This window comes from Corapipo altera, unplaced genomic scaffold, assembly GCF_003945725.1.
Source record: "Corapipo altera isolate COAL_440 unplaced genomic scaffold, ASM394572v1 61305, whole genome shotgun sequence".
NCBI classification, from domain to species: Eukaryota; Metazoa; Chordata; class Aves; order Passeriformes; family Pipridae; genus Corapipo; species Corapipo altera.
In genome coordinates this window covers 1,113,204-1,257,382 of record NW_020884909.1, presented here as the reverse complement: position 1 = coordinate 1,257,382, position 144,179 = coordinate 1,113,204, and the positions used below count along the sequence as shown (strand labels likewise).

Below are 144,179 nucleotides of genomic sequence, written 5' to 3'. Positions count from 1 at the left end.
AGAAACTGTTCCCAGGAGACATGCTAGAATCTGTACTCATTAGACCTTGCATTTGATCTGGCTGCTGCTAATGACATCACAGGACCTTGCCTTGCTTACTTGCCCTTATTCTTCCTCACTCTGTCTGCATAAAGAAATCTCTTGGGGAAAAGGAGTGGCTTGGGCATGTGAGAATTTGAACTGGACACTGAATCTCCAGGATATTCTTCTGGTCTGGTGATTGGCAAATGCAGTCGTGCTATCAAATGACTTCCTCAGACCTTCTACCTGCTCTTATGTCTTGACAGTACTGTTATGCGTGATAGCAAAGCACCCTTCCTTGTATCCTATGCTTTGCTCCATCAGAATCTGTATGACTAGTCCTGGATGCATGCCTAGATTTGCAGCACATCATTATGTGATGAATCAGTTCTGCCCAGTATGTAGCCTGATGCCTAAATATTTTGTTTGGGATCCCATGTAATTGAGATTTCTCGAGGCGAAAGGTATGTCTGCAGTGGGAGATGAATGTTTCAGGAAATTTAGCATATCTGAATATGCACTGCAGTACCTTTTCCACAGTATTTTGGAACTTCTTTTTGAGATTGGGGAAAATGGATTTTGCATGTAACGTATTTTTTAATATTACATATATTACATACTGAAACACACACATTAGGCAACAGTGCACATCGGCAGCAGTAACAGCTTTTGGCTGACACAGAGTTACAAGAATAATGCATCACTCAGAAGGGAGAAGAGGAAACAGAAAGCACTCGGGTTAAATGGCAAAGAGTAGGGCTATATTCATACTAAAAATATTGTTTAAGAAATGGAAATCTAGCTCTTGTAATGCTAATGGAGTGGAAACTAATCTCCTTCTTATATCTTACCTTCCAGAGTGGAAGCAGGATAAAAGGAAATTTCAAGAGCAAGTAGCCAAGGATACCAAGGACGATAATAAATTATTTGCTGTACATAAGAGATATGAAGTTTGCAAGACAGTCAGTGTCTGTACTAGACCATTAGAGTGTGAAATGGACAGTCCCACTGCACAGGTGCTAAATGGTACTTTTGCCTTGGCCTTAAAGGCAAAAGTTCTTGAAAAATAAGGATTCTCAGTTTATTTTCTACTACAGCTATAGCTGGTAAGTATGAACTACAGAGGCAAAGGCCTCAAAAAACTCAAGACATTCCACAGTAATAAGTTACTAAAATGCAACTATTGAGGCAAGAGTTATATATATATATATATACATTTAAAAAAAAAAAGTAACTACCTGTAGCAGGTAACTGTAGCAGTACCAGAAGGTGTTGAAAGAGATCAGAATTGTGCAATTTGAGCAGACCCAACAGTATTTGAGCACTAATGTAAGTAGTCAATTTGCCTTCCAGGACAGGGGTACAGTGCTGAAGAATAACCATGCCCCAGATACACCCCCTTATTGGGAAAGCTGGGGCTGTGGTCTGAATAAGGAACATGGCATGCTCTGCAAGTCTTCCTCTGGTGCTCTGCTAAGTGACCTGATCCCAATTAACTTCTTCTACCCAGAGCCTACTTGACCCTTTCACAAGACTAGAGATATGTGAGCAATTCCAGACACTACCTTTTCTGACCCAAAAAGCTGATTGTTTGAAAAGGCAGCTTCAATTGTAATTCATTTATGCTTCTGTCAAGCATGATATATTTGTCTTTCTTTGTAGTCTGTTGTGAAACTTGGCACATTGCTGTTTATGTTCTGATTGTACTCTGAACTGTTCTCCATGTTAACCAAATATGCTTTAGAATTAAATTTGGCTTCCTCTAAGAAAGGAGCACAGGAATTGGAAGAGGTTTTTTGCATTATGCTGGGTTATACTAGGCAACTTCTCAGCATTTTGTGCATTTAGTAGTTTCTGAATTCTGATTCCTGTGGAAGAAAGTAGTAACCCTCATAGGTACTAAGTGCGCCTGTGACTGAAGACAAAGAATTACCAGTGGGTAGCATGAATCATCTCTCCCCTCGCTGCTGAATATATGAGACAAAAATAAAATGTTTCAAAATCATTTATCCTAACTTATAAAAAAAATAAAAAAAACCAAAAATCAATACTAAAATAATATTGCCCCTACTATGGGAGAAACTCTTAAGGCCATACAGCAGGCGAAAACTGGCAAGGCAGCTGGGGTTGATGGAATTCCACCTGAAGTCTGGAAACATGGGGGCCAAGCACTCCATGCTAAATTTCATGAGTTTGTGGCGTGCTGTTGGGAACTAGGCGAACTACCATCAAACCTTCGAGATGCAGTCATCATCACTTTGTATAAGAATAAAGGAGATAAATCAAACTGTTCAAACTACTGTGGTATTACTCTGCTCTCCATTGCTGGCAAAATCCTGGCAAGAATATTTTTGAACAGACTAATACCCACTATAGCAGAAGGAATTCTACCTGAAAGCCAGTGTGGCTTCAGAGCTGACAGGAGTACCACAGACATGGTATTTGTTCTCAGACAACTGCAAGAGAAGTGTAGGCAACAGAACAAAGGACTCTATGTAGCCTTTGTTGATCTCACCAAGGCTTTCGATACTGTGAGCAGGAAAGGTCTGTGGCAGATTTTGGAATGTTTAGAAAGTACCCCCAAGTTCCTTAACATGATCATCTTACTTCATGAGGATCAGCACGGCCAAGTCAGATATGGCAATGCACTTTCTGAGCCCTTTTTAATTAAGAACGGTGTGAAACAAGGTTGCGTTCTCGCTCCTACCCTATTCACAGTCTTTTCCAGCATGATGCTCCAAAGGGCCACGGCAGACCTCAAGGATCAGGAAGGTATCTACATTTGATATTGTACTGATAGAAGCCTTTTCAATCTAAGGTGACTGAAGGTCCACACCAAGACCTTAAATCATCTTGTCTGGGAGCTGCTTTATGCTGATGACGCCGCCCTTGTTGCCCACACAGAAGCAGCTCTGCAGCGTTTAACATCCTGCTTTGCAGACGCTGATGAGTTCTTTGGGCTGGAAGTCAGCTTAAAGAAGACAGAAGTTCTCTAACAACTGGCACCTCAGGAAGTCTTCCATCATCCCCACATCACCATTGGCGAGTCAGAGCTCAAATCAGTCCAGCAGTTTAATTACCTAGGCAGCCTCATCTCCTCGGATGGTAAGACTGACGGAGAGATAGACAACAGGTTAACAAAGGCATATAGTGCTTTTGGAAAGTTTTATAAAAGAGTTTGGCAAAGTAAACACCTGAAGAAAAGTACCAAGATCAGTGTTTACAGAGCCATAGTGCTGTCTGCTCTCTTATATGGTTCCAAATCATGGGTCATCTACCGCCACCACCTGCGTCTCCTCAAACGCTTCCACCAACGCTGCCTCTGTACAATCCTAAACATCCACTGGTCAGATTATGTGACCAATACATCTGTTCGAGAACAAGCAGCAGTCACAAGTATTGAGGCCATGTTGATGAGAACACAGCTGCAATGGGCAGGGCACGTCTCCAGGATGAAGGACCAACCATTGCCTCCCTAAGATCTTGCTCTATCGTGAACTTGCCACTGGCTACCGCAAGAGAGGAGCCCTGAAGAGAAGATACAAGGACTCCCTGAAACAGCATCTCAGCCTTGGCCATATTGATCACCATAACTGGTCTTCTCTGACCTCCAATTGGGAGGCCTGGAGACACACCATCTATAACGCTGCTGCTTCTTTTGAGAATGCACGCAGGATCACTCTTGAGGAGAAAAGACAATGCAGAAAGAATCATGTCTTGCTAATACCATCCAAGGAGTCTTTCTGCTGTGCCTTTTGCAACTGGACTTGTCTATCTGACATTGGCCTCTTTAGCCACCAGCATGCTTGTAGCAAATGTGGGTAGAGCCCTTCCCAAATCTTTGTTCGCGAAGCCCAGCCATGATGACTAAAATAGTACGTTCTGGGCAAAGTTCCCCTGAAACACTAGGACAGCAGTTTCTATTTTTAAATTGATTGCCTGTTTTTCTGTTTGTTTGTTTGTTTTTCTGTAGTGGAGGAAACAGCTGCACTTTGCTATGGGAAGGAAAACCCAGCCAAGTAAAATGGTAGAGAAAGTAACTTATCTTTACATTAAGCACATCCTAGAGGTTCTTTACTAACATGTAACTGTGTTAAAAAATTCTCATCATCACGGCTGCTGATGCAAGTGCCATGGACTCATTCTGACTCAGAATACACTCTGAGAGAAGATAGGAAGCGAGGTGGCACCAACCTAGACATTCTGCCCGTAGTGGAGTGACCTCTGGAGAATAAATCAGACAGTAACTCTACTTTAGACCTAGTTTTCACTTTGACACCAATGCTTCTGTTGGATGTGCAACACTACAGTGCCCTACCTGCAAAATCCAGACCGAACATCAGTGGATTGATAAAAAGATTGTAAACTGCAAGACTGCAAATTGCAAATCTCTTGCAGATTGCCTTTAGTACAGGTTTCCCAGCAAACCGAGTTATGCCACTGTCTCAGACCTACACTCCTGGCAGGATGAACTTAGTGGGCTGAGAAAACATCCCCCCTACACAGCTGAGAGCAGCCTTCTTGTCAGCCTCAGTGAGCCCTTAGACAAGTTTGCACCACACAAACATTTATTATGCTCTGCTTCTTTTTTTTTTTTTTTTGTAAGATAGGCTCACTCCAACTCTTTTGCTTTCCAGACATCCAGACTATTCTTAGGATGAGTCTGCTCCTTTTTAAAGCCCATCACGATGCTGGTCTGAGCTGTGCCTTTAGCTCCATTATATTTTCACCTCAGTGGCTGAACACCTGTAGATGTCAGCCTCATCTATGCATCCTGCTGTTGCTCTTTGTCCCTGGGAAGCAGCATTTTGCTTGAGGTTGGACCTTACTCTCTTTCAGTATCCCTCCACTTTCTTTAAGGTCTTTGATTTGGGCCCAGTTCTCCATGGCCACATGACACAGTGATCCCAGGATTATTAGTAAAATAAAAAAGATGTTAGGAAGTCAAGAGTAAAAAGGGAACGTGTTGGTTTTGATAATGATCATTTGTCAGGGGATGATATTGCATACATCAGTGGTACCCCGTTCTCCTTGCTGGCTGCATTCATCAGGTGGTTGGCTTGCACTCCAGGAATTGCACCTGCGGGTGAGAACAGAGAGGGTAGAGCTCTTCATTTCAATCACACTATTAGCAGCACCTCCTGTGGTGAGGCAGGGCTGGCTATGACCGGTGCTAAGTTCCTATCTGTGGTGTTTTGTGCATTGGGCTGTGGGTTTCTGCCGTGAGGCTGCACCATCCTACTACATCCAAGTCCAGACATCAGTTCTGCAAAATTTGGGATAAAGAAATGCCCAAGAGATGTGAATTTTCCACTTTCTGGTCTGTCCCTACCTCATAGCACACATTTCAGTTCTGCAGCTCAGTTTCTTGTCCTATCTTGCCACTTTCCCTGAACTAATTAAATGCAAACAGCCCTTTTGGTGATGTTACGGAAAGTGCCTAGCAAATGAGCTGTACAATGAGAGAGGAAGCCATTATCAGCGCTGGTTACAGCATAGCAAAACACTCTAACTTTACAGCAAGAGGACATTTTAGTTTGTAAGAATTAAAATCAGATAGTTATCACAGAGAGAAAATTATAATGCTGATCTCTGGTCTGGGTGGCAGTGACTGTCTCCAGGCTCTGGCACAGTTTTTGACCTCATTTAATTGGTCACAGAAGGGCAGAGGAAAAAAATGCCTTTCACTGTCATCAGCTCTTCTAGAACTGAAGAAGATGTGTGAGTTAGCCATCACTAGAAAAAATCCCCTGATGGCTGAGACACTGCTTCTCTATCATGTTAAGTAACCAATGACAAACACAAGATGAGCTAGGAATTTATGAGTTTGTACACAGGATACTAATCAACTGGAAGTAGTGCATTTGTTGTTTAATCTCTGAGGGTGAGTAGTCCTTTGCAAGTGAAGCTCTGTTCTTACTGTGAAAAAAGTAAAGGAACCACTGGGAGAATGATAAATACAATGTAGGAAGGCAACATCTTTGTTGATTGAGGGTTATTTGTGCTTCTTTTTCCCTTTCTGCCTGCAGTGTTATTTTGAGTAGCAGAGTTCAAGACAAACACAGTTTTGGGAACTTAAAACATGGAGTTGTTTCTCCTCAGTCAAAGATCTTAGAGCCTTCTGGTTCACTTACCTTCTCTTACTCCAAATAAATTACAGTAGAAACACGGGGTAGTTGGTTTCCCATTTGGTATTTAACAACCCTATATAGAGGATGTGCTCTGGCATGGCAGAAGCTTGGTTGGTTGAGACACCAGCTCAGAAGTAGGGCTCTGCTCACACCAGGTGACAGAGGTCACATCTTCACTCCCAGGAGATCCCCAACGCTGTGTGTTGCATGACAAGTACAACACAAATCTACGTAGTTACCTCATGCTTGCAAAGCAAGGTGTGTTAAAAGTAAAACAAAACAGAGCAAAACGAAAACTGGTTAATATAGACAGGTCTATTCAGGGTTTTCATTTTGATCCTGGGACTTGGTTCACTTTGAAAGTTTTAATCCTTTTCTAGGAACACTGGTATTGCTGGCAGGAAGGCCCTGAATTATGTGATGGTCTCCTTATTCACAGTCTCTTCTGTTGGAGTGAGCAGAAGGAGTGGACAGAGGACCCATCCCTGATAATGTGGCACCTTCAGGAAGGATTTGACTAGTGAGAAGGAAATAGGCAGATGTGTGACATGGCTGTTTAGGTCTGGGTCTGAGGGATAAAAGAGGAATTTATATGGAGAAAGGGCAAGTAGATGTGTCTCCTCAGCAGCACACATACAAAGCCTAAACATGTTGGGCATGTGTGTCCGCGAATGGTACTCCTCAAAAAATAGCAGCAGTCAAGATGAACATCTTTTGTCAAACCCAAATCCTGCCAGCAAGTTATACCCCAGCTGTGCTGATTTGCAAAAAAACCCCCAAACCCTAGGTTTCTTTAATTACCAATGCTACAAAGCTAATCCCTTATCTGCTTCACACATAATCACCAACCATATCTGCTTTGGAGGATGAGCTGTTGTATCATGAATGCAGCATAATCACACTATAAGGTGTGACTGCCAGGCTCAAGCATGACTACATGGTGCTGGAGGTGTTGATCATGGGAATGGAGGCCTTTGAATCTGAGGGACACGAAAGTGAACGGAATGACCAGTATGGATTTACAAAAGTGTAATCATTGTCTCATCCACTTCACAGCCTTCTGTGATTGAAAATGAGACCATTAATGAGGAAAAGCCAGGGGTGGTTGCTGTTCTTATTGTGCTTTTACAGGGCTTTTTGCACTGTCTCCCACAGTATAGATGTTGACACATTGACAAAGGACGGACTAGGTAGATGGCAGTGAGGTGGACTGAAAACTGACTGAGCTACCAGGTATACTATAGGGTTGTTGTCAGTGACCCAAAGTCCTGCTGGAGCCTAAACACTGGGGTATGACAGCAGGAGCTGAAACTGAGGACAGTACAGTCTAACACGTTCATTAATGACCTGGAGAATGGTACAGGGAATGGTATGGAGCACATTACCTGCATGAAGTGAGGGGAGTAGTTGAAAAGTCAGAACTCAACAAAGTGCTTGGTACACCAAAGGGCTGTGCTACCATTGAGAGGGACCTCAACAGACCAGAGAAATTAACTGACAGGAGTCTCATACAGTTCAACAAGAGGAAGAGTCAAGTCTTTCAACTGGGAAGGAATAACCACATGTACTAGGAGTGTTTGCTGTTTGAAAACTGGATTTGCAATGAGATATCTGGAAGTCCTGGTGGACTTCATATGTCAGATAGCAATGAGCCCTTGCAGTAGAGGTGACCAGTGACACCATTAAGCACAGTGCTGTCCATGGACCATAGGAGGTGATTATTTCTCTCTACTCACCTCTGGTGAGATACAGCTGGAATCCTGTACTCATTGTTTGGCTCCACAATGATTCTGAGTGAGTCCTAAAAATGACTGAAGCAGTGGAGCATCCAACGTACAAGAAGAGGCTGTCAGAGCTGGGATGTTTAGTCTGAAGAAGAGAAGGTTCAAAAGGATCTTGTTAATGGTTATGCAGAACCTGATGCAGGGAGTAAACAGAGCTAGAATTTTCTCAGTACAGTAACTGAAATGTACTGAGTTCACTGTTCAGTGAGTTCCTTCTCTGGGTAATGTCTAATGCATAAGCCTTTACTGGTTTGGTTGAGATTGGAGTCAGACTGGTGTTCACTGCAGGAGTGAGAGCCTCAAACTGTTAGTAGTTTCCTCTATCTTTGCTCATTGTCTCTGAAGTCAAGGAGGATGTGTGAAGAGCCTCATCAATTAATGTCAGGGGAAGGATGTGAGAGTGTGGCATGACTCTTTTCGTACTTCAGTACATGCATATTGCCTGTACAGATCCTGCAATGAGAGGTAATTCGAGCACTTGCCCTGGAATGAAGAGCAAATTTCACAGGTCTCCTGAGGGAAAGTGGTCCTCTTTGGCTGAACTTGCAATAGCTTTGGCAGTTTAGCATCTGGGAAGATGATTTTTCCCTGAAAAAGGGTCTGCCTGAATAGAAAAAGAATGATGGGATGGGGGTATGCCCATCAGATAAGATAATGCCCAGGATTCATCAGGTTTCAGGAAGGCCAGGATTTTAACCCCAGTGATCTCCCTGCCAAATGTGCCTGTGCCAGGCTAGAAGAGTGATAAGGTCTGCAGAGGCTCTGCTGAGAACTGCTGCACCTCCTTCCAGAGTGAGTGTGGCAGCAGCAGATCTCCCTCCCTGTCAGAGGCTGGTGAACTGCTTACTAGCTGAGAGTTGTGTCTGGAGGCAGGTATGGCCTGGGGAACAGCATACCAGAGACAGCTCCACTGGATATTACAGCCCACAAAGTAAAGGTTACGAAAAGGAAAGCTGGAAGTGACATAAATGAAATTCATTGCCAGAGGAAGCACCCCCGAATCAGAGCCCTGCAAAAGCAAGAACAGCACAGCACGCTGGCACATCGTAGTTCTCATCTGCTCAGAAGTTGTTGCAGTGCTGGTCTGCAAATCCCACTGCCACACCCAGATCAGTTTGGCCCCCTCCTGAACAAAAGCCATTTTCTTACTAGTGTTTTTTTCCTCATCTGTTGCTAGGAGGGAGCAGGTTCTATCAGATCCTGTGCTTCCACCAGGCCTTGTAAAGGCCCAGCCAGCAGTGTGCACCAGTGGGCAAGCAATGGTACACCCCAATCTGGTCATCATTCTGCAAGTCCAGCAGGGCAACACCTCTCCTGCTCTCTACAGACACTGAAATGCTTTTAATGAAAATTGTCAGCTCTTTGGCAAGTCTTGGCCAACAAGGAGTGTATCTTACATCTATTTTTGCTTAAATTATGCAAAAGGGCATTAGACAGTTATGTCTCTCTGCAAGGTATGAAATCCTCCTTCAGACTCCACTTTCTTTTCTCACTATTATGCTCCTGTGAATCTAAATCCAGGACACAATTCAGGCTGAAAAATATCCATTATATATTCTCTCTCCTTTTCCTTGGGGATACAGATATTCTTCTTCCTGAAAGCTTCTTCTGGGGTCTCTTTGACCATTAACATAGCATGGGGAAGAACTTGGCCACCCAGCTAGCTGCATTGTGATTACTGCCCTGTGAGTGGGACCAGATGTTAAGCAGCCTTCAGGTTCAGGAGCTCTGGGTTCCCCATGTCCCTACTTGCAGAATAACATCTGCAGTAGGCTGATTGACTCAGGTCAGCCTGGCTTTTCAACAGAAGTAGTACCGGACTTGAAAAGAGAAACGAGAGTCGTCGTATCCAAACACAGTCCTGCTCTGTCGCTCTGGTATCAGCCTGCATATGAGCAGAGCTGTTTCAAACAGTCCCTGACCCTAAAAAGTACCAGAAGAACTTTCAAATTTATACAGTTTTCAGATACTTCCACTAATTTCCTCTCAGTTTCAAGAAACATTTGACCACACCAGCTTCCCTTGGTGCTGGTGGATGAACTGTAGGTGGCTGATGACCTGCATTTCTCCTCATTAGTCTTTTAGGTAGAAAAAAATCAGTGCTGTTGAAGGACTATGGTACCTTATTCTGCTCATCCTCAGCTTCTGCAGGCAACACTGATGAGGTCAGCAGGATGTCCTGTGTGACTGGCAATAGCAGAGAAGGGCAGAAATGGATCTGAGAGTGTCCTCAGGGCAAAGCCTGCTACAGTGCAAGTTCTCTCTGTATTGCCTTCAGAAAATCTCTCCTTTTCTTAGTGGCCTTTCAGTCATTTGGAAGCTTTCAAAGTCCTCTTCTGGCTTGTGGTTTTTTGGTTTTTTTTTTGTTTGTTTGTTTTTTTGTTGGTTGGTTGGTTGTTTTTAGATGCTTTTGGGTTTTTTTTGGTTTTGTTAGTTTGTTTTGTTTTGTTTTGATTTTGTTTTGTTTTGTTTTGGTTTTGTTTGTTTGTCTTGTCTTTTTTTTTTTCTGTGTGTGGCACTGAGAGTAAGGAAGAGCTTTGTAAAAACTTGAGCCCAAGATGCATTTTGAGCACTGTGTTCATAAATTAAAGTGATTTAACTTGCTTATTAGAATGAGATCCTTGCTGTAGCTGAGCATCTGGCACAAGGTCATTGCACAAGAAATTGCTTCTTTTGTTTTTTAGCAAATATATGCTGTTATCCTCAAATAAAATGTTCAAGAGAAAGGCATAGCAATTCTATATTTGGGTAGGTATACAAATAGTCGCTTGTACTTCTCTGCACCCTGCTCATAAGTGGCTTCATTTTTATAAAGGACTATAGAAGGTGAATAGGTGAGGAGTTTCCTCTCAGCATTACCACGTTGAAACTATTTTCCTTTTACCCCATTCTTTGGTCTATAACAGGATCAGTTGTACAATGTAACTTTAATTATCTGAATACAAAATTTATTTCAGATTCTCATGACTCAGATAAACACGAGCCTGCTGAGTCTGCAAATACTACAAGACAAAGCTCAGATACTCTTGGAACTGCAGTGAAAAAGGTTTTGTTTTGGTTTGGTTGTTTCAGTTTTCCCCCTGTTATTGTTATTATTATTATTATTATTATTTTAGGAAATGTTTGTATTTTTCCTCATTAGCTTGGGAACTCCAGTTAACCAGGGTTTGGATAACCGAGGTTTTCAGGTACACAATGATTGGGAGACTGTATTTTTATTGTAGCATGTAAGGTACCCACCCTCATCCACCCCGTTGTAGCAGCTCTTCAGAAATCTTCCACTGTGTTTAAAGGCTAACTGCCTTACAGAAAAGATCTTTGAAAAATGACAATGACTGTTTCTGGATCTTCTGCTAAAATCAGCTGTGTAAGCAAAAAGTAAAAGTGGTTTTGTACGTGGAAAACAGGTGGGCTCTCTGTGTTGCCCCATGCAGCTGTGTTTGTGCTACAGATCAAAGCACTCAGCACCAGCAAGTGGTAAAACTTACTCTGCCCTGCTGCCTCTAAGAAAACCCTTCCCAAAGGATGCACTTAAGGTCAGAGGGTGCAATAGCAAGTTATCCCAGTATTTCTGAGGACACCAAATACATACAGCAGATATTTCTATTTTCACAGAGGCTTACTTAATGAAGCAAGTGAGATACAGACCTGAGGTACTCTAGAGAGGCTTTGCATAAATATGTGGGAGTATCAGAGCAGAAATTTCAAAGCTCTTTGTCAGTCACTGTGCTGTAAGAAGCCTGGGAGACCTCCTGCTCAGCAGCACTGCCCTTAAGTGGCAGGTGTGATGCAGGCAAGTGGTGTTACCCTCATCAGAGATATGCCCAGGCAAGCACAGGTGCAGTTTTCTACTTAGTAGGCACTACCTACTTCATGCTTTTATTGTCCATGGAGCTATTATTACCTCTATGACTTAAAAGCAGTCTTTGCTTTGAAAACTGCGGATGGAGGTGTTATACTGTCTTTGATTCTCTTTTCTGCTGGGCTCTTTTATTCTCACTTTAGTGTCTTGACCTTGTCCTAGTGTAACATTTCTCCCACAGAGATGGATAGATTATGCTTACTGTCTGAAGAGTCATTTGGCTCTTGGATAAATTATCCAAGGTTATGAGGAAATTTCTTCTGGTTTTTTTTTTTTCATTAATTTGCTTGCAGTTGGCTTTGTAATATTCTTCAAAAAATAGATGTTACACCCCTTTGCATGCACTTAAGCTTTGTCTTCTAAAACGTAATGCTTACACTCATAGTGAATGATTGTTTCCCCCCACACTAAAAAAGGAAATAAAATTAAGGGTTCAGAATGGACCAACTGTTGCAAATCAAGACTTCAAAATTTCATGTACCCTTTCCCCCCCCCCCCCCCCCCCCCCCAGTATCTTTTATTACAAGAAGAGGTAGTTATCACAGATAAAGACATTTGGGAGGAAAACCTTAATACTGAATCTTGTTATTATAATCATGATGAAACAGCATTATTGCCTTTCCAGTTACACTAAAGTGGCTAGAAAACATGAACAAATACCACTTCAGAATGTTGCATACATTGTACTTTAGTTTCACAGTAGAGCATTAATGTTGATCTGTCATTTGTGATGAAGAAGTCTTAGTAATTCCTTTTGAATAGAGAATCTTAATGTACATTTGAGACTGTTGATTACATTTCACTGCAATGAAGAGTAAATAGATATAGACACAAGCATCCTGTATTTTGTAAGAAATGCTTTAACACTAAGTTTTGTTGTCCTATGTTAACGTGTTACTGATCTTTTTCTCCCCCCCCCATCCTCTCCCGTACATTCCTTAAAACTACCAATCACACCTTCCTATGTTTTGTCAAGGTTAATGTCACACTCCCATGAAATAGAGTGGTTTGAGGGACATGAAGACTTGCATTTTAGGTAGACTGTAAATAATACAAATCATAACATCAAAATCCTATACAGTTTACTGATAATATCTGTTACTTTTTAGATAGCCATTCAGACTCTGTAACGCCCCAGCTTTTGCCAAGTGTGTTGCAAGGCTGTTAAGTGATTGCGCCTGTTGAACTTCTCTCTGAATTACCTTGTGGCCATTTGGTGCCAGCAAGCATGTGCCTCGCTGTGCCACACACAAGATGATGTGAAGCTGGGAAAGCAAACAGCAAACTCCCAATCACAGGGCAGAGAAAGTAGCTATTTACTATCTTTTTTAGCTATTTACTAATATCACTACCATCTGGGTGATAGTTTCAAGCATTTTGAGATATATATTGTTGTTTTCCTACTCTGTAGGGAACTACCCTGATAATATAAAAAAAAAATATTTGCATAAACAAAGCATGTTTCCTGTATGAGGCAGGAATATGTGTGGCTGCAGTTCTTAAAGCACGCAAAACACTTCTCCATTTCTTCCATGATACTTGGTCTGGAATTTGTCACTGCAGAGTTTAAACTCCAGGGGAGCAAAAGGTGGCCAGCAAGGCACCTGCTTCAGCACGAAGCCTTGAACTGTGGTGTGCAACTTCAGGCCTCCCTCATTGCAACAGAGAATTGTCCTCAGCAAAGGTGCAGTGGGTCTGCTGTGGTGTCAAGTGTCACAGATAAGACAGAGTGAATGACAGCTGGTAATAGATCAGGATGCTGGAATTTATTTAAAACCCACAAATATTAGAGCTATTACCCTTCTTGATATCTCACACAGACACTATTTGCTCTTCTGGCATTACGTTTGTGAGGTCTCAATTTCCATTCTCCCAGCAGGGAGGTTATGTTTGGCCCAGGATGCTTGGGCAGAAAGTCACGTTGCTTTGTGCTGTGCCACTACTACCCCAACAACTACCCAGCCTGGGCACCTGTAGCCAAGGACCCTGGTCTCCCCTACCTGCATTTTTCTCCATCTCTCTGATCTCTACAGTCTTCCACCACTTTCAGGATCTTTCCTCCAACTAGGATCTTTGCTTCCTCCTTTCTCATCCCCCATCTTCTTTCCAAGACCACCTCCTCTGAGGAGAATTTTTCTTTTGGTAACAGGTTTCCTTTCCGGACACCCAAGCACCTGATTTTCCCGTCTACCTGCAGAAGCACAATGTACAATAATTCACTTGCCTAATACCTGTCTATTCATTGGATGATTTGGAATACACCTCTTTTCTTTAGTGCAGTTGCTATCAAATTTACAATCTCTCTGTCCTGGTGGTGAGTAGCAACCCTCAGGCTCCCACCCAAGTGTTCAAAAGAGCAATTACAGTCTGACACACACCCTTACACACATGTATACCCAATTATTTGCCACTTGCAAAAAATAACCATGTTACTGGCTCACTTCTCACTTCTCACCACAGCCCAGCATCTGTCTGACACTCCAATATTGCACCAGAAGCTCCTCAAAGTGCTTGGTATTGCTGTGCATGTGAAAAGTCTCAGTGGACCTCTGCTGCTACCAGCCAGCAGCATGCAGCTAGACTCCAGCATCATCTGGACCCCTCTCTAGTCACTACAGTCTCACTGCAGGGCTCCTTAGATGCCAAATGCTGCCTTGCCCCTTGCCAGCTTCATGGAAATCCTGCTGAGGTGGAATTACAGCTAATATATGGAAAAGCAGTGTAGCACAGCAAGTGCCAGAGGAGCGCAGCACCACACAACTCTGCCAGGCTTACGTTTTCTATCATGAGACAACATGTGAAACAAGGTGGTACGTTTTGTTTACTTACACCACCATCACTTGTCGTAACACTATACCCTAGAGAGAGATGGGGATGAGTGGTGAATGCAGGAACAACTGCCAATCTCAGAAGTTTCTTGGAGCTGAGCCAAAGTCAAGTGTTCTTTCAAGCCCTAGAACTAGAGGACTGGATGGGCCCTGAGTAGTCACTTACATCACCTTGTGCAACATGTCAGGATCAAATCTAGTTACATTCATGCCGACAAAAGTGAGGATGGAAATTCATGCATAATGTGTTTTCAAGGACCCTACATCAACTCTCACTAATGACCTTTTTTTCCAGTGTCCGATAGAAGTTTTTCTGCTGAATTACTAGACCTGTGACTTTTTGTTCTACTCAGAAAGGATAAGAACTGCTTTTTCTCTTTCACTTTGCAAATGACTCTTTTGCTTTTATGTCACTTTTATGATCTTTCTGTTCCAGTCTCTACAGTGGTTGACCAGTCTTCCGTTTATTCTGTAGAGATCATGAGTCACAGCGACACTCTGAAAACTTTCCTGGTATGAATATTTTTGGTTTTGATGTTTTTTTCAGGGTGATTATTTCTTTAGAAAACTATGCAAGATGTTAACTGCACTATTTTCAAAGAACTTACATTTCAGATAAAAGTTAATATTAAGCTTGCATAGCCATTATTCTTCAACGCAATAGGTCTATGCAATTCCTTTCAGGTTGTTCAATCTTTCTCTAGAATTGCCAAATATACCTTTCTACAGCACAATAATCCCCCATGAAGACTCTGCCATTCCAGACAAAGGGCTTGGTTTTCCTGTGGTTGGAAAATGTTTTGCAGCAGACTCTCCACTCCGTTTTGCCCCTGTGGTTGTTCTTTGTGCACATGAAGTGCACCTTTATCTTACAGAGTTTGAAATTAAGATTAACTACCCCTCTTTAAGACAAGTTGATGCCTTAGGATTCTTAGGATTTTTAGCTTCTTGTAGAATTTAGTATAGCTGTGTAGTTTCTCACACTTTAGAATAGTAGTTGACACTTATCAAACCATATTCTCAAGGTCCATACCGACTTTCCTAAATTCTTTAGGTTTTTTAGGTTCTTTTCCAAGGGAGGTCTCTAGCAAACACATCCTGTTTAAGAACATAGGTACCCTAGATCGGGACAACAAGACATCTTGTACCCAAAAGCAACCTTGAAGGCCCGCAACCTTGGAGAAGCTCCAGGGATAATGTGTGCTGGAAGGAGGAGAAGGAAATGAGTAAGAAAGGGGTCTTGAGACCACCGGCTCAGTTTGGGGGAGACATGCCACGGGGACAATGCTGGGGAGGATCTAGGGGTGAATAGTTCTCGGATTGGATGGATAGCACTATAACATTGTATAATCTCTGGACACGGGCATGTGCCTTTGTACTCCTCGTACCAGAAGGCCTCCGTTAAAGACCTGTTCTCTGTCTTGTCTATACTAATATTGCCTGGTGAATCTTTTTCTCCCACTTTTAGGTAGGATGTTATAGCGATTCATGTTGTTGTAGGTCACAAAAGATTTGCAACTTTACTTTTCTGAGCATCAACTTCTGCATGTAGACCGCTCCAAAGAGTACTTTCTTCAGATTTAGGTTAACTGACTTCTCAACATCTCCTTAAGGACCACAAAAAAATCTAGCAAATACCTGTTGTACAGTGAGTATTCTTTTGCTGTGGAGATGTTGAGCTTTGTCCTTGTGCCATTCCTTCTTATAAAGCTAAGTTCAAACACTCAGTTTTCCTGTTGGCCAGAAAATAATTAATTGAAGAAAGTAAGTTTTGAATCTCTTTCTATTTCAGAAATTGAAATTGCGGGTCAACGAAGTGACACGCAAGCTCAGAGATCAGTTTTCCACCATCTCTGCTAAAAAATAAAACTGCTAATAAGACCTCAATTACTGTTTCAGAAGCAACTAAGAAGGTACATCTCATAGTTAAACAAAGCAGTCAATTCCCATAATAACATAACAGCATTGTGGCAGCGTCAGTACTAGGACAACTCTGATCCAGCTTTAGGAATTCTTGTTATTGCAGAAAATATGTTACTTGTTGTCATGCTGAGTAGCACCTGATTCATCTTTTGGCTATCTTAATTTCTAGGAAATAGACAAAAGGGAAAGTGCTACTTTGCATTAGCAGTTCAAGTTTATTTTGGCTGCAGACCATGATAGGGAACCCAAGTGTGTTGGATGTGTCATCTAGCAACTAATTTGTCATGTGCTTGGTAATCATCTCAAGATTTGTTATCATTTTAAATATGTGTCTCTTCCTGGCCTCCAAAGACAATGTGCAGTTCTCCTCTATTTACTTTGGATGGTCTGAGCTAAGATAATCTGGGTAGCAGTGCAATCAGTGCTTGCCAAGAGAAGGGCATTTACTTCTTGTTGAGTTACTCTGCAATGGTTAGGTGAGAACAGAGAGGGGGGTGAGATGGTCGATAGAGGAGTCTCTACCTTCAAGGCAGAGGCAAGTGCATGGCAGGGACATGTTTCCTTTACCTATAGCTGAACCATTTTCACAGGATGGGTTGATTTTCTTTCAGTACTTTGCTCCTGTATATTCCTAATAGCAACACTCCTACACAGAGGAAAAAGGAGCACATGCACAAATAGAAAATGAAGAACACCTGGGTCTTCAACTAGACTGTAAACAGGTCTCTCAGAGTTACACAGAGAACAAAATAACATAGCAGGTAAATGTTGTTCTTATAGAAGTAACAATGACCAGCAGTATGGGAAGATGAAGCGTTGTGTATAATACAGCAGAGGAAGAATTGTCCTTTCTGCTCATCATTAGCTGGATTATAATTTCAAGGCTTGGCTTCTGCACATAGGATCATAGGATCATAGAATGCTTTGTGTTGGGAGGGACCTTAAAGGTTGTCTAGTTCCAACTCCCCTGCCATAGGCAGGGTCACCTTCCACTGGGCCAGGTTGCTCAGAGCCACATCCAGTATGACCTTGAACACCTCTAGGGGTGAGGAATCCATGGCTTCTCTGGGCAACCTGTTCCACTGCCTCACAACAAAGATCTTCCACTAATATCTAATTTAGACCTACTCTCTTTCAGTTTAAAGACATTCCTCCTCATCCGGTCACTAATTGCTCTTGTAAAAAGTCTCTCTCCATCTTTCTTGGAGGGTCCCTTCAGGTACTGGAAGCCTGCAATCAGGGTATAAAACACAGCCTTTTCTTTTCCAGGCTGAACAAACCCAGTTCTCTCAACCTTTCTTTGTATGAGAGGTGCTCCGTCCCTCTAATCATTCTGGTGGCCCTCCTCTGGACTCACTCCAACAGGTTAATATCTCGTGCTGAGCACCCCAGAGCTGGATGCAGTGCTTCAGGTGGAGTCTCACCAGAACAGAGTAGAGGAGCAGAATCCCCTTGCTTTCCCTGCTGGCCATGCTGCTTTTGATGCAGCCCAGGACACAACTGGCTTTCTGGACTGCAAGTGCCCATTGCTGGGTCATGTCCAGCCTCTCACCCATCAGCACCCCCATGTCCTTCTCAACAGTGCTGCTCTCAACCTGTTCATCCCCCAGCCTGTATTGATATGAAGGGGTTGGCATAAGGAAAGATAAATAATTGAATCTACAGAAAAGGTACCAGGGAGACAAATGATATTGAAAATACAAGGCATTTGGGGGAGGGGGAAAGTAAAAATTAAAGAAAAAAAAGAAAGAATAAAAGAAAGGAAAATGAAGGAAGAATGCTGCTCAATACCCTGGGTTTTTTAAAAAAAGGATTAGACAAACACATGCTGAGGTTGAGTTGATATTACCAGTGAAACAAATCGAATGACCTCCAGAGGAATCTTAAAGTCTTAGATTTCCTGCATCACACTTTCCTGGAAAACTCTGTCCTTGAAGAGACTGTGTGGGAGTAGGTTACCTGGGTCAACATTGAAATGCAATGCCCAAAGACAGATTGTACTGCCCATGCACCAGCCTTTCTTCCTCGACAAAGAAGAACAAACACATAGAATGACAAGGGCTAATCATACTGACAGCATCAAGGGCATTCGTTCACTGTTTTAATGAAAGCAGAAAACAAATACCAGATTTTACTTTCATCCAAGTCAGTGTCTCTCTCCTCTGTATGTGCTTTCCTGACTGCACACTGCTGCAGCTGACAGCCCATCCAAACTCTTTGTGCAGGCAGTGCTTTGGCCCAGACAAGTGAGGCCACTCAACACATACAAAAGAGACGTACAGTACCTGGTCATGCATCCCCACCACAACCATGCTACACCTGGGCCCAGGTACAGAGCAGAGAGGGTGTGTTTTGTGTGGACAGGTAGTGAAGCAAGCAGAGTTTTCTCCTTAAGTGCTGTATGCTATCTTCCTCAGAAGTATGTTTAGATGCTGTTTTTCATCTGCTCAAGCATCTTTTCTAACAGGTGTCCTAGAGAGGATGATACATCAGGAAGGTCCAGGAGATGCCACTCTAAATGCTGGGAGACCAAAATATGAAGACACTGCTTTATAAGTGCATGCCTTTTCCGTTGATCTGCATTGTGACTTTTATTTCAAAGCCTCAAATCGAATAGATAATTGAAATAGTAATTAAAATCAAGACCTGGTCCTTCTCACGTTCACAGGTGTGCAAATCAGGTAGAATTCCAAGCAACTCAGTGGAATTATTTCTATTTAATTCCTGTGCAAATGAATTAAGAATTAAATCTACTGTATTTTGGTCTTTTTACATCCACAAAGGAGTAGTCTAACACTTTTGAGGTTTTTATGTCTCTATTAAGTCTTTAACAAAACAACAAAATCAAAGAAAAAGAAAATTGTGAAACCTACAACTAAGTTTCAGAATCAGAGAAAAGTTCTACATCTAATGCTATAATTGTAGTTATACAAGTATTGAGGTATAGGAGGGGGAGATAATTTTGCAGTCTTGCATCAGATTTGTCCAGATTTCTTGGTTTTCTGCCTAGTCATTTATCAGGAGAAAATGTTCATTGATTATTTGGCAATACCAGCAAATTTCTTATTTTTTTTTTTTAGATTTTTTTATCTTTCTATCTGTAGAGTGACATGTACAAGCATTTCAAATTCTGCTTTAATGTGCAAGGAAAGACACCTGTGGAAGGTTGTACTATAAATAGAGGAGGACTATATTTATCCCTTGTGTGGAGTTACAGTTCATAAACATAGTTGTGTGCTGAATTTGAACTGGGCAATAAGATTGCCCAAGCACTTAAAAAATACTACAGTTTTGGGTTTTTTTCAATTCAGACTGTAATGACTACTACTGCATTCAGTCATAAGCATGGATTTAAAAAAAAAATTGCACAGAGAAAGATATAATGCTTCTGGCATGTTTTCAGTGAGATTTAAATTTTGTGTAGTTCAGCTTGAGATGAATATATTGAGAGGAAAATCCAACCACCTTATCTCCAAAGACACTGCAGTATTTGGAGACTGCAATGAGAGGAAGCAGCTGGGAAACAGGAGAAAAACAACATGAGTAAGGGCGTTTAAAAAAATGAGATATGTCACTGCCAACACCTCTGTGATTTTCTTTTTAATGAGTTTAACATATGATCATGGCACTTAGGGACATGTTTTAGTGATGGACGTGGCAGTGCCAGGTTAACAGTTGAACTTGATGATCTGAAAGATCTTTCCAACCATAATTATATGATTTTATGATCATGTTGAACTTACCTGGATTATTTGTGTGCTACACCCAAGCAAGAAAACAGTGGAGGACTTCATAAGAACCATCAGTGATTTAATTCAAGGAAAACCTATTTTGTGCTCCAGTGCTAGCCAGGCAGAAGGAGGAGGTCAAGGACTTCCCTCCCTTGGTTTCCAAACCATTAAGTCATAGCAACCTCTCAGCAGCACTGCAAAGTGTAGAAATTCAGACTGCACTTCTGAAGTGAAGAGAAAATATGGTTTTCAAGAGAACTAGTGCAAAAGGAGACCAAGAATAGCACTGTGTGAGCGCTCCCAAAGGCCGGCTAAGTTCCCCAGGGCCAAGATGAGCAAGGATCTTGTGGAACCATATGTGTTTACTTTACTAACAATCAAGCATATTAGAGATGATGTATTTTTAATTTTCAAGCAAAAATTCTGACTCTCATCAACAGCACATTTTTTACACTGAAAGAGAAACTTCTAATGTAAGCTAAATAATAGATGTTAATAAATTATGAAAACGAAATGTTGTCATTTCAATCAACAGTCACAACAGGCACATCTCTATTTTCACAGCAATAATAGGTTTTCCGGGTGATATAAGTGGTTTGCTTCCAAGAGATGATTGCATATTTTAAGAGTAGGTAGGTCAGACCTGCAGAGAGCAAGTGAATGGCAAGCCTCAGTCAGAAATGGCTTTCCTTCAGAAGGAAGGTCCTGATTTAAAGTCAGATTCAATGCTGAAGAGAATCTAAATGATTGTGGCAACTTACCTTATTTCACTGGAAAATTATAAAAGAGAAAGTCCTAGAACTTCTTGAGCAGATTGTATACCCTGACTGGGAGGTTATTTGCCTGCAGACTAGCCATGGAACAGTTCCTACACAGACAACAGCTCTCCAGTCAACATGCATGTAGCAAACCCCATACATATGAAGCAAACAACGTATGTTTATAACTAGATGTTGGTACTTGACAGTAAAAATAAAACTTACATATTTCTACAATATTTCTCTCAAGATACTCTTTTAAACTGAAAGATATTTTGCAATTCATAGTACTTCTGCATTCAGATAAAGTTGGTGAGAACAAGCAAAGTTGTTGAGCAGTGCCAGGATTTGTGGGACTTGGCGTTCTGGTTGAGTGATGTATAGGGATTGTGTCTTTTGCTCTTGACACAGATACTGTTTTCTTAAATGATTTTAGTTATTTCACATACCTCTCCACATCTTTTGTGCCTCTTGTGCCCACTATATATTTATATTGCAAGCTGTTGAGAGACCTGATTAACATCATACACTAAGCACAGATTTTCCCTGTTGACTGGTGATTTTCACTGGCAGGTAGTTCAGGGAGGAGCTTATGCTTTGCCTTGTTTTGTGTATGTTTACAGCCTCTCAATACACCCATTACTTAAGTTATATTTTTTCAACCAGTTCAACTAAGAGCACTGAATTACCAATTCTAGTCAAAGTTTCCCAGGAAATTCAAAGCACAGTTGCCAGTCCAGTCAACTTTCTGATATGTTTCGAGGTGCTAGGATGGCAGCCAAAGAGATGCTCCTACTGTTAATGAGATACTACCTCCAGAAAGCAATAGTCCCCTTCAAACTTTGTCCTGAAAGAGCTTTTGGACACGTAGCTCTTCTCTTAAAAAAACTGTTCAGCTTTGCTCAAGAGAAAACCAGAGCAAAATATGCCTAGTAAGGTCTCCTAACAATTAAGAAATGGAAAGATGGAGCCAGAGGTCCACAAACCTGTCTTGGTGCTTGTCATTGTATCCACTGCCCAGGGCCTGCAATATATTGCAGAGGCTCCTGCTAAAACAGCACAGTATACTTCACATACCTGGGGAAGCATTCTTGAATGGGATCTCTCACAAACTGAGCCATTTAGGAGAAGGGGAGATAGCATTTGTTCATCTTTCCTTATAGTATGCTGCCTAAATAGGCACAGTTTTAACACACAGTACAACCCAACTTTCTCTCCCTCTAAGAAGGGAAAGACAAAACCACCCCATTGTCCCTTGCATCCTTCCCTTCTCCCCCAAAAGGGAGGTAGTACTCTGCTTTTTCTGAAGGACTAATTAGTAAGGAGGCAAGTTTCAGTCTGAGGGGCCAGTTGCTTAGAGAGGGGCAGATGCAGCAAAACCCTAACCTTAAGTTTGTGTGGGCTGGTCCTTGCTAAGGGATGCAGCAAAAGCAGTGAGGGTAAACACTACCCATGTCCAAAGTGGCCCTCTGTGTGAACAACATAATGTTATTGCCTTGTTACACCAACAGCTCAGTGAGTACATTGTCCAAGATCTCATCGTCAAAGCACTCTGTGAGGTTGATCCACCTCCCTGAAGGGCAGTGCCTTCTGAAGTATAATAAAACCTTTCCTGAAGGGGTAGGCACTCCTCAGGGATCAGAGATAGCAGCTGAGAGAAGCAGTGCGAGCTGGACATCAACCCCACCATGCACAGAGCTATATAGAAAATGTTTTTGCTTGATCCAGATTTTCTGTGGTTACACACATCATTGATGAATAGCCACTATTCATTTTCTGTTGCTGCTACATGGCACCTTTGGCTCTTCCTGGAAGGACTTCAGGTCCTTCTGTGGACACATAGCCTCAGCAATCCATGTGCTGCTGATGGCATCCCAGTGTAAGCATAGAGGTGTCCAGGAATCTCCCTGCATACCACGTAACATAAATTGAGGATTATGCCTGTCTACTATGAATCAAAATGTCCCTGCCTGGCAAATTCACTGTTTCTGCCTTGCTTTGTTGCTGTTAGCAGACAAATTTCACGGAACAGCAGGAGTGAAGCAACAGTAGCACTCCTCCTTCCTTGGAGTGGGTCATCTCCAGGCATTACACTGTATTCACTGCAAACCATTCTTACTAGGTCTCTTCAGCTTGTGAAATTCCTGCCTAAGGAGTATACCAGCACTTTATCGATGTCATGATAATTGGCTTATCCCAAGCCACGTAGGGAGATCAAAAATCATATAGATGATGTAATGCATGAGGGCAGGAGAAGGTACAAGAATTATTTACCACCTCTTTCCTATACAAACTTCAGCTTTAGAAGATTCCATCTTAATTTTTTCATGTGTTCATAGCTTTTTCTAAAGGAATATTTTGTAGTATTTCTGAGTGATGCATGCTAAAACAATCCTCTGTGAATGTAGGTGCAATAGGTCTGTGGACTGTCTGTAAACATTTAAAACCAACTTGCTTATGCTTAGAAATAGTCCATTATAAATGTGTGCTTTTATATGTTTATAGATAGAAAAAAAAATGGAACCCTGATATTTGTAGAAGCCAAAGTTCAACACTCACATCTTCAAACTGATTATATTAGCATATAATTTCAAACAGGGTAAAATGGTGAGGGCCAAGAATTAAGAGCCCATGCAGTGTCCCATTCAATTCCATAAACTTCCTGCCTTGTTTTCAGAAAGGAATCTAGTGAATGGTTTGAATGACAGAAGAGAAGAGGTTGGTCTTTCCAGAGGGCTACTTAGGTAAGCCCCCCACCCGTGTCCCCTGTGCAGCTGGAAGGAGAAATCCAAAGGGACTCCTGATGTCTTTTCCTGTCATGGACAGCATGACATACGCATCACACCCGCAGCTTATATTTGGATATGATATTTCATTCTGTGGTTAGACTAAAGGCAACATGGTGCAGTTATAGGGTGAGGAAAATTGTGTCCTGCGATTTGCACAGACAGTGGTTTCAGAAACTGTAGTTACAGGTATGGCAGATGGCTGCTTTCTCCATGCTTTGTGCTGAGCACTGAGGAACACTCATATGCTACTGCTGCAGCTCACTGTTAGGGATATGGAAAGCAAAATTTTCCAAGTTTACTGTAAACAGACAGTCCAGTTTGTCTTGGATTTTCATTGTGACAGATATCACTTCTGTAAGATATGAAGAAAAGAGCAGAGGCTTCACATTGCAACACTTTTAGGTAATCTGCCTAGCACAAGGTTCATCCTTTGTGGTAAGATTGGTTTAAGCCTTAAAGCATAGCATTTAGTATCCCTGTGCTCTCACAACTCAGCACAGTCATTAGCTGGAACAACTACAGATGACAAAATTACGGTTTACCTCCGTTTGCATGCTTAGTACCAGTAAAGACATCTTTATGCTGTTATTCATACAAACATTTTGAAATGTGCTACACATCACTGTTATATAGAACTTTATCATACAGAAGTATGTTTTTATGGTTATGAACTTGTCTACATAGAGAAGAATGAATGCTCCATACACAATGTATTCAAAAGAAAGTATTGAAAAGTGCTTTATGCGTATAAAGACATTATCTTTTAAAATAGTGACAAATGATGTTATGTGTTTCAATATATTTTTTCTTCACACTTTCCTAATCTTTTGTCATCCTGTATGTGTAGCTCACTACTTCTACGCAGTACCCACCTCCCTTTTTTGGAGGATCTACAACACAATCAGGGTTCATGGGGTGATACAAAGCTTCCATCAACTGAAAGCTGTATCCAACCTGTAAAATTTTTCTGATAGTGTATGGCACACATTTATGAACAGGGAAAATGTGTCTCAGTGTTAATTAGAAAGCTGCTTTGTTCTATAGTGTTTGGTACTCACTGGTCTAGAGCAAAGCTAAAGGATATCCGCTCCTAATCATCTCACCCCAGGCAAAGAAGAGAGAACACATCCTCAAGAGTTGATTGTTAACTGGAACCTGTGCAAGATGACCTGGAGATATTCCTCTCCCTTCATGGTCTACATGAGCTAACTTAGGTGGAGCTGCCATTCCCTGAGTCATGTTTTTGAGCTAACGTTCATTTCTCTGTATCCAGTGGTGGTAATGATGTTGATCCAAACAAAAATTGCCCATGTCTGAAAGCTTAGACTTGGGATACTGGTGTCAGCGACATTGAACCAAGAACATCATTGTGCAGCTGTCCTTGTCGCTAACCAGGGAACTGCAGAAGACACGGTACTCCTTAGTCAAAGTCCTTATAAATGATTTTTGAATTACCAAAGGCCAAATTTTGCACCTCTTCCTTTGAGACGTGTTGGAGCAGAAGGTTAACTGTCAGATTAACAATGTTGCTGCAGAGATAATATAGTAAAAGTGAAATAACCTTTATAGGGATTGACAGTGAATTTTTTAAAAGCACCTTTTTTTTTTTCTTTTTTTTTTTTTTTCTTTTTAAAGGCTAGAAAGAACATCAAAAGCATCTTACAAAACTCCTGAGGCATTTGACTTGTGGGACTGCTCCAAAGACAGATGCAACAGCCAAACACTACTACTGTGGCTAGAAATCAAAATAGACTTTGTAAAATCTTTCTTTCTACTCACAGGGAAAGTCTGGAATTAATTCAGTTACCTTAAATGAAATATACTGCCATGTGGTAGAGATAACTGTGACCGCTCCTAGAAAACAAATTCTCTGTTTGCAGAGGCATGTTCCCAAACACAATCCCTGACAGGGGAGTTTTCACAGGACTGAGAATGTAGCCACCAGTTAGTCCACTAATGGTATATCCATTGGTCACCCCAGTTGGTTGGTTAGCAGTGGAACACCTAAGAAACCCTGTCAAATGAGGTGCATCAATACAGCAACTAAAACTCTTCTGCAAACTGAGAAGTCAGAAGAAGGCCCACAAAGGATACGGCGAACAGTGGATACCAGTGGGTTGCTGAAGTTACTTGGACTGTAAGATCTATGAGTTCCAGAAAAGGGAACTACAGGGTGGAGCCAATCTTTTGAAAAAGCCTTGGAAGAAGGACTGGCCTAGAGGAATCACAGTTAGCAAATCGTTTGCAGCTCAAAGGTGGAGGAGGGAGAATGAAATTGCAGTGACCAAGAAGTGAGAGTGGAAATCACCAAGCACGAACCAAAGAGGAGAGCACTGTCCTTTCTTCTTGGACCCCACCCTGTGACGATGGAGAGAGGAAAGGAAGTACAATTTTTCATGTCTGGAGATAGATGACAGAGGGTTGTCTGATGGACTAAGTTTTCTGGCTTTTATTTAAATACAATTGTATACCTTGTGCATGACAAACAGTTCCCCTTTCCATACTTTATGTCACCAATCCCTGACAAATTTGAAGCACAAGCAGTCACAACTTGAGAGGAGGCACGCAGCAGTACAGATGAAGTCTGGATCCACAGGAGAGGCTGGCATTTGCAAACTGACTTTAAGGCCTGCTGTGAAATCCTCATCTCACTGAGCAGGTATGACTCGGTGTGCATTTCTGGGAGCAGAGCTGAGACATCCTGCCAGTGTGATGTTCAGCAGCAACAGTAGAATGCTCTGGGGCAACTGAAAGGCAGACTGTGAGCATCACGGTGTGCCACTGAACCCTCTCTCCTGTTATGCGACCTGTGCAAGTTTACTTTCTAGTCCCATTTGCTGGAGATCTTAACACCTTTTGTGACTCCATCAGGAGTGAGGAAAAGTTATAGACCTCCTTCTTCCCAACCCAACGTGCCCCTGTGAGGTCCCTAAAGTGCTTGTGGTTTGAGAAACCCTGGCCAAAGGGTAAAAAGACTGGCATTGTCTCCTGGCTTAGAGAGAAAACATTAAATCCAGCAAGGTTCAGAAGCACTTGTCTCAGGTGACTTGAAGTAGAAAGGCTGGAAACCCACCCTAATTTAGTCTTTTCAGAGACCCACTCCCACAAGAAGATTGCTGTAGACATTGTCTATTTATTGGAAATTGCAGAAGGCAGTAAGGTCCCTGAGAAAGAACTGCTTGCTTTTGCTAAGAACTTTGTATAATAATGTTACACGGTGTCTTACACAGTTACACAGTGTCAAGATTTACGACTTGAATGTCTCTTTCACTTCTGCTTAATCAGCGGTGACTTTTACCGCAGATCCTTAGACATTCATGTTCAGTCTAAACTGCACTAATATTAGTCAGATTGATAACACACAGGTTTTGTATGATCCCATGATCTTCACATGGGGTTTGAGACCACACCAATTTGAATTCAGCTCCTGGTCAGCTCTCATAAGCTTGAACAAGGGTAAAATTTTATTTTAGCACATGCATTATTTCCAATCATTTCCTATCTGTTTGTCTGTCTATCCATATACAAATATGTGCTTATGTCCACACCTGAGGTGGAGATTGAGCAGAGAAAGTAAACTGTCTGACAAGACTCCCTGTGTTCTAAGGATTTCCTTATGGAGTAGGTTATCTCCCCAGCTACTGTAAATCAGTCCCAATCCCCTGCAGTCTAACTGAGAAGCTCTGGAGAAGCAATGGTTTAAACCGTACCTGAACCTAGTCCCAGGCCCATTCCTGTCCTGCTGCTGATGGTAGGACAGCACTGCTGGAGTGAGCGAGGCCCTGTCAGTTTACATCATCTGGGCACACAGCCCAGGCATTCTCTCTTCCCATTGCACAGGAAAACATCTCGATGTGGAGATAAGCCAGAGACCATGGAGCTCATGAAATGCGGAATACATTCTCAATGAGAGTACCTTGAAATATGTATAATAAAATCTGATAACTCTGAAACTTTGTTGCTTTACTACAGGTTCAGCAGCCTCCGCTGCTCATCAGCGTCCCTCTGGGAAAAAGGGGAATTTTCAAAAATGTTTCAGTCTCTGGGAAGCACACACAGAATTTGCTAGATTTTTTCCTTTTGTCTCCCTAATCCTGCTGCCACTGAAGCCGCCTGGAAAACTGTCCCTGTCCACAGAATTAGATAGAACTGAGTCTGCTGAGGTGGGTTTTGGAGCATATGTGGTCCATCAAACATATGCAGAAACTGCATACCATTTTTGGGATCAGAAAGGAATATTTGCTCATATGCTATTGGCATAACCCGTTCAAGGCCTCTGTATTCTCACAATACCATAGCAAACGTGTCTGGAGTTGAAAACAGGGAGGATAAGGTGGCTGGTCTAATCCAGTCCAGCAGAGCTCTTGTGCCCCTGGCTCTGGATAATGTGAGATTGACAGGCAATCTGACCTGCATCCCTGCTCTGAATGAGAAGCTGATTCTGAGCCTCCCATTGCAGGTGCAGGAAGATTTTAGCTATGTAGAAAATATCCCCTCTTCACTTGGGTTCTCTCCTCTCAGTCTTTGTTTCTCTCCTTGACACAAGGCATGATCAATATTTAATTTCTCTCCTTATTGCACTCTCCACTGCAGGTCTGGCTTTGTTACCAGTGTTCCTATCTGTTACTCCTGTCCAAAAATCAAGGGATATTTTGCAAAGAACATTTTTGAAGTGCACTTTCGCATTTTCCCCTCTTCCTCCTTCTAATGTTTTGAAAAGCCCCATCTCTCCCTTCATAGTCCTTTTCCCTGCACCTCAGTGAGCTGGGCTGTTTTTCTTGCAGCAAAGCCCAGGCAGTGAATCTCAATGGTGAGAGCTGGCTCAACGAAGACACTGACTTCAGTTTATGTCAATTGCAGACACAGTCTGACAAAACAAAAGTGCTTCCCAGGTGAGGGGGTCGGTGGGTTGAAACATAAGTCTGACATAAGCTAGGCAGCTATCTGCATGTTGGGTTAATCATCTGGGATGATCATTATTTGTAAGAACAGCACAATACTGTGAAAAGGGGGTAGTCTGTCAGAGCTTTTGCATTTCCTGTGGCCTGCTGAGCATCAGTCTCTGCTTTCCACTCTGGCGAAGTGTCCTGCTGCCTAAAGATGGTGCTGACTCACTTTTTTTTCCCCTCTAAGTAACACAAATGAGAGTTGAAGCTTTTTTCCCCCACCCACTTCTTTTGACCTCTTTTGCCCTTGCTATAGATGGTTTCTTTAGTCGTGCTCTGCAAATGTGTTCATAAACGTGTGCTTATAAAAGTGTGTGCTTTCACTCCATCATGCACAGGTTATTTGTGTATTGGGAGTTCAGGGACTACCAGCCCCCCAGTGTTTTTCCATGACTTACATCTGGATAAAATGAGCTGTGGGGAGATGAGTAGTTTATTTTTGATAGTTGAAAAGAGTTCGGTTAATCCTTCTGTAGGCTTTTAACAGCCTTTTTGTGTCAAAATAGTGTTTTAACTTTGCCAGCTCACTACACCAGCTAAGCCCCATGATATTCTTTTTCAGTTCTTAAACTTTCTTTATATAATACAGAAAAAATTATCTAATAGCAAAGGTAGTTTGGTCTGCAAGAGCTACAAATCAGAAGACAGACTTCTACCAGCCAAACTACTTGCTCCATTGAATGGCTTCTTGTAATAGGCTGAGCTGAAAGCTCAGAAAAGAACAAAACGCAAAACCTGAGTGGAGAGAAAATATTGAGGAAAAATCATTCAGGTACATCAGAAAGAGCTAAAGTAAAGACAGTGTCACTGCTTTCCAAGTAGTGCAAATGGAGGTGAGGGTAAGGATGATGTTGATGATGGACAAAGGAGCAGCAGAGAGACCTGCTGTCAATGGACCCACAGACCACACCAGTGCCCAGCTTGCAGCCAGGGCAGGGTCAATTTTTTGCAGTAGCCAGGACGGGGCATGGTAAGGATGCAGAGGTCATTCTATACCATCTCAAAATGGACTCTCTTCCAGGGAGAAGGGGTTCTGTTCACTTGAGAATGTGTTGCAGAGGGAGTCGTCTGGTATTGCCTATTACTGGGTTGATTTCTTTCTTTTTTTTTTTTTTTTTTTTTTGTTAATTTTTTTTTTTTTTCACCTTTTTTTAATATTGTTGCTGTTACTGTTCATTTTCTTATCTCATTGCTGTTTCCAGTAAATTGGAAACCTTATGTCAACCTCTGGTCTTTGCCTTTTGTGCCTCCTGTTGGAGGGAGAAGGGGGAACAGTTCATGGTTTTAGAGGGAGTACTAAGTTGTTCAATACTATTCCTAAACCCCAACAGTCTTATTAGAATATCATTCTTAAACTATGACACCCAGTTATCTTCATAGTTTTGGCTCAGCTTAGTCATGCTGCCAGTGTGGATCTCACCTCTTCTTAGTGCACTGCAGATACAGAGAAAGGATGGGGGATACACTTCTACCTCTCCCTTGCTCCCTGAAATCTGGCCGTGAAGAATGGGGAGGAAATGGTGAAATGTCTGATAGAAACACCTCAAAGGCCTGGGCCAAACACAGAAGAGGCAAACACAAACTCCCTTGTCACTTTTCTCAAGAGAAAACCTCCTCTTAGCTTCTGCTCTTCATAACTTTGGCATTGTTTTCTAGTTGTCTCCCTTCCTGTGAAGATGCCTCTCTTCACTCATTTCAGGCTTATCAGCCACTCATTTCATGCTATTGAAGGGCTCACTTGTCAGATTGCTTCTTCTTGTATCTGTTATTCCAGTTTATATACAAGTTTAAAATAGCATAAAAAAGTTGTATGTGATGAGAATTTGAAACTTTTAAAGCTGAAACAAAATTTAAAAAAATTAAGGAGATAATAAAATAACATGTAAAAATTAATCAGATTTCAGTCTGCACATGCTTTCACCCTTCTCCTTCTGAATCAGGAAAGGGAGGTCCACTGGATCATTTTTAAAAGGGACTATGAGGGATGTAGTCTGTTGTACTCATTGCTGCAAGATATTTAGTCATGTTTTGAGACCATGAGACAAATTATTTATGGTTTAGATTTTCAAATTAATAGGGGATAGCTGGAGAATTAGTATGCGTTTATTTCAGTTGGGGGGGAGTTGTCAAAATACTTTAAGTCAAATTTTTTTTCCCTTTTGTTTTGTGGACTTCTAACTTTCCAGTGGAAGCTAACTTTTTTTTTTTTTTAAATTTAACATATTTCAACCAATTTACAGCTAGCTTCAATCTCTTGATGATGTAAATACTCAGTGATTATTCTGAATTTAAAATGTCTGGTATCTGGGGATTTGATTTGTCACTTCCGAAGAAATGGCTGATATCAATCTTCTGAAATTCCTTGAGTTTCCTCAAAGTCAGTTTCAGTCACAGGTTGTCTTCAGGTTTCAGAACAGGACTCTCCACTGAGATGCTGTGGCTGAAAGTTAGCATTCAGAGAAGCATGTGTGAATTGTGAATTCAAGATTGAATCCTCCATCCCTGGATCACTGAAACAATTGCTCAGCTGTCAGTTTGGAGCCAGAATTGTCATCTCTGCTAACGGTTTTCATAGGTAGCCATTCTCCTTGCTTATTTCAGGAAAGTGCTGGTGAAGGTGACATTTGGGCTCTGACAAGCATCCCTTTATTTTTCTTGTTGCAAGCTTCAGGATCTGACAGCTCATTTTCAGCCATAAACTGGTCCTTGGCTTCCAGAGTGTCTGGATCTTTTTTTACCTGAGAAAGAGAGTAAGAGGGTGTTGAGGAAAGCCTCAGGTTTGACATGTTTATTGGAAGCTGTTATGTTCATTCCAGACCATTAAATAAGTCGTGGTAGACCTTGGGAAAGAAAGCAGTTCTGCACCTGCATTTCCAGGTGACACACAGATTTTAGAGGATCTGAGAAAATCAAACCAAACCAAATCCAACCACTCTGTTCTCAAATATTGTCATTGCAGCTGAGAAAAAAGGTAATTTTCTGCCCGATATTCCCTGCTCCTCAGTAAGAACTAACTAACTTCACTTGGTTTCTCCATTTTTCATTGTCAAATGATAGATACATATATGTCTACACTGCGTGTGCTTTATTAAAGTCATTCATTTACAGCAGTGTCTAAAGAGTAAACCTTAATAATTGTTTATGAGTAGCACCAACATATCAAAGCCTTCTCTTACTCACTTCCCAATGAGCCTCCCAAGCTCTTGTCCCTGATGCATTTTTCCCAGTTACACTAGCTCTGTAAATCCTGGACTCATTTGCATTATCTTCCTGAAAGAAGCAATGGACTGAATATATCATCATTTGAATACCTTCAGCTATTTTTTCAATCCCTGCGCATGTGTTAGATCAAGTTTACTACTTTTTATTTCAGTGTTATTGTCATTTTGTTTCTTATTGCAGTGAGCAAGAAAATTTCAGTAGTTGGTGGAGGTTTTGCAGCCTTAATAGTTCAGTTGACTGTTTCAAAAGATGTGGTTTAGCAATCACAGCAATAAATGAATGGATGACTTTCACAGTACTTGTGCTTTTGATTTACATATCAAACTTCAAAAGTTTTGTCTTTGAAGCAAGAGTTGTTTGATTTAGGATGGCAAGAAAGATTGTCTGGTTTCACCCATTTTTTGTTTTTATCTTTCTAACAAAACACATGATGAGATGACTGATGGACCAGTCCCAGTGAACTGTTCTGCATGCCACATCTGTTGTGCCTTTGTGCTTTCCTTTGACTTTGTGTCACATGGACCCAAGGGCATTCTTTTGACACTTGCTCCTAACTGGAAATTTGAGTAATTTTTGTGACCTATTTTGTCAACATAAGTTGCTAAACCTCATCATCAACTGAACATGAAACACCTCACAGTTCTGAGTTTGGGCTTCATGCCCTCACTCCAAGAAAACTTTGCACTAGATTATAAACACTAGGAACACAGGGGAAAAAGTAGTTTAAAAAGGATTTTGTTTTTAAAAGGAGTGGATGTTACTGGGATTACTTTAGAAAATGAGGAGGCCAGCACAGTAGCACTGCAGGCAGGAATGTGATATCACCTCCTGAACCATCACTCATGGTGGCCACTAAAGTTTTGGATGGCTTTGGATGTCCGAGTCTAACTTTGTTTCTGTACTTTGTACCTGCAGAGGCAGGAAAGATGTCACTGTTAGACAAAGGAGGGGAAGAAGTCGTGGCTACCTTATTGACACTGGCTTTTACTATAATTGCTGTTGTTTGACCACTTCTACCTTGATGAAGAAGCACCTTGAATAACAGACATATTCAGGAGTATGAGTTGCTGTGGGAATCTTCAGTGTCAAGACAGGACTTCTATTAAAACAGGTGTGAGGGCTTCCAAGTGCTTTGAGCAGCAAACATTTGGATAAGAGATACAGGATCTTCTGTAGTCTGGGTTTTGTCACAAAGCAAACTTGTGGGTTCTACTGGTTTTCCATGTTCTTTTAAGGACTTGCTGTCCTACAACCTATGGCAGATTAAAATTTCTGTGTCGGTGAAGAACATATTGGCTGATTTCTGTCATTAATGCTCTGTGTCAGCAGACGTACACCTAAAACAGCTTAGGCCTAGCCCTTGGTGCTGCAGACATTGACCAGAAATTTTCCCATAGGGTAGGCTGCTTTTTTATTCCCCTTCACTGAGTTTTCTGTGAGGAGTCAGTGCTGACCACCCTAGTTGACACAATGTTAGCGTGGACCGACTCTGAGTTTCAAGGCTCTGAACTCATCTGTGATCTGTTCTTTCTCTTGCCACAGCTTCCCCAAACATCAGTGCCTTCTGCTACAACGTGTGAGGACACTTCTGACTGTCTCCTGTTCCCATCTCTGTGGCTGATACCACGGCCTTCCTTCTCCATGTCCTATTGCCAGCGTCTCTGCCATGGTTATGCAAAAATTCACTGCTGTGCTTTGGTGAGTTTTTCAGGTACCTGTGACCTATTCAGTGACCTCAGCTTCTCCTTCCTCCCACGCTGGACTCCACTTACATGTCTGTGTTTTTTTATCAGGCAATCTCCCCAAGCCTTTCCCTGGTCCAGCAGAGGACTGTGCAGCACTTCCATGTAAACTATATTATCTAGCCAGCTAAAATACAAGTGGCTCTGTATCAACATAGTTGCGGATGACATCTGTGTTTTAGCTAAAAATCAGGGTAGATTATGTCTCCAGACATCCACACAGTCCATTATGAAGATTTAAGATTTCTATCTCTTTACTATTTTTATTTGTTTGTTTGTTTGTTTGTTTGTTTATTTGCTATTCAATAGCACTGAAATGTCACCTGGCTTAGTCCTGCAAATTTGCTACAGATGGGTTTTAAATCTCACCTACAGATTCATGGGGAATTTGTGCTCCTGTGTGTGTTCTGGTTCAGGAAAATCTGATCTTCATTTTGTGGGAAACTCAGAGCAGAAGGGACTACAATCTGCCATAGAAAACTGGGACAAGACAGAGGAGAAGCCTTGCTCCAGCACATGGATGTTCCAGGTCTGGATTGGGTGTATCCCAAGGGGAGAGCCTGAAGATCCTTGCGTTGCTAGAGCCTGTGCTGTTTCACTGCTAATGAATAAAGACTTTTATCCCTTGAGTTTGCAGTTTTTCCCTCGAGAGAGTATCAGCAAGTGGGATTTCGAAAGCATGGGAAATTGCTTTACCCTCCTGCCACTGAAATAACTGAGTGTTTTACCCTTGGGATCAGTAGGAGGAGAATTAGGCCCATACTGAGTTCTTCTGAAAATTTCACTCTTTAATGAAGACAAAAATGGGATGTTGATGGCTGTGTTCTAAACCTCTTCATGAAGATGGAATTTAAAATGCACTGAGGAGAGCTGCAATTGCCTGTGTGACCCAGCATTTCATCCCCAGATGATAATTTTTTCCTTTGTGAATGATATTTTTAATTGCTTGTGAGATACTATGCCTCATCTAGTGTACATTAATGTGACAGAGCAGAGACTATAGAAAAGCTGGTAATCTGCAGTAACATGATTTGGCTGTTATGAATTTGTCTTTGTGTTGCAGCATGATAACAAAAAAATAGGCCTATTTAGTGATTAACACAAAGACAGATTAATTGCCTTTTTTTTTTCTGTGAAGACAGTGGTTAAGTGAGCAGTCATAGCTCCTATTAAAACAGAAAATAATTTTGAAAGAGCATATGTTACCTCTTAAAATATACTCAAATGGAGCACTTTTTCTATATTAATTGAGAAAACAACTGTCTAGGTGAAAATGTTCAGCTTCTTTTCCAGCTAAAAAGCAATGAGAAGGAAGTTCCGTCTCAGTGAAGGTAAACCAGAACTGCCTGATGTCTCCACTATTGCATTTGCTTTCAGTGAATAGAGGAAAGAGTTTAGAAATCCTACGCCTGACTTCTGATCCGTTTTTAGATGGGTGAAGAGCTGCCATGGAGAAAGGTTCATTAATGCTCGTAGCATTGGAACAAGACTCCCAAGTTTTAAACACTCGTTTTGGCCCATCTCTGGCTGTTCTGAATTCTATTTGATGGAAGAAGGCATGTAAATCATCTTTGCCTTCCAGCTGTGCTTTGAATGTTTTATGGGTCACAATCAGTTCATAAATTTTTCCTACAGGATCCATCTCACTCTTAGCCTGAACTTTCATATGCCTATCTCTCTTTGCTTGGAGACAACCAACTAAATCACCATTTCACAGATATAAAAGTGCATGAGAACTGTGCAGTGTGGTTAAGATTCAGTTAAAAAAAACTGCATAGAAACTTGCATAAACTTTTGTTCTTGTTACTTGCTGCTCCCACAGGATGCCCCACACTATGTCAAAACTCACTGTGACATGCAGGTAGGAACTGAGGCTGAGCGTGAAAGGGTCATGTAAGAAAAGGCTACACCGTCCTTTACAGGGGCTCTCCTGAACTTCTTTTGGTCTTGACAATATCATATTTCAAATTAACTTTGAGCACTGTTCTTGGTTTGTACAATTTAGCTGTCTTTAACTCTGCTGTGCCATAATGCCACTGCAAGCCAACATTAAAACAAAGGTTTTAACAGTGTTTTTAAATATCTGGTCAGGGTGGTCTCTGCTGACCTCAAGATGATGGACAACCTGCCTCATGTGTAAACTGTGATAAACTGCCACTGAGAAGCAAAAAGGACATCTTCCTGGGCTAAGGAATTAAAATATAGGCAGGAAGTCAAGTCTGTGACCATTTGTTTCTACATACACATAGTGTTACAAATACGACTGGAGGGAAGGGGTCATTATGGTACCAAGGTATGAGTACGAGATTAGCTTGTAAAGTTACTGAGAGCTCAGTCCTTCCTTCCTTTTTTCTTTCCTTCCTTCCTTCCCTCCTTCCTTCTTTCCTTTCTTCCTTCTTTCCTTCCTTCCTTCTTTCCTTCCTTCCTTCCTTCCTTCCTTCCTTCCTTCCTTCCTTCCTTCCTTCCTTCCTTCCTTCCTTAGTTCCTTCTCTCTCCCTTCCAGTGGCACACTCAGCTGAGCTGTGGTTTTAATTCCCAGCACTCGAGGGCAGTGTTGGTTTACTTTTGCAGCAGCCGGTGTTCTACACGGTGGCAAGCCCGTCCCTCCGAATCCCAGCGGCAAGATCCCAGCCTCCCCTGGGATGTGCAGATTTCGGCCGATTCCAAGTAAGATACTCCATTGCTGTGCTACTTGGGTCTGCCACTTCAGTCTTGTTTTTTGGCCCCTGGGGAGGTAGATGTGGTTGCACCACGGGGAACAAAAACTTCTCTATGTTCAATGGGATGCCTTTGAGGACTTCAAATTTTGGCAGGTTTGAAGCAGTCAGGTTTGCAAATAACAGCGGCTTTACTAATGAGACCACCTGTGAAGGAGCAACAGGAGATTTTGAAAATACTGAAGTTTCTGTTTTCCCAGAACAAAGGCTTAGGAGCAATTGCTACATGGTTGGACAACTTAAGCCAGTCTAAACAGTCCACATTTCCCTTGCTACCATACGATAAGGTAGACTTATGTGCATGAGAAAATGACAAACTTGAAATCTTACAGGCCTTTGAAAGGACACACTGAATGTCTTCAGGAGTACTTTGTCTTTTGCCTTAAACATACCTCAGCACCTTCAAAACGTGTCAACTGCTACAGACTCCCAGTACCAGGAGGTGTTTGCTCTCTGCCCTCATGTCTTCCCAACCAGCCTTTCTACAATCCTGCAGTCTGACGCAATACATAACACAGGCTCAACTGGTCAGCTTTCTGCAATTAGCACTGCGCCATTAAGTGGGATCTGTGGGCTCTGAAGAAAAGCTGTGACGTCAAATCTGCATTCGGCTGTCAGAACACTAGTGGGGATGCTCTATCCCCTATTACTTTTTTTTTCTGAAATATGAACACTTCCCAGACAGATGTGTGCAGTCTGACTTTCCCCTCACATACATACCCTTGGCAGTATGCTTCTATTCGTGCATAGCTGCAGGTGGTGATCTTAGCACTGAGTGGCAAAAACCGTTCTGCAGAAGATGTTTGCCGGGCATCAAGGATCACAGAATCATTTCTGCCTTTTTTACTTAACATGAGCCTTAATTTGTGTTTGAAACCATCTTGGTGACCTTATGACATGTCACTTAGTTTTACTCTCAGAGACGTAATAAAACACTTGTAGCAGTGAAGGAGGCCATCAACGGAAGAGGCATCGCTGGTTTCAACCAGGGCAGGGTTAATTATTTTTTGTGGTAGCTGTGAGGGGGAAAGTCTGGAATTGTGTGGGAGTGTCTCGGTTGTTATTCTGTACCACCTTACCAATGAGGGTCATTGCTGAGGGGTGAAAGTAAGGGACTCCCATGGGAAGAAGGTAGGCGTGGCTTGAGGCTGGGTTGAGGAGAGTCTGCCTGCCATTGTTTTCCATTGTCCCGGGCTTGGTGAGCATTTTTGCACATAAATAACCCTCTTTTTGTACACTTTTATTATTAGTTTGTTTTCTTATCTCATTGGTGTTTCCAGGAAATTGTTTTTAGCTCAACTCATAATCTCTCCTTTTTGTCTCCCACTGGAGGAGGGGGAGGGGAGTGGCTTGTGGTTTTGTTTTTAGTGGCAGTGCTAAACTGGAGAGTGCCATTCCTAAACCATGACAAGAAGTAACCGCTGCATTGATCAATGACTTACTAGCTTTGAGCATCAGAAACCACAGGATTTGACATATGCATTACTTCTCTGCTGTAGCTAGAAGAGGCTGAACAACGTCTGATTTTGGGCCAACAAATTAGCACTATAAGCAGCACTTTCTGTACGGTCAAAGAAGACCTTGATACTTCTGCACCACTGTTCTTGCAGGAAGGTCAGTCTCTGCTGTCAGTTCCATTTTATGGATGGGAATTGAACATGGTTTGGGCTTGTTGACACTTCTGAAGGAACAGGGATCTGAAGCTGCCTTGCATGGTGTCATAAGCCTCAGTGAATAAGCCTTGCTCCGAATGTTCATCGTTTCATGCAGCCCATTCTGAGCAACGATATCATTCTTCTTTTTGAGCACAAAGACTTTTTACACAATTTCATCAGTCTTTCATCGATGGTATGATACTGCTTTTCAGACACTAGAATTGATTTTTCTCAGCACTGAGCTGCTCCATGGCCTGAGATGAGCAGCAATCTCCAGTAATTCCTAGTATCACAGCACTCAGACTGTGTCCTTTGAGGAGCCTTGGTATGGGCTCTCTGTCTTCCAGGTACCTGGGAAAATGTGGCAGATTCAATCCCACTGAAGTCAGGTGCATTTATGTGTAAAGTGGAGAGGGCCGGGGGGGAAGGACGGGGGAAGGACAGAGGGGCCTTTAGGGCTCTGATCAGGTTACAGCACAGAAAAACTTTCCCAATATCAGCCCTGCTGATGTAAAATCTGGAGATTAAGGCCTCCTGGGAGACATGACTGAGTAGACAAGGCCATGAAATCAGAAAAGTTTATCAACTGTCATACTTTTATATCATGCATGTCCCTACCCTTAATACATTCTGCTCAGTGTATTGTCTGCCAATAAAGTAATTTCCAGGCCACTTGAAGGAGTACATACAATATCATACAAGGAGCAGGTGAAAGCATCCTCCAGGAAAGTATGTGCAAATGCCAACATTTGGAAAAGTTGACCTTTCCTGCAGGAGTTTTGGTGGAAGTATCAATCAAGGAGTGCTTGGCTTGCCTTACTGACAGAATAAAATCTCAGAGAAAACATGTTTAACTGCAAACATACTGGGAAATATGCCAAGGACAAAGTGCTGTTCAACCTGAAGGACATTACCACAGGTAGAAATGGTGTAGGCTATCCTGGGATAGACAAAGGGCAAGAGTGGAAAGGCTTCTGGTCTTGGATGAAAGGATATAGTGGCAGGCAGGAGAATAAGACATCTCTGCATCGTTAAGATGGGACTTGATCCCTCCCTGAACAAGCACGCCATGTATCAGTCTGTAAAACAAGATGCTGGAGCTCTACCCTAGATGTCCTGCTAATCTCTCTCCTGTGAGAGAGATTAGTGATTCAGCTCATGGAGTGCTCTTGTTCTGCACAAGGATATGCCTGGAACTCTGGAAGCAATGAAACCTAAGCCATGGCCAGTGCAAATAGCTCAAAGACACTGCTGCAGTCCATAGAGTTGTACAAGTTTACCGATCCAATGTTATTTCAGACTTGATGAAAGTATCAGGCAGTGCTCAAGTGGCTTAGCAGCACAATGTGAGGTGTGATTTTATCTGTAGCAATGGTTTTGTTACAGTGAAAACCGGATGGCAGTCCCAGCGCAGTGACAAGCTGCCAAATTGGTGATGTCATTCAGCCTAACTGGCAAAGACTGGCAAGGATCACAGAAACGTACCAGGGTGCTTGGCAGACTGCTGCTTCAGCTGTGCCATGCACGCATGGAATCCACTTCTTTCCTCCTCCATTTCCCATGTGACTCAGCACCAGCTGATTAGCTGAGCTCTAAGCCCCTGAGCTAACATAGTGTATCAAACACATTGCAAGTCAGACCTCCACAAGTACACATGTATGTCAGAAATATCAGAACATTCAGACACACCATAATTCAAATCTTTCAGACCAAATACATCAGTTTCACACACAAAATTAAGAATGTATGACAGGCCAACACATAGTGATTTGAAGTCCTGCCCTGTGCATTTCTGGAGCTTCCCCCCTCTGCCTGAGGATTTTTTTGTCCATTTCTCCTTAATTTAATACGTCATTTTATCATTGCATACTGAGGTGCAATATACCCCTGAGAATGCCTGTCGCTGGCTTCCATGGAAATGTCAACATTCTTCGTGTTAGTTGATGTGATTTCTTGTCTTCTCTGCCCATGGCTGTATGTCACACAGCACATAGTGACAAAACTCTGGAAATGAGAAAAGTGCCATAGGGGATGAACAGTAAGTCCAGAACCATCAGGCTTTCTGCTTTTTTCCCAGTCTTGGTAGCAAGTGTATTAGAAAACCACTTGTAACACACCATGGGACAGTCAGTTGGGTAAGATCTTTTTGTAAGTCACCATGGCACTTCTGCCATCAGTTCATAAAAGTTTTCTTCTGAATACCCATTCTAGGCAATTTGTCCCAAGTTAAGCAGGTCTGGCCTGTACTGCTCAACCCATTCCTCTATAACTTCATAAAACTGAAGAGAGTTCTTAGGCTGATTAACATCTCTTTTGTCATCTACTTCCACATACTCTGAATTCCTCGTGGTAATGTTGACTGGGCATATGTGTTTACTCTTTCATCTTAGATTTTACCTTAGATTAGTTGTGAATGGTCTTCAACAGATCTGGCTGTTCTAGCTGAAAATTCCAGTTCATCAAAACTAGGCAATTCTAATGAAATTCAATGGGTGAGAGGGAGAAGGTAAAAAAGATGAAGAAATAAAAATTGAAAATGTGATCTAGTGAAATGTTTCAATGAGAAATCTATATCCTCTAAAATGGCTTTTCGTGCATCAAGCCTCATTAGGTATGTTAGTATAAGATTGGCTCTTCCAGAAACAGGCAATAAAGGAACTCATTTCCTGGAATTTTAGTGGAAAATATAAATATTGTTACACTGTTAATTTCATCCAGCAAGTAAATAAACAGCTCAACACAACACAGGGAAAAGTTAGCATTAGTAGGAACTTCAATGTTATCAGAGAACACTCGAACTGAAAAACAGTGGTCAGAATACCAGCTTTACATCTCTAGTCTTAAGGAATAAAAAGAGCTGCAAATATATTTTCTCTATCTTGAAAGGTGAAAAGAGGTCACTCGATTTGGTATGTCACAGCAGACCTTAGTATTTACCTGATTTCATTCCTGCCTGAGGTTCAGTATCTTTGCTTAAACAAGAGCACATGCTTTTCTGGGCCATCCCAATGGCTGTGATATCTGCTCTCAATTGAAATGTTTACCAGCATTTCTGGTTCCAATTTATCTCAATTCAGCTTCCAGACTCTGCCCAAGAGGCCTCTCTGCCTATGCCTTTGCCAGCTCAGAGAGCGTGCTATGATCAAATTTCCCATGGATGCATTTTGAGGCTGTTGATCAATCTTCCTTTATGACTTTATACTAATACTTCTCGATTTCTGATTGTTTTCAGAGTTCTTGCTAGAAGTCTCTGAAGCTAAATGGCATTCTTCTGGAAACAGTGCTTCTTGAATTTGTTCCCCACTCTGTTGACTAGTACCATTTTGCATTTATTAAGAGAGGTTACACAGAGTTTTTTTTTTGCACAAGACTGGAAGTCTAACATGAATTTTATAATGGTTTCATTGGGGAAAATTGTTTCTGAAAATCAAGACAACTTTTCTTCTTTTGGTGTACTATTTGTAATTTATTTTTTTGGGGGGTTGAGGGGAAAGACGCTTTGGCAAATCATATTTTATCTGTGATTTTGTCAGATGGGAGATAATCTTCCCCTCACAGTGGAGGCTATACTCCATACACAAGTATTTTGTACTTAATTCCCCCTATAAATGAAGATAAAGTCATATTCCCTAAGCTGCAACTTCACTACAATGCATCTGTCACTGGGGATGGTGAAAACATTTGAATTGTAGTCATCTCTCCTGAGCAAAAGTCATGCCTGTAGCTGGAGCTTTAATGGCAAACCTTTCTCCTGGGACAAAAATTGGAATGAATTCCAGAAGTCCACAACTCCTGTTTGTTGAATAGCATTGGCTGAGTCTGCACAAAAATGCCAAAAACTTCTAAGACATTACCCAGTTTTGAGCATACTAGAATATGGTCTTCCCATGCCAGTCTTTTCTATACAGCAGATAATTTTTCTAGAGCATCCATCAACTTTCAGCTTTGCTGATGTGACTGATGTCACAGAGACTCATAGAGATGTTGTGGATCCCCCATCCTTTACAGTGTTCAAGGCCAGACTGGACAGGGCTTTAAGCAACCTGATCAAGTGGTGGGGAAAGCTGAAAAAAGATAATTTTTAAGGTCCCTACTAAGAAAGCTGTTCCATGATTCTGTGAAAATTCAGTCTCTTACTACAAAGGTGGTGAGCTGTGCCAGTTGTTTGAAGCTCTATTCTTACCCACCTTAAGGCCAAACCTCCACACCTGACAAGCCGCCTTCTTAGATAACACTTTTTTCTGTCATTAGTTTCATGCATAAAATGGTTGTTTTGCAGATTAATTCCTAACTTTAGAGTCATCATATATCCTCTAACACTTCTCCTCTTTATGTCAGGCCCTCTGAGTGGATGGTGACCCTAACAGGAACACAGACACAGAAGTTGTCTTGAGACACTATGCTGTGGTGCCCAGTGGCAGGACAAAAGACAGCAGGTACCAGCTAAAACATGGGAGGTTCCTTCTGAACATCAGGAAACCCTTTTCCACTGTGAGGGTGTTCAACCAACAGGTTGGCTGGATAGATTGTAGAGTTTCCATCCTTATAGGAATTCAAAAGCTGTCTGAACATTATCCTGGGCAACTGACTCTTGGTGGTCCTGCTAGAGCAGTGGAGTTGGACCAGAGGCTCTCTGGAGGTCCCTCCCAATTTCAGCCAGACTGTGATTCTGCATGATTTAGTGTCACTGAAATCAGTGTTTCTCTTCTGGAAATATTCACCTTTTGGTAACTGTTATAATCATGTCATGAAAAAGTTCTGCCTGTATTATGACCACTAAAGACCACTGTATTATGAGCACATCACACATGTAATGTCTATATATTGGTTTGAAGTATGTGCTGAATGTCATCCCAAGGAGGATACAGCACAAAACTACTCTTGATATTTGACGCTGTAAATATATTAGTGAAGCAAAAATACTGTCCTTAAACAGATGGGAAGAAAAACTCCCACACCAAAACCCCAGGCATTGCCAATGTCTCTTGAAAGGTACCTTTTAACAAAAAGTTACAATTTTTTAGCGTTAAATATTTATAGGTATATGGGAATACCAGTACTGCCCATCATCAAGATGGCTTTGAAATAAGTTATTCGAGGTGGTAAATCTGTATGACAGGACTCAGGAAAATGAATTAACCAAATGAAGTGAAGTACATTTAAAATTGTAGAAAGAATTTATTGCAGCATGTAATGGAACTGTAAGGCAGAGTAGATCTCTCACTTGGTCATTACTGTTGCTTCACTGCGCTTTCATATCACAGGCCTCAGCTTTCTCTGAGGAGACTGCCTGCTGCGTCCTGACTGCATTGAGTTCTGTAACAAATATCCTTCCCACAATGCAAGAAACAGCTGGGTAGTGGCAGGAAAAGTCTGAGTCTCAGTTATCTTCAGAGACCTGTTAGAAATGAATGCAACTGTTTCAATGCTCCTACCAAGGTAAGTAAATCTACTGCAACAGGATGATGGAGCAGGCTCCAGGCGCAAATAGGAAGGTGGGTTCTTATTTAAAAAACAAGGTTCTTTATGGTTTGGTGAGATGTTGAACTTTTTTACTGACTAGGGCTGCTGGAATCGTTCAGACCATGCTGCACAGAATATGAGCTCTCAGTCATCAGAACACCATTTCTCCTTGTAGCCATCTTTGACTAACCTACAAAGATTCCAGGACCATAGGACATACAAGAAAAAGAGATTCAGGCCAGACAGCAGCTGTTGTAAATATAACCAGTAAGCTGTTGGGCTAGTAACCAAATGAAAGAGCTGTATTGGGTAGCCATTCACACTGCACAGACTTTGCTGGTTCTGCAGGACCCAGTGACTGTGCTGCTATGCCTCCTGGAGCTTCAGGAGTAAGTACATGGAAGCAATGCATACTTTTTTGACAATGCCAGTTTTCACTGTTCATAGATCTAGTCACAGAATGGACTTTCTTGTGCTATAAAGCAGCTGGATACAATGAGGTTAAGCATGGTGTAAATGCCAATATGGATTACATCAAAACAGACAATTTGGAAAGGGCTGGACCATATGCCAGGCAATGCATAGCTGTGACAGGGAGCAGTGGGGAAAATCCATAATTCCTGACTCTTTTCACACATGTCAATGCCCCAGGGCAGGGTGCAGGCAACTGAGTGGATCCCTTCCCAGTGGAATTGCTGTGCTTTGCCTTTGCAGTGGTCTTCCACACCAGTGTGCTGGCCATGCTCCCCCGGGGCAATGCCTCATGTAGCTTGGTTCAGCCTTGCCCCCACAGTTCACCATGGAGCCAAGCACTCAGTCTCATCTTTGCAGAAACTGCCTGACAGTCAATGCAGGGAGCCAGGCAGCAGTTGGATTTTTCGTTCCATTAAGTATTCACACTTTCTTCCCCTGTCTTGCTGTTGTTGTTTCTAAACATGACAGACAATAATCAGAAAACAAAAGCATTTACATTCTCTCCATCGGCAAAGCAGCACATTCACAACCAACATCAAAGGTGGGGTTTAGCGATCATTAGTGCAATACCACACTTCAACATGATCAAAGCAATCAGTGCCCAGACACAAAAAAGAAAATGGAGCTCTGATTCAGCTCTTCCATAAAAGGCAATGATAAAGAGATCTGGGGAGAGGGTGACAGCAAAGTAAATATATGAGGGCATGCAGCTGAGATATTCTTTTACATCAAAACAATTTCTCATTTCATATCCAATTATACCTCTGAGCTGTTCAGCCCAACATCTCTGTCATCTCTGGCTTTCAACTGACATTGCAAATTGTGGAATAGAAAAAGCTACCATAAAGTGTGTCTCAGCTGAAATTCCTCCTGAAGTTTGTCACTGCAGATGAGTAACTCTTTTGAGGGCTGGGATACTTGCACTGGCCTTATTGATGCTGCGAGCCAGCCTCATTCACATTTGGGTGAGGAACTCTTTAGCTACCACTAAGTAGTTGAAAATAGCCTATTTTCTTACTGTGTGACACAGGGTATCGTAGAATCACAGAATGGTCTGGGTTGAAAGGGGCCTCACTCCTGCCATGGACAAGGACACTTTTCACTAGACCAGGCTGTTCAGAGCCCCATCTAACCTGGCCTTAAACAATTCCAGGGATGGGGCATCCACAGCTTCTCTGTATAACCTGTTCCAGTGCCTCAACACTGTCACAGTGAAGAACTTCTTTTTCATAATCTAACCTAAACTTATTTATTCTCTTCCAGTTTAAAGCCACTCCCCTTTGTCTTAAAATTGTTGAGACATACAGACTCTTCTATATGAGAGACGCATTATCCCAATGCCTCGTTATACCTGTTACTTATTTTCTCTGAATTCGTGTTCAAAATTACTGATTTGTAGGGGGTGTGTGGGAAGCTGTGAGAAATTGTTGTTTGGAGATGGGAGGTGCTTTGGGGGGCATTTTGATTAAAAAAACCTCAGATCCTGGAATTCTGGTCCCTAACTATGTAGTCTGTGAGTGCAACCGAGTCACTCTCTTTTCTCTTGTGTAAGCTGAACTGCAAGAGCTTCTTAAGCCTTTCTCTGGAAGACGGATTTTCCACACTCGGAATGGCTTGTAAAGAAGATGTTCTAAAGACGTATCTCAGGGAAAGAATTCAAACAAAAGACCAGACCCAGTAAAAAGAAAGGCATTGAGTGATACTTAGCAGAGCAGAGCACTTGTTTGGAAGCAGTAGAGTATCAAGAAATATTGGTATGTTGTGTTGACAGCAAAATAAATACGGGTTTGTCCACTGCTAAGCCAGTAAGACAGGGAAGCAACTGAGTCATCTGTGTTGAAGAATGGCAAGTCACAGAGGATACAGAATAATTCAGTAACAGGGCAGGAATGTTTTGCAGGGGAAGGAAAGAGATAGAATAGCTGTGAGACAGGTCACCCTCACAAAAGATATATATACAGAAGAAACATTTGGTACGGTCCTACAAATACAGCAAAGGGGCATTTTTCTCAGGGCTCAGCTTACACATGATTCCTCATTCCTTATGTAGTAGTGATCAGAAACTGGTCCTGCCCCTCACCAGCAAGGGAATTTGAATGGTGTAGGCAGTTTTATACAGTAGGGACGTGCAGAACTTGACTTCCAGCTTATGTTCATGTAATACCTGTGGTAATGTGACTGCTGCTGGCAATGCTCTGAGGCAGCATGAAGCCTTGAGGGAAAACCCATTCCAGACTACACATCTTCCCAAGAAGATTTTGACATCCTCTGTGAGCCCCAGGTCATCTAAATATATTGTTGCTTATTTACATGGATAGACAGAGAGGAAATGCACCCTAAACCATCCCACACAGGCTGAATCCCATCCTGAGAGCACCCTCATGGGCAAAGGTGACACTGTGACTCAGCTCTAAATACAGAGCTGTATGTACTATGAGAAAAGGCAGGTCCCATGCCACCTCTGGCTTTTCCATGTGCCTTTCTGTTCTCCAGAGGCTAGAGAGGCTCCAAAGCAGACTCATATTCTGGCCCTGGAAGTATGTCTGCCTCTTCTCTGGTGGACAGCTAGAGGGACCTGCCTGGCCTTTGCACATAGAGGTGGAGTATGAGCTGCACTCGTGTATTCTCTGTGGGGATGGTAGGGAGGAGGCCCCGGGAAAGTGCGTGTAGGTGGGATGCAAGGCATGCCCATGTTCCATGCAGCCCCACCACAAGGGACAGAGGCACATATGCAGCAGTGGTTCTGCCAGAGAAGGAAATGCCTTCCCCACAGAAGAAGCAGGCACCAGCTGGGCATTCCTGGGAGGCAGATGCACCATGATGGGAGGGAGGCACCACCAACTGCAACTGTGCATTATCTTTCAGAGCAGTGGTTTATTTGAAACCTGTTTCCAACTGACCTGACAAATTCATTTCCAAAGCAACAACAGATGGCAGCAGACAGATGGCTCAGTAATTTCAAAGCCTCTCCAGAGAAAAGAAGTGTCACTGTAAGCCTACACTATCTTGACATTACGAAAGAACGGGATCTTAACATCTGCATTAGCTGAAAACAGTGTTAAGAGACATGTTGTAGGCTGGATTTTTGCAGTTATTCTCATGGTTTCCATTGTCATAACTCCACAGTTCTCAAACTTTCTTCTTATCTCAAAATGGTATTTTGAGCTGACATTTAAATGACTTACTTTGTGACTGTAGATGTTTTCTCTGCATCATCTTGGTCAAACCACATTGTTCCTTGACACTTCAGTTTCTTGTCTGCAAAACATAGATAAAAATCCTATACTGGTCCTGTGTTTTTAGGCAACAGACTCCTTGATAGAGTACTTTTCCGTATTTCCATATATATTTTTTTTTCTTCCCTTTCATGGTGATGAATTCTCCTTTGCTGGCATCTTATCCCATGTAAGAAACAATGAATGGAGAACTGGATTTCTTTTCCACCAACTGATGAGTAAACAGACCTCAGTTTAGACTGCTTTTTTTACTATCTTTGCCATACTTTTTTTTTTTAATTTACTCTGATAAGAGTTTACTTTTCCTAGTTGCAGTTTTACTGTTGCCTGTCTCCTCCCAAGACTGAACTGACTCTTTTGATAGTTTTTTTTTTCATTTGCCACTTCTCTTACATGTTTTGCAGCTGCAACTTTTGGAAAGAATTAAGTTTGTCTTCCGTTCTGCATGTTCATCACGTGGCAGAAGGTCTATTAAATGCAACAACTGATAATTAAAACATAAGAAATTATCTCTGCTTGCCAAAGACAGGTTGCATTTATTATCAGCTCTGACCTGTCCTTCAGAGTACATGTAACTTTCTCATCTTCTGAGAAGGTAATCAAACATAATCAAAAGAAATCAAAGGGCTGACTGACTTGTCATCTGGTATGTACCCATTAAGCAGAGTCAGGAGATAGGAGTCTTGTGCCACAGCATGAACAGCCTTTGGAGAGATGTAGCCATGATCATGGATAAGTATATTATTTCTCTCACCTGAGGTAAATCACACATCAATCCAGTGGAGTTATTATGCGTATGAAGTTTGTGTAGCTGAAAGGAGCACCAGAGCAGTTTTGCTTGTTCCAGGAAGCCCAATCCCTCTGTAACATTGTGGTTGTACTTCAGGGCTTAGAAGGCAGTTACCTAACCTGAATTTTCCCTTCTCCTTTGCTAATGAGAGCAAGCTTGGCCACTTGGACCTGCTGGAGTTACAGAGTAGGTAAGGATTCACCTGGTGGTGAGGGAGCCAGGTTGAGCTCAAGCTCAGAACTTCGTGAGGGTTTCAGAATTTGGAAAGCTAGAGGTAAGAGCGTGTGGGCACTGTGCACTCAGAAGGAAAGGTGTAAATGTATAGACTAAATGGACATGAGAAAAGCCTCATTGTCATTGAGTAGAAAATCACCATGAATGCAGAAGGAGAAAGCAGACAGCAGGAGGCTTATTGTCTTGTGGGAAGATGTAAATGGGGGAGGAAAAAAAAGAACTTAGTATGAAGCCCGTGAAAAAGCCTTAACAAAGCAAGGGATGAGCTGAGGAGCAAAAATTGACAATGTCTATTAAGGCTAGTGTGCAACAAATGAACTTCAGCAGTTACCACAGGGCTGCTCACTGTTCAGAAAACCCTTGGTTAAGTGTTGCTATACAGGCCTGCTGGACACAAAAGGGAGCATAGCTAGTGTCTGTATGCAAAGATGGGTTTGGCACAGCTGTGACACAAAGGGGCAGAGGTGCACTGGGATGGAAATTACAGGCCACTGCAGGCTTCCCATAATGTGGAAGGGGTTATATCTGCCTCTTGAGATACACAGATCTATTAAAACTCTGGTTCTGCTTGCTGCTAAAGAAAGGATATACAAACTCAGAAGACAAGAGGTGCTGGGAACAATGCTATTTTGTCCCCAGCTTTTACCAAGGTGTTCTTACCCTCCTGTTGCCTTTCATTTTATTTTTTCCCGTCACAGCTTAGTCAGTAAGAGCTATCCTGCTTACAGAATGAACCCTACGATTCAGCAGGATCTGGGGACTGATTATGTCTCTCTAGCAGAGTGGTGGGCTTGGACCTACATTGTTCATCAAACTCAAAATTTTGACTCTGGATTGGTAGCTTGACGAGTTGCCTTGCCAGTTGAAGGAGGGACTTATAAGTGTATGAGTAACCTTGGGAGTTGGCACCAGCTACAGTAAATAGAAAAGATCCCAATCCCTTGGTGGACTTAAATACAAGCCTAGAAGTACAAGGACTGAGATCACTGTGGACCAGGAGAAGGCAGTGCAAAAGCACAGCAACCTTACATTCTAGGAAGTCAGCACTCCATAAACTGCAGTCTTAACTCCAGCAAGCATGCAGCTGTCTCCACAGAAGATGCGAAATTAGAGAATTAACTGCTGGATCCATCAGAGGGGTTCAGAGTAAAACAGAGACTTCTGAAAATATTCAGTAAACCAAATGTGGACTGTTGATGCAAATAAAGCTTGCACCACTAGAAACATGGTGGGGGAGCCCAGTAACTGCTCCAAGAACATTGGCAAAAATGATGCGACTGGAGCCGTGTTATTTTTCTAAAGTATGTTATTGACTCATCCCCTGAAAATGAGATTTTTGCACCAGAAGTCTAACTCCAGTCATGATCCTTCCCACAGTATAGAGGAAGCAGGTGCTGCTCTCAGCAGGTACCTGGCTGTGAGGGTAATTGAATAGTGCAGCAGAGTGGGTTTGGGACTCACCAAGACTCGAGGGCTTTAAAATGAGATCAGACAATTCTTTAAATAAATCAGCTGTGCTCTAGACTCTAAGAAAAATGCTACTGCTGGATGAAACTTTCCTGGCTGTTTGTCAGCAATAAAATAGAGCAAACATATTGTCTCTGCTGCACAGTGTGGTATTCATCAATCTTGACCATGTGCTTGGAGGTCAGGTGAAAAGGAATTAATTCATGTCATGTGGCAGTCACATTCTCCTGTTAAATCTTCCTTAGAGAAGGCTTTAAAGTTTCCAAGTGCAAGAGAGAAAGTCAGACAGGAGCTGAACTTTATAAGACATCTTTCTGTACTTGCAGGAGTTATCAATGGTCCTGCACACAGCCAAATGAGACAGAAGTTCTTTTCTTTGCCCCTAGGAGGGGCAGCCTTTTCTAGTTGGGGAAGGTGACTTATTGGTCAAAAAAATGCATGTTTTGTGCATATGTTCAGAACTTGACATCAGTCTTCTGAGTACGCCTTTTATTTCTAACAAGCCAGGGTCACATAACTCACTGGAAAAGAAATTAGCGTGGTAGATGCTGGCGAATTTTTATGGTGCATTTTGAGGTAAATTAAACACACATTTGTGTTTAAATATAAAAGAAAAACTTAATGAACAATCCCCTGGTCAGAGATCTACAGCAACAAACAGTTCTATGTGTAGTCTGCAAAGATGCTTCACAGGCTTACATGTTATACACACTTGCAGCAGCACCAATTCCAAAGGTGGTTGCATGGGGCACCTCAGCCCAGCTGTAGGTCAATTCCCCAGCCCACCTCTGCTGCCCAAAGGTATCCCTTGAACTTGGGCCCCTGACTGATCCTATTCCAGGATGGTTGCAAAACTGTGCTGGGGCTGTTTCTTTTCTCATCACCATGGGAAACTTCACTCCTTCCATGGACTCCTTCTGTTCTCTGCCATTCTTGCCTGCAGGCAGTTTAACCCCTTCTTCCAGATGGGCCCTCTTGCCCACTGTGCCACATCATTCTTCAGCCACAAATTGCCACTGCTGAGCAGTTAAAATGAGATTTTCCCAAAATCAAGCTGGCTGATGAAGGGAGCTTGTTAGAGTCTTAAAAAGTACTCTTGTGTGGCACTTTAAGTTGAGGGACAAAGACTCCAAGCCGGAATTTGTGTCAAGAGAAGAGCCAGTGTAGGCATGTTTTTCCCAGTACTGCTAAGGAGATGGTCTTCAACCATTCGCAGTTTCAGACCTGCTTTGGAAAAGGAGAGCTGAGGCTAGGTTGTTGCCTAATACCTGGGAGGTATTAGAAACAGCAAGTGTAAATCAGTACATGCACAGACTGGCTGTGAAATGCTACATACCCCCACCTCTGACCCCTGTGGTGTAAAATGGCACTGACATAAGCCTCAGAGAGGCTGTGTGCATTGCCCCAGGCCACAGAGGATGTGTGTCTGAGCCAAAAATGGTGCCCTAGTTCCCCAGGACACCACATCTCAACAAACCCAGCCTCGTGCTATTGCTAGCCTTGGTTTTTTTCTGCTTAAAGAGTAACGTGTGTTCCCATTTCCCCTGTAATTAATTAGCTCAAAATGATTTATTCTCTGAGAGAAAAAAACATCTTTCTCAGCCTGCTGTGTGTTTAGACAACTGTCAGTCTCTCAAATAAATTAATACAATGACTACGCTGAACTTTTAAATCCTTATGGAAAATAACCATTACAGTTTCTATGTGTGTGTATCTATTAACTCAACGTCTCCTCAGAGAAGATGAGAGCTGTCAGCTCTGAATGCCGCTGGACTTCTAGGTAGTGAGAGACACAGATCCCAGTGCCTTGATGGCATTGCTCATTTCCCTACCACTTGCGGACAAGGAAATTCTGCTGTGGATCATGCTGTCTTGTGCTGCCTAGGGCTGTAAGCTCATCCCCTCACAGGCAGGGTGACACAGCCCACAGTGCACCCAGGCAACTGATCTGAAAGCAGCAGGTTTGAAGGGCACAGGACAGAGTCCTGCCCATGCAGCCCATCCCTGTGGTACACAGGGGACAGTGACCATTTACATGCCATTCTCTTCTTGATGGCTCTGCTGATTTAAAAGCTGCTGCATCTTCATTCTTTCAAAGGTGTGGTGTTCCTGTATTGACCTGGGTGTGTTGTGCTTTCACATCAGCCTCCAGTAATGGCTAAAGCTGATGGTTTCTAGGATCACTAAACTCTTACTCTGCAGGCTCAGAGTCTGTTGCACTAACCAGAAAAAAATATCAGTGAAATATCAGTGAAATATCAGTGAAATATCAGTGAAATTGGTGGTGCCATCTACTGGGAATCGAGATTTTTACTGTTTAATTCACAGAGAAGACCAAGGACTCTGATCTAACTCCATCAGTCAGACTCTCTCCTGGCTTTATCTGGCATCTCTGCAGGAAGATGCTCATGGACAGGTGCCCACTGGCACCGTTACAATACTCAGAATCTAAATCCATTTGTGTAGAACTTTCTATGGGGCTTTGACGTGGCAAGTGCCTTTCACAAATTGCTGGTGTAAGAGCGAATGGAAGGGCCAGGAAGAACTGTTTCTGGCTTTTGGACCTAGGAGGACAAAATATTCATGCTGCCGTGGCAAAGTGGATATTAAATGCCCTGCAGCTGTGACAGACAGATGTGCATTGTTATAGAAGCCTGATATGAGAGGAAAAGATTGAGTTGGCAAGAGAGCTTTCAGAGAGATTTTCTGTTCTGCTTTTGCCCAAGACGTTTTCCAAAATTTCTGATAGAACACCCCTATAAAACGGGATATAATTTTGTCACTGACAAATTATATTTAGGCACTGTCTTGTGCCCAAAACATCTGAGGACCAAAGAGTTCTGGAGCCTGGGGAGAGACCTTTTGGAGTCCCTTTGTTCAGACACCTGGATCAGCCATAGTTTTGATCATGAAAAGATTGGTTCAGACTGCTCGGCAGCCCCCGTGTCCTTCTGAGCAGCAATTTCTCTTTGCTGTTCCATGAGATAATGCTTTCCTGTTCGTGGTACTTATAGGCAAAGATTGAGACAGGTTTTGCTGCAGCACGCTGCCGTTTTGTCAGATCCCTAGACACAGAGAAGCCATTTGCTGCTGGCCTAAGATTGTCCATTTAATTCAGTGGGAGTTTCATCTCTGATTTCTGTTGGGGAATTATTGCAAATGCCTTAGAAAAAAATCCATCCTGAACTGTAATTTCCTCTCTTTGTAATGCTTGGAGCCTCCATCCCTGCCTCCATGTATTGCTAACAGATACTGTCTAACAAGCAATAAAGCAATTAATTCCTAATATCTTAAATGCAGTCTCCAGCAGTTATTTTAGATGAGCTATTTGCTGTATTAGAGCTGCAGTTGCTTTGCTTTCTACCAAAAGTCACAAATTCTTCAAGCTGGCCTTGTGACAGAAATTCATCAATGCTTTAAAGCCCTGCCAAATAGACCTGAGACATTTTCAGAGCAACAGATTAACATGTGGTTTGGATCCTGACTGAACTGCAAAGGAGATAGAGTGTGGAGGTATGAGGGTGTACTCCAAATCCTAATCTAGCAAATTTCTCTGTAAGTGCAACACAGTTAATAGAGGGGCTTGAGAGCAGCCCTTTCCAACATGCTCTGCTGTGAGTTGGGGTGCGCAGGCTTCTTGTCATGTCAAACATCCCTTCACCAGAACAGAACCTTGAAGCTGGACTTCCTCTTTGATGGGCTCTTGTTTAAAGATGAATAATTCATCCTTCTGCTCTCTGTTTTGTAAGATTTGCTAGACCTTTATTTTTTTTAATCCAGCTGGTCTATCCTTCTTGTTCTTACATATAACTGGAGTAGAGGCTGTCTTGTGTTTGGGTAGGAAAAAGAAAAAGCACTGATTCCAAGAGTTTTTTAAAATTTTTTTCTGAGACAAGCTTCATGCATTCAACTGCTCAGATAAAACCCAAGCATCCTCCTGGCCTGTAAATCTTTCAGTTTTGTGACTTTTTTTATGTATAAGTGACAGAAAAGCCCTTTGAAAATTTCTAACTTCAAAATCCCTGCCTAAAATACTGCTGTTTCTGGGAGAAACCAAAAGCATCTGTAGGAAAATTGCCTTTGGGTATCTTGTGCTATTGTTTGACATGAACGGCAATATTCTTTCAATTCCTGTGCTTCCAAGCTGTTCTGAGAGCTTCAGGTTTTTTTGTACCTAAGACTGGTTCTCCTCAAATACTGAAACTGACACCTGTAGCTCCCCTCTAAGGAACATCTGAATGCAAACTCCCATGTGGAGAAACATCATTAATGTTCTTTTGTTACTTAATCTTTGATTTTGAAAGTGCCCCCTTAAAAAGAAGAGCTGGGGAAAAAAAAATCTTCATTTATGAAAGAAGTGTAATGCCGTCAGCCTTAGGAAATAGAAATACAGTGTTCTTCTGAAAATCATACATAAGAGGGAGAGGGGGCAGGGGTGACTGGAAGTTTAAGAGATTGAGAAGGCTGGGGAGAGCGAGTGGGTACCTGACACTCAAAATTATTTCCTGCTTAACCATGATATTAGTCTGTGTGTCACAAAGCCTCCTTAGATAGAATTTTAAGTGAAAACATGTCTGAATAATGTTTGTGCTTTCTTTCCAGAGGATAAGTAATCTCAGGGGGGAAAAAAGTTTTTTTCTTTTTCTGCTAGAAGTGGTTTATTTTCAAACTGTAAGGCCTGATGCCATTCTTATTTACGTAATCTTCACGCTCAATAAAGCAGTTGCACTGGCTCTAACAACTTTGCACCTGATTTGCACCAGTGTCCAGCATCCTAGCCAAAGGACAGTAAAAAGACTTAGAGGGGAGCTGCTGAGTAACTGCCGTGACAAACAAGAAAGTCCCTACAAGCTTCAGAGCTGGAACTTAGAGCAATATAAAGCCATATCCCTTGCCCTGTAAGCCAGTGACCTCAGAGACTCTGGTTTATACACCTTCACCCTTCATTTGCTAAAAGGAAAGGGAAAAGATTGTCACGGTACATTAACATGAAGGCTATCTGTGCAAGTGGCTCAAAGGAGATTTATAACCATGGAGTTTTCTTTACAAATAGTCCTTGAAATAGTAGTTTGGGAGGGGGGAAGTCAAACTTTCCTCTAGTTCCAGATGGAATAAGCAGCTCAGATCTTTTTATCCTCTTTTTGTGATCCAAGGAGAGTAGAGCTGGAGAGGCTTGAGCTTCTTCACAGAAGCAGTGGTAATACACACCTGCTGACAATGTTTTATTCCTGTGTATCCCTGGACTATTTGCTGGGAGGTAGAGGGGACTATTCCCCCTCCTTCCCCTCTGTGTGGAGCAACTGGCACTAAAATTTGCGAGGGGGGAGTGGATCAGCCCTGAAAAATATGGTATAGGGTATTAGGAGCAACAGAGAGACTTCTACTGCTTTCAAGTGTTTTTGGGCCAAGGACCTAATTCAGGCCAGTTCAAGCTGAATTTTGCACGTGTGCTGAAGCCCTGCCACTGTGGTAGGCAACACTTTTTCAGCAGCAGCCTAATTATCAGTACATGCTAACAAAGACCTTCTACCCTAACTCAAATGAATAATTAACTCTGTCTCTCTGATGGCCATGTGGACCATATGCCTTTGGTGGAGAGTGTTGCCTGCCCTGAGAGCACAGTACTCATCTCCCTTACCTTACCTGACTCTGCCTGAGATGTGACTTTTGGTGCTGCTTTCCAGAAGATTTTGTGAAGGGTGGCCTTGTTGAAGAGTGAGCTCTGCTCTGTCATGTATGGGGTTCACCAGGAGGCACAGAAGCCTTCATGTGTGGTGACACAAGGGGTATCAAGCAGAGAGCTAAGTGAGTGCCTGACCATCTGTTTCAACAGTGTGCTTTGTCATGGCAGATGATGTCACACTCCCTCCTGCTGATGCCTTTGGGTGGCACCTGTGCCCTCCCTGAGATACAAGGCTTCTCTGGAGCTAGCTTACTGCTGACACAGCCCGGAGGAAAATGTGATGAAGAGAGAAGGCAACAACAACATGAATGCTATATTTGAGTTGCGTAGGAAAGGACATGCAGGACTTGTGTGATCACAGGCGTAGTAACATAATACACACCTCGGAAGTGTTCCCTCTTCAGGGGGTGACTAACTCTACATACTGATTATGGCACGACAGAGGGGAAGTGAGTCTGCTGACATCTATCTTCTCTCCTTCCCCAGGTACAATTTCCTGGAACCAGAAACACCACTCAGCAAGCCTATGTGAAGCTGTGACAGGCTAGCAACATTTCCATGCTGTACCCGAAAATTATGCTTTGTCTTTGTGTTAGTACCTTTGCACACTAAATGTTTGCATAATTTAAAGGGAAGTACAGATTGAGACTTATTCCAATGAAATAAGAAATGAGAAGTAACAACAACAATATTAATAACAGAATGTACAAGAGAGGTGAATGACTCACATGTGAGTGCTCGCCATGTAGAACACGATTTTCCCCTCACTGCTCACTTCATGCTACCCACCTGGAAGGGACCCCTTCCCTTCCATCCCCTGCACATGACATGAGGTGGTTCAGAATAACCTCAGGGTCCTGGCCATGCCCATCCTGGCTACTGGAAACATCAACCCTGCCCTGGCTGGAACCAGGACAATAGGTAATAGGTAAAAATCCCAGAGTCACATAGTTCTTGGTGACAACCTCAGTTTTCATGAAGCAGGCACTAACAAGTGCTGTGATCATGAAGAAAAATGCGAAAACTCTATTAATCAAGTACTCAAAAACACAGAATATGAATTCAACCTCTATTTATTTTCTATCTGATATTTTCAGGTCTGTCCCATCATTTTTCAAGAACCAGAACAGATGGCACAGATATTGTGAATGCTAGGTTGAAGACTTTAGTGCTTTTAGTACTGCTGCCAGGCTGATGGTATGTCTCACCCCACCTACAGCCCTGAGTGCAGCTGCATCTTGCCTACATAGCCCCTTGGACACACTCTCCAACAGACTGGCTGAATCTCCCAACTGAATGAAGAAGCCAGCTAAGCAGCCGTGACTTTGATTACAAACACAGCTCTCAGTGCTGGCTGATAGTCAAAGGTGCCTTTTGAACAGCTAAAACAAAGTTTCCCATGCTTCAGAAAAGGCTTTAGGGATCTTCCTTTGAAAGAAGCATCACCCACAGTGCAGCCAACAGCAAAAATCCCACCATCCTGGCAGAAAGTCTCACTTTACTTTTCATAGGAGACTGCTGCTGTGGTTGACTAAGAGTAAAAAGTATAAATTTATTTTCAGTGGAGGAAGGAATTTCTTTCTTTTTTGCAACATCTGCGAATGATCAGCATCAGGATTCTGTCTGATTGCTGGATAGGTAGCAAATCCAAGTTGAAACATCTGTGCATCAGATATGCATTTTTGCTCATCCGTCTGCAAAACACATCACATGTCAGTTGATTGACTTGAGCTTGATTGGGCTACATAACCAAGCATTAGGAAAAGAGAAACTACATGGCACAATGAGAGCTGTTCCCCCTCACCACTTCTTCTTTTCAGCTCTACATTTTAGTTCATCTGTTCGTGTTTTGCTGTTGTTTTTCTTACATGGTGAAGTTACAGTGTTGAACATGGATAGGAGAATGAAAACCCATACTTCAAAGAGATAGGAACACAGCTGTCTCTGGCAAAAATAACTGTATCTGTGATTAGCATCACCAAAAGCATACATGAAACATATCATGAAATCTTCCAGAAACTGCTCTGGGATCTCAGCAGGAAAACAGGGATGGTGTTTGGGTTTGTTTCTGTAACAGAGATTTTAACATTTTGGGTTGTGTTCTCCTTTGGCTTTTAAATCATGTTGAATCAAATGCAGTTGTGATACCATAGTTTGTTGTTTGAAGCTGAAGTCCTATTTTCTGTCTACGTAATCTCTGATTGCATTTACACTGGTCACCACCATTGCTCTTCGCTTCCTACTCCCTGCTTCCTAGGGCCATTTGCACATGCAGCTGTGGCAGTCTTCACCAGAAATACTCTTGCTCTTCTGCCTGCTTCTTTATTGACCTCTGGAAGTGAAGACATGCATGATGATGATTAAGAAGACTCTCGTGGTTAGTTTCTTAATGTGGTGTGCAAGGTGATGCAGCCTGGCTTATGGCTGTATATCTGTCACAGCAACCACAGTATCACTCAGTACTGCATAATCAGTCTAGACCTGGAGCTTATCTGTGCCCTTCCAGCAATTAGTGAAGGATTCAGTCATTATCACTTAAGTAGCAGATCTCCAAACACTGCCTGAGAGGAGAAAAGGAAAATCCATCTCACTCACTTACCCCTACATTGCATCACTGGGGCAAGGGACAGCAACATGTTGCTGTGAGGGTTTCAGGCAGATGTGATCACCCAGGCACGATACAGGGAGCAGACAGTAAGTTAGAAAGTGACAGCTTTATACAGACGTCTTTCTGATTCTAACTGCTGTTGATGTGCCCAAATCCTCCGCTGAGATCATGTCACACTCTAGTTTTTTTATGCTGCTCTGAAAGCAATGGGTACAGAGCCTTTCTGCACAGGCAGAACTGGTTAAAGCCCTGTTTCTGAGACAGAGAGATGAAAGTTTTCTTTAACAGACTTGTGGGACTCTGTGGCTATTATAGCTGACAGACGGGATCTGCCACACAATTTTAAATCAGGGCCATCAGCCTGTTAAATGATCTTCCCTCTGCAACTCAAGGGTAGCTTGTTAGCACAGTAGTTCAAACTTCCCAGTATGACTGTGATGTCTGAGTAAGTACTTTGCAGGCTGCCTTTTAATTCTGGTAGGAGCAGAGCAGTCATTCAGCAGCTGGCTGGTATAGCAGATGAATTCTCTCGTCTATAGGCATCCACTGTGAGAGATTACAGATGTCTTCACAAGAAAGGAAATCTTCTCATAAAAGGCTGTGGCTCAGGTAAGAATGCATGAGCTGTTCTACTTGTATCATGCCATCTGGAGGGAAGGTCTTTCTGTATTAAAAAAAAAAAAAAAGAAGAAAAACACAAAAGGGGAGAAAAGTGTGGATCTCATCAATGTGTATAAATAGTTTCAGGAAGCGTGCAAATATGTTGGAGCTAGTTTCTTTTCACAGCCATGGGAAAATGAGGCCCTGGAAAGTTGAAATGGGGTCATTCAGATCTAAGACAGCTCCAGAAGCCAATGCACCAGGTAATACCACTTACTGCATGAGGTGGTTATGCAATTCTGTCCTAGAGAGTAAAAGAAGCAATGCATTCCAGCTTTTTCACTTAGGAAAACTCTGTAACACCTTCCTTTTCCTTCTGTCCTCTATGTCTGGAGACAGTTTGACTGGTAGCTGACCAATGTGAAATTTCTGAAAGCATTCCCAGCTCACATAAATATAATACATAAAATATTTATGTAATTATATAAACATAAAAAATCAGATAAAAGTGGAAGGGGAACAGAACTGGAAATGTCCCTAATAATCAGCAGATGAACAACCTGTTGCAATCCACTAAACTTGAAACACAAGCAAAGATTTGGTCACGTTTGTTTTCAGAACTAAGTAATTTTGTGGTATAAATGAAATAAACAGCCAGCAAGAATTTTTCTCTTCCACTCTGTGGGGAAAATGTTCTCCAGGTTCTTGCAGTCTGTTGGTAACAAACAGCAGTGCGATGGACTGGATGAATTTTGAAATTATGCCTCTAACTTACCTAAAGAATAAGTAATGATAAAATGTCCAGCAACTGGCTAGGTGGAAGTAACAAACAGGATATTGTAATCCAGGCCTCAGAGATAGCTCTCATTGTACTTCATCTGGGGGGAATTTTCAGAGAACAGACCCAAAACCAGCTGTAATGCTGAATGATTCATTCTCTCAAGGTACTGGTAGACAGTGACTGCCTGGTCTAAATCCTACTCATGGTTTTGAGCGTACAGCACTGGAAATGAAGAAGAGCAGCATTATTTCAGAGATAATTTGCTGTCTGTGGAAGTCAGGCTTGGCTCTCTGAGAGCTTTTGAGATCTTCACCAGCACAAATAAACTTTTCTTGAGGAAGAACACAGGGACTGAGAAAAACAGTGCAAAGCATCTAAAGACATGAAGTTTCTGAAGATGATACAAAAGTGAATTTGGTCTCAGAGTCTGGGTTATGTGAGACAGCAATGCCATTTTGCAGGGATCTTCTCACTTCTGATGCCACAGCAGAGCCAGCTTGGGATTCTGCTCTGCATTAAAATTGGAAGATAAAGGGCAAACCATCACTACATCTCCATCCCTTAATTTTGAATTTTCTTGAAGGGGATCAGAGAGAGCAGTCCTGTGGAAATCTGCTGGAGTCTGGCAATATACTGACCTCTGGGTAGGTGCTGAGGAGTGAAAAGTGTGCATTAAGACCAGAAAGATTTGAACCCTGGACAAGAAGTGGCAAGGTATAATTGTGTCTCCAGGAGTGATGGGGAGAATCCCACAAAGTGGGATGTAAATTATCTGGTTTTCCCCAGCAGGGTTTAGCCAAGAATTTAACACCCTTGTTTGCTTAGGACAGGTCCTGTGGTGCTTTTAGTATTTGTTAGAGCCCTCAAACGAACTGCTGCTGTCTCACGCAAATGGGTCCAACAAGCACTTCTGAGCAAGTGACCTGAATCAACACTGGCCCAGGTTCCTAGAGAAAAACAAACAGTCAGCCCTCCAGGCTTCACTGGGAGTCTCTCGTCATTTATGAGTGCCTGGGGGAATGCTTCTCGAGGAAGTGCAATCTCCTTCTCTGGTTTAGGGTTACAGCCTGAAGGCCATTTTTAGAACTGACAGGGAGCATGTCCTGTGCCAGCACAGGAAGAATATGTCTTGGTGTCTCCATGTGGTTTCCACTATAGGTATATTAGCTGCTCCTGATGAGCAACTGGAGGGAGTTTTCTTGCTGGATGACATTTAGCACAGCCATGGAATCGTTACCACAGGGCTAGCCCTTGTGTTTCTAATATCACCACCTTGCAGATGAATTCTTTATAAAGGAGGTAGAGGGACAGAGTCACCTTTTGCTGTTCTGGCACACCTGGGATTCAGCATCAAAACCAGAGAGGTGGCATTGTTCTCCTACCGAGACACTGGCCTCACCCCCTGTGCCCTACCTGCCACCCCCCTTTGGAGGTCTATCACTCCTCTAAGTCATGACGATTTTTAAAAATAATTATCTTAGATGGAAAGATTGACTTGATAGAAGCATACTGTAAGGAAAACCCCTTCCATACGTAACTGATGCTCCAGTATCCACTTCTGTTTAGTCAGTCTGCAGCTATATCCCACCAGTGCATAGTCACTTCAGGAGGCCTCACATGGCCAGCCTGGGACTAGAAGTCATTTTGCTGTGTGTGTAAGGCACTGAGCCAAAATTCAAAAGCCCTGCTAGGCCTGAGTTGACATTCTGACAGCATTGCCAGGCAGGATGGAGGAGCAAGAGGTTGGGAAAAAGAAATCCTTACTAGCAGCGTGCCACAAGGATGCGTTAAGTGTGCTAAGTGCAAACAGGTAGAAAACTTCTCCTTTTCCAGACAGCTCTGGGAAGGCAATCTTGTGGGTAATGCAAAAGATAACAAGACAATGCAAAGACTGGAGGTGCAGCAGATGCATCAAGGCTGCTGAACTGGTGTGCAGTGTGGCTGGGGGTAAAAGAGATGGTGAACAAAGCCATGCTTTGGCACCAGAGGTTTTTTTGACATACGGAAATAAATATGTTGTACTCTTTCTTCTTTCCTCACCAGGAACTAAATTCTTATCCAGGCAAAAGCCATATACAGATTGGAGTAGGGAATCTTCTAAGCTGGTTCCCTACTCCAGCCTGTATATGGCTTTTAGAAGCCCACTTTTGCAGTAATGAAAATCTTGTTCAGTTTTAATGAGTTATTCACAGTCACACATTTGAAGAAACAACATGATCTCTTCCTGCCCTCACTTCTTCATCTATCTGTTCTTCTGACTTGATAATGACCAGGATACATCCTACAAAATTTGGTATTCATCTCAAATTTATTAAACTTTTAGACAGTTAGGAAAGGCTATTGCATTTGATACCACTTATCCCTCAAATCTTGCTCTTTAGAACACTGTCTCTATATTGTTGATATTGGAACATTTTCTGTTTCACTTCAGTTTCATGAATGTCATTCCATCTCATTGCTGCACCTGTCCAGAGACAGATTGACACAACTAGATAGTGATAATTCTTGCTTTGTTGCCATATTGCTGGACAATAGAAAGAGGTACAATCAAGAAAAGAGGAAAGGAAAGAAACATTCTCTAACTGGAATTAAAATGCTATCTGTAACTTTTCTTAATCACTTATAAGAAATGTCTGGCATTTATAAATCAGGCAAATCTGACCATGAAGTTATAGTCCAGGAAAAAATTGTACCCCCCTTATTCCTTCTAGTAAAACTGCTCAAGATGCTTTCCTGTGCTGAATCTAGCTGGCTTTATTTGGGCATATGGCCCTCCTGCCTTCTGTGCAGAGCTGTGAGAGCTGACTTGCCCTGGCACTGAATGCTTGGTACCGTTCTGCATGCTTTGTGTGAAGTCTAGACATTACCCTGCACTGATGCTGGTAGCTTATTGAGAAGAAGGACCCAGAGGCAGATGGTTTATAATGTCTAACAGATATTGGGCACCTAGTGAAGCCTGAAGCCTGCTGAAGTGGCTTAAATCTCATGAAGATGGATAAGGGGGAAGAGACCATCCTAGGAAAAGTATGGTCCAGTGCTTTAGGATGTATCCACAGAAATCATAATGCCATTTTTGTGTCAGAATGTCTTTATGAATCAGAAGAAGATAAGGGGCAAAGAACAACACATCCCAAATCCATTTATCTGCAGAGAAAGAAGACTGGAGTCAATGTTGAGTGCTCTTTAAAATCCCTCTCAGTATCTTAGGTAGAGTCCGTCTGTGCATGGGTAAGCACTTGGTCTGCAATCCTGCGCAGTTGGAGTTGGGAAAGTAGCTCTGACCCTTTGTGTGCAGAGAGAGCAGATGAATAAGCTTGGACATGACTTCTGTTACTCCTATAAGCCAAAACCATGTCAAAGATGTAGCAGCTAGCTTGACTACTTCTCAGGTATGGAGATGAAGAGACCTGGGAAATTCATAGAAGTCCTGCTTTGAATCTGCCATTTTCTAGCTGTGGGATAATGTCTCTGCCTGTCTGAAGAAAGGCTAGACAAGGTCCACAGGCCCTTCTGTGCTTCTTTTTCACATGTTAGAATTAGCCTTTTCCTTTCAGAGTTTCACCATGAAGTGTCAAAGCTCATTGTAGAAAATGCCTCTGAAGTTTAAAAAATGAGGCTTTGGTTTAAAATAGTTGCAGACAGTCATGGCAACTAGGCAGGAGTCCTATCCACCACTGAAAGGCAAAAAAGCAGGGTGGAGTAGCTTTATTGCGTGGGCCTGGGGTCCAGGGAAGAATGGGCTGGCTTGCTAATGGTTTTGGGCAGATGGCTCAGTACTAGGTCTTTAATCTTCACATGATGAGGAGATATTCTTAGGAAAGAACTGTCTCCCCAGGAACTTCCCTCCTATATGTTTTCAGATGTATTCAGTATTAAATTAATTAAATTAATTAAATTAATTCAGTTCAGGTTCTTTTTATTGTTCTGGTTTGGTTTTATTTTCTGCATGACAGAGTGTTTGACTAGATCTCAACCTCAAGTGGAGATCTGTTTCAGCTGTGGTACTGTCCATCTACTTCAAGTTAAACATGCTTCCAAGAACCTTTCTGGTCTGGAGTTAGAGTATGCTCCTGCTGCTTTCATGTCCCTTGCAACTCACTTACTTGAAAGACACCACAATGATGAAAAAATTTGTTTTATGTCATCATTGTGGGTGCAGAGGAGGTAATTCAGCCTGTGTTTGTAGCTCGTTTTTAACACAGGATTTAGGGAGTAATCCTGTGGTCGCTGAAATCCTGGACAGAGCTGTTAGCAGAGAGAGTGCAAATCAGATCCAGAATGGCTAAGAAAGTTACACAGTATTTCCAGCAGAAACAATCCTGGTGCCTGATGAAGGTTGGACAATCTTTCAGCTCCTCAAGATCACCTGTTTGGCAAAGGTAAGTGCAACAGTCATGACTAGAGACGGTTATTAGCCCCCTTTCCCCACCCCAAAAGGCTATTTCAGCAAATAAATTCAGCATGAAAAATTGTCAGGCTAGGGTTGTGGCATTTCTTGGAATGAGTAGAAACACATTTATTTTCTCTTTTTAATTTTTTTTTTTAATCTTGATGAAGTATAGGCATTTTATTCAATATTTAGTGGGGAGAAAGAAAATTCCCAGTCGACAGAAAGCAAAGCAAGTGTTGATTAAAAGAAAATTTCCCATGAAAATAGGGCTAGGATAGAAATTTAATTTCAGCTCTGCTACGCCAGTGGGCTGACAAGAGAGAAGTCAAGTAAAGGATAATATCTGACAGAATCATATCCAGCTTTGTGGTCTTTTGAGAGGGCTCAAGGCTAATCCAGAATTGCATGAAACTTTTTCAGTATGCTGTTTCTTTAGTTTTCCTTGGACATTTTGCAGTTAGTAAAGCAAACTGTCTGTGTAAATCTTCACAAGGTCTGGGCTTCACAGGTTTTAAGGCAGAGATGCCATTTGCTGTGCAAGTCTGTATAGCAAATAACCCAGCAGAATCACCAGTGGCTTTATGCCGTGCAAGTGTGTACTTCAAGTGCTTCTCAGAAGTCAGGTCTGAACGGGTTGGCAAACACAGAGAAGTTCTGTAGTGCCACAAATGCCTCATCTGACCTTCAGCATCCCAAAGAAAAATCCCGACCCACTGAAATTTGTATCAAAATCACCAAATTACACCGAAAAATGGTTTCCCTTGTGCTGGAGCTTCACTCCCATGACACACCCTGTGGTTCTGTTACTTACATTGTGTCTTCAGCTCTCTCATCTTTGTTCATAGTCTTTTGGAGACAGTTAGAAAACCAGGAGAAAATACGTACTTTGAATGTCTTGGAAAATTCCCCCCATCTTTAGGGAAATCCTTAATTACAACTGCTAGAAAACCAGAATAGTTTTTCTCCCCCAAAGACATCCTGAAAAAAATTATGCTAATTTAATGAACAAGCTGAATTCAATGCATGCCTATGTGTTTTATATTTCTTTCAGCTGTTCCAAAGCAAAGTTTTTGCTGATATTTCCCGAAAGATGTCGGTAAACTGAGGGTTTTGCAAATTTTGGAGCCCTCCTGCAGGGCAGCTCTTTCCAGATGGATGCTTATGTGCACAGGACCAGGATGCACCTGGGTTTCAAGGACTGATTGCTCCTGCATCTTTCCTCCAGCTCAATGAAGGGCTTGAGATGGAAGTGAAAAGAGGGACTGTTGCATCTCTCCTTTCCAATGCCTAAGGAGTTGTTCTTCTGTCAGCGGCACTGAGGGCTTTTTATAGCCTAGAAGTGGGGCTGCAGTTGCCTCTGACAGACAGACAAGTCTTCAGCGACATGTATTTCCCTTGCAGTCCTGCAGGGCCTGTTCTGCCACTGCGCTTACTGCCCAGCATGTGATTCCATGACACAGCCACGCTCAGTGCAGACGAGCACCAAAGCATTAGGTGAGAGGGTGAGCCACGGCCTGACCAAGATGGAACATCCCTTTTGGAGAAAATCGGTTAATACAACTCAGGATACGGGAGCTTCACCATGGAGCTGTGGTCTGTTTCTACTTTTCCAGTTGCACTATGATGACAATGCCGCTCGGTCACCACTTTAAAATACTTCAGTATTTGCTATCTGTAGTAATTTCTATCTGCATAAGATATGGGGGTCCCTTGGGGTCAATTATTATTAAATTGAATAAAATTATGCATTAATAATATTTATTTTTATCATTATGTGCATTTTTTTCTCCTAACATTATGGATTAATGGCTGAATAGTTCACATCATTTCTATTATTTTGTTAGCACTTTATTATCACATTATAAACAGTTTGGGTTTTGATTGCACTCTTACAAAGAATACTTTCAGATGGGGGCAAGTGGTTTATAAGCTGTCCTTTAGCTCCTTCCAGTGTGGCTTCAAATGATCCTTTCCTTATTCCTAAAGTGCTGGGACCCAGCACAATTCAGAGCTCCCTGTTATGGTCATGTACTTTCTCTTCACCTCCTTTCAACGTCTAAGAGATTTATTTTTGTTTAGCTTTCTCTCTCCATTCAAATTGAGATTACTATTATTAAGATGCATTTGAAGAACAGAATTCCACTCTTTACTCTTTATTTTTGGCTTTTGACTAACTATGCTTGATAATTACATGTAACCACTTCACTTTGTAATATATTCCCCATATTTCCCTTCCAGCTGACCTAACACTTTCATACAGTAATATACTACAAAGTTCATTAACCCTTTTTTATTTAGAGGTATAATTGGGATTCTGTATTCCTGAATCTCTGAAGTCCACATCAATTCTTCTAAGCAAACTTCCTTTCAAATGCAGATAGAGTACTTTTTCTCAACTTGATGAAGAAAGCCCCTTTGCCTTCTTTATTATCTGCTTTATGATATCTGTTTCATAATTTTAAATGGTGAGAAATCCTCATGCTTAATTTTCATGCTGTTTAAAATCTATGTTAAACTCAAAACCAGCCAAATCATGTCCAACAGTGGGTGAGTCAGAGCTGACCTCCCTGTTAATGGACCATGAATATAATTCTGTCCTGAAGTCTGTGCAAATCTCTTTTGTTGCAGTTTCTTTCACTCAGAGTTCACTATGTTTGGCTGTATGAGCTGGCTTTCTTTCCCGCTGCAGGTTGATGTTAGTTAGTTAACAAAGGCACATGCACAGTCTGGAGGTCTCTCAGGGGTGCATGCTCTGTGCCATGTGTATACACAGATTCATGCCACCTAAATCAGCACGTGAAGGAGTTTTGGACTGTGATCCTCTGCAGATCTGTCTGCAGTAACACCCACTTGAGGAGACTTTTTCCTCTGATAACCTCTCAGCCATTTCTGTGTGACTACTCTTATGGCCTGAGAAACTGACTGAAGTTAAGCATCAGCTGATGAAAAAAGAAAGCAGCCTCTTTTTGCACATAGCCCAGGTCACTGCTTGGCCCCACTTGTAGGCAAACCTAAAGTGTGGGATGTGAGTGTGAGCAACTGCCTGTGCATGACAGCTGCTTGAAGTAGCTGCTTAAACTCTGCTACTGTAAGAGACATGACTGCTTCAGTTACCCTGAATTAACTACCAACCAGATAACTCAGCCCACAGACTCTCTGTGATCTAAGGCCCGGATTAAGGAAAGCATTTAGTGTATACCTCAGTTTACCCTTTCTCTGCAATCTACATAAGCACATGGCTGAAGTCCTGTTGAATCATTTCACAAAGGATGGGGATAAACAAATCCTGGTCATTTTAGAGACAGAAATTAATTAAATAAAGATGTTGGTTTTATCTCTTGGGTTTATGACAATAGGTCTAGGGTGTGGCTTTCTACTGAAATGTTGCAGTGAAAATAAAAATTACTTTGGAAGTCTCTTTTAAACATTCCCTCTGTCCTTCCTTGTTCCCTATTTCCCACTATCAATTCATCATAAAGAAAGCCTTTCCCACAAATTCAAAAACAAGGCCAAGCGGCATGTTAACCTGCATTGCCTGTATGACTGCAAGTTGTGTTTCAGAAGTTGTTGTTATATATTTTGCTGATTTAGAATCAAAAGCAAACCAAATGGTCACACAGAAGGTGCCTGGTTGGTCTGGCAGCACATCTCTCCACCATGAAAAATTTATTCTTATTCTCTATAGATTGATATATGTGTTGTATGAATGCTACCTGGCTTCCATGCCCAGAAATACATATGACAAAATGTGGGTCCAGCTCACTGTACTTCAGGGCAAAGAATATGTTGTCACTGCTTTATACCTGGTTGCTAAGAGTGATGTTTGTAAAAGCTGCTTAACTGTCTATGACTGTTAGGCAAACTCACATTTGAACACCCAGTGTTGAACAAGGGTTCCTTTTTTTTTTAAGAGGATGATGAAAAAACACTTCTTGCTCAGATTGGTATAGGAATACCTGGATTGCTGGTAAAATGAAGGTACTGTTTTTCCCTGCTGTAAAAAAAAAAAAAAAAAAAAAAGGAATAAAAATTAAATTAAAATAATCAGGGACTATAACTACTATATACTGCATAATATTGCTACGCTCTTAGTCAGGTAGTGCCTTTTGCTCTAAATGGTCAGCATTACCTAGCAAAAGAAAATGCATTTCATGTGTTTCCAGTATCATTCTCCTCATCAAAATACACACTATTAAGAAACACAGTATTGCACATAAGAGAAGGCAAAACAGTGAAAGGTTTTGGCTCTGCCTATTTATTGGAAAGAGTTGCTTTCCATCAAAAAAACTAGGCAAAATTAAAGAACTGCACCTTTTCTTTCTTTGAGTTTGTGGGGAGTTTGCCATTTGCTCTGAACCAGAATTTAACCATGGGGACAAATATCTGGATCTCTGGGGTTGAAAAGGACTTGTTTAAGAGTAGGAATATGGGAAAGTCAAAGTAACAATGGCTATCTGAGTCTGCAAATAGCCTGAAACACTTGGTCTGCAGCTTGCCTGTTGCTTAGTGCACAGTTTCAGAAGGAATGGCCCACATCATAAAGAAATCATAGTGGTCTTTTAAGACCATCTTCATTCATTCTCTGTACCCAGCCCAAGAGTAGGTCAGAACCACCAGCGATTAAAAAAAAGATCCAGAAGCAACCTCATTCATTCCCACCGGACAATGAGTGTAATGATGACTACTAAGTAGAAATGGTAAAAACCCTATTACTAAATAGTATATTTTGCAGATGTATAATATATATAATATATATTACTATTATAATAGTATATATTACTAACACGTATTATATTTATATATATATATATATAAAATAGAACAGATGGAGAAATGCACTGTGCAGAAAGGTCTCCATAAAAGCAACACCTTATTCTTCTAATTAGGTAGCAAATGCTGATTCATGAAAGGGCATAACCTTTTCCCTTTCATTTGACCTCTACTGTCTCTATTTAAGGCTTCAACAGATTTTGGCGTCAGTGGAAGTACTGAATTAAAACAACTTGGGATAATACAGGAGGCAGTGTTCCATACAGTAGCACCATACACCTTAGTGAACCACTGTGTTAGTGTTCTAACTTTGAAGGTTGACCTAGTTTAAGCCTTAAAAATGCTAATTTTTGCTATATGTGAATTAATTACATATGCCATAATAAAATTATCAGGAAGACCCTATTGAATATTTTGAGACCTATGAGAGCTCATTCTTTTAGTTTGCATTGGACTAAAAACTGATATATATTTGGCTTTTCCCAGTATTTTTAAGACTGTACTTAATAGCAAGAGGTACTTCTGTGATGATTTAAATAACAGTCTCCTCAGCAAAAACGGCTGAATTTCACTATTCGAGATGATGATAATTTTTTAGTGTATTTTTGATCATAAAAGGATCAGAGAGCATGGTGCTGACGACGCCAAGGTGACGGGTTCAATCTCTGTAAGAGCCATTCACTTAAGAGCTTGATCCTCGTGGGTCCCTTCCAAGTCAGAACATTCTGTGACTCTGCGAACACCGCTTGTGCAAAGCACCCTGGACACACAGTTTTGCAACAGCCACCCCGAAACAAGAACGAGTCAGAACAGCTCAAGCCGGCGAAGAGGCCTGTGAAGGAAGAACCACCACATTCCGTTTTGTGTTCCCTTCAGCAGAGCCGCAGGATGGGCAGAGACCGGCGGGCAGGGCCGGGGCCGTGCGCTCCCGGCGGGCCCGGGCGCGGCGCGTTCGTCGAGGGTTGCGGGGCGGGGGTCGCAGCCGCCGCGGCCCCCGGGGCCAGGCGGGATGTCCCCGCGATGCGTGGCTCTGGCCGGAGGCTGCGGGACCCCCGCTGCCGCCCCATCGCCCGCCCCCGGGGCGGCGGGGCCCGCGCCCTCCCCTTCCTCCCCCGCCCGGGATCCTTTAAGAGGAGGGGGCAGCGACTAGAGGGCTCGGCTGGGGGACGGGGCCGCTCCTGCCAGGGCTCTGGAGTTGGAAACCCCCAGCAAACTAAATAAAGAGCGAGCGGGAGGGGGAAAAAAAAAAGAGGCAAAAAAGGTCAAATTAAGTTAAAAAAAAAAAAGAAAAAAGAGAGAGAGAAGAAGGAAAACGGGAGATGTGGAGGCAGGAAAAAGGGGGAAGAACAGAAACCGCAGGGGGACGCGGTCCACAGGCTGCGCGCAGGGCGGCGATGGTGCGCCCCGGCGGGATGTGTTTGCTGCTGCAGCTGCCGCTGCTGCTGCTGCTGCTGCTGCTGCAAGGCTCCCTCCTCCTGCTGGCCACAGCCCGGCACGGCCGCGCCGCCTGCCCGCTCCGCAGGAAGGTAAGTGCCGGCCGGGGTCCCCTGGCGGCGGGGGTGCCCTGGGGACGCGGGTCTGCGCCCCTCGGGGGGCGGTGGCGGTGGCGGCAGCGCGGGGTGTGCGGGGCCGTGTCGGCCGCAGCTCTTCCCGATCTCAGGAGGGCGCGGGGCGAGGATCTCCGGCGGCCCCTGCCCGGGAGCGGCACCGGGGAGCGGAGGGAGGGAGGTGGCTTCCCGGGGCTGTGCGCCAGGTGGGACGACCACCGCCTGAGTGCTGATGGAAGAGCGTGACCCTCGGGGTGAAGCCTAGGAAGATCTTTTGCCTGTGCTAAGTAGGACGAGCTGCGCCGTTCGCCACAGGACGGACTGGCCCGGAGTGAGTTGGTGCCAGCATCCCTTGCAGGGCTACCCTCTAGACCTACTGCCTACGCCAAGGTGCTGGAGCAGGTTGGGACCATCAAAAGGTCGTGCCCCTGGAGTGAAAACGCGGTTACAAATTGTGTTAGGTTTTGATCATCTTCTAACCTCATCAGCCTGACTGCAGTAACCAGGCGCAGCATGGGCTGACCTAGCACCGATGGGTGCTTACACAGCTGAGGATCAGTGGTGCAGGTTAGGGGTGATACTATGACCGGTGCAAAGTTCGTAAACAGGGTGCCTGTCATTTCCATGAAAAATCAGGCACCGAGGAAAAGCCATTCTTGCTGAAGCTTCTGAGATGAAATTATCAAAAATCATGAAGGAAAAGCCTTCTTGAACTTTGTGTTAACGGACCGTCTGTGCTGTCTGTTGGCATCTGCTTGGACCCGAGGTGATTCTGGGACATGTGGACCACCACTTGTGCTCACTATCCTTCCCAGCCAGGGTTAACTCCTCCAGTAGAGCTGTTACAGAGACTGGATGCCCTCAGAAGTAAGTGCAGATCCGCTGCACTGGGGAGGTGCCAAAGCCACAGCAGACTCAGTGAAGGGTAAGTGTGAGAAGTTTTGCGACTCTGAAGGTCTGTTCCATGATTTTACTCCTCCCTCTCACTTGCATCTGGTCTTGGGGCCTTGCTGCCTCCAACTGAGCTTGCCAGTTCCCCAGGATATCTTCTTCTAGGAGTTAGGGAATTGCTCATTCAACCATATGCCAAGCTACACGTGCTTCACTGGAGGTGTCTGCCTAGCTTGAGTTAAACAGAGCTTAACCCTACCTTGTGGGATAGTGTCTTTAAAATTTGCTTGTCCCTGGAACCAGTTTGTCAACTGGATTTATAAGTGGCCAGCTGTGACACTGCCATAAAGACAGGTCAAACATTTGGAGTGGGTGCCTCCTTCCCCTTGAGGGCGTGAAGTGCAAAAACCTGTGAGCTGCTGTGAAACTATTGCAAGGAGCTACTGAGAACAAGGACAAGGGGACAACCCCTGAAAGCCTGAGCAACAGAAGTTGTAATTGTGGAAATTTCACAGATTTGGTGGGACAGGCAGGTAGTTTTGCTCAGGAGATATTGACTGGACTTCTGCCAGTTACTAGCAAAACTCCTGGTGAAATGTGTTAATGATATCTCATTATCTGCTGATTACTCTGTCATTAAAACATGAGACCACCTATAGTTGTGGAATTGGCAGGTTGTTTCCTAGGGTCATTAGGACAGTGGTAGTAGCTACACTCTCTAGGTATGGCAGCATCTGCCTTATTTACAAAGCTGTTAAGTTTATCTTTATGGACATTTACATCCAACCTCTTAGGAAAAAATATATTCTCTTGTTCCTCCATCATCGGGCATGGCTTTTTGTTTGTTTTTATTTTAGTTCTTTATGGATTTTCTTTTCTTACATCTCTAGACTACAGGTTTCTTCTTTTTGTTAGGTTGCCCAAAGTTTCTTCTTTTTGTTAGGTTGCCTGAAGTTTCTGTCATGAAAAAAATATGCACACTGGCACCTAAAAGAAAGAAAGAAATTATTTAAAGGAATGAACATAAAATATTTAAGAGAGCTTTCTCATCATCACTCCAAATTATAGTTAAAACTACAAGCAATAATGTGCCCCAACATTATTTTTTTTTTAATAGGAAAAAAAGAAAGACATTGAGAACAATTAATCTAAAATAAAGTATGCTAAAATCTTTTGGGGTTATATGCCAGTTACTAAGTAATGTGGTCTGGTAGTGCTTTCTTTTTGCTTAACATTGGAGTGTACAGGAAAAATTGAAGCCAGAACTTAGGGATTAACAGTGGAATGCTTGTAGTTGTAGCGGGTTAGTTTTTTATGATGTGTTGTTCCTGATGGAGGGCCAATTAATTTTTATGGCTGCTTTCCCCCATATATGCATTTCAGCAGAGCAAGTCATCTCTACCTGTGGCTTTTTAGTTAAAAATTTTGGTTTTATTTTTCACTTCTGGCAAATGGAGACCAAACGTGTTCTTTCAGTAGCTGTAGCCAGCACAGTGTTTATTGCTAAGTGAGTTCTGCTTAGAGTCTTAGGCTGAGTTTGAAAGTGTCAGTAATGCAGGTGGGCAAAAGCTCAAGTGTACTAAAATGTGCCTAGCATTTTTGTGTGCATTACTGTAGTTGCATGGCCACTTAATGTGGTTAGTAAAATCACAACTTTTGCCTCAATTAGTTATAAACGAACATGACAGGATACGACGCCAGGATAGATAAGAAAGAGGGAGAAAGCCATAAAGGGAGGGTTATAGGGCTGTCTGCCTGGGTGAGATATTGCATGCCACATGCTCTGTCTTCTGCAGCACACAAAAAAAAGAAAAAAAAAAAAGGTAAGAGAATATTGTGGATTAAGAAACAGTGCATTTCTGGGCTGAGATTTGGAAGAAGGAATAGCTGTGAGGCCAAGTGGTGAGTATTAAGATTAGGGATCCTGAAACTCCCTGAAGCCACAGAGTGCATCTACCTGCACAGTGCTTTGAAACACACAGTCAACACAGATGAGATGGAAGAAAGTAAATCTGATGTAGAAAGAAGCAGACCGAGTGTAGATTTTCCATGTCTGGAGTTCACATCCAGCTCCTCATTCTTTGGACAGCAGATTTTCTTTCCCTCTGAGCCCTCATTCCCCATATCACTACAGTCTTCTGCCTTGTTTTTTAGTTTTTAGATGGATCTTGTTGTGAGAGCAAGCTGTGTTCTCTTGTGGGGCTGCCACTCTTTCCATTTGCTCGTGGTTTTTCCCGTCATGAGTACTACCAGTAAATTGAAGAATGGAGACAGAAATATACATCTTGATCTATTTGTGAACCTTTTTGTTATGCTGCTGAAACTGAAATCCCTCAAGTGTACAGCCCAGCTCTCTTAAGCCTCCAGGACACCACTTCAGCTGTAATTTATGTTGGTTTTAAAGCACCCTTTTTTGATGTAACAGCTGTGTTAAAGGATCCCACAGCAAGGGAAAATCAGGTTGTAGCACCTTTATCTACTGCACGCTCTCAGGCAAGTGAGGTGCTGCCAGTGACGGTATATGGTGCAACGCTGAACAAGCCTTGGCACTGCTCCTGTGCTATCTCACAGCCACCTAGAGCACTGTTTAACAGCTTCCCTTTTACGGTATTGGGGAGAGATTATATCCTTGCTTTTCCCTTGCTGAAGCTGCAGTGACACATGTGAGAGCTCCAGGAGGAGGGCAGGGATGTGAGAGTGCACAAAGGTATAGCAGGGGAAGGCAGACTTGCTCAGGCACACCAAGGACTTTGACCCATCCCCTCTCATGCAGAGCAGTAGCAGGGTGTTTGCAGGGGTCCAGCATGGACACAGAGCAGTGCTGGGACTTCAGTCTCCACCTTCTGAAGAAAAAGGAGATGCCAAAGGAGTGTGAGGCATTACCATGTCCTGACCAGCCTTTTGGAGGCAGAGTGGGCTTTGTGAGCTCCCCTTGTACCATCACTTAGTGATGATACTGAGCTGCTGGTGCCCAGAAACTGACTCTGCAGGGGTCTGGAGAAGTTCCCCACCAGTGGTGGAAAACTGAGGGTTCTCTGTGCTCTCATGCTGGCTCCAAGCTATTCTGAGAAGGCAGGTCTGAATGGTGTTTGGGGTCATTTCCAAGTTCGTGATTGCTCTTCTTGAAATGGAAGTGCCAACAAGAGTGTCCAGCTGCTCTGCTTTGTAAGGTCTCAGTCTTGAGGACTGTGTGAAAATTTTTGCTAGGTCTCAGCCTGCTTTTTTCTGGTTGTGCTACAGGCCGTTTGAAGGAAGGCTTTACTCTGTGCCTGATGGCCTGTGTGATTTCTTCAGTGGTACCACTAATAGCTGGTAGTATTACTCTGCTCTCAGTATCCAATTATGAAAGTGGGAAGGCTATGCAGAGCAAATAAGGAGTGTAATGCCAAAAGCCTTTCTAGCTAGGCTGTGTGCAGCAGTCCAGAGCAACACTGATGATCCCTGTTAAAGTCTAGTACCATTCATCTGGTACTTACTTGAGCCTTCCAGTTGGGTTTATTGAGGAGCTGGGTTGAAGTTTTAAGCTGGCTGGTGACCACTTGTTCTTTAAAATTCCTTGCAGTTGTGGTTGTTCCTGTGCACTCCCAGATACATGATCAGACTTGTGTGAAGAAAAGTGTTGACCTCCTAACCCCTTGCCTACCCCAGCTGCCTCTTCTGTCTTTACTCTTGCATTAGATAGAAAGCAGAACTTCTGGTCCTTCCTTCTTGCTGGCTGACCACTACTTTCAGTTCGTTTCCCTCCACAGTGGTGAATCCCTTCATTTTTCCCTTCTGACTAATGATAGGGGGAACCCTGTTTTGTTTTCCCTGGTTTTACTTTCCACATTCATTTTCCTGTGTTCTTCCCAGGTCTATGTCAGATTTGTATTTAGCTGTTGCCCTGTATCTTCTTCAGCTCTTGGTGCTCTTCCTGTTTGTTTTCCCTTCTTCCCATGGTCTTCAGGAAGGTTTTTATGGTCTGTAATTCGGGTGTCAGGATTGTCCTATATGATATAGAGTTGTAGCATGGTGTTACCAGGATCTGAAGTATCCTTCAGACTCTTGAACACTGTGGAAGAGTCAGAAGAGCCCTTTGCAATATATTTGGTCTGGACAATGCACATGGTGTGATTTTTTATTTTTTTTTCCTGTATAGCACCAGGAGTTGGACTCAATGACCCCTGTGGGTCCATTTCAGCTGTGGATATTCTATGATTCTGTGGTGCATGCTGGTAAGCTGGACTGGTGGTAGCACTTCTCTGAAGTGCTGCCTGACCCATGGCCTGGGTTTGATGTAGAGAGCTGCTGGAGAAGGTTGTCTGGGATAAGCCATTGCAGAGCAGCCTGTAAGATTAACCTTTCTGACCCTGTGGCTTTACTGTCAGAAATTTATAGTCAATGTGCTTCCAATAAATTCCTCCAAGCAGCCTGTTCTGCATTTGGCAGTCAGGCAGGCTTCTTGGATCAGCATACATGCACAGTTAGCCCCAGTGCTGAGGTTAAAGTTATCTACTGGCTCACAGCTGACCAGATGCTTGAGTGCATCTGGAAGCCTTTTCTCTTACTTAGACATGCAAAGGCTACCTCATCCTGTCTGCGCAGACAGAAATTGTTTGTGTCCGTTGCTCCAGTAAGTACTGCTGACCAGTGGGGTTCATGCATGCTGTGGGTGAGGAAGGTTGTGCCTGGTGCTGGTGTAAAGTGAGTTGGAAGGATTTAAGCAGGATCTATTTTGTCCCATCTGCTCTTCTGTCCTACAGGAACACCACAGGCCTGTACCGAGGTGTTCCTGGTCATGCTGTGAGGCACATTTTTCAGCAGAACAAACTTAAATCTGATTCTGACTTCCTGATGGCTGTGGTTTTGGACAGTTTTAAAAAGCTAATCTAAAGAAAGAAGCTTTTTCCTCCACTGTGTTTAGAAGTGTGTACTCAGGAACCACAGGTCACTTTTGGCCTGCAGAATTTTTTCTCTTATTTTCCAAGGTATTGCATGCCCTCCTCTACTCCTCTTAAGAAGGAGAACTGAGCTGTGAAGGGTCTTGGGTATGTGTCTATCTGCCATGTGCTATGTCCCTGTAAAACCGGATTTCTACCTGCTCTGGCAAGTCTGCCTGCCAGCTGTGTTTTGTGTTTCTCATTTTCTTAATGTCTCACTGTCATAGTTTAACACCACCTGGCAACCAAGTACCACGCGGCCATGCACTGAATCCCTCCTCCATGGGATGCAGGAGGGTGCTGGAAAGGTAGAAGTGGGAACACTCTTGGATTGAGATAGACTGTGTAGTAGGTAAAGCAAAAGCCATGCACACAAGCAAAGCAAATCAAGGAATTCACTCACCACTTCCCTTTGATAGGCAGGTATGCAGCCATCTCCAGGAAAGCTGGGCTCTATCGTATGTGGCAGTTACTTGGGAAGACATCACTCTGAGTGTCCTCACTTCCTTACTCTTCCCCCAGCTTTTTGTGCCGAGCATGGTGCCGTATGATATGGAATATCACTTTGGTCAGTTGGGATCAACTGTCCTGGCTGTATCCCTTTCCAATTTCTTGTGCATCCCCAACATCCTTACTAGTAGTCTTAGGAGAGGTAGAAAAGGCCTTGATGCTGTGTAAGCCCTGCTCAGCAGCAACAGAAACATCTCTATGTTATCAACACCGTTTTCAGCACAAATATGAAACATAGCCCCATGTAGACACTGTGAAGTAAATTCACTCCACCTCAACCACAATCAGTATACTCAAAGAGGAAAGTTCTCCCAAGATGCTGCATGACCCTCTGACTGAATGTCACAACAGTTTCTTTGATGAAAGATGCCTTGCTGTGCTGAGGTGAAGGCGATAGAAACCCTGCTGTCCTGCTCCGCTTCACCAAAGTGATGCCAACTTTTGACTCAATAAAAGGCAGAATTTGGATAAGCATCCTGCCTGGAGATGGTGTGCTAGGGCTATGCTCTGCTGCTGGTTTTGGTAGATACCTGGGTGATGTATCAGATGATGTCACTGTTGAGAAGACCTGGTGTTACCATTCAGGAGGAGAAAGCCATGGCCAATCTTCTCATGTTTTTATTCAATGAAAATCAAATTTTGACCTCAAGACATGAGCAAAAGGATGGTCAAAGGGGACTCTGTGTGAGTGAAGCCACTTTAGGAAAAGTCCATGCTGGCAAGCTGCTGAGCCAGGTGACCTGCTAGCTTGGCACCTTAAGCCTGTACTGCAGTGGCCTGGTGTAAGTAAGTGTGTACTTACTCATATGTGTCTCCCTCTCTCACAGCAAAATGAGCTGAACTCCTTCCTGTGGACCATCAAGAAAGATCCCCCGTCCTATTTCTTTGGCACCATCCATGTCCCGTATACGCGTGTCTGGGATTTTGTCCCAGAGAACTCCAAAAAAGCCTTCCAGCAGAGCCACATCGTGTACTTTGAGCTGGACCTCACTGACCCCTACACCATCTCAGCTCTCACCAGCTGCCAGCTCCTGCCACAGGGGGAGAACCTCCAGGATGTGCTGCCCCGTGACATTTACCACCGACTCAAGCGGCACCTGGAGTATGTCAAGCTCATGATGCCATCCTGGATTACCCCAGACCAACGGGGCAAAGGGCTGTATGCAGACTATCTCTTCAACGCCATTGCTGGCAACTGGGAGAGGAAGAGGCCAGTCTGGGCGATGCTGATGGTGAACTCTCTGACAGAGGCAGACATCAAGTCACGGGGTGTGCCCGTCCTGGATCTGTACCTGGCCCAGGAAGCGGAGCGGCTGCGGAAGCAAACGGGTGCTGTGGAGAAAGTAGAAGAGCAGTGCCACCTGCTCAATGGTCTGAACTTCTCCCAGGTGAGGCAGAGTGGTGTGCAGGGTGCCAGGCTGCTCAGGTGGATATTGCAGGTGTGCAGGGTGCCAGGCTGGCTGCTCAGATGGATATCACAGCAGCGAGAGCACGGGCTGGGGTGTGGGGTGCTTTCTACCCAGTGATTCACTTGCTCCCTGCCACCTGTGTCTTTGCTTAAGTCCTCAGGAGAGTTTGCTAGCATAGGAGTTCAGTCCAGATAGTAAATTCATTTAGGCCTTCCTGGGGAGACCCCTGTTCTCTTCTTTGGGCAGCCTTCACCCTCAGAGACACTGGACCTTTGGATGTATGCTCTCTGCCCCTGAGAGGAGGCAGGAGCCCAGGACAGGCTGGGGCTCAGTTTTTGTAATAGCAAGTTAAAAAGAAAGGTGTGGTCTCTCGGGGAAGGCAGGGGTGCAGTGAATAGTGCTGAGAAGTAAGTGCTGATGGTAAAAGTATCACAGTGGATATTTAAATGCCCACAGTTATTGGGCCCTCTACATTGGGAAGAGTATTTTTTTGTTTTGGATTTTTTTCCCTTCCTTTGATACAAGGTGAAGGGCAGCACAGCACAGTTTTCTGCAGGGAGCTTCACAGGCTAGTGTGGGTGCTGGTCCTAGCGCCTTTGTGTTTGCAAACCAGATGGAGTTCAGCACTGTTGTTCATGCAGTATCACACCAGGCAAGTAGAGTGACCTTTGTGTTGTCCATGTGTTGGGGTGTTCCTCTCAGAACTAAATACTCCAGGGAACAGTATCTGTTATTGTGTATCCTCTGCTGTGCTGAGGACTTCAGAGCTGGATGCAATGCTTCAGGTGGGGTCTCACCAGAGCAGACTAGAAGGACAGAATCCCCTCCCTCAACCTGCTTGCCATGCAGCTTTGGATGCAGTCCAGGACACAATTGGCTTTCTGGGCTGTGAGTGCCCATTGCTGGGTCATGTCCAGCCTCTCACCCACCAGCACTCCCGGGTCCTTGTCGACAGGGCTGCTCTTGATCTGTTCATCCCCAGCCTGTGCTGATACCAGGGGTTGCCCCAACTCAGCTGCAGCACCTTCTGTTGATCTTTTACAACTTTGAGCGTTTCCCATGGGCCCACTTCTCAAACTTGTCCAGATCCCTCTGGATGCCATTTAGAGGGATGCTTTTTATCCTACAGCAGAGTCAGAGAGGAATTATTTACTTGGCAGAGGAGCAAGTTAAGTGGTTTCAGTTTGTTTCTGCATAGGATCTGCTCTTTCCTTCACATTCAACCTGATTGTACTACCTGGTGAGGAGGACTCCCAAGCCACTTCCAAGCAATATGTTGTTATTAGCTACCTTCCTCTTTTGATCCATGCTTTGAGCAAGGCCTTGTTGATGTATGTTATTGCAGGTGAAGGTCTGGAACAGTTTACTGTTGTCTCCCTGGGTTTCACAATGGTCAGCAACTGCAAAGTCCAGACAAACCCAAGCTATCAGCTTCCTTCTTCTACTTGTGAAGTGAGAACAGTAAAAAATAAAGAAAATACTCCCAACAGCCAACACTGTCATGGGGCTTTTTTGTACCAGTTTTCTCTTTATCTTTTTTTTAATGACTCTTATTTTGCCAGCCAGATGTCTCTGTTCTTGCTCACTCAGGCTGGCTGCCCACATTGCTAAGTCATGAAAGTATCATTTCTGTACAGTGCACAGTGATGGGTACACTATTTTTGAAATACTTTACTGCCTTGTCAATCTTGTTCTAAATTCTGTGCAACTTTAGGGAGTATGGAAATATTAGTCTGTCTCCATGTCAGGGCCATAGTGTTCATTTTTCCTTTCATGCTCTTTCTATCCTAGTTTTTCTTAAAGACTTGTTCTTCCACCCATCTTCTCTCATGGGTAGTGCCTCTTGTTGTAATACCCTGTAAGGATTCAGGTCTCATTTCTAGCAGTATCTGGGCTTCTAGAAGACAGAAGATTTTGTAGCTATATAGAATCTGCCACCACTGACTTTCAGGACTGAAGTCAGTCCCTCAGACCTCCCAGCTGTTCCTTTCAAGTTATGCACATGCTTACATGTTTGTTGTATTGGAAGCATTAGTGCTCCAGACTAAAACCAGTGCAGCTTTGCTGTTGGCTTCAGCTGTAGTGTCACGAATATTAGTTTGATGTTGGCTCAGAAAATGAGCAGACTTTGACCTGTACTGTGGCATGCACTTGCTTTGGTATACTGAGGTGATGTCCAGGCTGTATTTCTCACAAATTGGTTTAAGCTTGAACACAAAGAGTTTGGACCTATGTCTACCCTCTGTGTGGACCTATGGTTAAGTGTGTAAACACTGTCCGCCACTTCCTAGCCAAGACCCTCTCTGGTTTGGCTTCTCCACTACGGGGACACTTTGTGGATGATTCTACCTGTTGTCTGTTCTTGATTTGAGAATTATCTCCCCACATGACTTACCTGTGGCCAAACCTTGTCATAGCACTCTTCCTATCTGAGCATCCAAATGCATGACATCTTCAAAGGTAGTCTTCAAAACTGCTTGGGTGGCAGTAGAAAGCAGGCAGCCACTAAGGGCTGACTGCTCTTGAAATCCTGGCTCCAAATCTGGGACTGAGCACTTGAAAGTCTTGCCATTTTCATGTTACAGCCGGTTCCTCATACAATTAGTTGCAGATAGACAGTGAAGCAAAGTTTTCTACATTGATCATTTTCCATTAACTAGGATAATATTTGTTCATGTTTCTAGTCAAAGAGCAACCTTTCCAACAACAAAGCACTGAGAGATTCTTGCTTTCCTCCAGAGGGTTCCCAGGTCTTCCAAGTTCTGGACTGCTAATGTGACTGTGAGAGCTGTAAGACTCCTGCTTAACAAATACAGCCCTTCTGACATAACAGCAACATCATTTTTCCTACTTAATCTATAACCTCACTTGGGTGAAAGGGCTGCCCTTGATAGCCCCTGATATAAAATTATTATTTAGTAACAGTCTACATTTGTGGGGAAGGTAGGAAGCGAAGACACAACTACCTTTTTACATGTGTTACATGGTTTGTTGGTTGATTTGGTCCCCTCTCCTCTCCACCACTTTTAAGGAAGTTAGAAGTGATGGCTTGAAATTAGATGCAAAAGATACCAGTATAAAATGGGAGACAATTGTGCTAGACTTCTCATTTCAAATAAGGAGGGTTTTTTGCTACATGTAATTGGTCAGCTATACTGTTTGTTTTTAATTTCTGGGATCATGAGGCCAGATCTGGCAGTGTTTCCATTCATAAAACTTTGGTTCAGGTTCGTTTTTGACAATGACAGTAATGGAGAACCTCAGAAAAAGAAAAAGCAAGGAGAGGCACATGGTGCAAGATCTGTAAGGAGTAGTTAAGATCTAAATTGGGAGCAAAATGAAGAGCAGTTGCTTGATGAAAGAGCTTACAGAGGAGCAGAGCATTTAATTGCTAAACGAGTTGGACGGGACCCTGTTTGTGGTAACCTGATTGCATCTTCTGCCCTGAGGGTGTAACTTCAAGATGTATTTGTCAGGAACAGCCCTCCCTCCTTAGGTGATGGGAACATCAGGGTTTTCTGCACATGAGCTGGAGCTGGAACAACTGAATTGATCCTATTTGCATCTTTGGCTGCTGGAGTCTGTGACCTAGACTTGTTTTTGTTCTCAGTTTTTGTGCAGACACACCTGCAGCCTCCACGTCTAGACATCAGGGATGGGGAATGGGCTGGCTGGTGGGAACCAAAATAACTAAGGCTTCGCATTTCTATTGTCATAATTAGAGTTTAATTAAGATCTTTTTAACTACCTGGGGATTTCAGGGATTTTCCCTCAGTGAGAGTAAAAGGGGAATTCACTTGCTAATCTGCTGTCTCTGCATTCAGAAGGATGGAGAGTTTGTTTCAAAAAGCCTGGACTGTGTGATAGGGCTTTGAAATCTCACACTATGAACTGTGACAAGGATTTGCACTGGTCACATGTACCATTATAAGCTCCTTGCATTTGCTTGCTATATGTCTGTCAGCTAGCCAGATTTTTCCATTAAAAATACTCTTTGCTCAGCATATTACACAGCAGAAACAGATGTCAGGTGGCAAACATGGCTTTGTCTCTCCTTGCTGCTCCCATGGGTAGCTCTTTGCCTGTGGCTGTCTCCCAGTGTTATGTGAGCATACCAATGCACTTTCCTTTTTACTCAGCTAGCAGGGACTGGACCATGAGTTGTGTGTAGAGCTTTGAGGGCACTTGTGACTGGATTATCATCCTGTCAAGTCAGCACTAGACTGGTGGACTGTTTGGCAGGTGCACTGTGTGACGCTTGAGATCCTCTAGCTTTGGGTGAGAGCACTGTTGCTGCAGAGGAGCACAGCCCTGTCCGCAGGCTGAAGGGTCCTGGGCATCGGCAGCCACTCAAGGTAGAAGTTTGGGCTGGGTGCTTTTTGGAGCAGTCCAACCAACAGTAAGGAATGTGGACCAGGAAGGGGATATGGGCTTGGCATATCCACCTGGTCATGCAGTTGGGTGCCTCTGTGCTAAACTTTGTTCTTCATGTTCTCAGGTCTTGACACAGAACTGTGGTGCTCTGATACTGTGGCTTTGTCTGAGGGCTGCTCCCAAGGGCTCGCTACTTGTTGCCTGTTACAGAACCTGAAGTGTTCTGTAGCTGCCAGCTTTTCCTTGGACAATGAGGTTGAAACCATTCTGGGCACCCTAAAGGCACATGCCTGCAGAGTTGAAGACTATTTCCTTTTTGACTTCAGAAGTGGACTGTACTCCTATCACCCTCCTGTCCAGTACTGGTCAGATGATTCCTTTTTGGCCCAGACTGGATTGCAAGGAATGTAAGTTGGCTCCTGCAACCCAGTTGACAGCGTTTCTGTCCCATGGCAGTGGTTCTCAAGACTAATTTTTAGTTTTCATCAACAAATCCAGGCAAATTCAGACAGAAAATACAGCCCAGCTTTAGCTTTCAGTTGTTTGATTTTGTGAGGGTTTGTATTCCACCAAAGGGCCTCTGCTATCAACTTTCTTTACCTGGGCTGAAATTTCTGTAATCAAGCAGTTGCAGACACCCCGAGGTGAGTTATATCTGTACTCTCCTGGAGACCACACTGGGAACCTGGTAGGCAGGTGTAATGTACCTTTCTCTATGTCTTGTGTTGGGCACTGCATTTCCAGTTTCACAGAAGCTTGCAAAGAGGCTTGACCCTGCAAAATGCAGGCATGTCAGGAGTAGCTGAGAGCTTCCAATGGAGGCATTTCTGCTGAAACAGATCATAGCATACAGCCTAGGTCTGACCTCCTGAACAGTCTCTGCTGCTCAGCCAGTGTACAGTAACTTGTTAGGCTAGGGTAATTTGATCACAAGTTTCATCCCTGTGTGAATTTATGAGGCCTGTTTATAAAGATAAATGAGCTATTGTCACAGCTGGAGTCCCATGGGATGAGCTGCGTTTTTGGAATGTTTAACAATAAAGTGGTTACAGCCATGTTTTCCAGAAAGGGGAAAATGGAGAAAGATGAGAGGGTGACACCACATACATTTTTCTTGGCTTTGAAGCTGTTGGTAAGCCAAAAGAAGACATGGAAAACTCTTGGTTTAGCTGATTAGCAATGGTACAGGGGGTGGAAGCACCTGTTACCAGTACTGCACAGTGCTTCAGTGAGCATCTCCCTTAAACTCTGCCAGAGGAGAACAAGAGAAAGATTATACTTTCATTTAAGTATCTCAGGTACATTTTTGCAGCACTAGAAGAAACCTATACACCTAAAATACATAGGTGAATAACACTCTGACTGGAAAGTATCACTGCTGTCCTGGAGTAATGAAATTTCAGACCTCATCCAGGTTGGTAAAAAACTAGGTACATCCTGTGAGTATTGCTGGTCCCAGAAATAATTCCTGATATATGCTTTGTTTTCAAAAGGTTATAGGTTAGCTCTATTATAAAAGATTAAGAGTCTACTACTTCATTTTAAGATCATGAGTTTACAGGGGGAAGTCCTTGAGAAAAGGTGTGGTTTCATTTTCCAGTTACCAAGTGTGATTGTGCACAGGCAGTAGCTAAGTAGACATCTAAAATTTAGACAAATTAGAGGCTGTGTGATTACAATACAGGAGAAACAGAGTTGTTCCCACATACCACTGTCTTTAAGACATATGTGCTCATCCATAACTGATGCTTCTATGTATCCTTCTACCTGAAATACCCTTCTGGAAAGAACCACCCTGCAGACTGCTGAGTTCAGTGCTGGTGACTGTGATTTGGAAGGGAATATGCAGGACTGCAAGCTGGCACAGAGCAAGTTCTCAGGCAGTGCAGTGGAGTGATAGTGGTGACTCAGTGGTATGTGCCTAGTTGTGATCCCATGTGCTGTGTGCTTTTCTGTTCTTGCTCTTCAAGACAGATGCTGGAGATCTCTTGAGGGCATGTTGGTTCAATCTAGTCTGTAGAACTGCTGCAGGGTGCTAGATCTCACTAAGTAAAGGAGTTTGCCAGTGTGTTATAGAGCCAGGCTGGTGGATCTAGAACATATTCTCCAAGCCAGAATAGCCTTGGCTTAGGAAAGAGTGTGAAGAAGGAGTCCTGTGGCACTTGAGCAGATCTTGGAGAGTCTTCCATAGCCAGATAGAAAATGAGTTGCATCACATCTGTTCTAAATTTTGCAGAAAAACTGTCCAAGCTTGTGGCGAAATTTTTGTTTTCCTCTTCTGTGACTAGTGTTGGTGAAGATCACAACCTGGCGAAGAGCTCCCTCTGCATGCAGACCAAGCTAGCAAAGGGTGAAGCAGGTAGACTGTGGCAAATGGAAAGGTGCCTACAGATAATCTTGTCTGAATGAATTTTTCGAAAGGTCAGCTGCTATTTCTTGATGCAAAGCTTGTGTATATCAGTGCGGGATCTCCTGCAGACATCAGTCCCTTACGCTTCAGTCGCTATAGAAGAAGTAAGAAAAGTCCTAGGAATAAATTCTGATGGTGGATTTCTTTATACAGGCATGGGATGCATGGAGAGTACCTCTGGAAAACACAGCTGTTGTACACTCAGTTTACAGCTGCTTCTCGGTGCAGGGGGTAGAGCTGACCTTCACTTTTTGCCCCTCCATGCACACTGCTTTCCTGAGACGTGTCCCAGCCAAGGACAGTACCAATTCCCTGTATCAAGCATGTTATATACGTTTTTGTAGTGTAACATTTCAGGGTACTAGTTCTGTAGTCATATGCCTTGGTCACACTGGCTTACATCCCACAATCTTCCTACTCAGTCAAATGCTCAGTGGTTGCAAATCAGCATCGATTCTTGATTAGAAATACACAAGTTTTTCTCATTCAACTCTCTCTTTTTAGTCTTTGTATAGACACTCACATACAGTGCCCAGAGTTTGAATGGGGACTGAATGAGCACGTTACATGGGCTAGAACCAGCCCAAAGGATCTCAGCTCACTGGAAGACTTCTTGCAAGTGATACTTCTGTTTTCCTGCCTTTTCAGGTCCATCAGCTTTTCCCTGCTGTCCCTATAACTTCACTCCTTATCCAGCTTCTGCGGTCAAGAGCTTTAGACGTAGTGTTAAGAGAAACACTATGTTCAATTCTCCTTTTCCTTGACTTGTGTTTTCTTCTCCTTCCTCTTTCCCTATCTTAACAACAATGTGGTTTAGGGCAGATGTTGCTGCTGATGCAGAAGTTGAATGAAATGTCACTTTGTGCTTTCATGGTTGTATGCAGAGCACCAGCCCCCTGAGGGTGTGTGCAGCAGGAAAAGGGGAGAAGCAAAAGAAATAGGATTTGAGTTACTCCCAGTTTCTGCTTATGGCTGTCATTCTGCCCTTCACCCCACATCCAGGGCTGGGTTTTCTAGAAACTCTGTCAGGTCTGGTTTGCCTGGCACCCTGGTGCTGTGAGGCTGTACAATCCTGCTGCTGTCACTTTCTCTGCTACCTCTAAACTCCACAGGAATCTGGAAATTCAGTCTTGTTCCCCTTCAGTATGAGCACAGTTTTTTTTTGTTATTTCCACTCCCCCCAAATACTGGGCTCATGCCCTTTTCTGGAATAAGCACAAAGGGGCAGAGGTAGAACTGAGTTTTAACTGCATTCCCACCTGGTTCCTTTTTGCAGTTTAATGTCAATACTTAGTCAGAACTTTGGTTTAGCGTTTTTTTTCTGCTTTTACTTTTTCCTGAAATACACAGACACTTTTATTCACAGGACACTTGGACAGGTCAAATGCAAATGCCTGAGCACTGACTGTAATCCAGCAAGTACTTTGACTGCCACCAGAGTTCATGTTTAAAAACAATGATAACCATTAAGCAAACTTTCCTGACTGTTGAGTGACAGGCATCAGCTCTGCAAGAGCATTACTGCTTGAGCCAAGGTGTTTCAGTTCCATGGTGGAGTGCCACAGGCCTCCTGGAAGTCAGTGTCTGTTGAAGGTTTCCTCCTTCAGCATCGTGTGGAAGCACATGTGATGTCTGTGCAGGTCTCAGGACAGCAGGTCTCCCCACTCTCCTCCTGCTCCCAGGGTGCATGCATCAGACGATAGTCCTGCTGGCTAGGAGATGACCAAGAGGGAAGCCCAGATTCCTGCCAGTCTAATTGCCACCACTTTGTTACACTCTACATGGAAAATACCCTCTGGGCAAAATTGCATTCCTTACTGGATTTGTACATCTGTTTGCACTGCAGGTTTCACAGCCAGAGGTGCAGGGAGATGAGAGGCTTAAGGCTTACCTTTCCACTCGCTGGCAGCTCTTGTGAAGTGAAAAGGAGTGCTCTTTCCTCCAACTGGGAAACAGAGAACAGAGCATGAGTAGGTGAAGCAGGTTCACCAGGGCATGTGCTGTACATAGACAGTGCCATTCCATCATGGATGGTTAAAGAGCTTCCCAGGGTCTGCAGTGGTGAGAGCTGCACAGACACCTGTCAACTTCTACTTGGTAGAGGGAGGAAAAAATGTAACTTTTTGCAAGGTTGGGAACAAGGCAGTTGCCCTAGTGCTGCTGCGTTTTCTCAGCGTTCTCTTTCCAGCTAAGGTTCCTGGTTTCTGCTCACCCGCCTTTCTCAAGGACTTTCAATGAGCCAGATATTCTCATGTTGCCACATTGTTCCAGGGGACAATACAGTGCTTCTGTTCAGAGGCCTTTTATGTTCCCTCTTTCTCCTCCTTTTTTCTGCCCCATCACCCATGCCAGGCAGAGGTGCAGTTCTGATGAATTAAGAGAGACATCTGCTTTGAAGCTGGGATCTCACACCAAATTGACCAAGATCCTCTTCAGCCCCAATGTCTCTGCTTGCAAATGACTGCCTTCACACTGTTAAAGTGTGAGTGTGTGCATTGGCACTTCTGGTTTACTTGAACTCTGATTTGTTTTCTGTTCCAACTGTGTTTTAATCCAGCCTGGCTCCCCCAGAAACAGGTGATTCAGGGTCTAGCTGTGGGTCATATAATGGAAACCTGGAGATTCTCCAAGGTATGAGTCTTCACATGAAGTATTTTAAGTATTATGCAAGGCTTTCAAACATCCTGCAGATTGCTTACTTTGTTTCTAGTTGCATTTGCCCTGGCCAAGATATTTTCCTCCTGGCCAAGATATTTTCCTCCATCTCTTTCAGCCCCTAGAGGAGAGTAATTGCAGATTAGAAAATGGATAACAGGAACTTTATATTGGCCATAGAGGGTTCCAGCAGAGGATTTTATTAATGGGCTTTTCATGGCTGAGAGTTATTACTGCTGCAAAAGTACCTTTCTGAAAGCTGTTCTGCATTTGCTTTCAATGAGGACAGAAACTGTACTTGCCTCAAACTGATTTGAGTACAAGTGGTCATCTCTTATCTCTGCTGTGACTTCTACTAAGAGTGGCAGGGGAAAATTAAGGTACTGTCTTTTTGATAAGACTCACTGGAATGAAAATCTGGTAAAGTCTCTAGGTCTCGGGTAGCGGTAACTGAAGCCAATCTATTTCTCAGTTTTAGCTCCTACAAGGAAGATGATCTTATTTTCAGTCATGTGCCATCTTATTTAGGAGTGGTAGAACTGTGGTAGGAAATAACTCTGTCCCAGCATGAGTCAAACAGCAAAGGGACTGCTGGTATAGGCTTCAAAACTGCACATCATGAGCACCCACGGGAAAATGGGTTGTGAAATGGTTGGTGCAGAAGTGGAGAAGGCTGAAGTAAAATTTCTCAAGGACAGAGACTATTAAGTCTGATAGGTGTTGCAGCCATTGAGTAAGTGACAGAGATTACAGGGAAAATATCAAGACAGACCAGCTCCTAATTCTGGCATCACTGCTTTCCCGTCCACTTCTCCAAGCTATACCAGTGGCAAGCACTAGCATGTCCTGTAGAAGTCTGGGTGCTCTTAAATTTTACATTTTGTGCTTATCTGCTCATACTCTTTACCTGATAGTCAATGGGTAACCTTGCAGAATTTGTCTTCAAGTCTTTTCATGGTTACTAGTGTTATCTTACATCAGGCTCTGCCACTGGGAGTTGTGGAGTTCAGTCACCTGTGCTTTGCTTTATGTGGCAAATGCTACTGGATAATTAGCTGACTGAAGTAAGTTCAGAGGATCAGCATGCTGACATATCCAGGTTAACTGCTCACATCATATAATTTGCCTGGCCAGGACCCTGCACTGCAGTGTAGTGTGTTTAGCAAGTGGCCTACCTATGAAAAATGAATCTTCTATTGAAAAAGGAGGAGCTCCAAAATCCAATTCCCTAATCCAAGCCCCCTCCCACATCTCAACCCAGTGTGAGATGGGTTTCCAGACACCACCCAAGACTCAAAATGGGGGAAGGGAATATATATATTACAATGACTGTACAAAATAAATACAATACATTATATACAATCTTAACTATCTCTACCATGACGTAAGTATTTATAATGAATCAAATCTCTTCTCCCCTCCAAATAAAAGTCCAGGAGGGAAGGAGGAAAAGATCCCTTTCCACTCTCAGAGCAGCAATGTCTCTAAGGGAGCAGGTTCTCTTCTTCTCATGCAGCAGTCATAGCTAGAGTTGTAGCTGAACCTCTGCCAGCTCACACGAGGGGGTATCCAAGCCCCTTGGCCACTCGTCTCCAAGCGAGGGTCTTCTTCTGTGGGCTGTGTTTCCTAGGACAAAGGGGCACTATCACCATGTCATATCACGAAGCGCAGGGGTCTTCGTGATGGTCCTTATCTTCAGGGGATTCAAGTTCCCCTACAGAGCTCTGTGCTCTGTCTCAAGCAGCAGGGGGGGGCGGGGGGGGGGACACACACAAGGTCACCCTCTCTGCATTCTTTCTCAGAGCTTTCTTAGCTCCTTTCTGCAGTGCTGCTGCAGTTTTAGGACTTCCATTCAGTAGGAGTCCATCCTTTCCACTTAGAAAAGGTCACAAAAAGAGTTTGGGGTTTTAGTTTCAGTTCTTACCCAAACTTCCTCTGTAGAGCTCAGTTTTACTCTCTCTCAGCTGCTGGCTCTCGTCTCTCAGACAACTCTGTGTCTTCCTTGGCTGCGTGCTGTTTGTTGCTTGGTCTTATCTCTCCTGGCTCTCTGCCACCGTTTCTTCGGCCAGTGCAGTTCTGCCGCCGCTTCTCAGTATCTCTTGCTGCAGCTCACAGTGGAGAAACATCCCCTGGCTTATAGCTGCAGATACATAGTCCAGCTTAACACTGTTCCAAGTCCCTGCAGCCCCAGCTGGGGGCTGGGGGGCCAGAGCCCCCCAGGGGGATCCTGCCCTCACTCCTCGTGGCTTCACAACATGGCTGCCTCTTCCAACTACTACAATAGAGCACCAAAGTAGTTGTAGGACTGGGGTTCTGTGAAGTGGGAGAGAAGGGATCAGGTGCTCCAAACACATGCTCCAAGTGTCACAATGCCTGGTTGTATGGTCTCGTCTCCCTTCTCTCTCTCTCTGTGTTTGTCTCCTCAAAGAGAGACTTGCCGCCAGATAAAAACAAAAGGAGGCTGAGCCCCAAAGATGTGTACAAGGACGCCAAGCAAAGCTTGCAAGACAATGTCTAGAGCAGTGGAAGGCTTTGGTGTTCAGGAGAAGGAGAGCCTTACTTGCAAGTGGTGGCTGGCAGCAAGTTTCTGCAAACAGGTCCTGGGCTAGAGGGAAAGCAGATACTGGTGTGTTCCTGCAGACTTCCACCTACTTTGTTCTGGGTGACAAGGAGATGTAGTGCCCTCCACATCTCACCTATGCCCTGTGTGCTCGGCCAGCTTTGTGGCAGCACTGCAATTCCTCATTGCCAGTTGTGTGGAGGGCTTTGCCTAGATTTGCTCTGAGGAATTGAGGTGGACTCTCATCTACCAAAAGTTTTCTGAAAAGGTCAGGGCGTTCTCAGTTTGAAAAAACCCCATGTTAATGTAATCTTGATGATAGATTGAAAAAGATAATTCCTATGACTGTTATTTGTTTGTGGTTTTTTTTTTTTGTTTGTTTTGTTTTGTTTTTTGGGTTTTTTTTGTTTGTTTTTTTTAATTATTATTTATTTGGTTGGGTTTTTGTGTTTTGTTGTTTGTTGTTTTGAGTGGGTTTTTTTTGTGGTTTTGTTTGTTTGTTTTGTTTTGATTTGTGTGTGTGTGTGTGTGTGTGTGTGTTTTTCCTGGCAAAAAGGATGCTGTGGGATGGTATGTGATGGAAAAAGAATCGGGTTTTTCCAGGCTGAAAAGTTATAATAATGCCACTGCCTTTCTTCCTGTACTATGCCTTCTGTTACTTGTGTAACATCAGGATCAGCAGTACTGTACAGAGCTGTAATGGAGATCTTGCAATGAATACACTGTTCCAGTACTTGGAAACAGCAGCAGCAAAAGAGTTCACAGGAACAGAGGGAATGGTAGCATGGTGCTTCTGCTGTTGGGTTTCCTAGAGAAGCACAGCCTGGCCACATGCTTTAGTCACACTCCAGGTTCATTTCTTTTTTTTTTTTTAGGAGTCCTGAGAAACTGATCCTTTCCTAGCCTGAAAATCCAGTTTCCTTATTAGTAACAAGCCATTCCAGTAGCTTTTAGTGAGGTAGAACTGGATTGTTACTGCAAAGCAAGCTAAGAAGATGTGAGGTAGTCTGGCTGCTCTAATGAAGGTGGATTTAGTCTCCCAAGTAGTTTAGGCTTTTCACATGCAGTGAAACTCTGTAAATAAAATGGATTTAAAATGTTTTCTTTCAGGAGCTAAGGATGGCTTTTTGTCACAAAGTAGAAAGTATGCATCAGGATTACAACAGATGTGCTTTTCTGGATGGGTACAAAATCTGTTCTATAACCAACAGACAAATAACTGACTAAGAGAAAAGGACATACCAGAATAGGATTGTTTTGCTTATTTTCTCCACTGATCTGTTAATATGTCTCTTAGCCTCAGGTGATGCTGCTTTTGTTTTTGATGTTTCCTATTTTAAAAAATGTTTTGCTGTTAAAGGATTTAGTGAAGGTGGATTTTGCTAGTTTATGTTGTCTAAATTTTAGCACAAATTTCATTAAGATTGACAGTAGCCCGGTATTGCAGAGATCCAGGTGTAGCTGGGAGTTTTGTTTTTTGCCTCTTAATAGATCTCCGTTCCTCTAGCAGGAATTAGATTTTCATGTTTGAGAAGATTGTATTCTGAAACATAATTACTTTTGCACCAAAGTGACTCTACATACTTCCCTGGAGGGGAGGATAGGTGATGTCTCAGGATATCTTTATTTTCAGGGCTCTACTGAGTGTAAATTGAATTATTTTGGAGACTGGAACAGTATTTCACACTTCTGTCACCAAAGGGCATGCTAAAAAACAGCAGGAGGGTAAGTCTCTTTACACTGGAGGAGAGGGAGTATTGGCAGATGCTGCTATGTGGCCTGAACCTAATGTTCTTTACAGCTTTGTCTCTTGAGTACTTTGTCTCGTGGTTAAATGGGTTATGCTGGGTCATGAAAACTTTTAGTTCAAGCTTATGGGTCATGTCGATGGGTTTGTGTTTAGTGCAGGGGGTGATGTCCTGTTTCCTACAGGCTTCTTGCAGTGTGAAGGCGGAACATACCCTTTGCTCCTGGATGTGATGTTTGCCAGATAAGTAAACATGTATTGGCTGAAGCAGATTTGGAAAAGTATTAAGTGGGTTAGAAGAGTAAGTCTTATTAGTCTCAGTGGTATCTGGACTCCTACATCCCTTGTTGCATCCAAAAATCTTTGCTCACTCTGGCTGTATGGGATAGACTGAAATCTGTATAGTACTGGATTTTTGAAGGAGCTGTTTATGGTCCCCTATTTCTTTCCAGTGACAGAGTTTGTTAGGTCTGAATCTCCTCACAGTTATTCTGCCTGTGTTGTGACAACCCCATCATCAGTGTCGCTGAAGAAGGAGCTGTGAACAAGTGAGTTTTCCAGCTGTTGGTGCAATGTAACAGCTCAGATTTCTGGAGCTGAGAAGACTCTTTGCTTCATGTTGGTTTGGCTCTGCCATCGGCTGTGCTGCTATGTAACAGGGATGAAGAGAAAAACCGTCAGCATGCTTTTCGGCCTAGAGCAGATTGAAGGTTGTGGCTTGCTTTCCAAGTGCTTTGCTGAGTACCTTTTCCATGGATTATGCTTACAGGGGAGACAGCAGGATAGACAAAGACAGGTGCAAACATATCTCAGTGATCTCGGGTGACGGAATTTTTTGGCTATTTGAAAATGTGGGCATGATGTAACTCAGACCAAGGGAAATCTGAACCTTTTGCATATACAATTCATGGTTTTTGTTATGATGTAGTATTGTCCTCACAGGTAATAAAACAGGAATAAGCCTGACTTGGAGTAGACAAGCCATGTCCTTGAGTTCTGTAGCTTAAATTGTTCTTCAGCACAGTCCTGGTTAGCTGATGCTTATTCTTTCTCCCCACTGGATTGTTCATAGCCACAGACCAAGGAATCATATTTTCTCAGCTATGGCTTTCAAAGGTAGAGCTAAAAGTGTGTGGAAAAGGGTTTCTTTTTCCATTAGAATTTTCCAGGTTATGGAAAGGTCTCTGTTGTGAATTGCAGTGTGACATCAATTTTTTGACAATGGGAGATTTATACAGACTTAGCCTTAGGTTTTGGAGCCCCAAAATTTTTAAATTGTTCTCTCATTATATTTGTTTGTAAAAGCTAAATTTAATTTTTGAAGTACTGATTCCCAATAATTTTGAATTGGGCTGAAAGAGGCACAGAATTTTTAAAATCTTTATATATAAGAACTTAGTCATAGGTTGATTCTCTTTGGAGAACCAGTTTTGAAAAACATTGCTGTGGTTTTCAGAAAGCTGGTTGTGCTGAATTTCTAGGCTTGTTTTTCAACTCTGATAGCTCTGTTTTCCTTCAGCCCAGCATTTCCCAGAACATGTGTTTGCTTGTGTGGTGGTTTGGGCTAGCCCTTCCTTGGTGACCAGTTTGTAACCAAGGAAGGGGCCAGATTTACCCAGTATTCCCTACGATTTTTACGTAAGCCAGATTATAAGAAGAAAGGAGGAGAGGCTTTTGCTCTCTTTCCTTCCGGCGGCTTGGAGGTGCAGGTTCCCTGCTGTTGAGTCTGCTGTGTTGGGGAGCGAGGCCTGGTGAGGCCTTGTCGACCTTGGGAGACGGAGGTTGCCGGCGATCGTCCCGGAGCAACTCTCAGTTGTCCCAAGGAGAGTGGTGATATATTTCCTTTGCTAACTCTCTAGTTACTAGATCTCGGGCTACTGATTTGGGATATATATATATATATATATATATATATATATATATATAATTTTGGTTTTGTTCCCTTTCCCTTTCCCTTCCCTTGTGAAAATTGTATATATTTTAAAAGATATATATATATAAGTGTAAATATATTTATATATATCACTTTAGCTGTCTCTCTCGTTTCGGGTTATTTCTTAGTTGGTTGTTTTTCTCCCTCTTCTCCCTGAGGTTTGGGGGGGGGGGGACTTCTGGTGGTAAGGTTTGGAGACTTGGCAGGGAGCCAGCTTCAAACCATATCAGCTTGGTATCTTGGCAGTCATTAAAACATCCAGCTGTTGTATGCAGAATTCTCCCGGGCTTTCAAGTCATTGGTTGTGTAAGGCAGTAGGCAAAAACTGGAACTGCCTACTTGTGAATTGCTCTGAAAGTCAGTACCGAGGAAGGTAAATATGAAGATTATCATCTGCACTGAAAGAAGATTTCTGGATATACTTCAGAGTTGCAAGCAATTTCGTGGAGAATTTGAGGACAGTGTAAATGCTGTAGCACAGAATTTTTTTCTGTCTGTTTTTGTCTCCTGTAATCATGTGAACTTTTATGATTCTTGGGGAAGATAAGAGTGGCTGGTGCCATTCCAGTCAAGGGAAACATACACACATGGTAAGAATAGGCAACACCTTGGCAGCAAATTCTGTCTGCTACCAAGATTTAGATTTGGCTTTTGCTTCTGATCTGCAGCCTCTCCTAACAGTCCCCTCCTGCAGGAGCCATTCCTGCTGCAGCCTGCTGATTGCTAACCTGTGTTAGAGATGCCACTTTAGGTGCTGCTGATGTTGCTGCAGCACTGGCTTTTTTTGTGTGTGGTCTAAGTGTAAGCTTGCTACCACTGGTGAAGCCTTGCAGCCGCTGCTCTGCCTCAGCAACATCAGGACTGGGCACCAGTGCAGAGTGTCTGGTTGCCTACCACGTCTGAGTCTCAGAGGAAAGGTAGGTGTCCTACATCCATCTCCACTGGGGCCATTCAGTGCTGAGGAGCAGCCTCAGCTGCTTCATACCACTGTTCTGAAATGGGTTTTGGACTTCCCTTGGTGGTATGCATCCGTGTTCAAGTGGGGGGGATTGTGCATGTGGGCACAGTGAGCTGGAGCAGCAGTGTGCTGGCAAGTTAAACGTATGAAGAGGATCTGAGAAAGACAGGGTCTGGCAGAGAGATGATTTGTCAAAAGGGATTGGAGTACTGTGAAATCAGAACTCTCCTTGTAAGGCTTGTTATTTTGATGTTTGTTTGTTTGTTTTTTTCCTCTGCCCCCAAGACTAGTGTGTGGGATCAATGCGTGGCAGAGGTTAATGCAGTCCATTGGCTGCAGTCACACCTTCAGCAATCTTTTGTGGTTGTTAGAAATATGTTGTGAATCTGTCTGTGCTACAGGAACAAGTTAAGTGGCCTCTGAGCTCTGTGGATATGCATGAATGATTTCTGTTCAGTAACCTAAGTTAAAAGCTAATTAAATAATGACACTTGGTACTTTAAGTAGGCTTATAAGATAAACTGACCAAGCTAATTAATTTAATAAAATTGAAATTGAAGAACCAATGAAGGGCCTGCAGTTGGCAGTTACTAAAATTCGTGACTCAGCTGGTTTGCAGACTGCTACTGAGCTCATATGATGTGGATGATCTTACTGTCATCAGGTGTCACGATTCAGAGAAAGCTGTAACCAGCACTTTGTAAACAATCTCCAAGATGAAATTGTTCTGTCATGTAACAAACAGAAACATTTCAGATCTTGTGGGTTTGCTGAGTTTAACAAAATTAGCAAGAAAAATATGCTTTTCCATAGAAATTTATCTTTGGGAACGTTATCATATTATTTTGATCATTGACTTTCTCTCTGCATGTATTTATTTTCACCGCACTAGATGGCTCTTAATTTTGTGCATGCAATATTTGGGTTTTAACCAATTTTAGTTTCAAATTACAGCAGCTGCTGAAACTTTTTTAATAGGCAGATACAAATATGCAAAAAAGAGTAGAGATTGGGGCAACCTATCATTTAATGTAACTTTTGGCTTAATTTCCATGATTAGTTTTTCAGGTTTGGAAAGATCCAGTATTCTGCCATCACTTTAGCTACTTTGTCCTGAACATTCTTGTTTAGACTTAGAAGATGGAGAATGTTTCAGAGATAACTGGGAAAATAAGGCAACAAACATTCTAAAAAGCAAAAATCCACAAGTGTATTGTCAGTTCAAAATGGAGATGGACTTTGAAAATTCAACTGATAGTACTGTAGTAGGAAATACCAGTTTGAAGCACCCTGCATGTTTTTGTCCATGCTTTCTAATACAGTTTATAAAAACCAGAGTTCGCTTCCTTTTTGCCTTTTTTTTTTTTTTTGTCTGAATACAGGGTAGTGTGTAGTATTGTACTTTACTGTCTAAAACAAGCACTAGGTGTGCTTTGTGTCCAAGTTTTGCCAAGCACACATAGCCTCTCTTAACAGCCGTGTGTCTGTCTCCAGTTACTGTCTTCTCACCTGAAGAAGCAGGTACTTGAAGTGTGAAAGCATTTGGTTATTACAGCTAAAAAGACCTGCTGGGTCTGGGGAAATCTAATTCTTGTCCCAAAGCAGAAGTACACCAAAATGATGCCTGAGAAATCAGGGTGATGATGTCTTAAATTCAGTGGCAGAAACTGTACGGTGATCCAGGGGAATCCATCCCTTCTTCTTTCCTTTCAATCTTAGCTTCCCCTCATACCTAAAATACTTGCTGTTGCAAGCTGACCTGATGTCTTCTTGTCCCCAAGCTGCGGACCATAACTTGAGGACCTTTTAATTTGTTAACTACCTTTTTTAGGCAAAGTGAACTGTGGTGATGCCTATCTCCTTCCTCAGGCTTCCCTTTTCTGAATTGACTAAGTCAATATCTTCATCCTCTCCTGTAGCTTATGTTTCCAAAACTCTGAACAGTCTTCTTTTTCTCCTTTGGAATCTGTGTCCCAGTTGTGTCCAAAATAGGATACAAGAGACTGGTAGAGGCCTTGACAGGATGAGATAGGACAGCCTAATTACTTCCCAGTAATATTACACTATTAGAAACTGTCTTCAGCAAAAGCATCGTGTTGCTGATTCATAACTTTTCTGGTACCCTGCCACGCGCAGCTCCTATGATGGTATGACTACCTTCCCAATATTGACTCATGTTTATTTGTATACTGATTCTGATTTTTTTCTTCCAAAATTTTGATTTGATCCTTCTCAGATTATCCTTTCATTTAACCATAACTGTTTTGAAATATTGCTCTATTTCCAAAGAAACAGTTCTGATGACCTTCTAAACCTTGAAATTAAAGTCCTCATAAAACAAACCCAAAAGAAAAACCAAAACCAAAATCAAAATAAAATAAAAAACCTCAAACCAAAACAAAAACAACACACACACAAAAAAACCCAAAACACCAAAATGTGTTTGTCACAATAAATCTTCATGTACTGAGATAGAGATTCAGATGTTCACAATCAATTTTGTTATTTTTAGCTCCAGCTCCTTAGTCTGTTGCAGAAAGGCACATTCAGTTTACAGTGAGAGCCCCTGTCCTGGGAAGACCTCATAGATTAGCTTGGTTAAATGCGTTGCCTGTTTGTAAGTCTGAAAAGTCCTTTAATTTCAGTGCCTTTTTGGTTTGGAAGCTCAAGAGATATGACAGTCTTTAGACCCAAATTTGTCAGAAATGTGGCAAATTCATTGTAATCACACATTAATTCCATTAAATTAGTAAATCCCATAAGCATTTGCTGGATAGGAAATACTTATCAAATAGTGTCAGAACATATGAAGAATAAAATGACATGTGGAAGGATTATGGCATTTCAGTTCACTCGGCTGTATTAATTTGGGCAGTAATGCTGGGCAGACTGCTTGTATCACTGTGTCTGACTTTTTGCAGTGCTGCACCAGCCACAAGCCATGTGTGACTGCAGACTCCTTAAGCTGTGATATAGCCGTGCCTAGCAGCACAGGGTGCTGTCAAGCCCAAGTCTATGTTTGCTGTGCATTGCTGTATGGAAAGAGAAGTAGGAAATGTTTTGGGAGCTCCGTCCTGAATAGCTGCAGCAGCGTGTCTGAGATCATGATGCTTCACATCTGCAGATGAGGACTTCTGCAGTTAGAAGCTTTAGTGCCAGCAGCCAGCCCATGGTCCAATTTTATGGTATTTCTTTATGAGCTACTTTCAACAGGCTTGGTGCATCCATCTGGTGACACTGAAAAGGGAACCTGATGGTAGCATTTGGACTGTTTATTGGCTTGGGTTTTATTTTCCCTTTCTACAGTGTGTGCTTTCTGCAACAGATTTTTGATGTATTAGCTGTAGCGTTTGCCAACACCTTTGAAAGACACCCCATTCTCCATTACAGGGTTTTTAAAGAGAACAGGACTGAAGATGAAGGCCCTCATGACAATAACAGAGGTATTTTCTTGTGTCAGCAGTTAGGAATTTAATAGTTTTTTTACAGAAGAGGTCCATGGGACTTCCTTTTTTACTAGCCCCCTCCCACCCCCTCTAGCAGCCTGTAAATGCCTATCTGCCACTCAAAACTAGGGTAAAAGTTTCAGAAGACTTTCTCTGTTTAACCAAACCAGTTGCTGACGCAGCTGATGCTTTGTTACTTATGTTCCCTTCCAAATTAAGGAAATTGACTGTACAGATTTGTGCTCATTTAGCATTTTTTCACTTGACTTATTAAGTGAGGAATTTACTCCTAATGTCGATAAAGCCACGTAGTCTAATGAGTGCGATAAGAAAATGGAATGGGCAGAAGCAAGAAATGTTTCAAATAGTTTTTCTGGTGGCCAGGTTTTTTGAGAACTGTCCACCAGCAGGTCTGCACTGGTGTGATTTCCCTTGTTATGCAGAAATATTCATTGCTCCACTTTGCAGCTGGGGAGCAAAAGTTGTGGAGGTAGTAGAGGAAATTAAAAAGAGAGCAGCTCTGCAAAGAACATCTTTGGAGTATCTGAGCATGGCAGAAAGGCTGAAGTAAGCAAATATTTTTGCTAAAACACAGTGCTGTTTAGAAGTGATATTGGTTTAGCCAGCATGTTACTGATGAGGGGAGGGTTAGAAGATACCTGGTAAAACTAACCATTTAAAAACCAGCAGGAGGAGCAGACACATGCAGCCAAGGCTTCTAAAGGAACTGGCACAGGATACTACCAACTGCTAGGCAACCTTCTCGGACATTCATGGAAAACAAGTGAGATACAAGGAAACTGGTCTAGGGAAATGTAGTAACAGTCTGTAACAATATAAAAGCCATGTCCTTGGAAATTGTTGAGCTGAAAGTTCAAATAAAACGATTTCAAATGTTACAAAAGGTCAAATATGTCAGCACTTCTATCAAACTACGGTTTTCGGCTATTTTGAATTGAAATTGAATTAGCCCTTTCTGGTGGTGGAGAATTGCAGATCATTTTCTGCAACGCTGTGGCAACAATTCCATCAGCACAGAAGAAAATTGTGATAGGCTTGAGGTATTATTTTTTTTATTTCATGATTTCTTGTGTCTGATATTTTTTTTTATGGTGGTTTTCAAAATGGGGAGTCATTCCATGTACCATCGTGTGGTGTCCTTGAATGACTGCTCTATCTCATCACAATTTAAATCAACACTGAGCTGCACCAAGTACATCCTTGACACAATGTACTGAGGGTGGGCCCAGTGACTTTTAAGTTTTGTGGGGCCATTCAAGATAAAAGATTGTGCTGACAAAACTCTGAGGGCCTCTGAACCAGAATTATGGGATTGCTGAGGAAATTGAGACCCTAGGGCTTGATTAACTGAAACATAAGTAAAATTATCTCTATGTTCCTTCCTGGTTGCAAAACAAAGGTGTTAATAATATTTTCTAAGGGCCTCTACAGAGAGGTGATATGTTTCCAGCAGAGGCTGGATATTTCTAGCAGGCAGATAGAGAGCGGAGTTAGGATTTGGACTGACATTTATTTTACCGTCTTTCTTGCAAAAAGAGGACTTGGGAGAAGTCCCATGTCCCATAGCTGGAATGACTTGTCAGTTTCCATAGAGAAGGATAGAGAATAAAGAGGTTATTTGAGGGAATACAGCCTTCAAGTTTTGTTTTACTTCATTTGAACTGCTTAGGAATAGGTATACAGTTGGACATACTGACTGTGAGCCTGGTGTATGACTCAGGTTTGAACTTTCAAGCAGTGGTGCTGTTGTTTTTGTGTTTGTAAGCTTGCAATGTCCTGGTGTGAACAAGGCAAGCAGGACAGTTGTCAGGTAACAGTGCTGTTTACTTCACCTGAAAGGTCTCCTGAAAGGAATTGAACAGGGGGGTTGCAGTAGGGGCTGCAAAGGATTGGGGTTCTGGGCTTGGTACTAAGCTTTGATGCTGACCAGAGGCCATACCAAAGGAGTGAGTTGTTTCCCTTTGATCTCACTCTCACTATTTATGGATGGGTGTGCAAGCACTTCCTACCATGGTGCTTCTTGTCACCTGGCAGAGAACCAATAGTGTCATGTCAGAAGAATCTGATGCTTCACCGTTGCAACTTAAATTTCATACTGAAATATTCACACCTTTTGCTGTTGTGTCCCGGAGGTAAGGACAGCCTTATAAAAACTAAATGTGAGAGCAGTTAGCATATGAAGTTGAGCACTAGCATGTGACCATCAGGAATGGACCCTATACTTCTTCCTACCTTTGGAGCAGCAGAAAACCGGGAACATCAAATGGAGCGAGCTCTGACTGAGCTTGTCAGGTCTCCAGCCCACCAAGGTGCTTTCATTGACTCTGTGGCTTATTTGGATAGTCAAACAATCAAAATGAATGACAGCAGGTCACACACAAACAAGCAGAGGGGGGAGACTGGAAGCAGGGGCTTGGAATGGAAAAGGATGATAATTTACGTAGAGCTTTGGTTTGTGCAGCCAGAAGAGAGGCTTCAGCCAATGTATCAGAACCAGTTCAGTGTGCTTATATAGTGTGAAATCCTATTTATGAGTGCAAGAAGCAAGTAGAAACCATCAAATGAGACACTAGCAAGCATTACACTTAATTTGCAGCACTGCTCAGCTGGAAGTCTGTAGCTTGTGAGGGCTGAATTTTTGGAGAGTGTGGTGCATGCACATGACAAAAGGCTTTAATGCCCTCTATCTTTGAAATTCACATGTGCACCCACAGTAGTTCATAAATCATCACTGGGCTTGCAGAGATCGCAGGGGGGTTAATCTGCAAAGCATCCAGTGGCTTCTGAAACCTTTTTGCAAACTTAAATTTTCTTTTTATATTAATTCCAAACCGCTCAGTAGGTTCTCGAGGTTTGACCAGATTTCAGTTTTTTTGAGCTTTATATAAGAGTTTGAAGTGCTGTTCTCAGGGATGGTGATTTTGTTTCTTGTTTTATCTGTCACAAGCAGATGTTACTCTTTATATGTTTTCCTAACAAGATATTTGTTGTGAATTTACTTTTCAACACCAAGCGTGTTTAACAACATAATAAATATGACATATTCTGAACAGGAAATCTCTGCTGTCCTGTTAGGTTTGCATTTAGCCATATTTGATCTTGAATGGTGCAGAGCCTGGATGACTGGCATGATTGAGAGCAACTCATGTCTGATATTGGTTGACGAGTGTTTTTGGATGAATATTCTTAGGGCAATGTCTAGGAAGATTCCTACACCAACAGGGCTCTCGTGTGCTTTTCTTCCCAGCTGAACTACTGCTGTCTCTGGAAAAATGAGGCAAGAAGTGATATTGACCTTTTTCTGTGTTCAGGGAGTACCCTGTCCTGCTCATTGTAAGGAGGCAAAAAACCCCAAATATGAGCTCAAGTAAGAAAGGAAGCTAATGCACCTGAGAAAAGAGTAGCTACTAGAAAGGAAAGGGAGGTTTGGAGTTAGGGTGCTGTGAAGAGCAAATGAGCACAACTGAAAACAGTATCCTGATAGGATGCAGTGGAAAAACACTGTGATAAAGGGTGCATTATGTATTGGGTCATACTGGTGAGGTAGTCTTTGAGAAGGGCTAGTCCAGTGGGGTCCCTCACTGTTAATGACTGTGGTAAAAGATTCCCTACTTGGGAATCACAATTTGTAGGCTGGCAAGCACCAGATGTCCTATTCTTAGGAGGCAACTTTGCTTCAGGAATTGTTGCTAGTTAGAAAGTTTGCAGATGAGTCATAAATGTCAATAGGACGGCATTTTTCTAAGATGGTAAAATGGAGAATTTGTAGGAATTCATGACTATAAGAGCTTCTGCATTCTGTTTGATGGATTTTGACACAAGTTTCTCAATGCCAACTCTATTTTCCTTGTATATGAGTTTGGGAGGAGTCCTTTCATGTAAGTGAATATTTAAAAAAACCCTGTAGGAGCTCTATGTGGTGGGATACGTAGAATATTTGAAGGGATGAGAAGCTGCTTTATGTTTGTCACAATCCAGAGTGAGGTAATCTCTGAACTCTATCATCCTTAATCCAATGTCACAACACTGTGTAGACACATCGCTTGTGGACTTGCATCTCAGATTTTAACTGAGGAAACATAAGCCTAAGGAGTTCTGGTAGGCGTTGCCTGACACAGAGAAGGCACACACTCGTAACGAGGTGTAATGTGCAATGATTCAGGAGGGAGGCATCCTTCTGCAGATCTTTGGAGTGGATAGTAATAGTATAGTAATAAAATTTAACCCAGGACTTTGTACTGTGTTGTGTTGTCATTCAAGTGTAAGTTTTCAGACTAGAGTTTTTGTAGTACGAGTCTTATGCCTACACTGTACAGACCTTCTTGAGGGTTTTTGTCCAAAAAAGGGAACTGAATCACTTGGGAGTCCCTAAAAAAGGTCCCATTACTCTATAAGTACAGCTTGTCAGAATTTGTCTAGCTTAGGCAGCTTGAATTATTTTTCCCTGATTACCTGCATGTTGTTTTTCTTCTGTCATAGTTTTAGAAGATACTCACCAAGCAACTGCCATTGTAAAATATTGTTTGTTATTTCCAAAACTGAAAATTCAGAGGATGATGATTCACATCCCATTAAACCTTTAAAATCTTTCGCACAATTCTGAGTGCACCGGAGCTTTTTGCTTTAATGCTGAAAGTTACAGACTTTTAGCCAATATATTCTTGCACTTTTTCCTTGCAGAGAGTTGCTGGTTGATACCAATTGCACTGCAGGTTTTCAGCATTATTTCTGAAAAAGCATTGCCCTGGCTAACCCAGGAAAAATACCCAGTTGTTCACTTCTTAAGTCAAAGTATAACGTGCCCATGAGATAAATCTTGACATACTTTGTTCTTGTTACTGTTCATTTCATCACACCCCAGAGCCTGCCTGCTTATCTTAGGCCATTTTAATCTTAACAGTCAGACTTAGGTAATCATGGTGCCTTTGTGAAAATTATGAGCTCTTGACAGATACCTCTGCTTTTCTCAGAGATGCTTGAGCAAATGTTTACCCAGGACACTTAACCTGACAGTAAGTGTGTGTGTCCATGTGCTGGAACTTCCCGTGGGGTAGGTGACCTGCTCCGGCCTTAAACAAAATTGTTTGACTATGTAGGGCTCAGAAGTGCTAAAGAAAATGGGCTTATCTCATTGTTGGAACTGTTGTCTACCTTGTTGTCTGAGAAGATTGAGAAATTTCTGTTCAGTTGGTCTGAAAGTTTTGAGTTCAGAAATATTCTCATGGCTTTTTTGCCTGACTAATTTTTTCTCTGATTTTTTTTAGTCCCTGCCAAGTGGCAGCATCCGTAGACACTTCTGTGATCCAAACTGAACTGGCATCCTTCTGACTTCATATCCTGATGGACTGCAGTTATATTTTGGTGATTTAACACCTTTATTTTTAAAAGTAGGCAGCAAGAGAAGCAAAATAGTAAAGGTCTGTAGTAAGTTGGACAAGTCCTGGGATTAGTGGGGGAAATAAAAATCTTTTCTTCTGGCTTTGGATGCATTGAAACTGGCTCAGAAGTCTGCAGGTTAAAATCTGCCATACTTTTACACCAATAGCTTATCTGATATGAGATTTTTTGCAAATTAGTTCAATTTAGACAGTCACTTAAAATTCCTATGGCACGCTTTTTGGCATGCAACAATCTTTTTCAAGAACAAAACAAAGCAAAAAACCAAACCGAAACAAAAAACACCAGATACTTTCTAGCAATGAACAGCCTTTCTTTCAGAAGTACCAAACACTCAGCAGTTTCCTGATTGCGCTGGCAGCAGGTGGGTTTTCCTGGGTCTGAATATCAGAGTGCTTTAGATTTTTTCCACAAAGACAGCTTGGTATACTGGCTAAATTGGAACCACTGCTTGTGTCCTAATGTGGACAGCCAGGGAGAGAAGTGGAGGTGCCATGTGGTAGTGGAGCCAGCTGATTCATCCCAAGAATGTCATCTCAGGGCGTTCGTGCTGCACAGCTGGTGGTTTATAAGTTCCCATCCTACTTTGGGACATGGTATTTTTACTACGTGGCTGGACTCAGAGTTACTGTGAAGAGCACAGACTTAGGCCTGTGTCTCAGTATTTGAAAATGTTGTCAGCTATTCCTCTTGGAAAGCTTTTGCACTGAGAACTTCCAGCCTCTGATCTGCCTGAAGCCAGCTAGGGACCATTTTAGCAGTTCTTGTCTGAGATTTTTCTTGGCAAGTCTAATAGTGTATAATAATATGTAAATAGAACATAAATTCTTCCTTTCACCCCTGTAGCTGTGGAAAAGTTCGTCGTGAGCTCTGCTGTGCTCCATTTGGAGGCCAGAACCTTCTCTAAAGATTCTTCCAGTGGCCTACAACATAAACACTGGTTCAAAATTGTTGTTCTGTTTGGAACAGCAGACAGAGCCCTGGCCTAGTTGCTCTATTGAGTGGAAAAATGTTTTATCAGTGCTGAGTGTTTTATATGGAAGAAGCTTTCACAGCTGGCAGAACTTGAAGAAAATCCAAAGATCTCCCCGTGTGGATACCAGGAGACACATGATAACTGTCTGGGGCTGTTCATGACGTTGCAAGGCTGAGTTGTTTACCCTGTTAACTTTATAGTCTTGAATTAGTCATGCTTACCTGAATTACACAAGTAATGTACAACAGTTTTGCAGAAAGAGCCAATTAATTTTTTTTTTCTGAAACCAATTAAAAATTTTCTTTCTGAGTTATTCCATTCCACCAAAAAAGGTGTAGAAGTACTGGCAAGAGCAAGTTCAAACTTTAGTATTCTATATTCCTAAGGCATGCTACTTCTAGCAATCTTCCAAACTGCTGTCAAGTTTAGTCCTAAGGTATACATAGCCTGTGGTAGAAAGGACAAATAAAAGAATAATAAAGGCAAGGGGGGACTTATGAGAGTTTTTCTTTTATCTAGCAGCACTCCAAAGAGCATCTGTGATTGAGTGAAAAAAAAAAAAAAAAGGAGGCAAAATCCCAGGTCATCAATACCAAGTTTGTTTAGTTTCAGTAATTGTGTTTTAGGAAGATTAAAAAGTACTGCTAAATGTCGTTCTTAAAGCTGTGGAAGATAGGAAGGCTTCAGCTTACTCCTTACAGTCACAAACACAGTCATGTGTCATCATTTCTACCTTTTTTACATGTTTTCTACAGTTGGAAAGCCAGATTGTTTCCATTCTAAAGGAATTTTCCTGTAAGTTTTTAAAAGTTAAAATAAAGAGTTTATTAACTTCAGTATTTTAGTTTTGTTTCAACTAGATTTAAGAGTATCCTATGGAAAAGAAGGAAGTGGAAGTAAACCAAACCAAACCAACCAAAGGAGGAGAAAGAGGGAAAGAATTGGCTGAAGAGGCTGCATGGAATCTGTAATGGATGCAGTTATTAGCTGGGAAGGTTGGTTTTTTAAAAACAAACAAAAAGCCAAACAAAACATCAATTGGAGATGTTGAGTTTTAGAAGTATAGCTAGTGTCAGCCCAAGAAACCCTAGTTTCAGATTTTTCCTTTTGGAACTTAGTTATTCTTTTAATATTAGTCCAATTTTGAGATGGTTGTGTTAAGTGTGCTGTGAACTAAATAGTTAGGCAAAGGAAAGAAACCTGTACTACTGATGTACTGGTTAGACAGTTCTGTAAATTGGAAAGTGAGCATATACTAAGAGAAATCAGGATTGTTAGTAATTCCTTTTCATTTGGTTAAGTGTTCCCAAGTCTGATTTTGACCTGAGTTTAGGAGTTATGTGGCAATGCTAGTCCAAAACAAAATGGACTTGCTAACTGAAAAAATGCTAAGTATGAGACAAGGAGGAATTCTAAGTGTAGTGTGTTGAAAGTAGTTTGTTGGGGCTTCTTTTTTTTGCCTTGAGCTTTGCTTCAGGACAGTAGAAACCCGAAAATTAGACAAAGGGCTAGTCCCTTTGAAGCAAAAATGTATCTGGTGAAAGTTTCATATGTGAAGGTTTTAAAAGCAAACTTTGTTAACACTTACAAAATATTTAATACAGATGGAACTAAAAAAAAGTTTAATCCTTCTTTAGTAACATCCTAATCTGGATCACCAGTTCAAAGATTGTCTGTACACAGATGCACTTCATGAAAAGCTTGAAGCATTCCTGCAGCACAGGGAGGAATCCCAGTGAGCTTAGAGGAAGAGTTGCCAGGGACGAGGTGCAGCAGCAGGTTCATGGCCTTGCAATTAGCCCATAGAAAGATGGGAGCAAGTTCCAGCAAGGTCCTGTAGATGTCCAGATGTGAATTGCAAGCTGTGCTGAGAAATGGGAACAAACTATTCCACTGCTGGTCTTACTCCATGTTCAGCGTATAACGGGGTGTTTATTTCTGCTGCTGTCAGTGAAAACATAAAAACTACCTTTCACACTGTAAAATCAGTGTAAATTACTCAGACAAAAGGATAGGTACTAATGCAGTCTATTACAAGTAAATGAGCTGCATTTCCAGCACTGCTGTAAGTAGTGGTCCTCTGATTCAACATTATCAACCATCCTTCTGTAACAAGAGGATTACTTCTAAATTCCCTTGTTTTATATAGCTCCTAGCTGAGGAAGGATTGGTTTGTGTATTGCCATATAAATTCCAGATAACAACCAAAAACTTCAGTGTCTTGTTGTTTGGTTCTGAAAAGACACACTACAAGAATCTGGCATACAATGTCCTAGTGTAAGTTTGTTTTCGGCAGACCAAAGATTGAATTCTTCACTGCCTTTACCTGTGTCAGCATCTCTGTGTCAGATTTGAGATAGAGTGTCATCTAAGTGTCTTGGAGGATCCTGATAGAGAAAAGTGCTCCCTCTCCTTGCAATGTTGGCTTTTGACTAAAAAAACCCCAAACATAAATAATAGGAAGCCCATGGGAAACTTGTAGCTCATAAGTAACATAGTGTAGTTTACACTTTGTTTCATTGACTTGTACTGTTCATGTCTTGTCCCTTGGGTGAGTTTCTCATAAAACCTCTCTCTGCTCATGGCTCTAATCCAATCTTTCTCACAGAAGTAGTCTGAGTTTGGGAATTTGCTTCCTTTTTCTCTCTTGTTTATAAAAGCTTGTTGCAGAGGCCACAGGGAGCATCTCATCAGGTGCAACAGCTCTGAAAGCGACTTAGACTGCTCTGAAGGCTGCAGATGGTGGATTAAATCTCCTTTTGCTATTTTCAGCCCATACCAAAATAAGACTTCTCTGGCCTGTGTGTGCAGACTGTTTTTTGCAGGGCTCCTCGTGGCAGGTGGGCTCAGGTTTCCAGGCTCTGACATTGCCAGTCCTGACTTCCTACCTCGAAGTCAGCTGTGCCACACCACAGCGAGGAATCCTACTTTCTTCTCAACACTTGGCCTGCTGGACCATTACCATGACAACGGAGGATTATTGACTCTCATAGTCATGATGCTTTTGATTTAAGGCTCGCTTTGATTTGGGGCAGTAGTGTTCACTGGCCCAGAGAAGCAATGGTCTCCTCCAGGTGAAGAGCAAGGAGAGAAACATGCTTTTGAGAAGGAGGAGAAAGAGGGAAAGAATTGGCTGAAGAGGCTGAATGGAATCCGTAATGGATGCAGTTATTAGCTGGGAAGGACCCAAAAGCAGCCCATGACTCCTTAAGACAATTAAAAGCAAATTGTCTGGCTGAGCGATCCCAGAGCAAGGAAGATGCTCCCCCAGACTATAATTCAAGAGATTGAATGGCCCTCAAAAACTGAGAGCTGAAAGAAAAAAAAAAAAAAACAGAAGATGAGGCAAATGATGGAACAGATGTGAGCGCTTTTGTTGGGAAGACTGGAGGCTAGCAGGATGGCGATAGGCTAATTTGAGGCGAATAATACCAGGTTCCTTTCATATGCAGAACAGCACTTTGATCCAATGTGGATGAAAGTACTGAAAAGTGGAGAGGATGGCAGGGGGTCCTTTGTCTCTGACAAAAAAGGCATCTGCCAGGCTCTAACCCCTTCTCCCCGCCCCCTTAGCCTAGCAGGCCACTCCAACAATGCTAGCAAAGGGGACAAGTGTCTCCTGACAGCTGAAGAAATATCCAGGGGGAGAATGAGGTTTGCAGCAATATGTATACCAGAGAGCTTAATCGATTTTTTCCACAGTACAAAAAGGGAGAGGGTTGGGGGAAGACAGAGATCACAGTGAAAATGGGAGGTGGGAGATAAAAAATCCCTTTCTAATAAACTTGTTACTTTTGTTCTTCGAATACATCTTTTTCAGGAGCTGCTTTGATGCTGGTATGAATACACTTAATGGAGCAGAGTAGGATGGAGTTGCTGGAGGGGGGTGTGAAGTAAGGAAGAATGGTTTTGCAAGGAGGATGAATGTGGAGTGATTTCTGTGGATTCCAACACAGGACAGATCTTGGAAGTAGTAAAACAGTGCAATGCAAAAGATACCTGTGAGACAGATGTGTATTTTCTGTATCACCTTTTGGAAGAGCTCACAAATTCTTGCATTTGGTTTCTAAGGAAAATTGAAGATTTCTTTTCAAACTTTTCTTATTTTCTATTTTCTCAACTGCTTGAAATTACTAGAAATCAAAGGAGTGCAGTATGGAATGCGGAGTTAGGAAGGCAAGCAGTATTTGTGCCAAGCAAATATAACAGTTGCAGACTAGCTGCTGATCTGCTCTCTGCTTCTAATGCTCTGTTGACTTTCTTCAGCTTTTCACATCTAGTAAACAAGACTGGGATCAGATTTGCAGTTTGAAGGGCTGTGATCTTCTTAAGTGTCATTTTGCACCTAGTCTATTGTTTTCTTTGAGAAGTAACTACAGATAAGAGTTACCAACTTCTGAGCAACACCCATCTCAGTAAATTAAATCCTTTAAAAACAGTAGGTTCAGGAATCTTCCTTCTCTTGAGATCTTGACAGTGTTTATCCATTATTATTTACTGAAGATAACCTCCTCACCAGGGCAGAACTTTAAGCAACACCTGGTACTGCAAACAGGTCCCTCCCTCTTTATCCCCACATGCCTTCACTTCTTGACAAAGTGTTTCAATTCCCCCAAGAAGGTGCAAGTGGTACAGAAATTGAGAGGAACTATCACATTTCTTTGAGAGGCTGTGCACCCATGCTGCTGCCAAATTGTAATCCTATGTAGTTGTTCAGTAGATGTGCCATCGTGCCCCTCCAGCAGATACCACTGCTCTGTTCAGAACAGCTGATGTGGAGAGTATTTTTGGCATAGCATTTCCTACATTCCTGTTGTGCGAAGCCTGATGTGTGAGTTACTGTAACTTATTAGGGAGGGCTAATTTTCAAGGACACTGGTGCTCTCTTGACTTCTTGCTCCCAGTGCAGAGACACTTGAGCTGCTGCTGCTGCCCTCAAAGGAGCTGATACTATCTGTGTCCCTCACAGCATCAAGGTGGAAATCCACTCTCTGGGTTGGGAACTTTACGTTGTTCTTATGTGACTTCTCTTTCAGGTGCTGCATACAGTGATTGGAATCTGGTCTAGATCCAGGTGGGGAAAGATGTTGTTCATGGGGAAGTCTGACAACATGGGCATGAGAAAGAACAACATCTGTGTGGCTCAACCTGGCTGCTACAGTCCAAGCCAAGTCTGTTTGGAGGACAGACTGAATCTGTTTCACTTGAGGAATACTGCAAGGGAGGAGGGAAGAGATGTGCATGGAGCTGAGAGTTGCATGCAGAGCAAGTGACAGTAGGAGTGCAGGCTGTGGGGGTACAGTGGAGAGAGGAAGATTTGCTTTGTTCTCATGCCTCTCCCAGTAGGCTAGTGTTTTCCCTACAGAAATTGGTTAGCCTCTTCTGGTTTGTGTTCTGGGTGAAACTCAAAAGGTAAAGATTGCAAAGCTTTTTTGCTGTCACAGTCCCTGCCTGCTATGTGGGCGGGGAATATCTGGTCATTGTTTCAGAGGTTGCAAAGTCTAGAAAGGGACATATTGCTTTAATGGTAAATTGTAAAGCAGATGATCCTGTGGTAGTCAAATAGCTTATATTAGCCATTATAATAGCCAAATATAAGCCATTTACATGGAAGTGCTTTTGGATGGACTGATTATACATATAAGATGTTCCTGGCATGACCTGGCAGTCCTTGGGTATAGAAATCCCATGTTTTCAGCATGGATTTGGCTTGTATCTCAGTGAACCTTCTCTGGTCATTAATATCCATTAGAACTTCTCTGTGTGGGAAGTGAAGCCAAACAAATGGAAAAACAATGGCTTTAGAGTATGATAAACTCCAGCCTGCAAGCAAACTTTTATTTAGGCATTAAGTGGTTTCAGTTTATTTATTTTTAATTTTTATTTATTTATTTATTTATTTATTTATTTTTATTTTTAATTTATTTTCAAATTAAACAGAGGTCCTTTGCAAGATGGCCACTGTTTAGTTTGATGTAACTTTGCTGACTGTTCACCTGGAGATATTATTTTAATCCAGTGCAGTTTGTACCAACAAAGTGAATTATTGCCCTCTTTAAAAACATGAGATAGGATTGAATGTTACTATTCATGAACACCCTCCCAGAACTAATGCTAAGTTATGTGCTTTTGTATTGGGCTAAATACATAGTGATTTGGATCCAAACAAGTAGCTCTAGCTGTAGTGGGGACAGTGATTCCAAATTTGGTGGAATTCACACCTTTCTGTAGAAGACAGATTGTTGGTCTGGGGGAGGGAAATTGCACCTGTTTGTTCTCACATCTGCTCTATAATCCTCAAATTTAGTTCATACAATCTCAGATTATTAACAGTATGCTTGCTCATGTGTGAGTTTCATGGTATTGTCAAATACTTCCAGTTCCAGAGTGCCTTTGATGGTGTTTGAGGCAAATATCCAGGAGGAGTTGATGACACAGAGACTAACCAGAGCTTAAAAAATAACATTCCCAAGAGTAATTTTTGAAAAATTTCAAAGCAATATCTCTGAGCTTACTTCCTTTAAAAAAAACAGTAGGCAGTAGGAAAGCTTGTGTCTAGTTTTGGTGTGAAAACTGGTGGTAGCTTGAGTATGCACTATGCTGAGGAGAGATGGTGATGTTTTACTTGCCAGGTGCTGACAGAGGACTACTCCCTCTGCAGGTGATTATTCAGCTCCACATCCCACCAAAGGTGCCCGCTAGCATCCTATGTTCAACCTGGTGAGCTTCTACTCCAAGTCTTTCCTTGGTTCCGTGCCTTTCTGGAGCTCAGTGACCACCGGCTGCAGTGGCTGGAGCAGCTAGGGAGAGGTGTGGAGGTTCTGCCTTGTCTGTTTGGCTCCAGAGGCACCTGTGAAGTGTTGCTCCAAAGTGCTCTCTTCTCCCTTTTAAGTGGGGTGAGCGCTGCCCAGGTGTGGGGTGGCTGGATGAGCAGCTCTCTCTGGGTCAAGTCCTGAGGCCGCTGCCTTGGGAGAGCTGTGCTGTGCTCTGCTGGTCTTCTCCCTTTTTGGTCAGTGGAAAGGCTCCCTGGTGGTTGGAGCTGTGGCAGCTGGGTAGTTTGTCTTGAGGCAAAGGGAATGGGAGTGTTTGCATTCCCAGGGAAAGGCCCAGGAGGAGGGAATGTATGCAGCCCTGGTGCCTTCTGAGGCAGTCAGCTGGGAGAGAGTGAGTGCTGGGTGACTCCCTGCAAACACCAAAGGCCACCATTCTTCCCTTGTCTGCTCCAGAGAGCCCTTCCTGCCTGCAATAGATGTTGTCTTAGAGAAGGAGACATGAAGCAGGAAACAACAGCCTGGTACTGTTCTTGTGGATGAGGAAGGAAAGGCAAACAAAGAGAAACCATGCTTAATTTAGGTAGGTGGCTGAGGAACTATGAGGACAGGAGCCCGTCGTGTCCTGGGGCTTTGTAGTGGTCAGGCAAACTGTCATCTAGGGGAGAAAGATTTCCCCTGCTTCCACCTGCCCCTTTGTATCTTCTGTATTAACAATGTTACGGTCAAAACCCCATGGAATTAAATGTGGTGGGTCAGTTCCCTCTGAGCAGGCTAACAGGAACCAAGATGTGAGTACCTGTGAACCCAGGAGTAGCACGTGTTGGTGAGATGTGGACTGGCCCTGAGCCAGTCCTGTACTCATAGCAGGGCAGCTGCAGAGAGTCCTCGTCAGGTGGCTGTGCGTCTGTGACCTTCCCATGGGATGAAAAGAGAACTTAACAGGAACTCTGTCTTTTCCTCCCTCTCCCCCTCCCTCAGGTGGTCTTTGCTTTGAATCAGACTCTCTTGCAGCAGGAGAGACTCCGAGCAGGCAGTGTCCAGATCCCCTATACGACTGAAGACCTTATCAAGCATTACAACTGTGGGGACCTCAGCTCCATCATCTTCAACCATGACACTTCTCAAGTGAGTCTAGCCACCACAGCCCTTGTACTATGCACATGTCCCTTCAGCGCTAATCCCTGTCACACTTGTGCTTGTCTGTCCCCAAGGCAGGCCCTTTACAGGTGAGGGCCAAGGACATGCTGCTGGCTCCCCAACCCATCTGTTTTCCTGAGCCTCATGTTCCAGGAGTCTGCAGCACCTCAACTCCTGTCTCACTGCAGACAAGCAGCAAAGGTGCTCCTGGCTTTCCTCTTTGGACAAGTGGCATGTTTGTTTTAGCATCAAAGCTCTGTGAGTTAATCTGTTATTTTGTTAAGGACTCTGTGGAATTACTCTAGCTTAGGTATGAGCAAACTTAACAACAATATAGAACAACAGCAGGCTCTTTTGTGCTAAATGCAACAGAGAAATGCACTCGTGACTTGGGCACTTGTGTAAGGCTGGGCAAGTTGCAAGATTTCTAATGTCCCCTATCAGGATGAGTGGGTACTGTGGACAAGGCCCAAAGAAGAGAAATGGAGTGAAAGAAAGAAAAGATAGACTTAGACTGAATGTGAAGGAAAAGAGACCTTCTGAGACCTCACAGACTTGGGTTTACAGAAATGGTTTCCTAAGCAGCACGGTGGAATGTAACACTGATCTTTAAACCACAAGAAAACGCCCAGCAGGGACCAATTTGGCCTGTTTGGGCTGTTAGATTAGCTAACCTCAGACTGAGACATCAGACCTCTCTATTCTTGTCTGTGAGATATTGCCTGGTAATTTGTGCACATCAGTGAAATCACAGGCTCTATCCTTACGGTGCTGAAAAAGTGGGTGTTGATACCTGGGCTATCCTTGCTGAATAAGCATTTTGCTATGACCTTTTGATACAAACAGTGCAGTACTGCAGAGCTGCAGAGTCATACTAACCCTTGCTTCTCTAGCACTGAGCTTTGTGCGTGTGTTGCTGCCTTCCTGTCCTGCACACCTTTCCTCCTGCAAGTGCAGGCAACTTGGTTGTAACACTGCCTCGCTTTTACACAGTGCACTTCATTCACAAATTTCAAAGGATTTCTAAAAGGATTTCTCTTAGAGCATTGTAAGAGGATACGGGGTGCTGTATCACTATTCTACGAAGATGTTGCAAACTGGAGACAGCTGACATTGACTCAAGGTCCTTGGAGAGTGTTGCTGTTTCTAGGACATACATGTTTCTGACATGTCTGCATGTAAACTGTCCTTTACTTAATGTGCGGGGCTCAACCTCAGGGTACTCTCCCTGACTGAGGAGCTGAATACTAATAGTTTGGAACATGGTCAGTTTATGTTTGAAGTAGCACTTTTCAGCAGATTTTACCCCATGCTGGCCCAGTGTGCTAAGAACACTTTGGAAAGAGTTAGTAATAATGAGTGGCTCCAAAGTCTCTTCATCTGCTGCAGCCTTGCAAGGGAAAGCACCTGGCTTATTAGGAACTCTGCTCTCCAGAAACCACCACTTGCAGGCCCTTTTATTAGCAGTCCCCATAACAGCAATGCCTAAAGCTACTCGTCAAGAAGCAGGATTGCTGCAACTACAGACCCACACTTCTCTCCACTGGCAGTAGGTCGGGATAGTGTGCAGTCACAGCTGTCCTGGGGGCCCCAGGAGAGGAAGCTAGCATTTTAGAAGATACTTTGAGGACAGGGCAACTGGAAGGGGTAATGCTTTCTTTCCTGACAAAATCTGGCTGTCTTTCCTTTGAAAAGTTTAAGGGTGTTTTTTTTTTTGGTTCAAATTGCACAGTTATTCTTTGGCAGCCTGAGGGCTGTGATACCAGCCAAATTCTCTTAGAAGAGTGTAATTATCATCATAGTTACAACATACCTGTGGCAATTTAAGGAAAAAGTATGTAGCTAAAGGTAGCCAGGGGCAAATATTTACTTTCTTCAGCCAAGCAATCAGGATTTAGGATCTCCAGTGTAGCAAATTTGTTGACTTTGAATTGGAAAAAAATCCATCTGGCTGGGTCATGAAATGAGAGAAATGAAGCATTATTTAGAATCTTGCTGAGCATTTTTTTAGCTTGCTTTAGGTTTTGTCCTGTGCTGTGCCTTTAGGGGCAAAGCAATCACCACATTCAGTGTGGAGTAGAATGCTTATGCATCATGGCTGCCTGTGAAATAAATTGTCCTTTCATGAAGACTATTTTTTTTTTTCTTAGGTCCCAAATTTCATTAATGCTACACTTCCAGCCCGTGAACACATTACTGCACAAGAGACAGACAGCTACTTCCGTCAGGAGCTCATCTACAAGCGAAATGAGCGAATGGGCAGGAGGGTGAAGGACCTGCTGGAAGAGCACCCAGAAAAGAGTTTCTTCTTTGCGTTTGGAGCTGGTATGTGATTGAGGTGCCGTTCAACCTGAACACATTCTTCCCATGTCCGTTAGAAGCTTTTTACAATTGCTTGTCTCAGTTTAAAGAAAGGTCAGTATTTTTACCATGGTGGACACAGAACTCAGCTTTTCCCCGATAGTTGTACCTTGGTAGGAAAACCTTATCAGTGTATCACTGTTTATCTTTAGTATGCAAAAAGCTTAAAGTGTATGCACTTATTACAATATTTGTTCATTTCAAACATTTTTTATATGTATGGCCAAAGATAGTGACTCAACTACAGTGCACATACAGAAGGAACAGTTCATTGACATAAACATATGTTTATGTCTGGACAAACAATACGAAAGGATGGGAGGAATAGGGAGCTGAGATGAAAGACAGCAATGCAGAGGTTGCACCAGTGCTTAAATTAAACTTTCAAGAACACATTCAAAAGAAGAACATGCCAAACTGTGTGAATCTAAGGGGTTCAATAAATGCAAGGGGGGAAGCAGGACCCAATTTCACCTTTCTCTTCCTCCTGCAGCTCTTTACTTCTTTCACTGTGCTTCTGCAACTACAAGAAAGTTGTGTGTGCTACTATTTTTGAGCAGCACATTGGGCCCACTTAGGGAAAACCTACTCCATTTTCTGCCTTTTAGCAGCCAGCAGGACTCTAGAGGCACACCCAGCAGCACATCCAACTCCATGAGGCTGACACCCGCACTTCAGACTAGGGCTGGATGGAGGGTATAAACAGGATTGGTCTGCCATGACTCCCATCCTTTTTTCTAGCTCCAGGGAAGAGAAGAAGTGAGGATCAATGTTAGAAAAGACAGGTGCTAATTCCCAGAGAATTATCACATCCCCACCACCATGAACCATATGGCCCTTTGGAAAGGGGAGGAACTGAAACAGGTGTCAGTATCCATCTGTGATTTTCTGGTCTCAGTACATACTGCTTTAGTGAGGATGGAAGATCTAGCCAAGCCAAGGAAAATATTTACTTAAACACTTGAAAACATTTGTATTCAAAGTCTGTGGGAATTTATGCTCTTGCAGCCGTTAGCTGTGGTTTCAAACTCACCATAACAGGGGGTCCTGTATGTGAGAGCAGGGAGGTATCCAAAAGTGGCTGACAATGTTTGTTCAGACACTTGTGAAGATTGTAACCTTCCGTCTCCCTGCAGTATTGCTGCTCTGTGCAACTCACCGTCACAAAGAATACTGAAGCAGGCACTGGTTGTGCAGATTTTGATCTTGTCTGTCTGTAGGCTGAGGACAGCGCTTTGCTGTACTCCACTGCTGATGTTCTGATTGCATTTGTCCCTGCTGGGCTGATGTACCTAACCAAAGCATATGCCAGCCCCAAGGGCCAGTTGTGTCAGTTGCAGGTAGCTAGTCTTCTGTCAGGAGGACAGGCATAGATATTTGGGCTTCAGTTACTGCATCGCAACTTGAGTCATGAGCAGCCCGTGCCGATGGACAGATGTGGATGCATGTGTCACTCTGGGTCTGTCTTGTCCCAAGAGCAGGATCATCTGAGAGAAGAGAGCCTCTTCTGCTCCTTGCACACACTCTGCGTCCCAGCAGCTGCAAATCACATGTTTTTAAATGTTTTTGTGTCATTTGTCTCCCATCCCATTGGTTTTCTTCTGTTCCTGCTATTCTGTCCCAGACTGTCTTCACTGTCATTGGTGTGCACAGTGCTGCCCCAGAGTTCAGAAGCACTGCAGAAGCAGATCAGATCCCTGTCCTTCTCAATCTCTCTTGTTCTCAACTTTCATGACATTCTTAAAGTCTCTTCCCATCCTTTCTGGATTCTTGCTTTCCTCCTTCCTCTTATTTTCCCTTTTTTAGTGTCCTGATTGCCAACATTGCTATACTGCAGCATTTCCTCGAACCTTGGTCCTGAATGAACACCCTTGATCTGTGGCTTATGTTCATGTGGCTTGATCTCCAAGCACTTGGTGTGCTCTTCTTGTGCTTTTCCATCATGCTTCTGAATTCAGACAGGTTCTCTGCCTCCTCTGCGGACACTGGGTTGGTTTTGAAATTGTCTCTAATTACACTCTGGCTTCGAAACCAGTCTATCCTCTGTTCTCTGCTCTTCCAAATAGTTCTATTCAAAGAATAGTGCCAGTCTCCCACTTTTAGCAGCTCAATTCCTCATTATACCCATGTTTGACTGCATGAGTATTTTGGGGTTGGGGGTGTGTGTGGTTTTTTTTCTTTTTGTTTGTTTCATATTAAGTGTCTAAATGAGAAGTAACATTACAGGATCTATTGCAGAAAACAGATCAATTTCTACAGATTACTGAGGTTTCCTGAGTGCCCATTACAATTATGATTGCATTCTTTTATTTTTTTCCAGCAAGTTAGTTTAGCCTTTTGCATATGCGGATTGCTGTATGTGATAGATAATTATGTAGAAGATTTATTTTTATGCTGGCAAGCAGTGAAGATGAACAAATATCTTATGACCAGTTTGGAGCATTGCTTGAGTATTGCACTGCTGTTAATTACTGGAAGAAAGATCCAGGAAAGTGCTTACATAAGGCAGGTGAGAATGAACTGTAGGAAAAGAGAAGAAGAAGGAAGGCCATAAAAACGGGAGTAAATCATGACTCCATGGTGCTTTTCTCTCTTCTGACCACCAGTGAAAAAGGTATCTTCTAGCCATGGTTTATAAACTGCAGGACAAGGTTGTATTAAATCAGTAGTAGGATTTTGAAGGGTCTCCATGTTAGAAGGGGAGAGAAGACTTTTAGTTGTTTTCTTTCCAGACTTTTTCACCCTGTGTTTTTTTATTTTTAAAACGACTTGGCTTTTTGTAAGGAAAGTTAATTTTTTTCCATTAACCAAACTCCATTGAAAAAACAGGTTTTATCATTAATTATATGTAAACAAGGTCATGGTTTGTGGTGACTGTGGTATTACAAATACCTTCGCTTATTATTTAAACTGCTCTTGGTATTTTTATTTTAAATGGAGGGAAATGAGAAAATAGTGATTTTTTTTTTTTTTTTTTTTTTTTTTTTTTTTTTTTACATTCCAACTGGATTGATGGGATTTAGAGATGTGTAATACATTGTACAAACAAATCTACCTCTTTCCAGGTCTTAACATAGCTCCATGGCTATAGATGCTAATTTCTTACATGGAATTATATGTGGTAATGTGGACTGTAATAGATTTGATCATTAGAATCAGTGTATTTTATGCTGTTGCTATATTTTAACAGATTAGACAAACTCCCCCTATATTCTGTCAAAAATGCTTCACAGTCAGAGCTCATTGCTGGAACTATTTTTGTCTGGAAGTAATTTGCACAAAAGTGGAGAGCTAAAAAATAACAGATTTTGCTGAAAAGATAAAAAAGAAAAAAAGCTTTGCTTCTGGCCAAAGTTGCAAACATGCAAAGTTTCAAGCCAAAATAAATCTGTTTGAGGGAATCAGAGGAAAGCATGGGAAGAGAGAGTTGGTGATACCAGCAGCATTCCACTAGGTTCAGTGAGGGTTTTATCTGTGGCCAGACATTTTTGTATGGTGGCACTACAGCTACAAGCCAGACCTACTCCCTGTTGCCGGCAGTAGAGCTTGTGAAGCGAAGCCAGCTGTAATCTTTCACCAGCGGTCTTCCTTCTACATGCGTTTCTAAGTTCTCTGAACTGTAAGTGGAGCACTCAGGATCTGAATGCTAAGCCAACGCAGGTCATCACACGCATGATTCCATAGCCAGCCAGCTAGTTTCTGGTTTGTCTAGGAAGTGCACATTGACATAGAGAGGGCTGTGCTGTCCTGCTGTGCTGTGGAGAGTTTTACCATTTGTCCAGGTCTCACAAGGGTGCTGTGTGCTGGCTAAACCCTCCCAGAATCAAGGGATCGTTGATACTGACAGGGACCTCTGGAGATCACCTGGTCCAGTCCTCTACTTGAAGCAGGATCATATAGAGCAGTTTTTCTAGGACTGGAGTCTGGTCAGGTTCTGAATATGGGCAAGAATGAAGACTCACGAATCTCTCTGCACAACCTATTCCAGTATATAACCACTAAAGCTGCTTTTTCTTATGTTTAAACGGGATTTCCTGTATGTCAATTTGTGTTCATTGCCCCTTGTCCTTTCATGGGACACCACCGAGAAAAGTTCTGCTCCATCTGTTTTGCAGCCTTCAATCAGGTATGTATGCATCAGTTATAACCCCTAAGCCTTCTCTTGTCCAGGCTGAGCAGTCTCAGCTTCTTCTCATATAACATATGCTCTAGTTGTTCATCATCTTTGCGGCCCTTTGCTGCACTCTCTGCAGAATGTCCACATCTCTTTTGAACTGAGGAGCTCAGAGCTAGGCACTGGACCCAGATGTATATCACCAGGGCTGAGGAACAGGGAAGGATCATCTCCTTCAATCTGCTGGTCTACATGACTGGTCTGTTTGAATGTTCCTGATGCTTCTCCGCACAGAGTGAACCCTGGACTTTCCCTCTAGTCACAGGAACACAAGATTCCTGAAGGCTGGTTTGTCCCCTAGAGAAAGTAACAACGGCATTAAGAATTTGACCTTTTCTATATTCATTGTCATCAGCTCTTCAGCACTTGGATGATACTTATGTAGTCAGTGGAAGCATTCCTTGTCAGTGGAAATATTCTTTGTTTCCCTTGATGTTTCTAAGCAGATTCAACTCCAGGTGAGCTTTGCTTCAGCGTGGTCATTTTATTCTAGGAAATAGCACAGCTTGTTTTCTTTAGCTGACTTACAGTTTCTGTTGAAGGGGCTAAAGAATGACAGAAAAAAAGTGTTGCGTTTGGTATTTTTTTTAATGTATGAGGAAGCATATTTACTGGGATGAGATCCTGACTTTATTATGACAGGCAAGGCCTCCAGTGAAGCCAGAGTTTCCAGGAACCAAGTTTAAATTCCCTTTAGTCTCTGCTGCCTCTTTGAACAGTTGAGAAACTCCAGAAGTGCCAGTTCATGAATAAGAAGTACAGAGGGATCTAAAATGCCTTATATCCCTGTGGAAGAAATTTGTGACTTCAGTGAGAGATGCTGGATGATTTGACAACCTCAGAAGCTGGTCCTCTTAATCTTGTAAACACTGGAAAATTCCTTTTTGTCTCAGAGCCATTTTTTTTTTTGTTGCTCCTGAAAAAAAGCATAATTCTGAGGCTTTAAAGTATAGTGGGTGTTGACCAGCCACCATTAACACAAAGAAAAGAAGTATGATGGTGAGAACTTCTTCAGCAACTATTTCTTCTGATTACTAAAGGAAATAACAAATATGTGTATATAGCATTAGTCAGACCATATGGATTCAAACCTCCAGGGACTGACTGTTTTTTTTAACCCAGTCTTTACTCCCCACCCCCCACCAAGACCTCCCAGAAAGAATTGTTATGAGCAGATTGATGATCAGTATCTGAACTAGCAGTCCAGCTAGCAGCTCCAGATCTGAGTTGTCTTCTTCCCAGTAACTAATTCAACTGATACTCACTAAACTAAAGCTAACTCTCAGATGTTTGACGTGACCCAACAACAAACAGAAGGATCTGGAGATCACTGTAGAAGTATAATTGACTCTGTCTGAGCTGAAGATGGATGTGTAACCTTTAGTCTCATCCACCTGGTCAAGGAAAAGAGAGCATGCCACCTCTAGTGCTTACCTCAGAGTCTGCTGTGGTCCACCAAATGGCTTCCTGCAGCTTCTCTAAGTTTTAAAGGCAGTCCTAGAGATGTGAGAGACTGGTCAGTTATGTGCCAGCCTTGCATGCCCAGTGCATTGGATGACATGTCTGATGCCTTTTCCCTAGTCCCTTATGTCATGAAATGCTAAAACAAAAAAGGAAAAGATTAGTTTTCCAGGGGAAAGTGGAGTTGTGCTGAGTCTGAATGGTGTGTTAGGTGGTACTGTTTCCAGGTAGAGCTGTTCACTGTTACTTCTTGAAATTTGCTACCCCATCTGGCATTCTTGGATGGGAAATTATGCAAGAGGAACAAGACTTATTGTCTCTGGGTAAGAAAAGATTAGAGAAAGGACCTGAGGACCTGTCAGCAGTGGGTGTGAAAAATAGTCAACAGTGCTGAGCCCAGGATGTCTCTGTCCAGCTTGTGTAGGTGTTTAGATCTGTAAAACTAAACCAAACAAAACCCTCCATGGGAACATGAAAGTTGCTCAGGTGAATGTGATAATACTTTGAAATTCAGTGGGCATTCAGAACCCAGCATGGAAACTTTGAACCTGCCATCAGTACATTTGAGACTGGAGATGAGTGTGCACAGGGAATGTAAATATATTTATGCCTTATGTAAAAGATTGTAAATGTGTAATGAAAAAGCTCATGAAAAGTCCATAAGAAGCTGAATCTTTGTAGATCCTGGAAGAGGACAAAAAAAAACAAAGGAGAGAGAGGAAGGGGGAAAAGCTAATGTAGCGATGAAACAGATTTAAAAAAACAGATTAAATTAGTTTTGTGGGGCCACCTCACTTTTCTCTGGGCACAAAGGGCTTGCTGATTGCCTGCTTGCTTCTGTCCCTGGAATGCAGCATTATTTTAGCTTCCTTGTGTAGGAGGAAAGGCCGAGTGCCTGAAGGTGTGCCTGTACCTCTGTAATCTGAGAATGCCAGATACAACCCAGCAGCTTTGAGAATGTTTTCCTTAGTAGCCTCTTTGAGTCTGCAGAATGCTAATGACAGGGTTTATTAGAACAACAACCCCCAAAGGGCATAGATAATGTTGTGTGGAGGTAGGCCCCACATCCAAAGCCCCAGGGTTCACATGAAGGGCACTACTCTTGACACCTCTTGACACGTGAAATGAAGAAAGCTTTGCATTTCTGCATTAGAGGTGGTAGCCTCTGTTCCACCGTATTATGTTCCGACCATCAAAATGAGCCAGGCCAAAAAAACCGTGCTGTTTCTGCTCAAGTACTGACAGTCAGGTCACCCTCAGGCTGCCTATCAGTGTTGGGCTTACCCATTGCTGCCTTCACTGGGCAGCTGTAGCAGAAAAACTTTCATCATGTAATGTGTGTTTTAAACTAGTGGGATTTAAAGGCCTCTTATGGAAGGCAGCAGTGGTGTGCAATGGAAGCAGATCCAGTGGCTGTGAGTACTGTAGCTCTGTCACGACACTGGTAATTCCTGCCCTTACTGGTAACGTAGTGCTGGCTGCTAATGTAGTCACTTACATGAGGGTCTGCTTGCCTAATGAACTTTAGCAGTGGAAAGCTCTCAGTAAATGTCAGCAAAGAGGGAGCCCCAGTGGGCTGCCTGAAGATAAGCTTTCCTCTTAAGGCAGTTTTCACAAAATAAGCAGTATGGGGTTGTAAACTTTTATGTTAACTTTTCCATAAATTTGGCCTTATAATTAGCGAAAAACCTTTTTCTAACTTCAGTTTTTGGAGGAGGTTATCAGGACTTTGCCCAAGGGTAAAAATGGGAAACCTTAGGACCAAAAATACTTAGGTCTTACATTTAAGAGACCTCATTTTTGATGAAACTAGGTAGATAAAAAGTACCTTCTTATCTTTCACAAGAAAAATTCCTTCATTTTGTCTCATGGAAATTAACTTCAGATGTTCATCTTCTATGGTATTAGGCCATTTTTCCCATGTTGTACAAGGCTACCATCATCAACTATTTTGAGAAGTTGTATAGGAGAGTTAATTAGTAAAGCACATTGCTTTTAAAGAAATGGAGGTTGGTTTTTTTCATCCTGAGTGAATGCAGGTTTGAGTAATTTTCTTTAAGTCTCTTCATGTCTAGTAGAAGTTCATGACTGTTCCATGGTCATGCTCACCAGATTTTCCTCTTTGGTTTGAGAGCTGTGAAGTATGATCCACTAAGATTTTGAATAAAAAAAAAAAAAAAGATTTCCATGAAATCACATCTTTTGAAGACACAAACATTTGTCAAGTGGAGTAAAACCTCAGATTCAATGTTTATGGAGCAGTATTTCATTAATATTTCATGTCATAGGTAATCACAGGAAGGATTGCATTTGGAAGTCTGCAGTCTCCTGCACTTATTGGAAATTTGGAAAATCTTTAAGTTGACTTACATTACCACTAGAGGCACCTCACCTCTTCAATTTTTGTCATTTCCTTCTGCCTGTAGCACTAAATCTGTCAAGAGTATCATGCTCTTGGTTCTTTGGTTTATATTCTGGTACCTGAACTTTTCAAGACTTGGAAATACTGTTAGAAGCAAGATTCTACTGTATCTAGTGTTACATGTTTTACATTTGAAAGACCGTTTTAACTTAAATGGCAAATTTGGAATTCCAGCCACTATATAACTGACCTCTGTTTTCCATATACTGCTTGGGTTATCTAGTGTAACTGCACAAAATTTCCTCCTCATTCTGGGAGAAGTGAAAAGCAACCTGGGTGAATGGTACTCATGCTTGAAAAAAGCATCTTCCTCTTGAGAAGTGTGTACAGAAAGCAAGGGTCTGAAGGAAACTCATTTGTAACTAAGTTGATTACATCACCTACTTTCCTTCTTCTGCTTTGGATCGTATTACATATTCTGCCTAGCTTTTTTTACTCCATAACTTTTACTAACTGGATTAAAATTACTTCATCTTCTGCATCACAACATGTAGTTTAAAAGCTTTAATTGTGTGTAGGTGAGAGGCAAAGTGACGAAGAATGGTAGGAGATGATCACCGCCATAGGCATTTCTAGGAAATTTCTAAATAATTTTAAGATCTGTACATTCTTGAAAGTATTTGTTTCAGTGCTCCATAGAATCTTTGGCACCAAAGGTCCATTTGAGCACTCCCAGTCCAGATAAACATTGAGCTTTATGATGCCCACAGTGGCTGGAACAATTTGTGCCGTTTTGTGGTTGTACTGTTATAACCATGTACTGTAGTTGTTCCCACCGCATCTTGGAGGTCAGCAGTCCAGATTGGGTTTCCTAACAAACAGTTTGGTGTCTTTACATGCACGTTCAGTGATTCATTGTCTTGGCATGTTTGTAAATAGTGAGGTCCTGACACGTTTCTGGGGCAGATGGGAAGTGCCATCTTTCTGCTAAGGAAAACATAGAATTATGTACGCTTGTGGGTTTCCTTTTACATGGCTCTAAGAGAAGGTCAAGGAACGTTGTTAATCGGCTTGGAATAGTCAATTTAGTTGAAATTCAGAGAGGAATGTAATTTTGATCACTCTTACAGACTCGATTTCTACAAAAACTAAAATTTAGGAACAGAAACAGAACTTCAGTTTTGCAATACTTCCTTGTTCCTTTCCTTAGACGCAGAAAATTATCAGCCTCCCAATGGCTCAAATTTGGGTTCAGGAACCTGTACTGAAACTCACAGTCCTGGCATGGTTATCTAGACAAAAGCACCTGTGCATGCACTGGCAGTAAAAGCTGCAAGCAGGAGACATATGTTTCAGGGCAATAATGGTAGCCTGTGTTCTGCAGGAATGTGTATTGCTACTGAGGAAGGTCAGGAGTACACTGTGTGTGTCCGAGTGCGTGGCCAAGTCTGCAAGTGCGTGCTGGTCAAACAGCATTGTTCCTCAGGCATATTGCCTGTTTGTGGTCCCTGCATGCCACCTCCTTTCAGTGCAGATTAAAGGCTGGGGTCTTATTTACTCTCCAGTAGAGTGCATGGCTGAGCTGGTGCACACAACAGCTTCTTAGTTTCTCTTTGAGCTTGAACACAGAAGAATAGAGATTCATGGCTCCCCACCCCCTGCCAGAGTAAATTGACCTCTTGGAGGCATCTCTTCACCTAGTGGTGTGAGGATAATGCAGGGCTGCGTACAGAAAGAAAAGAGCAGGCTTTCTGATGGGACAGAGCCCAAGGCTTTTCTTTTGGGAGGCATTCAAGTGTGTGAGGCTAAAAGAGAAAACAGGTGAAAGAGGCCTACTCCCTGTGATGTGACTTTCATCTAAGTCTCTCTTGCAGCAATAGTTGCTTGATCTCAAACCTTGGAGAGTAAATCTTTCTCATGTTTCTTCCAGTTGGTTTTGGCTATCTGATCTCTTTTTGTGATGGTCCCTAGAAAAGAGGTAAAAGCCCTGACTCTAGAGAGGCTCCTGTTGGGGCCCTGTACCTCAATCCTTCACCTTTCTGCCTCTTTTAATTTTACATCTTGTTTGGTTGAACGTGTAGATCCTCTGGGCCCTGGACAAGCTTTTTCTCATGGAGCACACATGGCCCACCTTTTGGATAACAAACACTGCATCTCCTAACCTTTCTTGTACCTATCCTGAGTGGCTCCTGATTGCTCACATCCTGTGAACAATCTAGTATCACATGTTTGTATTTGTACGCATCTGTTTTACACCTATTTATTCATTTGATCGGTTCTCTTTTGCACAGTATTAACACATCATTTTTCTTTCACATGCAGACACAGCTCATTGCCTTGGCAACAATGAGCAAAGACACTCTGTGAAGGTATGTACACATGACTGGGATAAAATAGATAGTCTTATCACTGCATTAAATTAAAAAAGAAAGAGCCCGGCTTCAGGAAATCACTCAAGCAGGCTGACTGATTGAAATGGGATTCATCCATGTGCTACAGTAATTTCCTATATACCAGTCTAAATCACTGCTCTGAGCAAAGGTGGCTGAAGATTGATAAGGGGGTAGTGTGTTTAATGGTGTGATGTGTGCAACTATTCAGTAGCTCATTCTTGAAATGCATGAGACTCTAACCTCTTAAACTGGCTTGAGGAAAATTATTTTCACACCATAGATTGCCCTACAGATTGCTTATCTTTATGCCTTGTCCCTTTCCTCTTGAAGGACTTGGATTAGGAAAATATGAGTTCAGAGCCTTGACACTGCTTTTCACTTCTGAAGATGGGACTCAATTCCCCCAGCATTGCCTGCACCATGTGAATACCTAGTCTGAACTTGCAGTATACACTGCCCCTGTCCTCATCAATACAGAGGCATTTCTCTAAAAGTCTTTCCTACCTCACTGTCAGTTACAAGAGACAGATCATCTTTTGGAAGCCACCCCTTCCTCTGCTTTGTGGAGGAGCAGTTATTCCCTCTCCTCTTCCTTTTGCACACACCTCTCCTCTGTGTTAAAGGTGAGAGACAGAAACTAGATCTGGCATCTTATACCTAGTGTTTGCTTTCCAAGGGCTAATTTTATTCAATTACAATATTTGATTACGCTCATTACTGTTCCCTGCTGCCTCTGGTCTTTTTGCTGACACGAGGGAATTCTCAGTTAGAGAATTTCTGGGGCTGAACCATTCAGCAAGAAACAGATATCAACAGTATTAGGTTAGGTCCATGTAACAGCTCATCAGCTTTACTCCTTCTGAAGACAAAATACAAGCTGAGGAGCTGAGGAAAAAATCCAGTTACTAGGTGAGAAAATATGGTACCCCATGGGTGTACATTGCAGTGCTTGGTTAAAAGGTTTCATTTGAGCTAGATTGGTTTGTGTTCTTAGGTTCTGGGGGAAAGTTCATCTTCTTAAACATCTGTGTTCAAATGATATCATCCAACTGTCATGCCTGAAGCTGGTAGTTCATGAGCACTTTGCTATTGTGGCGTGAGAAAGTGGAATTTTGTGCTCAAATTCATTGAACCAATTTTGGAGTGAAAAGTCATGAATCCATTATGTTTAGTCTCCTAATAATCTCACCACTCTTGGAATTCTCTTTATAACTTCCTGCTTTCCCTGGATACTATGATAATTCTGGTGGTTTTATTGCCATGTATGTATGAACAATCTTAGCAGAAAACCGTTTGTCAAGTTTAGCACTGCTTGCATCTACAGAAGCAAGGGATCACTCCAATAAGTAATTTGCTCAAGGCTAATTTTAATTAATGCAGGCTATTAAATGAAAACATGTTTCATGAAAGCTAGAACTGTGAGGGACTGTGCAAGGCCTTTGTTCTCCATCTGCTTCTCAGCAGCCTGGTCTGATGAGGTGTTAAAGTGATGGTGGAAGGCATTCTGTGTGCAGAGCATACAGTCCTTACAGAATTACTCCTGCACCCTTTGAGTAGTCATATATTCACTATGATGCCAAATTATGGTCTTATGGACAAATTATGGCCACCACATCTCTCTGAAAATGGAGTGGAGACGTAAATCACAGAACTAGGGCAGAACTATCTAAGTATTCCCAAAACTTTTGTCAACATGACTGAAGTCAGGTTCCTGACCCCAGTGGCATATACAGAAGGAATGAAAGGGGTTGACCTAAGTCATTTGCTTTCAGAGTTATTTTCTGTTCTCTACAGCTGGATGGTTTTTAATAATTTAAAAATTGTTAGTGATAACTGAACAACCGCTGGAGAGTGTGGAAATGTGGCCATATTCTGACCTTTTTTGTATCACCACCAACTGTAGGCTCAGTGCTGCTCTTGAACAGCGATGTCAGAACTTTATCGCTTGTTCTCACAACTTAAGCCACAATTCTAATAATCACAGAATCATAGAATCAATTAGGTTGGAAAAGACCTCTGAAATCATCAAGTCCAACCTTTGGCCGGACACCACCGTGTCAATCAGATCACGGCACTAAGTGCCATGTCCAGTCTTTCCTTAAACACCTTCAGGAATGGTGACTCTACCACCTCCCTGGACAGCCCACTATGCAATAACCTGTGGAACCAGGGGAATTGCAATCACATTTAGAAAGGCAGAATGTAGTAATTGAAGTGACCTTGGGAAAGTTCAGCAATCACTCATTAGATATCCTGTGTTTCTGGTGCCTGCTGGTGGGGAGAGATAAAGCCCTGCCTCCCCTGAGTGTGGCACACCTCCTGTGATTGGGAAGGACTTTGTTGTTCTTCTTCCTTTTCCTGTGTGCTTGTTGAGTTCTGATGTAATTTTTCTTTTAACTGCAGGTCACTTCATGGGCAACAACACAGTGATTGATGTTTTGAGGAGAGAAGGGTACGAGGTAGAACACACTCCAGCTGGACAAGCCATCAACAAGTAATGCATGCTTTCACCTAGCTGAGCAGCCATTGAGGGCTGGGTTTGTAAACAATCATGAAGAAGTAGTGGCAGATGGAACTATACCTAACACTCAGCTAGGCTCATTCTCTCCTTCCCAGAAGTTTGCTTTTCTCTTCCATGGGCTAGTTTGGAAACAAGATTTTGTTTACTTTTTTTTTTTTTGTGGTTTGTTTGCGTTATTTTTGGGTTTATGTTTGTTTGGTTTTTTTTAATTGAAATAACATTTTCCTCCTCTGTAAGTTTGAACTCTTAAATGAAAAGCACAGACTATGCATGGTTGGTACATCAGATCTGGATGCTGTCTCATACCACATAGGACTTTCACACTTCTCCTTCCTTCCTTTCGTGTGTTTGAGTGCCTTGCCTTTTACTGTCCTTCTTTTACACCACTGTTTTTCATTCTTTCTGATTACTCTCTGTCAGCCTGGAATCTGAATGCCCAGAGTCTACCCAGTCTCTTTGCAAGCTGTGCTCATGACTGATTGCTCTCATGTCCCCTGCTCTCTTCTGCATTTTTAAGCCAAGGTACTTGTTGTTCTGGTTCATCCTGTCCTTTGGGATATACCCTTACTGCCTCTTTTATCTCTCACTGGATGCTTTTATCCATCTCCATGGTTTCAGTAACTACAGATGCCAGATAATCTCCTCCTCCACTCTCTACTGAGAATTACATGTGCTTTTGAGTCACCTCTTCCTGGAATTCTTGCCACCAGCTTAGGATCTGCAATCCTTGTCTCTCCCTTCTCCAGAATCTTACCAAAAACGTGTCTGTCAGCTATGCCCACTCCTCCTTTTAGTCACTGCTAAAAGACCACAATGAAGAAAAAGTTTGGTCCCAATTATGGTACTGTTTTCTTTTTATCTTCTGTGCCAAGCATGCTGTTCCTCTCTGTTTACATCTCTGTTCCTCCTCCCCCACAATTCTGATATGATGCTCTCAGACAGGACCATCAGCTTTTGTGCAGAGAGCACAGAGAAGAGTCTTGGTCTGTGCCAAGGGCTCCACAGATGCGGTACAAAATAATAGATGTTTTTCTCATACTCTTGTTACTTCACCTTTCTCTTTACATCACTTTTGCTGCTGTCTAAAACCATAAGATTCAAAGTCTGGTAGATCATATTTTTGTGATGATTCTTGACATGGACATATATCATTAACTCTACGTGCACTGAAAAAAACTGAACCAAGACTTATCCCCACCCATATATGAATGCCAGCCTCTAGCCCTGTTACCACCAATGGGCAGGTGGCCTGATAAGGAGAAAGCCCCTGTGCTTAAGTATAAGACTTATTGATTCTGTAACACTTGAATCATTCTAGAAAATCCAGTGTATCATTGTTTGAAGAATTTATTAAAACAAACAAACAAGAAAACCAAACATCTTGCACTGATATTTTCCTGTTGGTTTTCTCACTTTTAGCTTAGGTATTCCTAAAAACTGCTGTAGCAGCTTCTTAAAGCTTAAAGAAAGACAGCTTAATAGGTACTTCAGAATAAACAAGATCTGATACTTCTCTGTAAAGATGTGGTTGTAAGGAAATCAAAGGCACACAATTATGGAAAGATGGATTTTCACCCATCAGGAAGTTTGATATCAAGGACACTTGGGGTAGCTGGCACCCAATTCTCTGACCACATCCTGGGAGTTCATTGTCAAGCCAGTGACTCTTCTGCCTTTGAAAGCCCTCAGTATGGCATGAGTTGCATCTTAAACCTCTCATTGGAACTACTGGACAGAACATCTTTCCTGGAGTCTTGATATTAAAGCTGACTGAATAAGCTAAAGAAGATGGCACTTCACTATTAATGTTTCTGGATGACTTGGAAACATATTTAAAAATATGAAATATGTTTCAAGGAAAAGGGAAAGAGTATATGAGGTGGGGGAAAGACCTGTGGCAAGCGCATGTCAGTGTTCTAGGAATTGGATAGAGGATTTCCCTTGATTGCTATTCTGGGCTTGTTCTAGGAGAAATAACAGGGCAGTCTGTGACAGTAAACCCGGTCTAGCCCACATAAATGTGGAACTGTATCCAGCTGTTGTCCTAGACAGCAGTGCTGCACACAGTCCAGACAGTGACTGTGGATTATTTTACCCTACAAAATTGAGAGAGGAAAAAAATGTTAAGTAGTTGAATTGAGACAGAGAATTCAAGTGACTGTTCTGGTGTTGGATAGAGTGGGGCTGAGATGTTGTAAAACACAAGAAGAAGGAAGTCTGCAATTGTCTCCCTTCCCTGCAACATGACATTTTGCAGTAGCAGCACAGTCTGCTGCTTCCTGTGCTCTGGCTAAACAAAAAAGTGTCTTGTGAGGTATCTTGTAAATATGTGTGTAGGAACCAAGAAAGATTGTTATACTTGTTTTCCTGTAGCAGGCAAATGACTGGGTGCAGTAACACAGTTTCACACGGCTGCCTGAGTTGTGCTGCCCATTTGCAGAGGAAATGGGATGGGATGAATGCCCCTGGTGGAGGCAAAAAGGTTCCTTCTCCCTACTGTCTCCAAAGCAGGGAAGGCAAAAGGGGTTCTCCAACCAGGCAGCAGTGCAAAAGACAGTTTATGAATGGTACCACAAGTGCAATTAAGCTCCTTCTGGTTTTAAATGTTGTTCCTGACTTTGGAATGCATTTATATATTGTAAAACAGTCATCACAATCACAGCCATAATTAAGGTGCTTCCTGACTCCTCCCTTAGCTGCTGTTCTGGGAGAGGGAACTGGCCTGGGGGAGGAAGGACATGCTTTTGCATCTATGTGCCTTTTCCAGTGGTTGCTTAGTCGTTCCCCAGAAGAACTGCCTGCAGGAAGTGTTTCAAAGGAGGTTATGTACGTGGGTGTCTATTAATAGTGTCTGAGGCTGCATCTACCACAACAAATGGCTGGCCATGCAGGATGCAGCTCATCCTGTACCTGTAGCAGTGCTGAGCTCCAGCATGATATGGCCATGAGTTCTGTGGGGAAGGCTGCAGACAGCATGGTACTCTGATCTACAGTGGAGCAGGGGTACCCACTCCTCTCCCTGCCTGTGACTTAGACAATTAAGGAACAAACACAGTGAAGAGAAGATGGGGAAAAGGGAATCCTAGGCAGAGGGCCTTCAAGCAGATCAAATCAGGTGAGCGGAGACAGCTAGTGGGGAATCACTCTGTAATGTGGAGTTAAAGTGCAGGTGATGTGAGGCAGCTGAGGAGGAGAGCTGAAGGATTGGAATAGTTCAGAGGTGATAAAGTGTGACAGAGTGTGACAATCTCAAGGATTTTGAAAGAGATTGATAGCCTAAGGCCCATTCTGCATTAGTCTCTGTCAAATAAACTTTACCATGTGACCAGTATATGATTTTCATGGCAGGAAATAAGACAAATTATCTTTGTTTTCCATCTACTCTTGCTTTCATGTTTCAGTTCACAATTTTATTTCTGCTTCTCCAGGAAGGACTCTTTTTATTCACCATCAAATAAACGTGCACCCAGTGATGGGCTAGCTTGAAAACTGCAGCCATGCTGAAACATGTCCGTTCTTGACCTCCTCCTTTTTGTGCCACTGGAAGCTGAAAAGAGAACACAGTTCTGAGAAGATTTCAGTTTTTAAAGCCAGGTTTCTTGCCAGTGATCTGTGGTTTTGTTATGGTTTAACCCCAGCCAGCAGCCAAGCCCCGCTCAGCTGCTTGCTCACTCTCCCACCAGAGGGACTAGGGAGAGAATTGGAAGGGAAAAAGCCAGAAAACTCATGGTTTGAGATAAAGACAGTTTAATGGGGAAAGCAAAAGCCACACACACAAACAAAGCAAGACGAGGAATTAATTCACTGCTTCCTGTGGGCAGGCAGGTGTTCAACCATCTCCAGGAGAGCTGGGCCCCATCACGTGTAATGGTTACTGGGGAAGGCAAATACCATCACTCCAAATGCCCCACCTTCCTCTTTCTTCCCCACAGCTCTATATACTGATCATGATTTCATATGGTATGGAATATCCCTGTGGTCAGTTTGGGTCACCTGTCCCAGCTGTGTCTCCTCCCAACCTCCCTGTCAGCGCAGCAGCACAAAAAGCGGAAAGGCCTTGGATCTCTTCTAACCCCACCCAGCAACAACAAAAACATCTCTATCAACCCTGTGTTCAGCAGAAACCCAATACATAGCCCTGTACTAGCCACTATGAAGAAACTTAACTCTACCCTAGCTAAAACCAACATAGGTTTTCTGTTACCATTCTGAATTTCAGTCCAAGCCAGTCTCCAATTTAATCTTGTTACGGAAGACTGTTGGATTTCTTCTCTTCTCTTTACATAGCCATAAAGATCAGTCAGATATTCCTGTTGGGTTCTCTGTGCACTCAGAGTGGATTGAGCTTGTAGGTTTTCCCAAGATGCTCATAAAGAAGAGGGCAAATTGCTTTGTTCCAGACAATGAGAAGTGTGGGCCAGCAAAGCTGTGAGTGAATAGAGATGTTGTTTGCTCTAAGTATAAAGAAACAGAGCTTCAGTAATTAGCATGGAGCTGATTGTTGGCTTTTTCAATTTATCACCTTTGCAGGAAGTTGCATAGCCATAGGCCCCCATCAGATACTGGAATGTTGCTGTGAGGTCTCCATGCAACCTTCTCTTCTCCAGGCTGAACAGCTCCAATTTTCTCAGCTTGTCTCCATAGGAGAGGTGCTCCAGTCCCCTTATCAAATTCATGGCCCTCTCTGGACTTGCTTCAGCAGTTCCACATCCTTCTTATGTTGGGGACACCAGAACCACATGCAGTCCAGATGGATCTCACAAGAGTTGAGTAGAGGGGGAAATCCTCTACCTCAACCTGATGACCGTGTTCCTTTTGATGCAGCCCAGGATTCCATTGGCTTTCTGGGCTGCCAGTGCACATCTCTGGGTCATGTTGAGTTTTTCACCAACCATCACCCCCAAGTTCTTCTCTGCTCAGTCACTTCTCTGCCCAACCTGTGGGTGTGCTGGGATTGCTGGGAACCAGGTGTAGGACCTTGCACTTGACCTTGTTGAACTTCATGAGGTTTGCATTAGCCCACCTCTCAGGCCTATCAAGGTCCCTCTGAATGGAATCCCTTCTCTCCAGCATGTCGACTGCCCCACACAGCTTGGTGTGTCAGCAAACTTGCTGAGGGTGCCCTCGATGCCACTGTCTGTGTCACTGACAGGGATGTTGAACAGCACCAGTCCCAGCACCGAGGGACATCACTTGTCACAGCTCTTCAAGTACAGCCATCCACCCAGTTCTTTATCCACTGAGTGGTCAATCCATCAAATCCATGTCTCTCCAATTTGGAGACAGGGTTGTCATGCAGGACAGTGTCAAACACTTTGCCTAAGTCCAGGTAGATGATACCAGTTGCTCCACCCTTATCCACCAGAGCTGCAACCCTATCATAGAAGGTCACCAAATATGTCAGGCATAATTTGCCCTTTGTAAGGCCATGTTGGCTGTTACCAATCACCTCTTTGCTTTCCCTGTACCTTAGCATAGTTTCTAGAAGAATCTGCTCTGCTATCTTGCATGGCACACAGGTGAGACTGACTGGTCTGTAGTTCCCTGGGTCTTCTGGTTTCTGCTTTTTAAAAATGAGAGTTATATTTCCTTTTTTCCAGTCCTCAGGAACTTCACCTAACTACCACAATTTTTCAAAAATTGGATAGTGGCTCAACAACTTTGTCTGCCTGCTCTCTCAGGATGTGCAGATGAATCTCATCAGGTCCCATAGACTTGTGCAAATCCAGATTCCTTAGAAGGTCTTGAACCTGTCTTACAGTGGGCTTGGGGTCTTCATTCTCTGAGTCTTTCCTGAGTTCAGTGGTATGGCTGGAGCACTTGCTGTTGAACAATGAGGCACAGAAGTTGTTGAGAATCTCAGCCTTCTCTTTGTCCAGGGTAGCCAGGTCTCCCATTACCATTAATGGTATCTTGAGCTATTCCCTTCAAAGACAGTAATTTTGCAAGATGCATTTCTGTAGCCATGACCACAATCTGCTTTTTACCCACCAGCGAGAGTTGTTGATCCAGGACTGTCTTCATCAGTTAGTGGGCTTTAGTCATTTTGTCTCTGCCACTTCCCCAGAGTTACTTGGCTCTGGGCAGGAAATGCTGAAAGGGATAATCTGGTCTGTGTCCTGCAGTACAGTAGAGGATGTGTGGTAGACCAAAGGAGCGAGGTTTGACCTTCTCTGACTTTGAGGGTGATTCCATTTTTGTCTCTTTCTAGGTAGGTAAACTTATTACCAAGAGTTATTCCACCCTGAGCCAGATTGCATTCTTTCCTCAGATCCAGATTGCTGCTTTTCCAAAGCTTTATTTTTTTTGTTAAAGGAACTATTTTGATCAGAATATTGACTTAAGAAAGAAGGGGTAGAAATATAAGGCAGAGAAATGAGCATCCAACCAATATGTCAGGGAGAAACACCTATTTTATATACATGTGCCTTGATAGTATCTGTATCATGATTTTACCTCAAAGCCCTTTGAAATGTTGTCTGTGTTCCCTCTTTCTTCCAGCCAAAAATCTCCCAAAACCTTGTTAGCCTTTTCATCATCACACAGTCCCTCTGTCACGTCCCAGGAGCTCCCACTGCCATTGCACCCCCAGAAGGAGGAGGAGGAGAAAGAAGAGTTCCTGCCTCACCTGCTACTGCCTGACAGCGTCGATGTGCTGGAGAAGGTAGACAGGAAGTACAAAAAGAAGAAGAAGAAGCAGCAGCAGAAGAAACGCAGACTGCGACAGTTTAACGACCTCTGGGTTCGCCTTGAAGAAAGGTAGTTCAGGGCTGGGGAGGGGGGATGGTTTGTCATGCAGAATTGACTTTTACTTAGACTGTTTAATTTGATCCACCGAACTTCTACTGGGGCTAGATACACCCTGAGGATGGGATCTGACCTTCTCCCTCACCATGATTCTTTCTGAAAACTTTATACAAGACTGCTTGTGCTTTTAGTGACAAAATAGCTTTTTTTTTTTCCCTCCCCATGGTTAGGTTTGTGAAAAATGAGGCCCAAAACAAGTGGAAGTCTTGTCTAGATCGTTTTGCACTGGGAATTGAGGGATTGTGAGCGTATGGCAGTCCTCTCTATCACAGAAGGGTGGGTCCAGTGGTAGATGATACAGGTCAAAGTCTTGGGCTGTTATCCAAGAACTGCTGCATGTGTGGAAACTGTCATACCTGACATATGTACTCCTTGCATTTGGACAATATTCATGCAGTATTTCCAGTCTCTGTATTCTTCCAGTTCCAAAAGCACTACAGCCTAGTGGATGATGGAGTTAACATAAAAAACTGAGTGTGTTGTGAGGCAAAGGTCCACATATAACCCTTAGTTATGTGTTATCCAGAACTTACTTATCTGCAAGTACTACAGCAGCCTGCAAAAAAAAAAAAACCCAGCTTTTCCCTCACTACCTATACTTGGGCCTGTGGCTGAATGTTTACCTTAATGTGTCCCTCCTGTCAGATAACCTTGTATCATTTACTTTCTATTAATGTAGTTGCTATCAGCTGATTACGAATGGGTTTTGGGAGTTTCTGTTGATAGACTGTTTAGTTGAAATGGTAAGGACTGACTGCCTTAAGCTCCCCCCCGCCTCCGCTGTGACGTGTTCAGTTTTTCACACACAGTTTTTCCCGCAAAGCTCAGGGAAGTCAGTGGGCAGTGACTGTGAGATACGTGTGCACTTGCAGTATCAGTGCCTTCAGAAGATGAGGGAAGATGGGAAGATGTGCTACTGTGATTAAATTGGAGGTACATTCAGGCTACATACTGGTTTGCAAGTACTGCTCGGCAGGAGTGTAGCAAAAGCAAAGCTAATATGGCAGCTTAGGAAACTGCTGCACAAATATGGGAGCAGCAAATGCCATTTTTCTTTCTTTTCTTTTATAATGTTTCCTTTCTTGCCCTGCTAATTAAGTCATCCTTTGCGCTAGAAACTTACCCAGATGCTAGGTGACAGATTAATTTTAGGGGTGAGCCCTTAGTAGCAGAGCGCTTGAACGTCTGGACATGGAGCTGTTGCATGACAGTGCTGGGAAAGACAAGCGGTGCCTGGGAGATTGCCGAGGGAAAGAAATGTCACTCGGGCACAAAGCCGGTCCGTGCGCTGGGTTTCTGTAAAGCAGGGGTTATCTCGGCTTTCTCTGCCCAGGCGTGGGATGAGCTGACAGCCCCACCTCGTGGAGCAACCGCGTCTGTTCCCGCGGAGATCCAACACCTCTGGGCTCAGCCTGGCTCGTGTGCAGGGCACGTCTCGCTGGGAGTCTCAGCTCTTGCTCTAACCATTCCTCAAGGTGCTCAGGCACAGGTTCCTTTTGCCAGGGCATTCGCAGCTTTCAGGTTTGCAGTTGGACTCAATGATCTTAAAGGTCTTTTCCAACCCAAATGGTTCTGCGATTCCTTCTGTCAGCCTGAAAACGTGAAAGGTGCAGCTCAAGAGATTTTAATACAGTCTTGTAGTGGGCTTGGCAGAATGGCTTTGGTTTGTGCCCCTGTATGCATTAGCTGCCAGTTGTACTTCTTTGGTGTGCTGCCAGCTGGCTTCACTCCAGCTATTGATCAAACCTTCAGGGGAACCCTTCGGGTAAGGGAGAGTAAATGTTTGTAAAAAGGATACTAATTGCCTTCAGTTTCCCAAAGCATATTTTTGCTTAATGGGCCAAAATAAGACAAGAATGATGAACAGCAGCTGGTGCAGCAGAAATTACTCAGCTTTTGTATTTGCCAGGTGGACTTGCTTTTAGTTTCATCCAAGTTTGTCTTCAGGTTCCACAGAGCACCACTAGGCTGTGGGGTTTATGTCAGTCCTACAGCTATGGGATCAAGTATTGCTTTCAGTCCATTGCCAAGGAGAACAACACCAGTGTTGCATGTGACCCTTCTGACTCTCAGCCTACTGCAGTGTGCAATCTCCCCCAGTTCAGGACAGTTCGCGTTAGCAACCTAGAACACACAATTTTCTCTCCTCCGTCATGTATGCCATAATGGGAGTTCAGTATCATGTGGGCTCTGATTCAGTTCTTGTTTATCACCACGTCAGAGTACTCACTTTCATGGGAAATACTCTGGAATGTGGTGATTTTTCCTGGTGACTCTAGGATGTGCTTCTGGGTGTGACTTTTCCTCTCCTTAAAGTATGACACTCAATTTCTTTGTAATTCGTGACTTGTGGAAGAGATCATGCAGTATAAAAACAAGTTTGGTCCACACTAAGATGCACGAAGCATGGCTGTGGAAGATGTACTCAGTTGAGAAAGGATATCCTAGTCCAGCAACACTCCTCTGCAACAATGCTTGTATTGTTCTTATATATTTACTGCTTAGCTGAAAGGCACTAGGAATATGGTCATCTTACCCACCTGACTGACTGTGGGAACAATGGGCAGGCTGGGTAGACCTGAGACAGGGCAGGTATTTTCCTGGTGTTTTCACCCTCATCAATCTCTCTTGCTTGTTGCTCTTCAAGACTACTCCATAGTTCATCTGGGTAGCACCCTCGTCCTCGTGGGCTGGCATGGGAGCTGCCCACGCTTGTGAGGAAGGGACAAGACAGCACTCTGCCATCAGGAGACAAAGACTTTTGGTGAGCGTGTAACTTGTACAGAGACCATTCCCGCAAACCCAGAAGACTAACAGTGGGGCACAGAGACTGACCACCTCCTACTCTGTGGCTGTTGGGCGGTTCTGGGCTGGGTCTGGACTGATGTTCTTCTCTTGCCTTGCAGTGTTACTGACCATCCTCCCCGGATCCGCATCATTAATGGCTACATCACAGTCGAATCCCAGCCCCGGGGCCACGGGCGGTCCAGCCACACCCGCACAGACACCAGCAGTGCTCACCAGCTTCCCCTTTCTCTCTTCTTCCTGCTGCTGGCTTTGACTTTGCACATGATAATGCTGCATTGAAACACAGGGGGACCCCAAGTTGCAGGGCTGTTGCCTTAAAAATAAATAAATAAAAAAAAGAAACCTAAGTGAAAAAAATGAAATAGAAGACTCTGGGTGGGACACCCATTCTTTGCTTCCTTTTCCTGAGTCTGGATGATTAACACTATTAACTGGTTTGACCTACCCAATACAGGAGAAGATATTTTGATGAAAGTGTTATTTATCCTTCTCTTGCAGAAGAATGATTTCATGTTATCCCATAATGCTTTGGGGAGATTATAATGTTGCTATAACATAGCTGTTGTTTAGCTATATGAGCCCAACTAAATTACAATTTTTTCACCTTCAGTGCCTTGTAAGAAGATTTACATACCACTGAGTTGTTTATTAGAACAGATTTTGGTCATATGAGCACAGCTGCGAAAGAGAGGTTGATATTTTATGTCTCTACTTCGTAATGCTTTTATGTCTTGCCTGTTAGGGCTCCAGATTACATATAAAGGTTCATGACAACACCTTCTACAATAGAATAAAACAGTGAAGACTTGTGAACAGAATGTTTCTGCTGTCTGTTTGGTGCTGTGTAAGACGGGTACACCTCAACCTCCAATGACCAGACAAGACTTGAAAGTGCAAATTAATTACAGAATCACAGAATATTCTGTGTTGGAAGGGACCCACAAGATCATCGAGTCCATCTGTTAAATGAATGGCCCACACAGGGATCCAACCCATTACCTTGGTTTTACTAGCACCATGCTCTAACCAATACACATTTAAGGAAAAAAAAAATCCAGGGCAACTTCACAAATCATACTATTGGACACTTCCAAAATGAGTTTTCCAGATCAGGCTTTCCCTGTCTTTCTAAATCACAAATATATTGTTATTTTTTTTTTAGCTGGATTCACGTTTGGAGAGAAAGGGTTTTCTTTTCCTTTTCTACAAAATTAGAAATTTTGTAGAAATCATTCTAGGAAATCCTTGCAAGTTTTCTGCTGAGTTCATTGCCCAGACTTCCCAAATTGTTTGAAGTCCTTTGCTGCCTGCATGAAACGGACATGTTGTTGACTGCTGAATGTAAGAAGTGTGGAAGTCATGATGAATTGTTTCTGTGTTTGCATAGGACACCCTCTTGTGATCACACTTACTCAGTTCGTGAGCAACATATCCCTCCCTCCTCTTAGGGGAGTTTCATTGCCTGGGAAGATCTCATATTCATGCATGGCAGGACTTGGAACCAATGTGTTGAGCTCGGTAATTTGGAAACATAGCAGTCACCTGCCCCAGTAAGACAACAAACCCTCAGGTTTCCCTTCTTATGCATTTACACATGCCTTGCTACCTTTTCTGTTGCCTATAAAATGTACTTCTTTTTCTTATCCTTCTACGGAACATTAGAGGAGGAACAACAAATATTCCAGCTTTCTTAACAGGCTTTTCAACTCTTTATCTCATCTCAGTCCACCTCCAGAAGAACTGAACCCGAACAAAGCCTCAGTTTGCTGAGGGGAACAGAGAAAGGAGAGGCTAAGTATCACAGTTAGCAGCAGCACTGTGGGGAATGAAATATATCTGGGCTAGAGTAGAAGACAGCACCACCTTGTTGTATATTCCTTCTTATACAGAACACTGCAAGACCTCAGGGTCCTGAATGCATTCTCGCTTTACACAGCAGCCAGGCTGGTGATGTGTTCTCCCTCTGGCCTCTCTCTGGTTGATCTTTCACTAGTCATAGGCCTGCTGGGTCTGGTGCTTGTTTTTCTTGACCTGAATATCACCTGAAGGGAGCAGATCATATGGAGTAAAGGTTAGTTACAAAAATGCACTGCAGGCCTGACAAACTGGGCACGTAGAATTATAGGATCACAGGATGGTCTGGGTTGGAAAGTACCTTAAAGATCATCTCGTTCCAACCCCCCTGCTGTAAGCAGGAACACCTTGCACTAGACCAGGTTGCTCAAAGCCCCATTGAACCATGCCTCAAATGCTTCCAGGGATGGAACATCCACAGGTTCTCTGGGCAACCTCTTCCTGTGTCTCATCACCCTCACATATATACTTGTGTATTTTAGCAGTGCATCTGAGTGGGGCCACCAAAAACTTTGCATCGGAGTGTGTCCTGTACTTGCTAACCTATGCATTTTTATTGCTTCTCCTCCTTTTGTCCTTAGTAATTGTGTGATGAAGTGTGGCACAGGAAGCACTGGGAGAAAGCAGCTGAGGCAGAGCTTCTATTTCTTTTCACCATTACAAGCCAAATGCTGCTGTGTAAAATAGCCACAGGCTGACTTTTCCATTTGTTCTCTCCTCCATGGTTGCTCCTGAGCTTCATCTCTGTGAGGACAACTGAGTCGAGTGGAACAGCCATCAATGTTTTTTGAAGGTTGGCAGGAGGAAAGAGTAGTTATAAAATGCTCAGGAATTACAGAGACATGAAATAACACTATGGATAATTCAGTTCTGGTAATGTAACTCATTTTGTGGCCTGTTTCCCAGTGCCTGTCTGTGTCAGGGAACCAGATGTGTTTAAACTGTGATGGATTGTGTGTCTCCAGAAGCTGCATCCTGAGTGTCTTTCTGCAAAGTAATCAAATTCTTTCAAGATATTTTTGAGGGTCTCATGAGCTTGGCCTGACACCTGTGAACTAAACTGATGGTTCTAAGTCCTCAATTTTTCTTTCAGACCAGTCTTTGTGATTGTCCTCTCTGCTCCCCTCATACTGGCTCCAAATTAGTTTGTGCAGTTTTAGTCTTTACCAGCAAAGGTCAGCGGACCAGCTATCTAACTGTAGACACTCATAGTGTGGGAACTGCTTCTGGAGTCCCAAACAAAATTGGAGCAAAGATAATACCTTTCTGCTGAAAGGTGTTATGGCATTAAAATATTGGGTAAGACCTTTTTCAACTCTCTGCTGGACAGAATTTGAAGCAACAGCTCCCCCAGGTGCCCTCTTAACACCTACTGAGAAGCTGACTAGGGAGATACCTTCTCTATGGAGATGGCCCTTTCTAATGAAATGGTAGAACTCAGATATTTTGATCATGTTCAAATTATCAATAGAATGAAATAAACCCCTTTCTTGTCTAGTTTTATTGTTATAGATACGTAACTGCATATTATTGTGATTGTCCACCTGGCTTTTTAAATCATCCCAGGAAATGTATTTTTTATGTCTAATTTGAACATAGTAGAATAAGTATAAACTTATCCCAGAGTTTGGTAGTGGGCAAGCCAGTGTTCTGAGACCTTCCAGTGGTGGGTTTGGACCTCAGTTGCATGTGGAAGGCACATAAAGTTTTGTGCTGAACTGTTGCTGTTGAAGTATACTGGGTAATTATTTGTCAATACAGCTTCAAGGATGTAAACTCACACCCAGGGGGATAAAATGGACAGAGGCTATGAAAAGTACTGGAGCAGAAATGCTACGAGCAACAAGAATCTTGACCATCAATCTCTACCTTCTAATGAAAGGTAAAAAATGTGTGACACAAGTGCAGCAGTGACACTTCTGTGCTTGTCAGGCCACATGAAGCAACAATATGTCTTGGGGACTTAATGTTTCTCAGCACTTTGGTACTGTGCAAGCACCCCACCCATTCAGAAGAACTTCATCACTGAGTAGAGAACCCATACCCAGGCTCCTGTGATACACATATGTACACAGGCTGCTTTCCCCACACTAGACTTGGGCTGAACTGCTAGCTTCTTGAATGCCACACAGTGCTACTTGGCTTTCTGCAGCGTTGTGTACTTTGTCTTGCAGCTTATGTTGCTCCCTGTGGAACCAGAATATAATAATGACAATGGTGTTTTACAAAGGAAATTGTTCTCTAGAAGGTGACTTAGGACCAGTGTCACTCTGGTGAAGTTTGCTCAATTAACAGAAATAGAAAAAAATATGAAGTGTTTTTCAACAGAAGTCACCAAACATTGCCCAGGATCTGTTCATATTTTGCTGAAGGACCACAGGCTGGCAGGAGAGCCTCTTCAAGCTTGCTCAAGCTTTTTCAAGCTTGATGCTTGAGTTGTCTGGATGTGTGGAAGTTTAAACAGAATAAAAGTACTACACTCAGCTGAATTCATAGCATTGTTTATTTATTGATTATTGTGGGTGTAGTTGTCCATTATCTGCTTGGGAGGTAGAGCTGTAATGTTGGAGTTGTATTCTGTGGTAAGGCTCAAATTTGACAAAAATCAGTTGTGCTGAGAATTCTGAAAACATCACTTGTGGTTAGCCCAAGAACTCAACAACTATAAAGGAAATTAGGCAAGTAAAGCAGTTTTCAGAAGAGCTGACAACCACTGTCTCAAGAGGTCATCACCTAGACAGCAGGAATGGAAACTCAATCCCTTAAACATTTACGTGTACCACTGTGAACAAACACACAATAATTTGCCCAGGAATCATGATGAAATACAGTACAGAGATTGGTTTACAGCTCGAAAAAAAGACAAAAACACCCTTTCCAAAATTTCAGTGGCAGATGCTAATAAGAAACTGAATATTCTTCACATATCCAATGCTTTCCTGAATTTCTTATCTGTTTAGTCTCAATGACTTCCTTTGGTGATATGTTCAAGATCTACATGGAATATCCTGCACCTGAATTTCATTAAAACTCAAATTTGTTTTCAAATCTCTTCATGCTTGCAATTTGGCCACTGCATTTCTTGATGGATTAGTTCTGATTTTTTTTTTTTTAATTCAGAGTAAGTGTGCTGTAGAACCTGGTGTTTATGTCTGTTCTTTATGTGAAAAAACATAGTGCATTAGAAGTCTTAGTAGTACCTCTGCCTTGCTGCACATATCCTGCCAGACCTCTCTGGGGAATCTCTTACTGCATAACCTCTCATATTCAAAAGAACTAGAGTTCAATCCAGAGTTCAATGACTGGTGGACTAGCAAATAAGGGTGAAAGAGGTTTCAGTGAATTTTATATCCTCTGATATGATGAGGCCAGCCTTCAAACTGGGAGATCAAAAGGTGAGTTAAAATTTGGTCTTGAAATGCTTAGACACCCCTTAAGCAGTATTATAACTGGCCATCCTCTCTAGCAGCTCCAGGTCCTGGGGATTCCTCCTGCATGGCAGCTGGAGCCTTGTCCAGGGACCCAGAGGTCTGTCCAGAGGCCTGGGTCTCAGACTGATGGATGTGGCTGCTGCTTTCCCACTTGAGAATCAACTGGTAGCAAAGCTGAGCATGTACCCCGGAGACAGACAGACAGACAGGCAAATGCAGACAGAGGACACTGACATGGCCGACCACACACATGAGGTGCTACTCTCAACAGCACCCACATACAGGACTCACATAGAACATCAGCACAGACAGGCAAGTCCCCTCCTCCTCTTCAGCTGGTAAAGACATTCATTATTAAAGGACATACACTCCTGCACTCCACCTGAATTCATAAGAACAGACACAGTCATGGCTTGTACTGGAATGGCCCACCCCTCTGTCTATCCACTACTTCCCCTTAGATCCTGAATCCTCTTCCAGGCTTTACAGGTCTCCTACTCACTGTCTCATCCAGTTAGCAGATCCAGAACCACACACTGAACTCAGGTCCCCTACGCTCACAGGTCTTCTCAGTTATCAGCTCTGCCCCTCTACCTGCTTAGTCTCTCTGCTCAGACCCAGCACCTCCAATTGCAGGCTGGTACAGCTTGTGGTTTGCAAGTGAAGTACACCCCACACCTGCACAGCAGGTTGGCAGAAGGTACAGACTCTCTTCTGCCCCACAACAACCAGCACAGCCACTGGTGACAGGCACATGTGCCTGTGACTTGCGGTCCCAGTTCAGCCAATGCAGCTGAGCCCCTCACCTGCTTTGTTCTCCCTCACCATTTTTCAGGATACTCACTGTTGTCATATTGGCTGGTGGCTAAGACCATCATGCACTGTATTTAGGGAAAGATTTAATAAGATGACAGGATCAACTTCAGTGATCAGGCATTGGATGTATTCAGGCAAGTGTACTGACCAGGAAAACAGTCCCTTTTATACTGGTTCCTGTCTACTCCTCTCTCTGTGTTCCTACCCAACCTAAACATTCTTTTGTAAATTTTGGGTAGTCCCTCAGACCCTGCCTTGAACATTTCAAATCCTCACAATCCTCTTTTTAACCCTTTCTGATCAGTTACAAAGTCCAGGTATCTATCTCCAAAGCTGGGCCTGATAGTTTCCTTTAATCATCAGTTAGTAACTAGAAACTTTTAATCCTTGGCATTGTGTCTCTTGTCTGTTGTCCATCAGGTTTGTGTCTGTATGTGTTCTTGCTTGTCACTTCCCCTTTCATTTATTTTTCCCTTTACCCTGAAAAGATTAATTGATCAAATAATCTTAATTAGGCAGATGCTCTTACCTTTCACATAACTACAGCACAAGATATTTTCTAAGAAGAATGCAAAAAAGACAAGTGATTTTTTCTTGTTGGCAACTTGGATTTATGTCACAGCAAGAGTACAGGCCAGGGAACAAAATATATCCAACTAACTCACACCTTAAAGCTTCCTTTGCTGAAACCAACTCCATGTTGCTAAACCCAAGAAACAGAACTATAGCCCTGTCTTTGATAATCCAGCATGGAAGAAAAAACTGAAGGTGATGCTATAAAGACAGGTAGCATGACACTTGAAGATATTTGCTCATCTGACCTCCTAATGCAGCGGTAGCCACCAGCACCTTGCACTGAGCCATGTGGAAGCCAATGACAGCATCTCAAGATGACTATTTTCAGCTTAATTGGAGTTTGTGAA

The 144,179-nt window shown here is 42.8% G+C and overlaps 1 protein-coding gene across 1 annotated transcript; it reads left to right on the top strand.

Moving 5' to 3' along the window:
* The first annotated feature begins 69,234 nt into the window (after positions 1-69,234).
* On the top strand, positions 69,235-137,973 carry TRABD2A (TraB domain containing 2A). The gene is made up of 8 exons (XM_027652986.1): positions 69,235-69,254; positions 70,053-70,131; positions 77,300-77,860; positions 112,110-112,256; positions 114,419-114,593; positions 127,423-127,513; positions 134,042-134,299; positions 137,254-137,973. The coding sequence occupies exons 1-8, from the start codon at positions 69,235-69,237 to the stop codon at positions 137,432-137,434; spliced, it is 1,512 nt and encodes a 503-aa protein (XP_027508787.1). The 3' UTR covers positions 137,435-137,973.
* The last annotated feature ends 6,206 nt before the right edge of the window (positions 137,974-144,179 follow it).

Bases quoted from the DNA above. Each gene is read 5' to 3' on its own strand.
- TRABD2A (XM_027652986.1), top strand. From the start codon at position 69,235: ATGGTGCTGACGACGCCAAG. The intron at 69,255-70,052 runs GTGACGGGTTCA...GCTGCTGCTGCT, and splicing joins ATGGTGCTGACGACGCCAAG to GCTGCTGCTGCTGCAAGGCT. The intron at 77,861-112,109 runs GTGAGGCAGAGT...CCCCTCCCTCAG, and splicing joins ATGGTCTGAACTTCTCCCAG to GTGGTCTTTGCTTTGAATCA.